Genomic DNA, 144,179 nt, shown 5'->3' on the forward strand with positions numbered 1-144,179 from the left:
TCGTTGTTGTGCCGTTGAAGAGAGATGGAGAGAGAGCGAATGCTGATATTCAAATCGGATTCAACAGACCTTTGATATTTCTCGCAGCTAGCTTTCGGGCGAGCCCTTTGTAATGTCTTCTGAGGTCACCGACTGTGACCCCTCCATTTTTAGATACGATCGTTTCTCTGCGGTGAACCCGGCACCCAGGCAAGGGTGGACACACACACCAGGTTCCCGCCGACCAAATCTTTCCACCCTGTGTGTCTATGGCTGGTCCCATGGACAGCCTTCCAAAACTCCCACCAACTTGTGGGGGCGCACTGCTTCCAGGGTCTCGATACCTCGTGGTGTCGTGAGTGGTATCTTGTGTGGTGTCTGTTGCCTTAGCGAACCCGTCCCTTTTTATCCCCCTGTTGGGGTATCACCTGTCCATCACTTCAAACAGTTCAGGGTTCAAAAAGGAGCCGGTCTTGACAATCTCAGACTGGTGTCTCCTTCTGTTAATCTCTCTCGTCTCTTCATTAACATTTCCAAATGCTGCTCCATTGTCTTACTTATCTCTCTCCTGAAGACAGGTGGCAGATCAACTGTTGATCCCACTGGTGATAGCACAGGACAGCCAACATCTTAGTCTATGTGTACTTTCGTCACACCCCTCCCCTTTAAGGATTTTTACCGGGTTAAAAATTACAAGCATGAATACATTATTAGATACACACAAATATACATCTTCATCAGCTATTTGGCTAATACAGAGGATTTTAGGTTGTCAACACCTTGACAGACCGTCAGCAATCACATTTTCCGTTCCTTTAATATGTGTAATTTTAATAATCCTCTCAAACCAGGCTCCAATTTAGCAGACTTCATAGTGGCCGAAAATACTAATGAATTGTGATCAGTGTCACCTCTCAGTGGTTTTCACCCCAGACACAGATCACAAGGGTCGTCCCATACCAATTTAGCATTCTTTGGCAAGGGCTTAGTAAGAAGGTGGGTGCTATCCGCAAAGTTGTTGTTGGTTTTTTTTTTGCAAAACTTCCGACAGTACCCCACCAACTCCAAGAACCTTCTCAGGGCTCTCTTGTCTGTTGGGGTGGGGACTTCATAGATAGCCCGCACCTTAGCTTGCATCGGAGCCAGCTGCCCCTGTCCTACCACAAATCCCAGATAAGCGACCTTCGCGTGGCCGAATTCACTTTTTGCGAGGTTCACTGTCAGGCTGGCTTCAAACACCTGTTTAAACAGTGCCACAATGTGCTCCTCCCACGTGTCACTCCAGACCGCTACATCGCCAATATACACTTCTGTGTTCTTTAGCCCGTTTGTCTCTGAATTAATCATTCTATAGGGGTGTTGCTCACTAGGCTGACCTGATGTGACAACAGCCCCATGTTCCAGCATGCCGGTTAATTAGCTTTATCAATGGCCCGCTTTGTTCGGGGGTTAGGTGAGAGACCTTATCAGCAAAACGGGTCAGAACGATAGACATCTCCCATCTGGTCGGCACCACATCCATCTTTTCAAGATGGGTCCTCCTCTTGTCAGGTGGCACCTTAGCCTCATTAATTTTCATGATATCACCAGCTAGATCTGTTCTCCGATCGTGGTGAGCTTTTAACATGCTAATAGCCTCTGTGTTAACTCACGTCTGCAATAGTCAATAACATCCTTCCTCCTGTGCAGCCAGTAAACCTCTTTCATGATTCCGCCGACTGTTTCCCTTCCCCCAAAATGTCCACCGAGGGGTATCTTGTGGGCCAGGTTAAGAATCTCATCCCCATAAATTTTTGGCACCATCCCCCATTCCTCATCTGTGGGTACGGTACTTGGTCTCCCCTTCTTCCTTAGCACTTCCTCCTCCACACAATAGCCTACTGGCTCCCTTTTTAATTCTGCTTCAGAGAGAGCTGTCTCCGCCAAAACCATCAACTCCTGCGCCTGTACAAATTCCTTCCTGACTAATGCTAAGTCTGCCTCAGCTCCCTCACTTCCTCCTGTTTCACTACACTCCTTTTCACTTTCTACCTCCTCCTGGTACAAGGCTGGTAGAAACGCCTCAGCTAAATTTACTTCAGCAGTCTTCCTGGACACACGCCGAGTCACTGCGTAAACGGGATGAACGTGTGAGTCCATGGGTGGGGCCTCAATGCTGGCAGGCTGACCTGTCAGTCTCACTGCCGAGAACACAATTCCCCCAGCGAGGTCATTACCAAGCAAGACTTCCACGCTTTTCATCAGTAATTCGGGCCTCACCCCGATCGTGACTAGTCCAGAGACCAAGTTGCTTTGTAGGTGTATCTGGTGCAAAGGTACTGACTCTGTCCCTTCCCCAACACCTTTGACCTCTACCTCCCCAGTCTGGGTCTCTGAGCTAAACTCTACACACTCTTCAATATCAATGACTGACATGCTCCCGTGTCTCTCCGGATCCGCACTGGAACTGGGTTTAACCCCTCCTTCACCGACACCAATCCGGCCGAGGTAAACCTCTTGCGCCCTTCCTGAACTTTGGCAGACCTTTCCTCTCCTAGCGGTTCGTTTACCAGCTTGATACAGCCAGACAAAATCGCCGTTTTTCCTTTCCCTGTCTCCTTCTTTGGAGCAAAGCACCTGGACGCAAAGTGTCCGACTTTCCCGCAATTATAACAGACGACCCCAGGAGACTTCATACCAGACTGCTCCCAGTCTACCTTATCCTTCTCGCTAGTCCCCGGCTTACTTTCTGACTTTTCTGGCGGACTCTCCCCGCCGTCCTGACTACCCTTCTGGTAGCCTTTACTCGGGGCAAATTTCATTTTATGCGTCAACGCGTACTCATCCGCTAACTTAGCAGTTGCGGATAACGTGGCTGCCTCTTTCTCATCTAGGTAGGATCTCATACCGTCAGGGACACAACCTTTAAACTGCTCAATCAGGATCAGCTGTAGCAGTCTGTCATAATCCCCATTTACCCCCTTCAAGGTGCACCAACGCTCACAATATGTCTGCATCTCACGGGCAAACTCTAAATACGTGCGGTCCCATTGCTTCCTCGCATTCCGGAACCTCTGCCGGTATGCCTCCGGGACCAACTTATAAATCCTGAGGATGGCCTCTTTCACCACCTCATACCTCTGGGCATCTTCCGCGGACAAAGCTGAGTAAGCTTGTTGGGCTTTTCCTTTAAGTACACTCTGAAGCAAAACAGCCCACTTATCCCTCGGCCAGTCCTGACTTGCAGCAACTTTTTCGAAATGGAGAAAGTACCGATCCACATCGGTATCGTCAAATGGGGGAACCAGCCTAACCTCCTGGGTCACCCTGAACCCTCCACCTTGGTCCGGCATGGGTCCCTGCTCTGCCTTTATCTTTAACCTTTCCAGCTCGAATTCCCTTTCCCTCTGTTTCTCCTCTCGCTCCAACTGCCTCTCTTCTTGCTCCAACTGCCTCTCTTTCTCTTTCTCCTGCCTTTCTAACTGCTTCTCTCTCTCTCTCTCTCCTGCCTTTCTAACTGTTTCTCTTTCTCCTGCCTTTCTAACTGCTTCTCTTCGTGTTCTAACTGCTGTACCTGGAACTCGTGCTCGAGTCTCAGTTTTTCAAGCTGCACCTGTACCGCGTCTCCAGCAGGTTTTTCAATAGACACCACCCCCAGCTCCCCTTGGGGAAACACACCTTTAGATACATAGTGCTCTACGATAGCTCTTTGTATCTCCTCTCTCCTCATTGTCGACTTCCCCTTAACAAGATTCAACTGTTTGGCCACAGCTACCAATTCCGATTTCCTGACATCCTCTAATGCCTCCAAGGTCGGCGCCTTTAGAAATTCCTCAACCTCCATTTCTGCTGTTTGCCTTTTCTTTCTTTCGGGAATTTTAACCCAATCAATTTACTCCGTCCCAAATTTAGCGTTCAAAATCGCGGACGAGCCCCCACTTATGTTACGTACCCCGTAACTGGGTTGTCAAACCAGCAGAAATGGATCACTCAGTTGGAGTCTGGATTACTGAAACTAAGAAAGTTTTATTAAAGAAACAAGCAACACAGTACTCTAATCAAAAGGATAATAAATGCAACAGTTCAGCAATGATAACCACATATGTACACAGAATTAGGATAACAGGATCAATCAAGCTCTATCGTTGTCTAGGGGTAAATGACCAGTTTCAAAGTGATGCAAATTTCAGTGCAATTGAGCTCAGTTCAGTTCACAGTAATCACTGCCGTGGCGATGGACAGTGTGGGGAAGGAGAGAGAGAGGAAAAACGAATGAATATTCAAACGGCTTCCACACAGACCTTCAATATTCTTCGCAGTCAGCTTTCGGGCGAGCCCTTTGTGATGTCTTCTGAGGTCACCGACTGTGACCCCTCCGTTTCCAGATACGATCTTTCCTCAGCGGTGAAACCGGCACCCAGGCAAGGTGGGACACACACCGGGTTCCCGCCAATCGTACCTTTCCACCCTGTGCATCTATGGCTTGGCCCCGCGACCAGCCCTCCAAAGACTCCCACCGACTTGTGGGAGGCGCACCGCTTCCAGGGTCTTGTTACCTCGTGGTGTCGTGTGTGTCTTGCCTTAGCGAACCTGTCCCCTTTTATCCCCCTGCTGGGGTATCGCCTGTCCGTCACTTCAAACAGTTCAGGGTTCAAAGACGAGCCGGTCTCGACAGCTCTCCCGTCTCTTCATTAACATCTCCAAATGCTGCTCCATTGTTTTCCTTATTTCTCTTTCTCCTGAAGACAGGTGGCAGACCAACTGCTGATCCCACTGGTGCCAGCACAGGACAGTTAACATCTTAGTCTATGTGTACCTTCGTCACATTCCCCACTACCTTCGGAGCCACAGTGCCAGTGACCCGATTGCTGCAGCTTCCCCAGTAGCACGCCCTCCCCGCCAACAGCACCCAAAATGGTTACTTATTCTTGAGGGGAATGACCACAGGAGAACTCTGCCCTGGCTGCCCATTTCTTTTCCCTCTCCCGACAGTCACACAGGAATCTGCCTTCTGTAACTTAGAGGTGGCTCCCTCCCTCTAGCTCCTATCTATCACCTCCTCAGTCTCCAGAATGAGCCGAAGGTCATCGAGCTGCAGCTCCAGCTCCCTAACATGTTCTGTGAGGAGCTGCAGCTTGGAGTTCCTGGTATAGCTGCAGTTATCTGGGAGTCAGGCAGTCCCACATTTCACACAAAGAAGACAAGACGGCCCTTAAAGCCATCCTCTTGGCTCTAATTATGTACAAGCAGAGGAAGAATGAAAGAATTTACCAGGTACTCACTTCGCCCATTAACCAGCTCATCATCCTGGAAATAACAGTCATCAAAATGAAAAGGCTGCATTCCCCTAATTTTGTGTCATCAGCAAACTTTACTAGTTTATTTGTTATGTGCTTATCCAAATCATTAATGTAAATTAGAAACAGCAGCCCCAAAACTGATCCCTGCTGAACCCCAGTTCTAACATCTTCTAGGTGTGAAAATGACCCTCTCACCATAATTCATTGTTTTCTGTTTTTGAGCCAATTTGCACCATTCGCACATCTTACCCTGAATCTCTACCTCCTGTAATTTGATTATTAACCTCTTTCAGAGTATCTTGTCAAAAGCCTTCTTTATATCAATTGTTCCATTGTGATCATAAATTTGAGTTGTCTCTTCGTAGAACTCCAGCATATTAGTAAAACATGGTTTCCACTTTCTGAACCCATGCTGGCTTTCTGCTAACATGCCTGTTCTTATCAGCTGCTTTTCCATCTCATTTTTTAGTAATGTTTCCATTATCTTGCCTGCGATACACGTTAAGCTTACTGGTCTATGCTTACCAGAGTCAGTGCGGTCACCCTTCTTATATACTGGGATAAGGTTAGCCCATTTCTAGACCTTGGGGATTTCACCAGTCTCCAATGACTTTTGAAAAATACATGTTAGGGGTTTGAATATAGAATCACATACCCTTGGATATATGTTGTTTGGCCTTGGAGATTTATTAACTTTCAGCCTTTTCAGCTGAAGTAGAATCTCACTTTCTAAGATCTCTCAGTCATTTAAAACAACCGCATTTTGCTTTACACTTGGTGGCATATTGCTAACATCTGCACAGGTGAATATAAGTTAAGAGTATCTGCTGACTCTTTCTCAGCATAATTTAACAACCCACTGCTATTCCTGATATACATACCTTCCTCCTTGAATGTTCTTTTACTACTGAAATATAGAAAAAAATCTCTTGGTGTCAATTTTGCATTATCTGCAATATCCTTCTCAACCTGCCTTTTGGCAATCCGAATTTCCCTCTTGACTATAGCTCTCATATTTTCATATGCCCCACGGTTAACATCATTAGTATTTTTTCATATTTTTTATACAGCAGTGGCATCCTCTCCTGCTTCCTGACACTCATGGACCTCTGGCACACTGCTGGTGAAGACAGATGCAAAATACCCATAAAGTTCATCTGCCTTTTCTTTGTTCTCCATTACTACCTCACCAGCAGCATTTTCCAGTGGTCCAATATCAACTCTCAGCTCCCTTTTACTCTTTATATAACTGAAAAGACTTTTGGTATCCTGCTTGATATTATTGACTAATTTGCCCTCATATTTCATCTTTTCCCTTCATACAGCCTTTTTAGTTGCCCCTTGTTGGATTTTAAAAACTTCCCAATCATCCAACATCCCACTCACTTTTGCTACCTTATATGCCTTTTCCTTGGCTTTTACTCAGTCCTTAACTTCCCTTAACAGTCCTTTTCTCGGTCCTGATGAAGGGTCTCGGCCTGAAACGTTGACTGTACCTCTTCCTAGAGATGCTGCCTGCAACTTTGATGTGTGTTCCTTAACTTCCCTTGTCAGCCATGGTTGCTGACCCCTGCCATTTGAGAACTACTTCCTCTATGGGACATATCTATCCTGCACCTTGTGAACTACTCCCAGAAACTTCAGCCATCTCTGTTCAGCCGTCATCCCCACCAGTATCCTCCTCCAATCTACCTGGGCAAACTCCTTTCTCATGCCTCTGCAATTCCCTTTATTCCATTGTGATACTGATACTTGTGACTTATGCCTCTCCCTCTCAAACTGCAGTGTGAATTCAATCATATTATGATCACTGCCTCCTAGGGGTTCCTTTATAAGACCACAAGATATAGAAGCAGAAGTAGGCTATTCGGCCTATCGAGTCTGCTCTGCCATTCAATCATGGGCTGATCCAATTCTTCCAGTCATCCCCACTCCCCTGCTTTCACCCCATACCTTTTGATGCCCTGGATAATCAAGGACATATCTATGTTGAGTTCCCTAATAAGATCTGGTTTATTACACAACACCCGATCTAAGACAGCCGTTCCCTGAGTAGGCTCAAGCACAAGCTGCTCTAGAGATTCATTTCGTAGGGATTCAACAAATTCCCTCTCTTGCGATCCAGCACCAACCTTATGTAGCCCCCCCGGCCACCCTCAGGGTCGCTCGGCTCGCTGTCGTCTAGGGAAACAGCCTCGGCCCCGGCAAACTGGGTAATCAGTTTGTGTGGATGCTGTGTGATGTGCCCCACCCCGCCCAAATAACAGACAATACACCAGATACGATTAAATGATTTACAGTTTATAGATATTACTGGAACTATATAATTAAAAGAGAATAAAATATAAAAGGAAAATAAAAGGCGCCACACTTATCAAAGTTCAATCTCTTCGTGCACAAAACCGTTGGAGCTCAAGAACCTTCCTCTTCACCCTGCGATCCCTTGGACCACCTCAGCCTGGGACCAACAACGGTGGTCGACCAGACGCTCCACACGAGTCCGTCTCCGTCTCCTCGCCGAACATCCCGCTCGGGGTCCGACCCCGTTAGCAGACTCACAGCACCTCGTCCATCCTCTGTCTCGCTCTCCCGCCTTCTACTCCAAAACCCCACGCATACAGTATCTTCAAATAAACCAAAAACGTAACAACTATCCCAATTGGTTAATAGCACCTACTTATGACACTCTAAAGAAAAACAAGCTGCTAGCGCAAACTTTCTCAGCGTTTAACACAACAAAGTCCCATTCCCCAGATTAACATAATAAAGACGCCATTTTAATTAGCCTCTGCAATAACATAAAAGTCGAAACCCCCTCACACTTATTTTCCCAATCTCCTTGCATATTGAAGTCCCCCATTACAGTTGTGTCATTATCCTCATTACATGCCTTTTCCACCTCCCTTTACAATCACAACCCCACATTTTGGCTATTTGGAGGCCTATATATGATTCCAAAATGGTTTTTTCACCCTTGCAGTTTCTTAACTGCACCTACAAAGATTTAACATTCTCTGACCCTGTCAACTCTTTGTGAAGATGTAATTCCATCTCTCCCCAACAGAACCACACCACCGCCTATGTCTTCCTGCCTGTCCTTTTGATATAAAGTATATCATTTGATGGTAAGCTCCCAACTATGGCCTTCTTTCAGCCACAACTCAGTGATACCTACAAATTTACACTGACCAATCTAATTGCACCACAAGTTCGTTCATCTTATTCCAAATGCTACACACGTTTAAATACAGCACCTACAGTCCTGCATTCTTCACCCTTTTTAATTTTGCCTCTGTGACACAATTTAACTCTTTGCTCTGTCTGCAGTTGAACCCAATCATTGGCTTGTCCTTCCTTATGTGAAAAACAGGGAGAGTGTACAGTGAGTGTGAGTAATGGATAGAGTACAGTGAGTGTGAACAGTGATTGTGAGTATCAGACAGTGTACTGTGAGGGTATGTAGCAGGGAGAGTGTACAGTGAGTGTGAGTAGCAGTGAGAGTGTGGAGCACGTGTGAGTAACGGGAAGTGTTCAGTGAGTGTGAATAATGGAGAACAGACAGTGAGTGTGGGTAACAGATAGTGTGTGAGTAACAGTGAGAGTGTACAATGAATGTGAGCAACAGAGTGTGTACATTGAGTGTGAATAACAGGGAGAATGTACATTGAGTGTGAGTAACGGAGAGTGTACAGTGAGTATGAGTAACAGATAGCGTACAGTGAGCACGAATAGTGTAAACTTAACAGTGAATATGAAGAATGGAGAATGTGAAGTGCTTGTGAGTAAGAGAGATTGTGTACAGTATGTGTAAGTAATGGTAAGTTTATATAGTGCGTAACTAAGAGTGTACAGTGAATGTGAATAACAGGGAGTGTGTAGAGTGAGTGTGTACAGTGATTGTCAGTAACGGATAGTGTACAGTGAGTGTGTGCATTGGAGATAGTAAGTGTGAATAAGAGAGTATGTACAGTGATTGTGAGTAACAGAGCATGTATGGTAAGTGTAAGTAACAGAGAGAATACAGTGAGTGTGACTAATGGAGAGTGTACAGTGATTGTGAGTACAGGGAGAATGTACAGTGAGTGTGAGTGTGAGTAATGGAGAGTGTGCAGTGAGTGTGAGTACTGGAGGGTGTACAGTGAGTGTGAATAACAGAGTGTATAGTGAGTGTGAGCAATAGAGAGTGTCCAGTGTGTGTGAGTAAAGGAGAAGTACAGTGATTATGAGTAACAGTGAGAAGGTGCAGTGTGTCTGTGAGTAAATGGAGTGTGCAGTGAGTGTGAATACTGGTGAATTTAGAGAAAGCATGTTTTATAGAAGTGTGTTCAGTGAGCGTGAGTAACAGAGAAAGGACAGTGAGTGTGAGTGGAGAGTGTACAGTGAGCATGAATAGTGCAGAGTGTACAGTAAGTGAGTAACAGTGTGACTGTACAATGAGTGTGAGCAACAGTGTGTACATTGAGTGTGAATAACAGGGAGAATGTACATTGGGTGCGAATAACAGGGAGTGTGTATAACAGAGTGTGTAGAGTGAGTGTGTACAGTGATTATGAGTAACAGAGTGTGTAATGGTGTGTGTATAGTGAGTGTATGCAACAGAGCGTGTGCAATGATGTATGAGTAATGGATCGTGTACAGTGAGTGTGAATACCAGAGGGTTTACAGAAAGTGTGAGTACGTGTATGTATGATGAGTGTGAATTATGGATAGTATACAGTGAGTGCAAGTAATGGAGAATGCACAGCATGTGAGTAATGGTGTGTGTACAGTGATTGTGAGTAATGGTGTGTGTATAGTGAGTATGAATAACTGTGTGTGTACAGGAGTGTAACGCTGTGTGTACAGTGAGTGTGAGTAACGGTGTGTGTGTACAATGAGTGTAAGTAACAGTGTGTTTACAGTGAGTGTAAATAACCATGTGTGTACAGTGCGTGTGAGTAACTGTGTGTGTACAGTGAGTTTGAGTAACAGTGTGTGTGCAGTCAGTGTAACTGACTGTGTACAGAATGTGAGTAACTGTGTGCATACAGTGAGTGTGAGTAACTGTGCACGTACAATTAGTGTGAGTATCTGTATGCACAGTGAGTGTGAGTAACTGTGCGTACAGTGAGTATAAGTAGCAGTGGGCGTGTACAGTGAGTGTGAGTAATGGTCTGTGTACAGTGAGTGTGAGTAATAGTGTGTGTACAGTAAGTGTGAGTAACAGTGTGTGTACAGTGAGTGTAAGTAATAGTGTGTGTACAGTGAGTGTGAGTAACAATGTGTGTAACTCTGTGTACAGTGAGTGTAAGTAATAGTGTGTGTACAGTGAGTGTGAGTAACAGTGTGTGTAACTCTGTGTACAGTGAGTGTAAGTAACAGTGTGTGTACAGTGAGTGTGAGTAATGGTGTGTGTGTGAGTAACTGTGGGTACAGCGAGCGTAACAGTGTCTGTACAGTGAATGTGAGTAAGTGTGTGTACAGTAAGTGTGAATAATGAAGTGTGTACAGTTACTGTGAGCTGCACGTAGAGTGTGTGAGTAATGGTATGTGTACAGTGAGTGTGAGTGACAGTGTGTGTACAGTGTGAGAAACTGTGTGTTCACTGAGTGTGAATAATGGAGAGCATACAGTTACCGTGAGCCGCACATAGTGTGTGAGTAACGGTGTGCGTAGAGTGAGTGTGAGAAACAGTGTGTATACAGTAAGTGTGAATAACAGAGTGCACAGTGAGTGTGAGCTGCACATAGTGAGTGTCAGTAACAGTGTGAATACAGTGAATGTGAGCAACAGTGTGTATACAGTAAGTGTGAATAACAGAGAGTGCACAGTGAGTGTGAGCTGCACATAGTGTGAGCACAGTGAGTGTAAGTAATGGTGTGTACAGTGTGAGTAACTGTGTACAGTGAGTGTCAGTAGCAGTGTGTGTACAGTGACTGTGAGTAATGGTGGGTGTACAGTGAGCGTAACACTGTATGTAACTGTGTGTACAGTTAGTGTAAGTAATGGTGTGTGTACAGTGAGTGTGTGTAATGGTACATGTACAGTGAGTGTGAGTAATGGTGTGTGTGAGTAACAGTGTGTGTACAGTGAATGTGAGTGTGTACAGTGAGTGTGAATAATGAAGTGTGTACAGTCACTGTGAGCTGCACGTAGTGAGTGTGAGTAACGGTGTGTGTCCAGTGAGTGTGAGTAACAGTGTGCGTACAGTGAGTGTAAGAAACAGTATGTATACAGTGAATGTGAATAATGGAGAGTGTACAGTGAGTGTGAATAACGGTGTGCATACAGTGAGTGTGAGAAACAGTGTGTGTTGTGTGTGAATAATGGAGAGTGTACAGTTACCGTGAGCTGCACGTAGTGAGTGTGAGTAATGGTGTGTGTACAGTGAATGTGAGTAACAGTGTGTGTACAGTGAGTGTGAATAATGGAGCGTGTACAGTTACTGTGAGCTGCACGTAGTGAATGTGAATAACAGTGTGTGTACAGTGAGTGTGAATAATGGAGAGTGTACAGTTACTGTGATTAACTGTATGTACAGTGTGAATAATGGTGTGTGCAGTGAGTGTGAATAATGGAGAGTGTACAGTGAGTGTGAGTAAAGGTGTGTGTACAGTGAGTGTGAATAATGGAGAGTGTACAGAGAGTGTGAGTAATGCTGTGTACAGTGAGTGTGAATAACGGTGTGTGTGCAGTGAGTGTGAGTAACAGTGTGTACAGTGAGTCTGAGTAACGGTGTGTGTACAGTGAGTGTGAATAATGGAGGGTGTACAGTGAGAGTAACTGTGTGTACAGTGAGTGTGAGTAACAGTGTGTATACAGTGAGTGTGAATAATGGAGAGTGTACAGTGAGTGTGAGTAACTGTGTGTACAGTGAGTGTGAGTAATGGTGTGTGTACAGTGAGTGTGAATAATGGAGAGTGTACAGTGAGTGTGAGTAACGGTGTACAGTGAGTGTGAATAATGGAGAGTGTACAGTTACTGTGAGTAACTGTATGTACAGTGTGAATAATGGTGTGTGCAGTGAGTGTGAATAATGGAGAGTGTACAGAGAGTGTGAGTAATGGTGTGTACAGTGAGTGTGAATAATGGAGAGTGTACAGTGAGTGTAACTGTATGTACAGTGTGAATAATGGTGTGTGCAGTGAGTGTGAATAATGGAGAGTGTACAGAGAGTGTGAGTAATGGTGTGTACAGTGAGTGTGAATAACGGTGTGTGTGCAGTGAGTGTGAGTAACAGTGTGTATACAGTGAGTGTGAATAATGGAGAGTGTACAGTGAGTGTGAGTAACTGTGTGTACAGTGAGTGTGAGTAACGGTGGGTGTACAGTGAGTGTGAATAATGGAGAGTGTACAGTGAGTGTGAGTAACTGTGTGTACAGTGAGTGTAACTGTGTGTACAGTGAGTGTAACTGTGTGTGTACAGTGAGTGTGAATAATGGAGAGTGTACAGTGAGTGTGAGTAACTGTGTGTGTACAGTGAGTGTGAGTAATGGAGAGTGTGAATAATGGAGGGTGTACAGTGAGAGTAACTGTGTGTACAGTGAGTGTGAGTAACTGTGTGTGTACAGTGAGTGTGAGTAATGGAGAGTGTACAGTGAGTGTGAATAATGAGGAGTGTACAATTACCGTGAGCTGAACGTATTAAGTGTGAGCTTTCTTGGCCCGTCATGATGAGAGCAGCTGGGGCGCGCACCCCAGGCAGACCACGTGCGAGCGGGAGCAGCGCGCCCAACCCCTGTGGATGGTCACGCGCTACACCTCTGCCTCTGGGCACTGGGCCGGCGTCGGCGGCGCGCTCGCTCGCGGTGTGAGCAGCGTCCTGACGTCATTGAGACGGCGTCCAGCTGCGCTACTGACGCGACGAAGAGCGCGACGGGGCGAGGGGAGCTGCAGAGGGAGAGCGGAGCCATGATGGTGAGGGGGTTAAATAACGGCTGGGGGCCGCCAGCCGAGCGGCCTGGGGGATGATGTGGGGAGGGGAAGGGAGGGAGGCGGCGGCGGTCGGGCGCGGCTGCTTCAGGAGGGTAGGGGTGAGGGCAGGTCACACATATGGGGAGAGGGACAGAGCGACCCCTCACCCTCCTCCTCCCTTTCATCTTTCCCCCTCCTTCTCCCGTACGCCCTCCTCTTCACACCCATACTTCACCTCACCCACTCGGCTTCTCTCCCTTCCACCAGCCCCTCCCTCCCCTACCTTGGATATATTTTAGACATTTTATGGATGTTCCTTTTTGTGGGAAAGTTGATTTTCAGTAAGTGGGCTGTATTTTCTAGTTTGTGTTGGGATTTGTCGGCTGAGACACCAGATCCAGGAGGAATTTTGATTTAATTGGTTAAAATTATTCACGCATGTATTTTCATTGACTGGAATGTGTACTATTAATTTAAAATGTTCTTCGGTGGTTCTGATAAGGTGACAATCAAACTCTTCATTTTTGAGTTCATATGTTTTAAATGCAGTGAGAGGTGGGGTCAAGGCTGCATCACAGAGTAGGGTAGAAAGTGATTCTTGATTCTGGTTCTCCCCGACCCCCCCCCCCCCCCAAGGTAATGACCTAAGGTTGAACTTGGTGCAGTTTGGTGAGAGACTTGGGGAGGGGTTAAAGATGAAAGATTATTTGCCCCATATACATAGAACATCAAAGTATAGTGAATTGTGCCTTTTGCATCTGTAAGAATAGTCCCACACTTCTGTCACCAGTGTGGCACAGCCACATCTCACTAACCCTAACCCGTATGTCTTCGGGATGTGAGAGAAAACCAAGCAGTCAGGAGGAGAATGTACAAACATACAGACAGTAGTGGCAATTGAGCCTTGGTCGGTGATCATCAGCAAAAGTGATGGTCTAACTGCGGTACTTCAGGGAATGGGGAATTGGGGGTATAATGAAGACCCTTGCTCTTCTCTGAAGATCTTTATGCCCACCTGGAGAGGATAGGAGCCTCAGTTTGGCGTCTTGTCGATAAGTTTGCAGTGATTGTGTTTTTTCCATCCCCAGAGTGCCAATGCTGGTAAAAGACAGCACAGTATAGTACAGTACAGCAACAGGCCATTCAGCCCACACTGTTGTGCCAAACCAACTGAAAAGCAAACCAGAAAAACCCAAACACTAATCCCTCCATCTTCCCTGTGCCTCTTAGTAGCCTGTAATGTGTTTGCCTCTACCATCACACCAAGCAGCACATTCCAGGCATCCACCCCAAATTTTAAAAAAACTTGCCCCTCACATCCCCCTTGAACCTACTCCCTCTCAACTTTCAATGCATGCCCTCTGGTATTAGACATTTCAACCCTGGGAAACATATTGCCCGTCCACTCAATCTATGCCTCTCATAATCCTGTAAACTTCTATCGGATCTCCCCTCAGCCTCTGGCACTCCAGAGAAACAACTGGTTATTTCAGACTCTCATGGCAGGAGCTGCCCTCTAAACCAGACAACATCCTGATAAAGCTCTTCTGCATCCTCTCCAAAGCCTCAACATCCTTCCTATAGTGGAACAAGCAGACTGTACACAATATTCTAGATGTGGCCTAACCAGAGTTTTATAAAGTTACAACATAACTTCCTGACTTCTGAACTCAGTGCCTCAGCAAATAAAAACAAGCATTCCATAAACCTTCTTAACCACTTTATCAATCTGTGTAGCCACTTTAGTGAGCTATGAACTTGGATCCCAAGATCTCTCGGCTCACCAACACTTATAGATCTTGCCCTAACAGTGTACTATCGCCTTGCATTTGCCCTACCAAGGTGCACATTTAAACTCTTGAGATAAATGGTAGGATGCAAAGAATCCCTTCTCTCTGATCTTGCTTGTTCACCTCTGTGTACTCTAAGCCCAGTGCGGCCCCTCCCTTTCACCCTACCAGTGAGGGTGTTCACTGCCTGACTCTTCCTTGCTCTGTCTAAAACTGCTCAATTTTTCATTTATCACATGGGTCAGGCTCTGCTGTTTGCACTGAGGAGAGCTGAATTTCTGTATCTCCACATGGATATCTGAGCACAAAGGCAGTTGCCAATACTGATGGGAGATTGATCACTTGTGTTACTTTTTAAAATAAAGGCCCAGAGTTCAATTGGACACTACTTATTTAAATCTACAGTAACTAAAACAATAGGGTTATTAAATACACTTGAAGCTGCAAATTTAAATGTCTTCAGATTGATTTATTTACCACATTTACATTGAAACATACTTTGAAATGGGCTGTTTCCATCAACCAACACAAGCTCAGGGGTTCTGGGGGCAGCCTGCAAGTGTTGCCACGCATTCTAGACTTGTTGCCCTGTAACACATCAGTCCTGTGCTGTCACAAGTGGAATTGGACAATGTGGGTATCGTGGGCTGGATGGTAGAATCTATTTGACTGACCACAACAGAGAGGAGGGGGAATTGCTTTAGCCAGAGGGTGGTGAATCTGTGGAATTCATTGCCACAGATGGCTGTGGAGGCCGTCATTGGGTGGATGGGCAGAGGTTGATGGGTTCTTGATTAGTAAGGTGGTCAAAGGTTACTGGGAGAAGGCAGGAGAACGATAATAAATCAGCCAAACACACTTGATGGGCCGAATGGCCGAATTCTGCCCTTATATCTTAAGGAGTCCCACCCCCAATAAAGAAAAACTGAAGTTCCCGAGAGCGTTCGATTCTGGCCTGGAAGCTGGAGCTGAAACTTCATGAAATAGTTCAGATTCAGAAAAAGAAAACAAAACAACAGCAAAACAAACCTCTTTCCTCCCTCCCACCCACTCACACATACAGTGCCTGTAAAAAGTACTCACCCCCTTCCCAGAAGTTTTAATGTTTTATTTTTTTACAACATTGAATCACAGTGGATTTAATTTGTTTTTTTTTTGACACTGATCAATAGAAAGAGTTTTTTGTCAAAGTTAAAACAAATTTCTACAAATTGGTCTCAATTTATTACAATTATTAAACACAAAAATGATTGCATAATTATTCACCCCCTTCAGATTAGTATTTAGTAGATGCACCTTTGGCAGCAATTACAGACTTGAAGCTTTGCACATCTGGACACTGCAATTGTCCCCATTCTTTGCAAAACTGCTCAGGCTCGGTCAGATTACATGGAGATCATGAGTGAACAGCCCTTTTGAAGTCCAGTCACAAATTCTCAATTGGATTGAAGTCTGAACTCTGACTTGGCCACTCCAGGACATTAACTTTGACATAACTGTACTCCAAGGGGTAGTCAGTGACTCAGAAATCTTGTATGTATCTCTTGACTTGTGCTTTTCAAAAGCTTTTCACAGAGCTGCTTGGAGTGTTGTTTTGCCTTTATGGTGTAGTTTTTACCAGGATACTGACTCAGCAACAGTTGGACCTTCCAGATACAGGTGTATTTTTACTACAATCAATTGAAACACCTTGACTGCACACGGTGATCTCCATTTAACTAATTATGTGACTTCTAAAACCAATTGGCTGCACCATTGACGACTTGGTGTGTCATATTAAGGGCGGGGTGGTGAATACTTACACAATCAATTATTTTGTGTTTTTTATTTGTAATTAATTTAGATCACTTGGTAGAGATGTATTTTCACTCTAACACGAATGAGCCTTTTTCCATTGATCAGGGTCAAAAAAGCCAAATTAAATCCACTGTGATTCAATGTTGTAAAACAATAAAAGACGAAAACTTCCAAGGTGGGGTAAATACTTTTTATGGGCACTGTTTATGCAGGTATCCAACTCCATGACAGGCTGCTTCTGGGCCTCCAGCCTCTATTCCTTGTACTGGACTCTCAGATATCGGGGCTGCAATGTCCAGGCGCACCCATCAGGCCTTGACGTTCGGATTTCCTGACTTTCGTTTTTAACGTTCGGGCTTAGATCTTCAGTATTCACCTTAGGGCTCACCAGTGACAGAATCTCAAACTCTATATTTCTAACTCTGGACTCCCAGAGATCATCTAAGTGGGTGGGGAGGGAGATACCAGCCCTCATCCCTGGGGCTCGCTGACCTTTGATATTGGCATTGTTGGTCTTTGTCCTCAGCGCCTCCAGATTCAACATCTGTCTGTAAGAATTTTTGGCTTTCGACCGTGGAGCATTCCAGCCTGATATCTAACTGCTCCCTAAACCCTGACCTTACCCCTAACTCCCCATGTTGTCCCCAAAGCTATCTCTAAGGACAGAAAAAGCTATCCTTACAGACAGTAAAGTGTGAGCCATTACTGCACCAGACATCGCGTCACCTTAACCAGAAGTCTTTGCCGAGGTTACATTCTCAGTTTCAAAATACACTTTGTGTCTGTTCCCATTCTCAGCTGATTCCCTCCCCATCTCTTCTGCCCCCCCCGCCACTGAACCCAAACACTCTAAGCTAGATTCTGTGGGAGATCAACAATGACATGAGGGTAAATTCTGAATTCCAATTTTTCTTTGTGACTGAGTAGCCTGGTAACTTTTCCTTAGAGTCAAGTTTATCATCATCAACATACGTCATAAAATTTGTTGTTTTGCGGCAGCAGTAAATTACAATAAGAATATATAGAGGAAAAAGCTATTCCTGAAGCAGCTCCTCTACCTCCTCCTTGATGGTAGTAATGAGAAAGGTTGTGACGGCCCTTAGTGATGGATGTGACTTTCCTGAGGCATTGCCTTTGAAGATGCTCTTGGTGATGTGGGTTATCATCAGTAGTAGCCTTCAGGCCCCCATGATAAATGTTCCAAGATTTTTCTTACATTTAGCAGTCTCTGTGGGTACTATTCAGTCCAGTTTAAAGAACAGTGGAACTCAGGATGCCTGCTACTTGTAGATCTAAATGCCATGAGCTGAGAATACACTCCACTGGCCTGGATGAGTGCAGCTGAAACCTCTAGGGTAAGGGTTCCCCACCTGAGGTCCACGGACCCCTCAGTTAATATTAGGAGTCCATGGCATAAAAAAGGTTGGGAGCCCCTGCTCTGGGACAATTCAGCCTGGTTGATGCCACGTTCTCCACCAATTCTACAAGCCCTCTCTCAATCACCTTCACACTGTGGCTGTGGTTTATACCACCTGCAGAATGCACCACTGTCTCTTGTCATAGTTGGCCCAACAGCAACTTCCAGACATTCAGCAATAAGGAGAAGGGCAGCAGGGACGCAAGGACACCAACTTGTCGGGTTCTCTCCAGGGCACAAAGCATCCTGACTTCAAAGCTCAAAAGTTCAAAGTAAACTGATTATCGAAGTCTATATATGTCACCATATGCAGTCATAAATCCAATAACTATAAAAGAATCAAAGACCGCAACAATGGGATGGACAATCAGTGCAAATGTAAAAGAAAAAAATGTAATATTACTAAATAAAATAAACAATAAGTATTGAGAACATGAGATGAAGAATTCTTGAAAGTGAATCCATAGGTTGTGGGAGCAGTTCAGTAATGAGCAAGCGAAAAATAGACACTGTTCTTTCAGTGTTTCAGTGTCCATTTTGGAGGTTGAGTGAAATTCTGAATGGAGCTAAAATATGCTTTTGCACTATTGTTCAGGTTCAATGCTTATTTCAAAGTTCAAAATACATTTTATTATCAAAGTATGTACACTTCATACAACTTTAGGATTTGTTTCCTTACTGGCAGCCATGAAACAAAGAACCCTAATAGAACACATTAAAGACAAAAGAAGACCATCCAAACACTCGGTGTGGAGGAAGAGAAAAAAACAAATTGTGCAAACAATAAAAGCAAGCAACCAGCATTCAGAACTAAAGTTCATGATGCCAGGCATCAGTGCAGCCGATCCCAGCTAAAGCATCCATGAACATAGAACAGCACAGTAGATTGATCTTGAGTTGGGTTAAAAGGTGACCTACAATGTTATTGCAGGTGCTTTAACCTACTCCAAAGTCAAAATAACTTCCCTTCCTCAGAGCCCTCCATTTATCTTTTGTCCACATATCTATCTCCTGGAGAGCTATGTTGACTTTTTGCCAAAGAGGTCTAAGGGACACCCATGCAAAAGAGGCCAAAGGTAGAAGCCAAACAAAGAGTGGTCCACCGGTCTTCCAGATTCAGGGGTTCAGCTCGGGGTTAACAAAACTGTTATGGAAATGAAGAATCCTTCTTCATTTAAGTGTGACAGTATTCCTTAGTCTCCACCCGGGACTTGCATGACTGGCAATAGTGAAAACCGAGTTACTGGCATGATGAAGGAAGCCTTGAATGCCGCCAGAGATACAGGATCTTCATTGCTGCCCTAAATGCCAGTGGCATTACGGACAGTAGAGAGATAAGTCATTCTAAGAATCTCTTAAATCTCCTGGTGACCACATGAGTTTTTTCCAGGTGCTCTGGTTTCCTCCCACATTCTAAAGACATACAAGTTAGGTTTAGTAAGTTGTGGGCATGATATCTTGGCACTGGAAGCATGGTGACACTTGTAGTCAGCCCCCAGCACAACCTCAGACTGTGGTTGGACGCTGACACCAACAGCACATTTCATTGTATGTTTCAATGTACATGGGACAAATAAAGTTTATCCTTCTCTAATATATCAGCTTCTATCACCACCCCGGTAGCATGTTCCAAGCATCCAATAATCTCCGTGCAAATGAACCTATCTCTCATTCCCCCTACTGTATATTTTCCTCTAATCACCTTGAAATTATGCCCTCTTGTTTTACCCATTTCCATGCTGGGGAAAAAGAATCTCTAGCTGTTGTGCCTCTTATCATCTTGTACACCTCTATCAAGTCACAGCTCATCTTCCTTTGCTCCAGAGAGGAAAACTCCAGCTTGTTCAACCTTTCCTCATAAGATATGCTCTCTAAACCAGACATACTTCCGGTAAGATGATGGCACACTCAATGCATCAGCCAATGGCGTGGTTGTTCATCCTTTGTCTGTTTAATAATCGCAGGACACCGCTGGATATTAATACCACCAGTGCTGTAGATCTAGTTGCTCGATAGTGGTGGAGCTGGACTTGCTGTGCACTGTGTTCAGTCTGCTTCAGCCACCCAGGGAAGTAAGTGTCAGTGGTGGTGTGTGATCGAATGGATAGTGTGGATATTTTTGTTGAGATCGCAAAATCCCTTTGGATATTGGTAATGTGGAATACTGGTTCACTGGTGAGAATAACAGCGGGGAACTGCATGGCATTGACCAGGCCCTTGTTCATGCCCTTGGGGTCACCATTTGGGGGCCATTGGGTTTGATGCTGGCCCAGACCATCAGTGCTGCACTCCAGTGTTGCCTCAGTGGGAGACAAGTCGGATTGCCTTCATCTGCGGCTGCACTGTGAGAGATGAGCAATGTGGCTCCAGGGCAGTGTCCATGTACTGTCCATCTACAGTCCATGGCACTTAGGGACTTGGCCTATATATTGCTTTTTAAATATTTTTTGTAACTATGTTTGTTTGTTATCATAATGATATGTGCTATGTGTGCTGTGTCGGCTGTTGCTTCTGACTTTTGTGCCTTGGCTCCAGAAGAGCACTGTTTCATTTGACTGTATCATGTGTGTGCTTGAATGACAATTTTACTTCAACTTGAACACAATGCTGCTAAATCTCCTCTGCACCCTTCAGATTGCACAGGGTGCTGGAAAAGGCATAAAGGTAATGACACAATTTTAATGGGGACTTCAATATGCAAAGGGATTGGGAAAATCAGGTTGGTATTGGATGGCAAGAGAAGGAATTAGTTGAACGCCTATGAGATGGCTTTTTAGAGCAGCTTGTGCTTGAGCCTACTTGGGGAAAGGCTGTCTTAGATTGGGTGTTGTGTAATAACCCAGATCTTATTAGTGAATTTAATGTAAAGGAACCCGTAGGAGGCAGTGTGCATAAATTGATTGAATTCATACTGCAATTTGAGATGGAGAAGCAGAAGTCACATGCATCAGTATCGCATTGGAATAAAGGGAAGTACAGAGGCATGAGAGAGGAGTTTGCCCAGGTGAATTGGAAGGGAATGCTGGTGGGGATAATGGCAAAGCAGAGGTGGCTGAAATTTCTGGGAATAGTTCACAAGGTGCAGAATAGATATGTCCCATAGAAGAAGTTCTCAAATGCTAGGGGTAGGCAACCAAGACAGACAAGGGAAGTTAAGAACTGCATAAAAGCCACGGAAAAGGCGTATGAGGTAGCAAAAGTGAGTGGGATGTTTGATGATTGGGAAGTTTTTAAAATCCAACAAAAAGCAACTAAAAAGTTATAGGAAGGGAAAAGATGAAATATGAGGGCAAACTAACCAATAATATATAGCAAGATACTAAAAGTTTTTTTCAGTTATGAAAAGAGTAAAAGGGAGCTGAGAGTTGATATTGGACCACTGGAAAATGATGCTGGTGAGGTAGTAATGGGGGACAAAGATATGGCAGACGAACCTAATGGGTACTTTGCATCTGTCTTCAACGTGGAAGACACTAGCAGTATGCCAGAGGTCTGTGAGTGTCAGGGAGCAGGAGTAAGTGCTATTGCTATTGCAAAGGATAATGTGCTAGACAAGCTGAAAGGTCATAAGACACCTGGACCAGATGGACTACATTCCAGAGTCCTGAGAGAGATTGCTGAGGAGATAACAGATGCATTGGTCATGATCTTTCAAGAATCACTTGATTCTGGCATGGTCCTGGTGGATGGAAGATTGCAAATGTCACTCCACTCTTTAGGACGGGAGGAAGGCAAAAGAAAGAAAATTATAGGCCAGTTAGCCTAATCTCACTGGTTGGGAAAGTGTTGGAGTCTATTATTAAAGGTGAGGTTACAGAGTATTTGGAGACTAATGATAAAATAAATCAAAGTCAGCATGGTTTCTGGAAAGGGAAATCTTGCCTGGCAAATCTGTTCTTTGAGGAAGTAACAAGCAGGGTGGACAAAGGAGAGGCAGTGGATGTCATTTACTTGGATTTTCAGAAGGCATTTGATAGGGTGCCACACATGAGGCTGCTTAACAAGATAAAATCCTATGGTGTTACTGGAAAGATATGGCATGGATAGAAGAATGGCTGGTAGGCAGGAGGCAGTGAACGGGAATAAACGGGAGCCTTTTCTGGTTGGCTGCCAGTGGCTAGTATTACTCAGGGGTCAGTATTGGGATCACTATTTTTCACATTGTCAATGATTTAGATAATGGAATTGGTGGTTTTGTGGCAAAGTTTGCAGATGAGGTGAAGATAGGTGGAGGGGTAGGTAGTGCTGAGGAAGCAATGTGATTGCAGCAGGACTTAGACAAATTGGAAGAATGGGCAAAAAGGTAGCAGATGGAACAGTGTTGGGAAATGTATGATAATGCAATTTGGTAAAAGGAACAATAGTGCGAACTATTATTTAAATGGGGAGAAGGTTCAAGCATCAGAGGTGCAAAGGGACTTAGGAGTCTTCATGCAAGACTTCTAGAAGGTTAATTTCTAGCCTGTGTCTGTGGCAAATGCAAAGTTGGCATTTATTTCAAGGGGAATAGAATATAAAAGCAAGGAAATAATACTGAGGCTTTATAAGACACTGGTCAGGCCACACTTGGAGTATTGTCAACAATTTTGCGCCCCATATCTCAGAAAGGATGTTTTGTCATTAGAGAGAATCCAGAAGAGGTTCATGAGGATGATTCTAGGAATGAAGGGATTAACATATGAGGAGTGGCAGCTTTGGGACTGTACTCACTGGAATTTAGAAGAATACAGGGGATCTCATTTGAACCTGCCGAATGTTGAACGGACTTGAGGGAGTGGATGTGGAGAGGGTGTTTCCTATGGTGGGGTTATCCAGATCTAGAGAGCACAGCCTCAAAATTGAGGGGCTACCCTTTAGCACAGAGGTAAGGAGGAATTTCTTTAGCCAGAGAATAGTGAATCTGTGGAACGCTCTGCCACAGACTGCGGTGGAGGCCAAGTCCATGGGTATATTTAAGGCAGAAGTTGATTGTTTCCTGATTGGTCAGGACATCAAAGGAAATGGCGAGAAGACAGGTGTATGGGGTTGAGTTGAACTTGGGAATAGCGGAGCAGACTCGATGGGCTGATGGCATAATTCTGCTCCTATGGTCTTATGGTCTTAAGCTTTTGCACCCTTCCTATAATGAGGTGACTAGAACTTAACATGATACTCGCAAGTATGGTCAAACCAAGACACTTGTGTGCTTCCCCCAGCACAATCCTCACTGATTTTAATTTGAGCCCAAGGAAGTGCTTCACCGAATGTCTTGATATTTCAATGTACAAATAAAGCTGATTTAATCTAATAAGTCTTAGGATCTTGAGGAGACTCAGTAGTTAGCACAACGATTTACAGCACCAGTGATCACCAACATCCCTGGTTTGTTGTTTGGTTTAGTTAGTTTGGAGGTCTTAAAAAGTTCCACTGCTTTTACTCTAAATTATTTGAAGGGACATTGGTGGGAAGTTTTGAGTCTGTGGTCACCCTCTGTTCAGTGAGTGATTTTCATTCTGTGCGTAAAATGACACAGAAATGACAGCTCCCCACGTGTGTGTGTGTGTGTGTGTGTATATATATATATGAGTGTTGGTGTGTGTGCATTTCTGTTTGTGTGTGCCTGTATGTGTGTGAGTGTTTGTGTGTGTGTGTGGCACGAGGGGAGAGAAGTGTGAGAACAGATCTGTTAAAAACCTCTCTTTTCTAAACCTGCAGGTATCTAGAAACTATGCAAGATAACACCCAAGTAAGGAAGTGCTGCAGGAAAGGCTCATCTCGGATGTGAAGAATCGTTCCCCCACTCCTCAAACCAAGAGCAGCTGCAATTCAGACTGAAGATGGACTTCAGAGGGAGGAGAGTGAAGCCATTGTTGGCTGAGGCTTGGTTCCACGAACCAAAGGGGTGTGGCTCACTAACCGTTACTGGTGGTTCAGATCTGACCAGGGGGAAGCTGCTGAAGGGTGGAAGCTACTCCTCAGCCAACCACGCCACCTGGAACAACCTGTCTAGGAAGAGAAAAGCAGCCTTTGAAGGGGTGGCTGACAGCTCTGCCAGTGACTGGGGGACAGTGCCTGGCTGGGAGGTGCCAGGATGCAGCGTTCCACATGATGGGGTCACTGGCACCTGGGCCAGTTCCAGGCAGCTGGAAGGCAACAGCTCTGCTGCCCACCCAGCCGGCTGCAGCCGCTACATTCCAACCTGGGCTGCCGATCAGAGTGAGACCCAGCACAGGAGGGGAAGTGAACTCGGCATCAACCCTCGCAGGAGGCAGGAGCGCAGAAGGTTCCGGAAGAGGCGTAGACTGATGCGGGCCCTGCACTTGCTGTTAAATCACCGCATATCCCCTCTGACTTTCCATTGGAGAATATGGGGCTTGTTCTCCGGCAGGAGGCAAAATACCCGGCCTCGAGGTGCCCGGCGAGGCCTGCCCCGTCTACAGGGGCAAGTAGGTGAGGCGATGGAAAGTGGAGCGATTGACCTGCCACGGGAATGTCATCCAAATTTCCCCGAAGTCAGCGAGCTGCCCCCGACTGACGTCCCTGGCCTGGACCCCGGTGCTTGTGGCTCGTTTGCAGAAGGCCACAGGGACTCACTAGAGGGAAGCAATGAGTTTTGGCCAAAATTAGTGGGCAGGGGTCTACAGGGCCCACCTATGGCCAATTGCCAAGTTTTGCCGGTGGACTACAAGCTCCTGACTCCAGCGGGACCTTTTGAAAAGGTCAGTAGTCCTTCGGCCCTGCTCCGGGGGACTGTTGCAGCTGGCTTCCCAGAGATGCCAAAGGAAGGGCCGAGCACCTTTCCCCAGTTGGGTCACCGTGGACTCTCAGGAGCTGGCCGAGCACCCGGAGTCGTGGACCACGGGGAGAGCGCAAGGCTACTGAACAACCCAAGTGTGGATGGAGATCGCCACCTGTACTCCCGCCTCATGGCTCGGCAGAAGGGCATTCCCCAGCTCTGCCAGGCGGAAGGCAGTGGTGACACTTCAACTCTCAACTCCATTAGCGTGGGCGTTCAGGAGCAGGAGAGTGGGATCACGCTCAACCACACAAAGGCAGCCGAAGTGGGGAATTCCACCCGGCCACCGGTCTGTGGCATTGCAGGTAGCTGTCACAGGAGGAGGTTTAAGGAAGCATTCAATTGGCTGAGTGCACAGTGTTTTGGTGTTCCCTATTGGTCAGAGGATCCCAGATGTTTCTGTGTGCCTGTTGTCAGAGACTTCCAGATGCTTGTGTTCCCCAATGGTCAAAGACTCCCAGATATTTGTGTTCCCTATTGGTTAGAGGACAACCATATTTTGGTGTGGCCTATTGGTTAGAGAATCGCAGATGTTTCAGTGTTCCCTATTGGTCAAAGGTTCTCAAATGTTTGGCGGAAACCCAGATGTTTCTGTGTTAACTTTTGGTCAGAGGCTCCCAAATGTTTCCATGTTCCCCATGTTCAGAGGATCACCGATGTTCCAGTATTCCCTATTGGTCAGTGGCTTCCAGATGTTTCTGTTTTCCCTGTTGGTCAGTTTCCCAGATGTTCTGGTTCCAAATTGGTCAGAGGCTTCCAGACATTTAAGTGCTCCCCATGGGTCAGAGGTTCCCAGATGTTTCAGTGTTCCTCATTGGTCAGAGACTCCCAGATGTTTTCAGTGTTCGTCATTGAAGAGGATCCCAGATGTTTCTGTATTCCCTATTGGTCAGAGGTAGGGAAGGATGGTGCAGGGCTGTACAGCAGTTTAACTCCAACTCCGACTGGTCTAATTTAAAAGGCAAAAAATGGCAGATGCTGGAAATCAGAAATGAAAACTGAAAATAATATAAATTCTCAGCAGGTCAGGCAGCTTCTGTGGAGGGAGAAACAGGTTTAACATTTCATGTTGGAGTCAATTTGAGCATCTCCAGTTATAATTCAAAGTGGTATTAGTTTTTTCTTCTCATAGACATCCATACACAGGGTAAAAATACCATAGAAATCAATGTTTGTCATAGAGGTTCATACACAGGGCATAAATACCATAGAAATTAACCATTGGTTACAGACAACCATACACGGTATGAAACCATAGAAATTAACCATTGGTTACAGACAACCATACACGGTATGAAACCATAGAAATTAACCATTTGTAAGAGACAACTATACAGGGGGTATAAATACTATAGAAATTAAATTTCCTGGTGTTTGCGTATAGAAATTAACCATTTGTCATAAACATTCATACACATTCTAGAGTATAAATACCATAGAAATTAACAGTTTGTCATAGATTTTCGTACACAGGGTATAAATGCCATAGAAATGAACCATTTGTCACAGACATTCATACACAGGGTGTAAATACCATAGAAATTAACCATTTGTCATGGACATCCATACACAGTCGGTAAATACCACAGAAATTAATCTTTTGTCAAAGACATTCATATACAGGGTATAAATACCAAAGAAAAGACAAGCTTACAGAAGGTTCAGAGAGCTAGGTAATGTTAGCGATCTAGAAGATTATAAGGCTAACAGGAAGGAGCTTAAGAAGGAAATTAGGAGAGCCAGAAAGGGCCATGAGAGGGCCTTGGTGGGCAGGATGAAGGAAAACCCCAAGGCATTCTACAAGTATGTGAAGAGCAAAAGGATAGAGCCTGAAAGAATAGGACCTATCAAGTGTGACAGTGGGAAAGTGTGTATGGAACCGGAGGAAATAGCAGAGGTACTTAATGAATACCTTTCTTCAATATTCACTATGGAAGAGGATCTTGGTGATTGTAGTGATGACTTGCAGCAGACTGAAAAGCTTGAGCATGTAGATATTAAAAAAGAGGATGTGCTGGAGCTTTTGGAAAGCATCAAGTTGGATAAGTCGCTGGGACCGGATGAGATGTAACCCAGACTACTGTGGGAGGTGAGGGAGGAGATTGCTGAGCCTCTGGCGATGATCTTTGCATCATCAATGGGGACGGGAGAGGTTCCGGAGGATTGGAGGGTTGCAGATGTTGTTCCTTTATTCAAGAAAGGGAGTAGAGATAGCCTAGGAAATTATAGACCAGTGAGTCTTAAGTCAGTCACAACATGCTGGAGGAACTCAGCAGGTCTAGCAGTATCCGTGGAAACGATCAGTCGATGTTTCGGGCCGGAACCCTTCATCAGGACTGAAGAGGGAAGGGGTAGAGGCCCGATAAAGAAGGTGGGGGGAGGGTGGGAAGGAGAAGGCTGGTAGGTTCCAGGTGAGAAACCAGTAAGGGGAAAGATAAAGGGGTGGGGGAGGGGAAGCAGGGAGGTGATAGGCAGGAAAGGTGAAGAAGGAATAGGGGAAAACACCGGGTTGTAGAAGGAGGCGGAACCATGAGGGAGGTGATAGGCAGCTGGGGGAGGGGCAGAGTGACATAGGGATAGGGGAAGGGAGGGGGAGGGAATTACCAGAAGTTGGAGAATTCTGTGTTCATACCAAGAGGCTGGAGACTACCCAGATGGTATATGAGGTGTTGCTCCTCCAACCTGAGTTTAGCCTCATCATGGCAGTAGAGGAGGCCGTGTATGGTCATATCTGAATGGGAGTGGGAAGCAGAGTTGAAGTGGGTGGCTACTGGGAGATCCTGTCTGTTGTGGCGGACGGAGTGGAGGTGCTCGACGAAGCGGTCCCCCAATCTGCATCGGGTTTCACCGATGTAGAGGAGGCCGCACCGGGAGCACCGGATGCAATAGGTGACCCCAACAGACTCACAAGTGAAGTGTTGCCTCACTTGGAAGTACTGTTTGGGGCCCAACAGACTCACAAATAAAATCCCAACAGACTCACAAGTGGCCTCCTCTACATCCATCCGGTGCTCCCAGTGCGGCCTCCTCTACATCCATCCGGTGCTTCCGGTGCGGCCTCCTCTACATCGGTGAAACCCGAGACAGATTGGGGGACCGCTTCGTCGAGCACCTCCACTCCGTCTGCCAAAACAGACAGGATCTCCCAATTCTGCTTCCCACTCCCATTCAGATATGTCCATACATGGCCTCCTCTACTGCCATGATGAGGCTAAACTCAGGTTGGAGGAGCAACACCCCATATACCATCTAGGTAGTCTTCAGCCCCTTGGTATGAACATAGAATTCTCCAACTTCTAGTAATTCCCTTCCCCTAACCCTATGTCACTCTGCCCCCTCCCCCAGCTGCCTACCACCTCCCTCTTGGTTCCGCCTCCTTCTACAACCCGGTGTTTTCCCCTATTCCTTCTTCACCTTTCCTGCCTATCACCTCCCTGCTTCCCCTCCCCCACCCCTTTATCTTTCCCCTTACTGGTTTCTCACCTGGAACCTACCAGCCTTCTCTTTCCCACCCTCCCCCCATCTTTTTTATAGGGCTTCTGCCCCTTCCCTCTACAGTCCTGACGAAGGGTCCCGGCCTGAAACGTCGACTGATCTTTTCCACAGACGCTGCCCGACCTGCTGAATTCCTCCAGCGTGTTGTGAGTGTTGCTTTGACCCCAGCATCTGCAGATTATTTTGTGCTTAGTCTTAAGTCAGTGGTTGGTAAATTGATGGAGAAGATCCTGAGAGGCAGGATTTATGAATATTTGGAGAAGAAAAATATGGTTAGCATGGCTTTGTCAAAGGCAGGTCGTGCCTTACGAGCCTGATTGAATTTTTTGAGGATGTGACTAAACATATTGATGAAGGAAGAGCAGTAGATGTACTGTATATGGATTTCAGCAAGGCATTTGATAAGGCACCCCATGCAAGGTTTATTGAGAAAGTAAGGAGGCGTGGGATCCAAGGGGACATTGCTTTGTGGATCTAGAACTGGCTTGCCCACAGAAGGCAAACAGTGGCTGTAGACGTGTCATATTCTGCATGGAGGTCGGTGACCAGTGGTGTGCCTCAAGGATCTGTTCTGGGACCCCTACTCTTTGTGATTTTTATAAATGACCTGGATGAGGAAGTGGAGGGATGGGTTAGTAAGTTTGCTGATGACACAAAGATTGGAGGTGTTGTGGATAGTGTGGAGGGCTGTCAGAGGTTACAGCGGGACATTGATAGAATGCAAAACTGGGCTGAGAAGTGGCAGATTGAGTTCAATCCAGATAAGTGTGAGGTGGTTCATTTTGGTAGGTCAGATATGATGGCAGAGTGTATTATTAATGGTAAGACTCTTAGCAGTGTGGAGGATCAGAGGGAACTTGGGAGTCCGAGTCCATAGGATGCTCAAAGCAGCTGCACAGGTTGACTCTGTGGTTAAGAAGGCGTACAGTGTATTGGCCTTCATCAATCATGGAATTGAATTTAGGAGCCAAGAGGTAATGTTACAGCTACATAGGACCCTGGTCAGACCCCACTTGGAGGACTGTGCTCAGTTCTGGTTGCCTCACTGCAGGAAGGATGTGGAAATGATAGAAAGGGTGCAGAGGATATTTAAAAGGATGTTGCCTGGAGCATGCCTTATGAGAATAGGTTGAGTGAACTCGGCCTTTTCTCCTTGGGGCGACGAAGGATGAGAGGTGACCTGATAGAGGTGTATAAGATGGTGAGAGGCATTGATCGTGTGGATAGTCAGAGGCTTCTTCCCAGGGCTGAAATGGTTGCCGCAAGAGGACACAGGTTTAAGGTGCTGGGGAGTAGGTATAGAGGAGATGTCAGGGGTAAGTTTTTTACTCAGAGAGTGGTGAGGGCGTGGAATGGGCTGCCGGCAACGGTGGTGGAGGCGGGTACGATAGGGTCTTTTAAGAGACTTTTGGATAGGTACATGGAGCTTAGAAAAATAGAGGGCTTTAGGTTAGCCTATTAATTTCTAAGGTAGGGACATGTTCAGCACAACTTTGTGGGCTGAAAGGCCTGTATTGTGCTGTACGTTTACTATGTTTCTCTGTATTTTATGTATGACAAATGAACCATTTGTCAGAGACATTCATACGCAGGGCATGAATACCATAGACCTTAACAATTCATCATAGACATTCATAGTCATAGTCATACTTTATTGATCCCGGGGGAAATTGGTTTTCGTTACAGTTGCACCATAAATAATTAAATAGTAATAAAACCATAAATAGTTCAATAGTAATATGTGAATTATACCAGGAAATAAGTCCAGGACCAGCCTATTGGCTCAGGGTGTCTGACCCTCCAATGGAGGAATTGTAAAGATTGATGGCCACAGGCAGGAGTGACTTCCTATGACGCTCTGTGTTGCATCTCAGTGGAATGAGTCTCTGGCTGAATGTACTCCTGTGCCCACCCAGTACATTATGTAGTGGATGGGAGACATTGTCCAAGATGGCATGCAACTTGGACAGCATCCTCTTTTCAGACACCACTGTCAGGGAGTCTAGTTCCATCCCCACAATATCACTGGCCTTACGAATGAGTTTGTTGATTCTGTTGGTGTCTGCTGTCCCAGCACACAACAGCAAACATGATAGCACTGGCCACCACAGACTCGTAGAACATCCTCAGCATCGTCCGGCAGATGTTAAAGGGCCTCAGTCTCCTCAGGAAATAGAGACGGCTCTAACCCTTCTTGTAGACAGCCTCAGTGTTCTTTGACCAGTCCAGTTTATTGTCAATTCGTATTCCCAGGTATTTGTAATCCTCCACCATGTCCACACTGACCCCCTGGATGGAAACAGGGATCACCGGTACCTTAACTCTCCTCAGGTCTACCACCAGCTCCTTAGTCTTTTTCACATTAAGCTGCAGATAATTCTGCTCACACCATGTGACAAAGTTTCCTACCGTAGCCCTGTACTCAGCCTCATCTCCCTCATCTTATGTACATACACAGGATGTACATAACACAGAAATTAACCATTTGTTACAGACATCTACACACAGGGTATAAATACCACAGAAATTAACTGTTTGTTACAGATGTTCATGCACAGAGCATAAATACCATACAAACTAACCATTTGTTACAGACATCCATACACAAGGTATAAATACCATAGAAATTAACCGTTTGTCATAGTCATCCATACACAGGGTATAAAAACCATAGATAATAACCACTTGTCATAGACATTCATAAACAGGGTATAACTACCATAGAAATTAACCATTTGTTACTATCATCAACACACAAGGTATAAATACCATAGAAATTAACCGTTTGTCATAGACGTTCATACACAGGTATAAAGGCGATAGAAATGAACCATTTGTCATTGTTTCTGTGCACAGGATATAAATACCATAGAAATGAACCATTTGTCATAGACATCCATACACTGGGTATAAATACCACATAAATAAATGTTTGTCATACATATTCATACACAAGGTTAAATAACATAGAAATTAAACATTTGTTATAGACAACCCTACACAGAGTATAAATACCGTAGAAATTAACCATTTGTCATAGATATTCATACACAGGATATAAATACCAGAAATTAACTATTTCTTTTAGACATCCATACACAGGGTATAAATACCATAGAAATTAACCATTTGTTACAGACATTCATACACAGGGTATAAATACCATAGAAATTAACCATTTGTTATAGACATTCATACACAGGGTATAAATACCATAAAAATTAACCATTTGTTAGAGACATCCATACACAGGGTTAAATGCTATAGAAATTAACCATATGTTATTGACAATCCTACACAGGGTAAAAATACCATAGAAATTAACTGTCATAGAAATTCATACACGGGATATAAATACCATATAAATTAACTATTTCTTTTGGACATCCATATACTGGGTATGAATACCATAGGAATTAAACCATTTGTCAGAGACATTCATACACAGGGTATAAGTACCATAGAAATTAACCATTTGTCATAGACATCCATACACAGGGTTAAATAACATAGTAATTAAACATTTGTCATAGACTATCCTACACAAGGTATAAATACCATAGAAATTAACCATTTGTCATAGACATCCATACACAGGGTGTAATCACCATAGAAATTAACCATTTGTCATAGACATCTATACACAAGGTATGAAGACTATAGAAATGAACCATTTGTTGTAGTTATCCATACACAGGGTATAAATACCATAGAAATTAACCATGTGTCATAGACATTCATACACTGGGTATAAATACCACAGAAATTAACCATTTGTTAGAGACATTCATACACACGTTATAAATACTATAGAAATTAACTGTTTGTCGTTGACATTCATACACAGGGTTCAAATACCATTGAAATTAACCATTTGTAATGGACAGTAATGCACAGGGTATAAATACCATAGGAAAGGAAAAGTACTTTGCATCCGGAGTTTCTCCGGTTAGCAGACGATTTCCCTCCACGCCTCTTTGATGTGGGGAACCATGTACGAGGCAAGTTACAGCAGTGGTTTGCCATTGCCTTCTGCCAGGTGAGTTTCCAAAGGGATCACCAGCTCGTAACCCAGCACGGATAGAAAGCGTGCTGGGAGCTGGCAGGATTTGAACTCGGGACCTTTTGTCCCAAAGTCTGGCGCTGATGGCACTACCATAGAAATTAACAATTTGTCACAGACATTCATACACAGGGCCTAAATAACTTAGAAATTAACTGCCATAGACATCTATTCACAGGTATAATGACCAAAGAAATTAACAATTTATCATAGACATCCATACACAAGGTATAAATACCATAGAAATTAGCCATTTGTCATAGATATTCATACACAGGGTATAAATACCATAGAAATTAACTATTTCTTTTGGACATTAATACACAGGATATAAATACCAGAGAAATTTACTGTCATATCATCAATACACAGGGTATAAATGGCATAAAAATTAACCATTTGTCATCGACATCCATACACAGGGTTAAATAACATAGAAATTAAACATTTATCATAGACAACCCTACACAGGGTAAAAATACCGTAGAAATTAACTGTCATAGACATCCATACATAGGGTATAAATACCAGAGAAATTAGCCATTTGTCATATACATTCATACACAGGGTATAAATACCATAATAATTAACCATTTGTTGTTAACATTCATACACAGGGGTCAAATACCCTAGAAATTAACCATTTGTCATAGTCATCTATCACAACACGCTGGAGGAACTCAGCAGGTCTAGCAGTATCCGTGGAAACGATCAGTCGATGTTTCGGGCCGGAACCCTTCATCAGGACTGAAGAGGGAAGGGGTAGAGGCCCGATAAAGAAGGTGGGGGGAGGGTGGGAAGGAGAAGGCTGGTAGGTTCCAGGTGAGAAACCAGTAAGGGGAAAGATAAAGGGGTGGGGGAGGGGAAGCAGGGAGGTGATAGGCAGGAAAGGTGAAGAAGGAATAGGGGAAAACACCGGGTTGTAGAAGGAGGCGGAACCATGAGGGAGGTGATAGGCAGCTGGGGGAGGGGGCAGAGTGAAATAGGGATAGGGGAAGGGAGGGGGAGGGAATTACCAGAAGTTGGAGAATTCTATGTTCATACCGAGGGGCTGGAGACTACCTAGATGGTATATGAGGTGTTGCTCCTCCAACCTGAGTTTAGCCTCATCATGGCAGTAGAGGAGGCCATATATGGACATATCCGAATGGGAATAGGAAGCAGAGTTGAACTGGGTGGCTACTGGGAGATCCTGTCTGCTGTGGCAGATGGAGCGGAGGTGCTCGACGAAGCGGTCCCCCAATCTGACCGGCTGAGTTCCTCCAGCGTGCTGTGAGTGTTGCTTTGACCCCAGCATCTGCAGAGTATTTTGTGCCATAGTCATCTATATATAAATACCACAGGAATTAACCATTTGTTAGAGACATCCATACACAGTTTATAAATACCATAGAAATTAATATTTGTTAGAGAAATATATACACAGGGTATAAATACTTCAGAAATTAATTGTCATGGTATCCATACACAGGGTATAAGTATCATGGAAATTAATCATTTGTTATAAACAGGGTATAAGTAATATAGAAATTAACCCTTCGTTAGAGACATTCATCGGCAGGGTATAAATACCATAGAAATTAACCATTTGTATAGACATCCATACTCAGGATGTAAATGCCATAGAAATTTACCACTTGTCATAGACATTGATACACAGGGTGTAAATACCATAGAAATTAACCATTTGTTATAGACATTCATACACAGGGTATAAATACCACAGAAATTAACCCTTTGTCGTGGACATTCATACACAAGGGTATGAATATCATAGAAATTAACTGTGTTCTTGACATCCATACACAGGATGTAAACACCATAGTAGTTACAGTGGTGCTGGAAAGTTTGTGAATCCTGTAGACTTAAAATGTGATCAGATCTTCACCTCATTTCTAAAACTAGATAATTTAATAGCACAGAAAATATTATACTTGTTCATTTTTATATTTGGAAAATTGTCCAATATTACATGTATTTTTTGGGAAAAGTATATGAGCCTTTGTTTTCTGTAACTGGTGTGACCCACTTGTACAGCAATAACTTCAACCAAACATTTCTGGGAATTGTTGATCAGTCCTACATGTCGGCTATTCCTCCTTGCAAAACTGCTGGGTTGTTGGTGAGTTGCCTTGCACGAACTGCTTGCTTCGGGTCCTTCCACAACATTTCTATAGGATTAAGGTCAGGTCTTTGACTCAGCTATTGCAAAACAGAGTTTTCTTCTTTTTAAACCCAGTGTATGGAGGTTGTTGGTTTTCTCTTGTTTTTGGGATCATTGTCTTGTTGCATTATCCAACTTCTATTTAGCTTAAGGTGATGGACTGCTACCCTGACATTCTCCTGTAAAATGTCTCGATACAATTTTGAATTCATTATTGCCTTCACAATTGCAAACTATTCAGGCCCTGAGGTAGCAAAGGAGCCCCAAACCATGATGCTCCTTCCACCGTGCTTCACAGTTGGGATGAGGTTTTGGTGTTGGTGTGCAGTGCCCTCTTTCCTCCAAACATAGCGGTGAGCATTTCTGCCAAAATGTTCAACCTTTGTCTCATCTGTCCACAGATCATAGTCCCCAGAAATGTTGTAGAAAATCCAAGTGGTCTTTTGCAAACTTCAAATGGACAGCATTTTTTTTTTATTTTGAGAGCAGTGATGCCCTTCCGTGAACACCATTTTTATTCAGTGTTTTTCTTATAGTGGACACATGAACAGAGACTTTGGCAAGTTCCAGGGAGTTCTGCAGTTCTTTTGCTGTTACCCTTGGGTTCTTTTTCACCTCCTCCAGCATTGCACGTTGTGTTCTTGGTGTGATCTTTGCAGGATGCCCACTCCTAGGGGAGAGTAGCAACAGTACTGAGTTTCCTTGTAGACAATTTCTCTCACTGTGGACTGAAGAACACTCAGGTCTTTAGAAGTGCTTTTGTCATCTTTCGAGCTCCATGCATCTCTACAATTCTTCTTTTAAGGTTCTCTGAAAGCTTTGTTTGAGGCATGGTGCACATAAATAGATCTTTCTTGAGAAGAGCAGGCTCTGTCAGTAACCTGACTTTGTGTGTCTTTTTTTATAGGGCAGGGCACCTGTACAACCCACACCTTCCATCTCATTGATTACATCACCTGACTCCAAATAGCTTTTGTAGAAGCCATTACCCCAGAGGTTCACATACTTTTTCCGACAATTACATGTAATATTGGATCATTTTTCTCAATAAGTAAATGAACAAGTAGAATGTTTTTTGTGTTATTTATTTAATTGGGTTCTCTTTTTCTAGTTTTAGGACTTAGGTGAAGATCTGATCACATTTTTAGATTATGAAGACACACAGTCCCCTTTTATTGTCATTTAGTAATGCATGCGTTAAGAAATGATACATTATTTCCTCCGGTGTGATATCACAAAACACAGGACAAACCAAGACTGAAAAAACTGACAAAACCACATAATTATACATATAGTTACAACAGTGCACAATACCATAACTTAATGAAGAAGTCCGTGAGTACAGTAAAGTTCAAAGTTTCTCAAATGTCCCACATCTCACGCAGACGGGAGAGGGAAGAAAAACTCTCCCTGCCATACCCGGCCACGGTCCGACTCTGAATCATGCAAAAACTTCGAGCTCTGATCAGCTCTCCGACACTGAGTACTGAGCGCCATCTCTATCCGAGCAATTCAGCCTCTTTCTCAGTGGCCAAAAGCAAGCAAGGCCGGGGATTTTGAGGCCTACCCTCTGAAAGATTCCCGACCACACAGTAACAACAGCAGTGGATGGGCGTTTCAGAAATTTCTCCAGATGTTCCTCTATGTTTCACGTCTATCTCCATCAAATCAGAAATTGTCCACGGCCCCTATTTAACAGATACAATATCATTTTTCACTGGAGAGCTGCGCACTGTTGTTCCTTTTACCAAAATGCATTATCATGTATTTTCCAACACTGATCATATTTATGCAGAAATAGAGAAAATTCTACAGGGTTCACAAACTTTCCACCACCAACGTAACTGTTTGTTATAGCATCCATACACAGAGTGTAAGTACCATAGAAATTAACTGATTGTCATAGACCTCTATACACAGAGTATAGATATCAGTGAAATCAACTGTTTGTCATAGACTGTTAAGTCCATAAGACATAGGCACAGAGTTAGGCCATTCAGCCCATTAGGCTGCAACACCATTCCATCACGGCTGATCGCGGATCCCACTCAAACCCATACACCTGGTTTTTCACCATATCCTTTTATAATCAGGAAACATTAACTTCTGTTTTAAAAATACCCATGGACTTGGCTCCACTGCAGAGCATTCCTAGGATTCACTATTCTCTGGCTAAAAATATCCATAGAAACCATAGAACCATAGAAACTACAGCACAGAAACAGGCCCCTTGGCCCTTCTTGGCTGTGCTGAACCATTTTCTGCCTAGTCCCACTGACCTGCACACGGACCATATCCCTCCATACACCTCCCATCCATGTATCTGTCCAATTTATTCTTAAATGTTAAAAAAGAACCCGCATTTACCACCTCGTCTGGCAGCTCATTCCATACTCCCACCACTCTCTGTGTGAAGAAGCCCCCACCCAATGTTCCCTTTAAACTTTTCCCCCCTCACCCTTAACCCATGTCCTCTGGCTTGTTCTCCCCTTGCCTCAATGGAAAAAGCCTGCTTGCATTCACTCTATCTATACCCATCATAATTTTATATACCTCTATCAAATCTCCCCTCATTCTTCTACGCTCCAGGGAATAAAGTCCTAACCTATTCAACCTTTCTCTGTAACTGAGTTTCTCAAGTCCCGGCAACATCCTTGTAAACCTTCTCTGCACTCTTTCAACCTTATTCATATCCTTCCTGTAATTTGGTGACCAAAACTGACACAATACTCCAGATTCGGCCTCACCAATGCCTTATACAACCTCATCATAACATTCCAGCTCTTATACTCAATACTTCGATTAATAAAGGCCAATGTACCAAAAGGTCTCTTTACGACCCTATCTACCTGTGACGACACTTTTAGGGAATTTTGTATCTGTATTCCCAGATCCCTCTGTTCCACTGCTCTCCTCAGTACCTTACCATTAACCCTGTATGTTCTACCTTGGCTTGTCCTTCCAACGTGCAGTACCTCACACTTGTCAGTATTAAACTCCATCTGCCATTTTTCAGCCCATTTTTCCAGCTGGTCCAAGTCCCTCTGCAGGCTCTGAAAACCTTCCTCACTGTCTACTACACCTCCAATCTTTGTATCATCAGCAAACTTGCTGATCCAATTTACCACATTATCATCCAGGTCATTGATATAGATGACAAATAACAATGGACCCAGCACTGATCCCTGTGGCACACCACTAGTCACAGGCCTCCACTCAGAGAAGCAATTCTCTATCACCACTCTCTGGCTTCTTCCATCGAGCCAATGTCTAATCCAATTTACCACCTCTCCATGTATACCTAGCGACTGAATTTTCCTAACTAACCTCCCATGCGGGACCTTGTCAAAGGCCTTACTGAAGTCCATGTAGACAATAGACAATCCCTCCTTACCTCTGTTCTGAAAGGTCTTCTAGTTCTGGATACCCCTACCATAGGAAACATCCTCTCCACATCCACTTTATCCAGTCCTTTCAATATTCGGTAGGTTTCAATGAGTTCCCCCCAAGTTCTTCTAAATTCCAATAAGTTCAGGCCCAAAGGCTGCTGATATGTTAACCCCTTCATTCTCGGAATCATCCTTATGTACCTCCTCTGGACTCTCTTCAACGACGACACATTCTTTCTGAGATATGGAGCCCAAAACTGTTGATAGTACTCCAAGTGCAGCCTGACTAGTGTCTTATAAAGGCTCAGCAATACCTCCTTGCTTTTATATTCTATTCCTTGAAATAAATGCCAACCTTGCATTTGCCTCCTTTACAACAGACTCAATCTGTAAATTAACCTTCTAGGAGCCTTGCATGAGGACTCCTAAGTTCCTTTGCAACTCTGATTTTGAACCTTTTCCCTATTTAGATAGTAGTCTGTACTGTTGTTCCTTTTACCAAAATGTATTATCATGTACTTCCCAACACTGTATTCCATCTGCCACTTTTTTGCCCGTTCTTCCAATTTGTCTAATTCCTTTTGCCTCAGCACTATCTACCCCTCCACCTATCATTTGCAAACTTGGCCAAAAAGCCATCAATTCCAGTATCTAAATCATTGCAAAGTGAAAAATAGTGATCCTTATACTGACCCCTAAGTAACACCACTAGTCACCGGCAGCCAACCAGAAAAGGCCCCTTTTATTCCCACTCAATGCCTCCTGCCTGTCAGCCATTCCTCTATCCATGCCAGTATCTCTCCTGTAACACCATAGGATGTTTTCTTGTTAAGCAACCTCACGTGTGGCACCTTATCAAATACCTTTTGAAAATCCAAGTACTGTAAATGACATCCACTGCATCTTCTTTGTCCACCCTGCTTGTTACTTCCTTGAAGAACTCTTAACAGATTTGTCAGGCAAGATTTCCCTTTACAGAAACCATGTTGAGTTTGACTTATTTTGTCTTTAGCCTCCAATTACCCTGAAACCTCATCCTTAATAATAGATTCCAATACTTTCCCAACCACTGAGATTAGGCTAACTGGCCTACAATTTCCTTTCTTTTGCTTTCCTCCCTTCCTAAAGAGTGGAGTGACATTTGCAATCTTCCAGTCCTCCGGGACCATGCCAGAGTCAAGTGATTCTTGAAAGATCATGACCAATGCATCCGTTATCTCTTTAACAATCTCTCTCAGGACTCTGGGTCCATCTGGTCCAGGTGACTTATCCACCTTAAGTTCGCTTGGCATGCCACGTTAGGCAGTGGTTTTGGCGGAGGGGATCTGTACACCTGAGTGAGGGTCCTTATGGATGGTGTAGGTTTGCTTGAGTTAATCTGGCCGTGTTGAGCTCGTACTCCAGAGATAAGCAAGAAGACTTGTTTAACCTCAGTGCTGTACAATGAATGTGCTTGTCTTACTGCCTGCAATGGTTTTGCAGATGCCCTTGAGATGAATGGGCACCCGCTGAGTGACCCGGACGAAGTTCCCCAGCTAGAGAGCAGCGATCCACGGCAGTACATGGCTGGGGTGGACAACGCAATTGTCATCAGCCATGTCTGCAGCATCGGTTCACAGATGGCCGAGCAGCTGTTTGGTGGTGAGGAGGACGGCGGGGAGGGCAGCACAGCCAGTGTGTCCAAGCACAGGCGAGTACCGGAGGGCCAAGGCAGTGGTGCTGGCGATTTGGAGGCCGAGGCAGGTGCCGCAGAGCAGCTGAAGGCTGGGGACAGGACAGGCACAAACCACGTGGCGGCAATGAGTGATGAACACATCGCCTGTATCCATGGTAAGGTCACCGTGGTGAAACGGAGACTGCAACCCTGAAACTGTTGGAACTAGGCCGACACCTGGTATTGGGGCTTTTGTACAATGGAGGCTTGTAATAAGGGAGGGTCTCACTGTGTGAGGGAAAGCACCAAAGAAGTGGTGGTGCTGAGGGAGGGTCACACTCTGGGATGGGTGATACTGAGGGATAGTCACACTGTGGGGGGGGTGGTACTGAGGGATAATCCCACTCTGGGATGGGTGGTACTGAGGGATAGTCACACTGTGGGAGGGGTGATACTGAGGGATAATCACACTGTGGGAGGGGTGGTACTGAGAGATAATCACACTCTGGGATGGGTGGTACTGAGGGATAATCACACTGTGGGGGGGGTGGTACTGACAGATAATCACACTCTGGGATGGGTGGTACTGAGGGATAGTCACGCTCTGGGATGGGTGGTACTGAGGGATAGTCACACTGGGGGGGGGTGGTACTGAGGGATAATCCCACTCTGGGATGGGTGGTACTGAGGGATAGTCACACTGTGGGGGGGTGGTACTGAGGGATAATCCCACCCTGGGATGGGTGGTACTGAGGGATAGTCACACTGGGGGGGGGTGGTACTGAGGGATAATCCCACTCTGGGATGGGTGATACTGAGGGATAATCCCACTCTGGGATGGGTGGTACTGAGGGAGGGTCACATTCTGGGATGGGTGGTACTGAGGGATAGTCACACTGTGGGAGGGGTAATACTGAGGGAGGGTCACACTGGGGCAATACTGATAGATAGTCACACTATGGGGGTGATACTGAGGGAGGGTCACATTGGGAGTGTTGAAACTGAGGGAGGGTCACACTGGGAGGGGTGATACCGAAGGAGGGTCACACTGGGAGGGGTGATACCGAGGGAGGGTCACACTGGGAGGGGTGGTACCGAGGGAGGGTCACACTGGGAGGGGTGGTACCGAGGGAGGGTCACACTGGGAGGGGTGGTACCGAGGGAGGGTCACACTGGGAGGGGTGATACCGAGGGAGGGTCACACTGGGAGGGGTGATACCGAGGGAGGGTCACACTGGGAGGGGTGATACCGAGGGAGGGTCACACTGGGAGGGATGGTACCGAGGGAGAGTCACACTGGGAGGGGTGATACCGAGGGAGGGTCACACTGGGAGGGATGGTACCGAGGGAGGGTCACACTGGGAGGGGTGATACCGAGGGAGGGTCACACTGGGAGGGGTGATACCGAGGGAGGGTCACACTGGGAGGGATGGTACTGAGGGAGAATACAATAAGAAATATAAAAAATAAGTAGTACAAAATAATGAGATAGTGTTCAAGGGTTCATGAACCATTCAGAAATCTGATGGTGGAGGGGAAGAAGCTGTTCCTGAAATAGTGAGTGTGCGTCTTTAGGTTCCTGTACCGCCTCCCTGATGGTAGTAATGAGAATGCTTTACTGTGGTATGATAGAACGGAGAACAGTACAGCACAGTACAGGCCCTACAGCCCATGATGTGCTGGCCTTTTGACCGACTCTAGGATCAATCTAACCCTTCCCTCCCACACAACACACACAAAATTCTGGAGGAACTCAGCAGGACAGGCAGCATATATGGAAAAAAGTACGGTCAATGTCTTGGACAGAAACCCTTTGGCATGACAGATACATGTTTCTAAGAGGCTCTTAAATGTACTTAATGTATTTGCCTGACAGTGCGTTCCATGCACACGGCACTCTCTGTGCAAAAAGCTACTGCTGACATTACTGTCCTATACTTTCCATCAAATACCTTAAAATTGTGCCACCTTATATTAGCTATTTTTGTCCTAGGGAAAAGTTTCTGGCTGTTCACTGGATCTCTGCCTCTTATCATCTTGTCCATCATCTTTTACACCTGAGAAATGGGCCCACATAGCTTCCTGCAAACCATATTTTAAGATGATGACCTTTTACTCCTTTCTCCCTGATGAATTTTCCTTAACCGTGCTGAGGTTGGGACGAACACCATTGTAGTATCTAACTCTTAGGAAGAGCAGACCAACTGATAGGAAGGAAGTCAGTAAGAAAGCTCCTTCCCTCTGGTCCCTCCCCTCACCTCACTGTTGTACAACCTCCCTGCCTACTTGCCTCAGGGGTAGACCTAACAGCAGTGTGTTGGAGCTTGGAAAATCCCTTTCGACGAGGCTGATTTCTCTCACAGTGATCCTTCCTTTGCAGGGCTCCTGGATGAGTATATCCAAGCGTACGGCAGCTTGATCCCCCTGAACACGGATGAGGTGATCGAGAAGCTCCAGGATGTTTTCGAAGAAGACTTCTCAACCCTTCACAGGTGTGTGATCCGTTGCTGATGGTAGGCTCGATAGTGGCACAGTATCGTAGCAGTCACTGTAATACTATTACAATACCCCGACCCAGGTTCAATGCCCGCTGCTGTCTGTAAGGAGTTTGTTCATTTTCCATGTGAACCATGTGGGTTTCCTCCGGGTGCTCCAGTTTCCTCCCACTGTGCAAAGATGTACAGATAAGTAGATTAGTTGGTCACAGGAGTGTAGTTGGTCACGAGGGTGTGGTTGGTTACGGGGGCGTAGTTGGTCACGGGGGTGTGGTTGGGCCAGAAAACCTGTTACTGTGCTGCATCTCTAAATAAAAAAAAACATAAGGCTGTTGGGGGTGGTGGTGTGGAAATGCTAGACTTACCATTCAAAGCAAAGTGGAAGGTGTGATTATGACTTTTTACTTTTTCTTTTGTTATTGCCACAGTGTTTCCTTGCCCCTTTACCCAATATCCTAGTTCAAGGGCAGAGCCACTGGGGACAAAGAGTGTACAAAAAGAATTGTTGACATCCTTAAAGGCCCAAGAGTACAGGATGGACACATCAGCCAACCGTCATGGGGTCGGTTCTCCTCGCTGTTGACAGTGATGATCTTGGCAGGCGGGTATTCCTGTGACTCTTGGTTGGACAGGGTTCGGAAGGATTGTTGGTGAGCTGGTCAATTGGGCCTGATTGTGGAGCCACCCTCCTCACTGCTGATTCAGCCAGTACAGTTACCCACAGTGTTCCTGGATGGACAGGACTGGGTGGAATTGTTGGTGTACAGTGAGCCTGAGTGTAGAGCGACACTGCCACCCCCCCAACTGCCTACAGCGTTCCTGTGACTCTCTTGAATGGGTAGGATGGGGTGCGATTATTGGTGAGCTGATCAAGTGGGCCTAAGTGTGGAACAGGCCACTGATGAATGACAACCCTTCCCTAATCTGGAGCAGGAATTGTAGAGTTGTTAGGACCACATCTTCATAGGGCAGCATAGTATAACACTAATACAGTATGAGTCACCCAGGTTCAGTTGCTGCTGCTGTCTTTAATGAGTTTGTACATTTTCCTTATGACCATGTTGATTTCCTCTGGGTGCTCCGCTTTCCTCCCACATTCCAAAGACACATGGGTTAGGGTTGGTGAGTTATGGGCGTGCTATGTTGGCACTGGAAGCATGGCAACACTTACAGGCTGCCCCCAGCAAATGCTCCAACTGTGTTGGTTGTTTTTGGAAGTGGCATGTTTTGCAGTTTGTTTGATGTACACGTGATAAGTAAAGCTAATCTTTTCTTTCACTGTGGCTTCTGTTTGTGCGCAGAAAGAGTATGATTCACCACGTGATGCAGTCTTACCATCGGATGGTCGGGAATAACGCTGTCCGCAACTTCCGTGTAACCTACAAGAGGCATGTGCTGACAATGGATGATCTCTCTACGTTATATGGGCAAAACTGGCTTAATGACCAGGTTATGTTTCTCTTGTTGTTGAGCATCTCGGATGGGAGGGTTATTATTCCTCACTCTCTAATTTGATACTTTCCTTCCTCTTGTCTTGTGCCCACCAACCTAAATTCCCCAAAATTCTGAACTATGGCTCCTTGGTCTTCCAGAGACCCCACAACCTAAAGGTCCTCACTTGCTCCACCCACACTCAAGTCATTCTCAGCTTTCACCACTGGGGTTCCTGTGTGGCAAATCAGGAACTAGAGATGCACAGTTGAATCATGGCCTGGTATGAGAACACCAATGGCCAGGGACAGAAAAGCCTACAGAAAGTGGTGGACACAGCACAGTCCAACACAGGCAGAGTCCTCCTCACTACTGAGCACAATTGCATGGAGTACTGCCATACGGAAGTCATCAAGAACTCCCACCATGCAGACTGTGCTCTCTTCTCACTGTACCATCAGACAGGAGGTACCTGAGGATCCCACAACCACCACGTTCAGGAACAGTTACAGTGCCTATAAAAAGTATTCACCCCTCCCACCCCTTAGACATTTTCATGTTTTTTGTTTTACAACATTGAATCACAGTGGATTTAATTTGGGTTTTTTGACACTGATCAACAGAAAAAGACTTTTTTATGTCAGTGAAAACATCTCTACAAAGTGATGTAAATTAATTACAGATATAAAACACAAAATAATTGATTGCATAAGTATTCATGCACTTCAAGTCAATAATTAGTAGCAATTACAACACATTTGGCAGCTATTACAACCTTGAATCCGTGTGGATAGGTCTCTATCAGCTTCGCACATCTGGACCTGCAATTTTTCCCCACTCTTCTTTACAAAACTGCTCAAGCTCTGTCAGATTACATGGGGATCGTGAGTGAACAGCCCTTTTCAAGTTCAGCCATAAGTTCTTAACTGGATTGAGGTTTGGACTCTGACTTGGCCACTCCAGGACATTAACATTGTTGTTTTTCAGCCATTCCTGTGTAGCTTTGGCTTTATGCTTGGGGTCATTGTCTTGCTGGAAAACAAATCTCCCAAGTCACAGTTCTCTTGCAGACTGCATCAGATTTTGCTTCAGGATTTTCTTGTATCCTGCTGCATTCATTTTACCATCTACCTTCACAAGCCTTCCAGAGCCTGCTGCAGGGAAGCATCCCCACAGCACAATGCAGCCACCACCGTGTTTCACGGTAGGGATGGCGTGTTTTTGATGATGTGTGGTGTTTGGTTTACGCCAAACATAGCACTTAGTCTGATGGCCAAAAAGCTCAATGTTGGTTTAATCAGACCATAGAACCTTCTTCCAGCTGACTTCAGAGTCTCTCACATGGCTTCTAGCAAACTCTAGCAGAGATTTCATGTGAGTTTCTTTCATTATGGCTTTCTCTTAGCCACTCTCTCATAAAGCACCTGGTCAACAGTTGTTGTATGTACAGTCTCCCATCTCAGCCACTGAAGCTTGTGACTCCTCCAGACTTGTCATAGGTCTCCCCTTCTTGCATGGTCACTCAGTTTTTGACGGCGGATTTACAGCTGTGTCATATTCTTTCCATTTCTTTATGATTGACTTAATTGTACTCCAAAGTATATTCATTGAGTTAGAATTTTTTTTGTATCCATCTCCTGAGTTGTTCTTTTCAATAACCTCTTCACGGAGTCGCTTGGAGTGTTTGTTTGTCATCATGGTGTAGTTTTTGCCAGGATACTGACTCACCAGCGGTTGGGCCTTCCAGATACAGGTGTAATTTTACTGCAATCAGTTGAAGCACCTTGACTGTGATTTCCATTTAACTAATTCTGGCCTTTTGACTTCTGAAACCAATTGGCTGCACCAGTGATGATTTGATGTCATATTTGTAATTAATTTAGATCATTTTGTAGAGATCCGTTTTCACTTTGACGTGGAAGAGTTTTTCTATTTATCAGTGTCTAAAAAAAGCCAAATTAAATCCACTGTGATTCATTGTTGTAAAACATGAAATCTTCCGGGGGTGGGGGGGGGTCGGTTAATACTTTTTATAGGCACTGTATTACCCTTCAATTCACTCTTCTCAATTCTGAACTGATCAGACTCACTTTCAAACACTCTCATGTTCTCAGTCTTAATTTTTGTTTGCACAGTTGTCTTCTTTTGCACATTAGTTGTTTGCTTATGTATAGGTTTTTGTAAATTCTATTCTATTCCTTTTTTTCCCTGTGAATACCTGCAAGAAAATGAATGCCAAGGTAGTATCATTATCATCATCATTTTGTGCTGTGTCAGGTGATGTAGGCGATCATAGTCTTTGATTATTCTTGGTAAATTTTTCTACAGAAATGATCTGAGCAGACTGGTGATGTGCATCAGCTGCTCCTACAGCCATTCACCACCTGCTCCCATGGCTTCAGGTGACCCTGATTGGGGGTGGTGGGGGGGCTAAACTGGTGCCACACCTTGCCCAAGGGTGACCTGCAGGGTAGTGGAGGGAAGGAGCACCTTACACCTCCTTTGGTAGAGACATATCTCTACCTTCTACCCTGCCACTTTCAAGGTAGTATATGGTAACATATGCATACTTTGATACTAAATTTACTTTAGATTTTAAGTGGATTGCTCCCTGTAAAGTCTGCTCTGTTGTCATCCACCACTATGCAGCCACCAAAGCCCAAGGAAAGATTTCCATTACTGTGGCCACTATAACCTTGGTTTGACCCTAAGCTGCTGTGACTTGGGAGAGATGGTAGCCATTATGTGCACAGCAACCTCCCACAAGTCACATCAGATTGACACAGTGGTGCATCTGGTAGTGCAGCTGTCTCACAGCAGCGGTGACCTGGGTGTGGTGGTTCTCCTTGTATCTTTGTGCTCTGTTCTCCTCTCACATCCCAAAGACAGGCTGGCAAGGTAATTGGCTGCTGTGAATTGACAATAATGTGTAGGAAAGTGGTAGAGTCTGAGGAGCGTTGAGGGTGATGTAAGAATAAGTTGGGAATAAGGTAAACGATTAACCCCGTTTGATTTTACCGACGTCCCTATTAAAGAGGTGGCGCAGTAGTGTAGTGGTTAGTGTAACACTATTACAGAGCCAGCAATCCCACCGCTATCTGTAAGGTGTTTGTATGTTCTGCCTCTGATCATGTGGGTCTCCTCCCACATCCCACATTAGTTAGGTAATTGCCCAATCATATGAGTGTAATTGGGCAGTGCTGACTCACTGGGCCTGAAAGGCCTGTTGCCATGCCGTATCTCAAAGTAAAAGTAATGAAAAAATAAATCAATGGGTGCTTGATGATAGAGCTGGATTTAGTAGGCTGGTTTCCATAGCAACAGACACAAAGTGTGGGAGAAACTCAACAGGTCAGGCAGCATCTATGGAGGGGAATCGACAGTCAATATTTTGGGCTGAGACCCTTCATTGGGACTAGAAAGGGAGGGGACAGAGGCCAGAATAACAAGGTGGGGAGAGGGTACAAGCAGGCAGATGATAGATGAAAAATGTGTACAATTGGATGTCTTTGTGGAGAACTGAATGAAATAAAATTCCACCAAAATATTTGTCTTGAACTGTTGTAAAATACTTAAAATATTCAGTGGGTTTGCTGTGTGGAGAGAAAAAATTAACATTTGAAGCAAGTTTCCTGTCAGAACCGGTATCAGTATTGGTTTAAAGCAAAACACACAAAATGCTGGAGGAGCTCAGCAGGTCAGGCAGCGTCTATGGAAATGAATAAACAGAGAAAGTTTTGGGCTGAGACCCTACTACAGGGCTGAAAAGGAAAGAGGGAAGATGCCAGAGTAAAAAGGTGGGGTAAGTGGTGAGGAAGGAAGCTGGCTAGAAGGTGATAGGTGAATCCAGGTAGGAAAGAAAGACAAAAGGCTAGAGAAGAAATCCAGGGGGAAGGAATTTTTTTTTTAGAAGAAGGAGAAATTGATATTCATGCCATCAGGTTGGAAACTACCCAAACAGAATATAAGATGTTGCTCTTCCACCCTGAGGGTGTCCTCATCTTGATATCAAGTGTTCCTTCCCTCTTCTTCTATTCCCTACTTAAAGAGCCTTTCGCCTCTTCCCACCTGCCTATCATTTCCCCCTGGGTCCCCTCTTCTGTCCTTTTTCCTGTGGACCACTCCATGAGAGAATGGGGGGAGATAGTCATAGTCATACTTTATTGATCCCGGGGGAAATTGGTTTTCGTTACAGTTGCACCATAAATAATTAAATAGTTAAATAGTAATATGTAAATTATGGTAGGAAATAAGTCCGGGACCAGCCTATTGGCTCTGGGTGTCTGACCCTCCAAGGGAGGAGTTGTAAAGTTTGAGGCCACGGGCAGGAATGACTTCCTATGACGCTCTGTGTTGCATCTCGGTGGAATGAGTCTCTGGCTGAATGTACTCCTGTGTCCAACCAGTACATTATGTGGTGGATGCGAGACATTGTCCAAGATGGCATGCAACTTGGACAGCATCCAAGATTGCCATGCTTGGCAGAACAGAGGACCAAGAGAAGGCCATTGCTTGTGCCGTTGAGGGGATAGAAACTTCTCTGATGTGAATTCATAGATTTACAGCACTCCGTCAGCATCATAGTGAATATTTTAACTGTCCTCTTGAATTGACTTAATGAATGATATACCCCCACTCCCATTCCCCATTCTGACCTCTTACCACTTCTTCCCTGCCTATCACCTCACCCTGGTGCCCCTCCTCCTTCCCTTTTTATCCTGGCGTCTTCCCCCTTTCTTTCTAGTCGTGATGAAGGGTCTCGCCCGAATCATTGACTGTTGACTTATTTCCATAGGTGCTGTCTGACCGACTGAGTTCCTCCAGAATTTAGTGCGTGTTCCTTTGTCTCCCATTAGCTTTCTAACCAAAATGGATACATTATTAATTGATTGTGACCCTCTTACTGGTCAGAAATATCTCCCCCTCCCTACCTAATGCGAAGCCCTTGCTGTGTCCTCTGAACTGTTGGTGGTTTTACCTTGGTATGTTCTGGGATCCATGGATGTACACTGTAATGGTCTTGTCCTATCGTTTATTTTTCATTCACTTGCACTGCAGTGTAAACACTTTAACCATTTTTATAATGCTGTTTATGTTGTAAATACAGGCTGCATATCTGTGTTTTATTACTAATTGTTATTTGTTCAATGTCACACTCTGACCAACACACCACAGCAAATTCCTAATACATGTAAATGTATATGGTGAATAAAGTTGATGCCTGTTGCCCTCTCAGAGTGCATCACCTCGCATTTCTCCAGAATAAATTCTATATTGCATTTATTCAGCTCTCTGCCCTGCTGGAGATTGTTAAAGAGGCTTTGGGTGACTTTTTTACTTGAGGTGTATTCAGGGGAGATTCCAGTGATTCCAGATAGTGCGCATTCTGTATCTGTCCTGGAGCAATCATAAACGTAAAGGAGAAAACATTTCCATTTGTTTCTCATTTCTGTGGCTGACTTTTGAGAGGCTTGGAGCATGATTTCTGTTCAAAATATTTGGACCTGTTGTCTTCTTGTGCTTTCTTGTGGTACAGTGGTAGGAGATGAAGTACTTTTTCTTGTATTTTACTACAGGTCATGAACATGTATGGAGACCTCGTTATGGACAGTGTCCCTGACAAAGTAAGTCCACTTGCTTAGAATCACTGCTCAGAATCAGGTTTATCACTAATGTGTCATGAAATGTGGCTGCAGTACAGTGCAATACATTAAAAATTACTGTAAATTACCATAAGAAATATGTATGAGAGAAAAAGAGAGCAAAATACTGAGGTAGTGTTCATAGACTATTCAGAAATGTGCTGGTGGAGGGGAAGAAGCTGTCTGTCCCTAAAATGTTGAGTTCGTGTCTTCAGCCTATAATGATCTGTCCATGTGTGTGTCTGACTGTGAAATCCTTACCAAAGTACTTGCAATACAGAAACAAAATGCTGAAACTTTGAAGTTCCTCCACCTCATCTCTAGTAACTTCTTTAAATGCAGCAACTCACACCAGTTGATGAAGGGCAGGATTAACGTTGACAAAGGGAAGGATTAATGTTGACAGGGAACAGGGTTAATTTAGATGGAGGGAAGAATTAACATTGATGAAGGGCAGCATTAATGTTGATGGTGCGGGATTAACACTGGTTGAGGGCAGGAGTAACGCTGATGGTGTGGGATTAACGCTGATTGAGGACAGGATTAATGCTGACAGAGGGCAGGATTAACGCTGATGGTGTGGGATTAACGCTGATTGAGGACAGGATTAATGCTGACAGAGGGCAGGATTAACGCTGATGTTGCAGGATTAACGCTGACATTGCGGGCAGGATTAACGCTGATGGTGCGGGATTAACGCTGATTGAGGACAGGATTAATGCTGACAGAGGGCAGGATTAACGCTGATGGTGCGGGATTAACGCTGATTGAGGGCAGGATTAACACTGATGGTGTGGGATTAATGCTGACGGTGCAGGATTAACGCTGATGGTGCGGGATTAACGCTGATTGAGGACAGGATTAATGCTGACAGAGGGCAGGATTAACGCTGATGTTGCAGGATTAACGCTGATGGTGCGGGATTAACGCTGATTGAGGGCAGGATTAACACTGATGGTGTGGGATTAATGCTGACGGTGCAGGATTAACGCTGATGGTGTGGGATTAATGCTGACGGTGCAGGATTAACGCTGATGAGGGTGCGATTGATGCCAACGAGGGTGGGATTGGTGCCAACGAGGGTGGGATTGATGCCGACGAGGATGGGATTGATGCCGACGGAGGGGTGGAGTTACGCTGATGAGGGTGCGATTGATGCAACGGAGGGGTGGAGTTACACCGACGAGGGTGCGATTGATGCCGACGAAGGGTGGAATTACGCCAACGAGGGTGGGATTGGTGCCGACGAGGGTGGGATTGATGCCGACGAGGGTGGGATTACACCGACAAGGGTGCGATTGATGCGACGAAGGGGTGGAGTTACGCCGATGAGGGTGCGATTGACGCCAACGAGGGTGGGATTGATGCCGACGGAGGGGTGGAATTACGCCGACGAGGGTGCGATTGATGCCGACGGAGGGGTGGAATTACGCCGATGAGGGTGGGATTGATGCCGACGAGGGTGGGATTACGCCGACGAGGGTGCGATTGATGTCGACGGAGGGGTGGAGTTACGCCAACGAGGGTGGGATTGATGTCGACGGAGGGGTGGGGTTACGCCAACGAGGGTGCGATTGATGCCAACAAGGGTGTGACTGATGCCGATGAGGGTGGGATTGACGCTGACGGAGGGTGGAGTAACGCCGACGAGGTCAGGATTAACTTTGACAGAAAGGTGGGGTCACGCTGGCAGAGGGCAGGATTAACATTGAGGTTTACTTGGGGAATTAGACGCAACAGAGAAAGATCCTCCTCTTTCAGGGGGTTGTAATCGGATAACTGCCAGTATCACAACAGGCAGGATATCTGGCTAGCCACCCATTTCAATTGTTCTTCCCAACATGTTGGTCCATGGAGTCCTCTACTGCCATGATGAGGCCACACTCAAGCTGGAGGTGCAGAAACTCATATTCCATCTGGGTAGCCTCCAACTTGACAGCATGGATGTCAATTTCTTTAGCTTCTGTAATTTCACCCTGCTCCCCCTTCACTCCTTTTCCATTCCCCATTCTGGTTCCCTCTCACCCCTTCTCCTCACCTGCCCATCATCTCCCTTTGGATTTCCTCCTCCTTCCCTTTCTCCCTGTGTCCGTTGTCTTTTCTTATCAAGTTCGTTCTTCAGACCTTTACCTCTTCCACCTAATCCCACTTAGCTTCTCTCGTCATCACTTCTTTCCCCTTCCCTCACCTATCACCTGCCAATTTGTACCCCTCATCACCCCACCTTTTTATTTTGGCTCCTGCCCCCTGCCTGATGAAGAGTCCTGGGCTGAAATGCCGACTGCTTTTTGCTTTCTTGTGTTTGTGAAATATATCTTTGTATTTGTTCCTCAATTCAGATGCCTATGTTTGCCTGTCCCAGACTCACGCCACGTTACTACATTGTAACACCATAGTCATTTCTTCTGTGGCCTCTTGTTGGTATCACCATCCTGTTCCCTTTACTTCCTAACCCTCTGTTGGATTAGTGTGTAGACCTGTTATTTTTCTTGTAGTTTAACTTTCCTTGTTTGCTTGCATTTTTATATAATCACCTATGTAAATGTAACAGTGAAGCAATTATGGTACTGTTGCTTCTGTATTGTTCTAGAAGCTTCTTAGTTTTCAGTAGCAGATGTCACGCCGTTGAATCTGGCTACTTTATAGTTCAATTGTTATCTGTCGTCTGAGTATGAGACAACCACGACTACCTTTTCCCTTTGTTTTTCTTTTTACATTATTCAACTCTTGTAAACCGATTGTAAGCAACAAGTTTTTTGCCTCATTCTTAACTTCCAAAGGACCTTTGGATCACGATAGCATTAGGATCCAACAACATCTTACCAGTTGGACATGTCTCCCTAACTAACGCAAAGCCCTTGTCATATCCACTTAACTTCTCCAGTTTCTCCAGTCTGTCTCCCTGTATCTGAATTCCCTTGACCCTGCACTAAGCAGCGAGATCTCCTCCACTCCATCCATTTAACCTACAGGTTACGGAATGCTGTAGGTGAGAGGAAAGATTCTTGTGGTGTCAATGGGACTAGTTGGATATGCAGATTGTTACAGATGTCTAACAATTTGTCTCCTTCACACAGGTACATTTCTTCAACAGCTTTTTTTATGACAAGCTGAGAACAAAGGGATATGATGGCGTGAAAAGATGGACCAAAAATGTAAGATTTCATTGCACCCCTCCCCCCAAAGCCCTATTCTCCCCTGAGAGTGGCGCCACGTACAGCACAAGCTACTCCCAAGATAGTTCTTGCCCCAGCTCTTTCTTCCAGGCCAGGTCTATCTCGGGTAGAGTTAACTTTACCCATAATTTCCATGATCTGAACACTTGTGGCCAAAATTCCTGCAGAAACTGGGTAGAGTCTATTGGAACTACTCTAAATTCTAAAGATGCTCCCATTTCACCTGTGTGAAGCCACCTTCATGTTTCATTGGGCAGTTTTTTATTTTCCCTCTCAACATTCTTCTGACTTAACCCCGTAATGTTTGATGCCTTAACTAATCAAGGATCAACTTTATTCATTGTGTACATTTACATCTATTAGGAATTTGCTGTGGTGTATTGGCACTACATACAGCAAAAAGTATTAACATTCATCAGTTGTAAAGAATAAAGAATTATATAAAATATAAAGTTTGAGTGGAATAAAATGTGATGTGTATGAATACCAGCCTGTATTTACAATGTAAATAGCATTATAAACAGTGGTTTAAAGTGTTCATACTGCAGTAATAGTTAGCAGAGGTGGTGGTGGGGGGGGGGGGCTAACTAGAATGATTGATCCGATTAAACTGCCTGGGAAAAGAAACTTTTAAGATGGTGTGATGTTTTTCTTTCATTAGCCTTGGACTACTTTCCAGAAGGGAGCTTTTGGAAGAGGCATTTTGCAGGGTGGGTAATGTCTGCAAAGGTTCCGCTTACACCTATCCGTGTAAGCGGAACAAGTGCTACACATGCCCTTACACTTCCTCCCTTACCACCATTCAGGGCCCCAAACAGTCCTTCCAGGTGAGGCGACACTTCACCTGTGAGTTGGCTGGGGTGATATACTGCATCCGGTGCTCCCGATGTGGCCTTTTATATATTGGCGAGACCCAACGCAGACTGGGAGACCGCTTTGCTGAACACCTACGCTCTGTCCGCCAGAGAAAGCAGGATCCCCCAGTGGCCACACATTTTAATTCCACATCCCATTCCCATTCTGACATGTCTATCCACGGCCTCCTCTACTGTAACGATGAAGCCACACTCAGGTTGGAGGAACAACACCTTATATTCCGTCTGGGTAGCCTCCAACCTGATGGCATGAACATCGACTTCCCTAACTTCCGCTAATGCCCCACCTCCCCCTCGTACCCCATCTGTTACTTATTTTTATACACACATTCTTTCTCTCACTCTCCTTTTTCTCCCTCTGTCCCTCTGAATATACCCCTTGCCCATCCTCTGGATCCCCCCCCACCTCCCGTCTTTCTTCCCGGACCTCCTGTCCCATGATCCTCTCGTATCCCTTTTGCCAATCACCTGTCCAGCTCTTGGCTCTATCCCTCCCCCTCCTGTCTTCTCCTATCATTTTGTATCTCCTCCTCCCCCTCCAACTTTCAAATCTCTTACTCACTCTTCCTTCAGTTAGTCCTGACGAAGGATCTCGGCCTGAAACGTCGACTGCACCTCTTCCTAGAGATGGCCTGCTGCATTCACCAGCAACTTTGATGTATGTTGCTTGAATTTCCAGCATCTGCAGAATTCCTGTTGTAAAGGTTTCTCCTTCTGCTTCTTTGATGCGTACACAGACAGGTCCTGCAATGATGGTGGACTCAAGCCTTTTCTGCTGAACCGACAGTTCACTACAGTTGACATATAGAAACATAGAAACATAGAAAATAGGTGCAGGAGTAGGCCATTCGGCCCTTCGAGCCTGCATCGCCATTTATTATGATCATGGCTGATCATCCAACTCAGAACCCCGCCCCAGCCTTCCCTCCATACCCCCTGACCCCCGTAGCCACAAGGGCCATATCTAACTCCCTCTTAAATATAGCCAATGAACTGGCCTCAACTGTTTCCTGTGGCAGAGAATTCCACAGATTCACCACTCTCTGTGTGAAGAAGTTTTTCCTAATCTCGGTCCTAAAAGGCTTCCCCTCTATCCTCAAACTGTGGCCCCTCGTTCTGGACTTTCCCAACATCGGGAACAATCTTCCTGGATCTAGCCTGTCCAATCCCTTTAGGATCTTATACGTTTCAATCAGATCCCTCCTCAATCTTCTAAATTCCAACGAGCACAAGCTCAGTTCATCCAGTCTTTCTTCATATGAAAGTCCTGCCATCCCAGGAATCAATCTGGTGAACCTTCTTTGTACTCCCTCTATGTCAAGGATGTCTTTCCTCAGATTAGGGGACCAAAACTGCACACAATACTCCAGGTGTGGTCTCACCAAGGCCTTGTACAACTGCAGTAGTACCTCCCTGCTCCTGTACTTGAATCCTCTCGCTATAAATGCCAGCATACCATTCGCCTTTTTCACCGCCTGCTGTACCTACATGCCCACTTTCAATGACTGGTGTATAATGACACCCAGGTCTCGTTGCACCTCCCCTTTTCCTAATCGGCCACCATTCAGATAATAATCTGTTTTCCTATTTTTGCCACCAAAGTAGATAACTTCACATATACTGAGAGGATGCTGCACCAAATGAGACAGTGTGCAGCTCTTGACTTGAAAGGGGGAGTTTCATGGACTTTGACTAATGCCACATCCACCCAATGACAGACCCGGTCATGAACCGTAAAGTTATGTTTTGCTTTCCACATTCATCCCACAGGTTGACATCTTTAACAAGGATCTTCTCTTGATCCCTATTCACCTGGAGGTTCACTGGTCCCTGGTCTCTGTTGATGTGCGGCAAAAGACAATAACGTACTTCGACTCCCAGCGCACCCTGAACAGGAGGTGCCCCAAGGTACAGCAGAGGGAGTTGGTTTCCGGCATTGATTTTGAGGATTATGGTAGTGGAACCCAGACTGTGTGAGATACAAAAGATCTGTTATTTCACACTTTCTACATGGCAAAAACAGAAGCCATGTGATCTTACACCACAACAGATCCATATCCAGCAGTGTTGTATTCTGGCATGACAAATGTAAGCAGGCTTTATCCACTGAGGTTGGGTGACACTAGAGCTTGTGGTCAGGGTGAAAGGTGAAATATTTAAGGGGAACCTGAGGGAGAACTTCTTCACTCAGAGGGTGATGCTGGTGTGGAATGAGTTGCCAGAGGAAGTGGTGGATATGGGTTCAAATGCAACATTTAAGAGAAGCTTGGATAAGTACATGGTTGGGAGGGGTATGGATGGTTATGGTTCAGTTGCAGGTCGATGACGTTAGACAGAATAACAATTTGGTACAGCCTTTTTCTGTGCCTTAGTGCTCTATGACAGACTCATGCAGAAGGAACTGTTTCCAAGTGTCATACAGCAACCAACCGTAGTATTGTACACCTTATCTAATAGTTGAGGTGCATTTATCACAGTAGATAATAAAACATAGGAGCAGAATTAGGCTATTCAGCCCATTGACTCTGCTCCACCATTCTATCATGACTGATTTATTATCCTTCTCAACCTCTTCTCCCCGTAACCTTAATGCCTAGACTAATCAAGAACCCATCAACCTCCACAGCTGTCTGCAGCAATGGATTCCACAGATCCACCACCCTCTGGCTAAAGAAATTCTTCCTCATCTCTGTACTGTAAAGTTGTGATCACCTTTATTCACCTATAGTACCGTAGCAATTAGCATAACATTTTGCAGCACCAGTGACCCACCCCTGTCTGTAAGGAGTTTTTACGTTCTCCCTGTGACCACGTGGTGCTCCATTTACCACCCATGTTCCAAAGGCATATGCGTTTGGGTTAGTGAGTTGTGGGCATACTATGAAACAACTCAGGTTGGAAGGACTGTGGAAGTAGCCAGGCTGCCTATGTACAGAGTGGGCTTCTGTCCATGGGCTGGGTGGTGTTCAAAGATGTATTAACTGAACCCTGTAGCCTGAAATCTCATCTCCCTTCCAGCACATCGGAAAGTACCTTCAGGCAGAAGCTGCCAAGAAGAACAGACGTGACTTCTACGATGACTGGAAAGGATATTTCAAAATGGTGGGTAGCCTGCAAAATCAGTCATGTAGTTCGAAAATAGCTAACCTGTTGGAAAAGTTAAGCATGTTATTTGACCGTAAAAGCTTCTGATTATTTATAAATTGAGTGCATCCCATTTTTTAACCATGGTATTGTATCAAGCTTAGGTTCAGAACCAGGATCAGGTTTATTATCGCTGACATACAGTATATTGTGAAATGTGTTATTTTGTGGCAGTAGAACAGACCAATGCATAAAAATTACTGTAAGTTGCAATAAATCCACAAATAAATATTGCAAAAGATGAATAACAAGATAGTATTCATGGACTGTGCAGAAATCTGAAGGTGGAGGGAAGAAGTTGTTCTGATGAGTGTGGGTCTTCAGATTCCTGTACCTCCTGCTTGATGATGGTGGTAGTGAGAGGCAGAATGTCTGGGATGGTGAGGGTCCTTAGTATTGGATGCTGCCTTCTTAAGACACTGCCTTCTAAAGATGTCCTTGATGATGGGTGAGGCACCACCTTTTCAAGATGTCGTCGATGATGGCTAGTGTCCATGTTGGAGCTGTCTGAGTCTACAACCCTTTGCAGCCTCTTCCCCTGCCCATTACACAGACCTGGTGTGGGACAGATCGGCGTGCTAGGGGTCAGGTTAGGGTTTAGGGACACAGACATGGAGGATTTAGAGGTCAGGTCAGAAACAAAGTAGGAGTACACTTTGGGTCAAAGGCCAATGATCCCTGTGGACAAAGACCAGCTAGGATGATGGCTAGTGACCCCCCCAGTACAGTGAGTACCCCCCATGTTGGTGGGTCCTGGTATCAGAGGTCCAAGGCCCAGTGACCTTTAAGGACCTTTAAAGTCTGGAGTTCCCATCGTTAGGTTGGTACCAAAGTTGGAAATCGAGGCCCAATGGAGAAGCTCTGGATCTGCGAGTCTGTAAGACCATAGGGGAAGTTGGAGCTCTGATAACTGTGAGTCCGCTGGGGATGTTAGAGGCCTGAGTAAAGCAGCCCCAAGCTAAAGACCCTAATAATGTGCCAATTGCTAAAAATGTTTTTCTCTTTGGTGGGTGGGGATTCCTCCTAGATTGCATTCATTCAGTGTAAGGAGTGTAGCATCGATGGCTGACAGTCTATGGGGGTGTAACATGAAGAGCATTACCATCTGTACAGGATCAGAAGAAGCTGCAGAGGGTTGTAAACTCAGCCAGATCCATCATAGGCACGAGTCTCCCCACCATCCAGGACATCTTCAAAAGGTGATGCCTCAAGAAGGCAGCATCCATCATGAAGGACTTCCCACCACCCAGGACATGTCCTCCTCTCATTACTACCAACCAGGAGGGAGTGCTTGAAGACACACACTCAATATTTTAGGAACAACTTCTTCCTCTCTATCATCAGATTTCTCAAAGGTCCATGAACACTATCTCACTGTTTTTCTCTCACTTTGCATTATTTATTTATTTATTATATATTATTATTATAATTTTTGTGTATTGCAGAACAACAAATTTCATAACACGTCAGTGATATTATACCTGGCTCTGCTCGTATTTGCCCTATTGGCTTCCTTTGTTATTTACCAGCCTCTGTATGACTGTCAAAGTGGATTTCTGAGTTACCAGTGGGCTTGTTGGTCCACACACCTCTTCTGTCTATCCTTGAGGCTGCTCCACCCTTTCATTGACAGAAAGGAAAGCTTGATAATCCAGCTGCTCAGCATCACCACTCTGTCCTGTGTGAAGTTCAATGCTTCCATTTAATAGCAGGGAATATATTCAATACATAACCTTAAATGCTTACTCTCTACAGACATATCAAACTCACCTTTGAACCCCTGCGCACACACACCTCAGTGAGTTCTGCGCCTACCATGAAGCTGAGCTCTTCTTCCGCCACCTCTGACTCTGAGCCCATTTCTTTGGCAAGGATTCTCCATCCCGCACCAATGACACTTTCTCCCGTCTTCAACCCGCCTCCTTTTCTTGGACAACCCGCTCTGCTCTTCAGCCTGTTCTGGACCTTTTCATTGCCAATTGCCACCAGGATATCAACCACCTCCACTTCATTACTCCTCTCTCTAATTCCAACTTCACTCCTTCCGAATGCACTGCTCTCCACCCTCTCCTCACCTCAGCATCAAACCCGTAGATAAGGGGTGTGCTGTCTGGCGTACTGACCTCTTCCTTGCCGAGGCCCACTGACAACTCTCAGACACCTCAACCAGGATCCCACTAAGGAGCACCAGGCCATTGTCTCCCACACCATCACAGACCTTATTAGCTCTGGAAGATCTCCCATCCACTGCCACCAACCTCAGAGTTCCCTCACCCACATCTCTCATTTCTACCTCCTACCTAAGAATATATGAATTCGTATACCTCAACTCAGTTTTATCCCCCTAGATCAGTCCCTTCCTACCTACGTCCATGCACCTCACACACTCTTGATCTTTTCAAGGATTTCAACTTCCCTGACCCCCATTATCTCATTTTTACTATAGATGTCCATTGCCTATACACCTCCATCCCCCACCAGGAAGGCTTCAAAGCTCTCCATTTCTCTCAGGATACCAGAACTAACCAGTTCCCCTCCACCACCACTCTCCTCCGTCTAGCGAAACTTATCCTCACTCTAAATAATTTCTCCTTTGCCTCCTCGTACTTACTTCAAACAAAAGGTGTAATCATGGGCACTCGCATGAGTCCCAGCTATGCCTGCCTGTTTGTCAGCTACGTGGAACAGTCCATGTTCCAAGCCTACACTGGTGACCGTCCCCAACTTTTCCTACGCTACATTGACGACTGCATTGGTGCTGCTTCTTGCACGCATGCAGAGCTCATCGATTTCATCAACTTTGCCTCCAACTTCCACCCAAATTCACCTGGTCCATTTCTGAAACTTCAATTCCTGTTCTCGATCTCTCTGCATCTATCTCTGGAGATGTTTATTATAAACCCACTGACTCTCACAGCTACCTGGACAAGGGTTCCTCTTGTCCTCACCTACCACCCCACCAGCCTCTGCATCCAACACATAATTTTCCATAATTTCAGCCATTTCCAACGGGTTCCCGCCACCAAGCACATCGTTCACTCTCCCCTGCACTTTCTAATTTCCGCAGGGATTGCTCCCTACATGACTCCCTTGTCCATTCATCCCCCCCCCCCCCCACTGATCCTTAATTGGAACTTATCATTGCAAGTGCCCCACCTGCCCCTACACCTCCTCCCTCGCTACCATTCAGGGCCCCAAATAGTCCTTCCAGGTGAGGTGACTCTTCACCTGTGAGACTTTTGGGGTCATGTACTGAGTCCAGTGCTCCCGGTGTGGCCTCCTGTATATCGATGAGACCCTACATAGATTGGGAGACTGCTTCACTGACCACCTACGCTCCACCCGCCAGAAAAACTGTGATCTCCCGGTGGCCACCCATTTTAATTCCACTTCCTCTTCCCAATCTGACATGCCATTCCATGGCCTCCTCTACTGGCACGATGAGGCCACGCTCAGGTTGGAGGAGCAACACCTTATATTCAGTCTGGATAGCCTCAAGCCTGATGGCATTTTTTTCACCATGGCCTTCTGCCCTCTCCTGTCAGATTCCCTCTTCTCCAGCCCTGTATCTCTTTCACCAATCAACTTCCCAGCTCTTTGCTTCACCCTCCCCCATCCCGGTTTCACTTTTACCTTGTGTTTCTTCCTCCCATTCCCCCCACCTCTTAATTCTGATCCCTCATCTTTTTTTTCTCCTGTCCTGATGAAGGGTCTCGGCTGGAAACGTTGACTGTACTCTTTTCCATAGATGCTGCCTGGCCTGCTGAGTTCCTCCAGCATTTTATGTGTGTTGCTTGGATTTCCAGCATCTGCAGATTTCCTCTTGTTTGTTCATCCCAACAGTTGGACATGCCACAGGCTCTCTCTCTCTCTCTCTCACTAAGAACTTGTGCCACAGCTAGAGGGGAGACAGACAGCTCGCTGCTTTAGACAATAGACAATAGGTGCAGGAGTAGGCCATTCGGCCCTTCGAGCCAGCACCGCCATTCACTGTGATCATGGCTGATCATCCACAATCAGTATCCAGTTCCTGCCTTATCCCCATAACCTTTGATTCCGCTATCTTTGAGAGCTCTATCCATCTCTTTCTTGAAAGCATCCAGTGACTTGGCCTCCACAGCCTTCTGGGGCAGAGCATTCCATATATCCACCACTCTCTGGGTGAAAAAGTTTTCCCTCAACTCCATTCTAAATGGCCTACCCCTTATTCTTAAACTGTGGCCTCTGGTTCTGGACTCACCCATCAGCGGGATCATGTTTCCTGCCTCCAGCATGTCCAATCCCTTAATAATCTTATATATTTCAATAAGATCCCCTCTCAGCCTTCTAAATTCCAGAGTATACAAGCCCAGTCGCTCCAATCTTTCGACATATGACAGTCCCGCCATCCTGGAAATTAACCTTGTGAACCTACGCTGCACTCCCTCAATAGCAAGAATGTCTTTCCTCAAATTTGAGACCAAAACCGCACACAGTACTCCAGGTGTGGTCTCACCAGGGCCCTGTACAGCTGCAGAAGGATCTCCTTGCTCTTATACTCAATTCCCCTTGTTATGAAGGCCAGCATGCCATTAGCTTTCTTCACAGCCTGCTGTACTTGCATGCTTGCTTTCAGTGACTGATGTACAAGAACACCTAGATCTCATTGTACTTCCCCTTTTCCTAACTTGACTCCATTTAGATAATAATCTGCCTTCCTGTTCTTACCACCTCACATTTATCCACATTAAAGTGTATCTGCCATGCATCTGCCCACTCACCCAGCCTGTCCAAGTCACCCTGCATTCTCATAACATCCTCCTCACATTTCACACTGCCACCCAGCTTTGTGTCCTCGGCAAATTTGCTAATGTTACTTTTAATTCCCTCATCTAAATTATTGATATATATTGTAAACAGCTGTGGTCCCAGCACTGAACCCTGCAGTACCCCACTGGTCACCGGCTGCCATTCCGAAAGGGACCCATTAATCACTACTCTTTGTTTTCTGTCAGCCAGCCAATTTTCAATCCATGTCGGTACTCTGCCCCCAATACCATGTGCCTTAATTTTGCCCACTAATCTCCTATGTGGGACTTTATCAAAGGCTCTCTGAAAGTCCAGGTACACTACATCCACTGGCTCTCCCTTGTCCATTTTCATAGTTACATCCTCAAAAATTTCCAGAAGATTAGTCAAGCACTATTTCCCCTTCATAAATCAGTGCTAACTCGGACCGATCCTGTTACCGCTATCCAGATGTGTCGTAATTTCATCTTTTATAATTGACTCCAGCATCTTTCCCACTACCGATGTCAGGCTAACCGGTCTATAATTCCCTGTTTTCTCTCTTCCTCCCTTCTTGAAGAGAGGGACAACATTAGCCACTTTCCAATCCACAGGAACTGATCCTGAATCTGTAGAACATTGGAAATTGATTACCAATGCGTCCACGATTTCTAAGGCCACCTCCTTAAGTACCCTTGGATGCAGACCATCAGTCCTGGGGACTTATCAGCCTTCAAACCCAACAGCCTATCCAACACCATTTCCTGCCTAATATAAATTTCCTTCAATTCATCCATTACCCTCGGTCCTTTGGCCACTATTACATATGGGAGATTGTTTCCGTGTTCCCCATAATAAGTTCACCCGTTTCTGTCTTCAAGGGCCCAATTTTGATCTTAACTATTTTTTTCCTTTTCACATACCTAAAGAAGCTTTTACTATCCTCCTTTATATTCTTGGCTAGTTTACCTTCGTACCTCATTTTTTCTCCGCGTATTGCCTTTTTAGTTACCTTCTGTTGCTCTTTAAAAGTTTCCCAATCCTCCGGCTTCCCACTCATCTTTGCTATGTTATACTTCTTCTCTTTTATTTTTATACTGTCCATTACTTCCCTTGTCAGCCACAGCCTCCCCTTACTCCCCTTAGGATCTTTCTTCCTCTTTGGAATGAACTGATACTGCACCTTCCACATTATTCCCAGAAACACTTGCCATTGCTGTTCCACTGTCATCCCTGCTAGCGTATTGTTCCATTGAACTTTGGCTAGCTCCTCCCTCATAGCACCATAGTTCCCTTTGTTCACCTGTAATACTGACACTTCCGAGTTTCCCTTCTCCCTCTCAAATTGTAGATTAAAACTTATCATATTATGGTCACTACCTCCTAATGGCTCCTTTACCTCGAGGTCCCTGATTGAATCGGGTTCATTGCACAACACTGAATCTAGAATTGCGTTCTCTCTGGTAGGCTCCAGTACAAGCTGTTCTAAGAATCCATCTCGGAGGGACTCCACAAACTCCCTTTCTTGAGGTCCAGTACCAACCTGATTCCTCCAGTCTACCTGCATGTTGAAATTCCCCATAACAACTGTAGCATTACCTTTGCGACATGCCAATTTTAACTCTTGATTCAAATTACACCCTACATCCAGACTACTGTTTGGGGGCCTGTAGATAACTCCCATTAGGATCTTTCTATCCTTCGAATTTCTCAGTTCTATCCATACTGGCTCTACCTCTCCTGATTCTGTGTCCCCCCTCGCAAGGGACTGAATATCATTCCTCACCTACAGAGCCACCCCACCCCCTCTGCCCATCAGTCTGCCCTTTTGATAGGACGTATACCCTTGAATATTCATTTCCCAGGCCCTGTCCACTTGGGCTACGTCCATACTACACCGGATAATTTTGAAAACGCCGGTTTCGAGTAAAAACGACAGGCGTCCACACTAAGCGTTTTTCAAAATATCTCCGTCCACATTAGGCGGATATTTGGGCGAATCTCCTCCTACTGGGCATGCGCAGGACACACAGAAAACAAGCAAAGAGGAAACGATATACTTGGTGCGCGTTTGTCCAGTTACAGAGTAGAAAAACTTTAAAGGAATTGCTCTTGGCTCTCGCGCAGGAGGACTTAAAACTTAAAAAAAAACAAATACTGGAGCGTATGGAGGCAACCGACAGGGAGTTCACGGACAGTATGACCGGGCTGACAACGAACATTGAAAATCTGACTAACTCTGTTGCATTAATAAAGCACCTTGTTAAATGTATAAAATGTCTGCATCAGCGTTATCTTGTATTTCCATACAATGTTACATTAGGCTGTTACACATCTATTGTCATTGAAGTACTTGCATAAATAGGTAAACCACCTTCATACGAGCAAGGACAGAAAACAGGGCGAAGTGAGTATACTTATTCACTTCTTCACTTCATTGTTAAAACAACGAACATCTGTTCCGGCACGTCATGACAGCATTTTTAAATAGTCAAAAAAGCTCACCTTACAATTTAACTCTCACGCCGTTCACACCGACTGCGCGTTATAACAGCAGTACGGCAGTGCTTGCGCAGTACCAAGCAGAAGCAGAAAAAAGGATTGTTGTTGTGTTGTCATGACAAAGTTTTTAAATCTCTCCGGTTATCCCATACACACTACGCCGGATATTAAGCGTTTTCAGATTTATTCACTCTGGAGAGTGTTTTCGAAAATCTCCGTTTTTGGGGGCTGAAAACGCCGGCTCAGTGTGGACGGGAGGGCAAAACGAAGAGAAAAAGCTTCGTTTTCAAAATTATCCGGCGTAGTGTGGACGTACCCTTGAAGCCATGTCTCTTTTATTCCCACAACATCATACTTACCAATTTCCAGCTGTGCCTCAAGCTCATCCACTTTATTTCTTATACTCCGTGCATTCGTATATAATAATTTTAATTCATTACTCCCCTCACCTCCCATATCAATTCCTATTTCACTTGGCCATACTGTACGATCCCTTCTTGAGCTTTCTGCTCTGCTGAATCTGCTGTCTTTCTTAACTTTTCTTATTCTCACTTTCCCTTTATCTCCATCCTTATGTTTCCAGTTCGTCCCCTCCCCCCCACTACCTAGTTTAAACACACCCGTGTTGCAGAGGCAAACCTGCCTGCCAGGATGCTGGTGCCCCGCTTATTAAGGTGCAACCCGTCCCTTTTGTACAATTCATACTTACCCCGAAACATACCCCAATGGTCCAAAAATGTAAATCCTTGCTTCCTGCACCAGTTCCTCAGCCACACATTCAGATCCATTATCTTCCTGTACTTGCCCATTCCACCACGAGGAACTGGAAGCAAACTGGAGATAACCACCCTGGAAGTCCGGCGTTTTAGCCTTCTTCCGAGTTCTGTGAAGTCACGCTGTAGAATGTCTTTCCTCTTCTTCCCCACATCATTTGTGCCGACATGCACCACCACTTCCAGATGTTCACCTTCACTCGAGGATTCCCTGCAATGGGTCCGTGACGTCCTGGATCCCGGCACCAGGGAGGCAACATACCATCCTTAAATCTTGCCTGTTGCTGCAGAAACCCCTTTCTGTACCTCTCACTATAGAGTCCCCTACTACCACGGCTGTGCCTGACGTCTGTCTCCTCGGCTTTGCTTCAGCGCCAATTGTTGACTCGCAGACCTGACCGCCTCTCAGGTTGGCATCATCTTCTGTCCCGACAGCTTCCAAGAGGGTGAACCTGTTTACGAGAAGCACATCCCCCGGGGTCTCCTGTACTTCAAGCATCCTTTCCTTGCTCATCGTCACCCCCTTTCTCTCTTCCAGTATCCTCGGTGTAACAACCTCACTGTAGGTCCTGTCCAGAAAACTCTCATTTCCCCAGATGAACCTAAGGTCATCCATTTGCCTCTCCAGTGCTGCAACACGATCCTTCAGAAGCTGAATCTGGACACATTTTCCACAGGTGTAGGAGCCAGAGGCACTATCAGTGTCCCTGACCTCCCACATCATGCACACAGCACACTGAATCAACCTAGCGGTCATCTCTTCACCAGTTCTCACCCTCTCCAACTGTGGTGTACTCTCCTCTCTCTGCCTCCTGGCGGAAGACTCTCGAGCCAGAGACTTGCACTTTTCTCACAAGGCACTTCCCTCGACAAGGCCGCTCCCTTAGAACAAACCTTGTTTATTTTAGCTGATAATTTGAGTAATTAACTTCACCTGCCACGCCTCTTCCGACCTGGAAGGTCTGTTTTCCTCGCTGCTCACGACCGGCTTTTTGAATCAGTTGCTCCTTCTCAGCCAATCCCCGCATTACTCCTTCACCTGCCACGCCTCCTCCAACCTGGAAGGTCTGTTTTTGACGTGACAGTCTGCAGCATCACTTTGTTTTGAGTTCCTCCAACTCGAGAATCAGCATCAAACTCTCTGCTACCATGGGGGTCACTCAAGTGCAGAAGCCTCCGACAGCCATACTTGCTGTTCCGATGTTCTAATGTCCCGCGAAACTTCAGTTGGTGACACTGGCAAGGATCGGGTCATCCATGGGCAGCACCCCAAAGGCATGAGCAGCCTGGAAGATGTACGTCTTCGGGTGCGGCCCTATGGACAACCTGATTTGTTGCCAGTGTCACTGAATGAAGTGAGTGAGATCAGACTGTTTAACTCCAAATACTCTAAGCGTCTGGAGACTGGAGCGGACTCTGTTCTATAAGATGAGAAACAGAGCTGCTGATCTGTGCTCCACAATCTGGAGCATCGTAATCTAGACTAAGATGATGCCATTTTGATTGTGAATTAATTTTATTAATCCATTATGTTTCCATACGTAAGCAGTTGGAATATTAATAAGTAATTAATAAATATTGAAAGAGAAAGCAATTTTATCCTATTTAAGAGTGAAATATCCCTGGTGCATCCCAGGGTTATCTTCCGATTTGACACAACAGCCATAGAACTAACATTAGCCTTTTGTGTTTGCAGAATGTCGCGAGGCAAAACAACGACAGTGATTGTGGGGCCTTTGTGCTACAGGTACCTGTCAGACTTGGGTATTGAACTGTCAGTTGCTCCTTTCAGGTGACAGTGTGGGGAAAGTGTTCCTAATTCCTACTCAGTGTAGAGAATTCCCTCCTCAATACACTCCCCAATGGCCCAGCTTGAATTTTGTTATGCTCCCTTTGTTCTGACCTTTATATTTGTATCACCGCCTTCTCTGTTCTCCATCATTACTCTACCTCATTGAAACTTTTATGTCATTTCAGATACCTTGATCAAACTTCTGCAGCCAGAAGTCTTGCTGCACATTGGCACCAATGATGTAGGTAGGAAAGGGGAGGAGGTCCTGAAGCGAGAATTTAGAGAGCTAGGCGGAAAGCTGTAAAGCAGGACCTCCTGGTTTAGTAATCTCTGGATTGTTGCCAGTGCCACACCCCAGCGGGGGTAAGAATAGGATGATTTGGCCAATGAATGCATGCCCGAGGAATTGGAACTGGGCACAGGGCTTCAGATTTCTGCAGAAGGTATGACCTGCAGAAAAGGCACAAGTTACACCTGAATATCCTTGCAGGCAGGTTTGCTAGAACTGTTGGGGAGGATTTAAAGTAATTTGGCAGGGGGATGGGAACCAGGGTAATATGGCTGAGGATGGAGCAGTTGGTAAGCAAGCAAAGGCAGTTGTGGTGAGAATGTCAGGAAGGACAAGCAGATGATAGGGCCAAGTTGCAGTCAGTGGGATGAGTTCAAGTATAACAGGAGGACAAAATCGATAAAGGTAACCAATACAGGACTGAAGGTGTTATATTTGAATGCACGCAGTATATGGAATAAGGTGGAGGATCTGTAGTGCAGTTAAAGATTAACAGCTATAACTGTGGGCACCACTGAATCATGTCTGAAAGAAGACTATAGTTGAGAGCTTAACATTCATTGATACATATTGTGTCAAAAGCACATGCAGATAGACAAAGGAGGTGGCATGGCTCTGTAGGTAAAAAATGAAATCAAATCCTCAGAATGAGCTGACATAGGATTGGAGGACGTAGAATCCTTGTGGGTAGAGTTAAGAAACTGCAAGGGTAAAAAGGCTGTAATAGGAATTATATGCAAGCCTCTGAACAGTAGCCAGGCTGTGGGTTACAAAATACAAAGGGAGATAGAAAATGCAGGTCAAAAGGACGATGTTAAAATAGTCATGGGGGATTTCAATATGCAAGTAGATTGGGAAAATCAGGTTGGTGCTGATTTTGGATCCCAAGAGAAAGAATTTGTAGAGCAGCTTGTGGTTTGGCCCACTGGAGGATTAGCTGTTCTGGATTGGGTATTGTGTAATGAACTGTATTCGATTACAGAGGTAAAGGAACTCTTAGAAGGCAGTGATCATAATATGATAGATTCACTGTCCGGTTTGAGAGGGAGGAGCTATATTTGGATGTATCAGTGTTACAGTGGAGTAAAGGGAATTACAGCAGCACGAGAGAGAAACTGGTTGATTGGAAGGGGACACCATCAGAGGTGATGGCAGAGCAGCAACGGCTGGAGTTTCGGAAAGCAATTCAGAAGATGCAGGATAGATACAACCCAAAGAAGAAGTAGTATTCTAAAGGGAGTATGACACAACCATGGCTGACAAGGGAAGTGAAAGCCAACATAAAAGGCAGAAGAGAGGGCAGATGATAAATCAAAAATTAGTGGAAAGTTAGGGATTGGGAAGCTTTTAAAAACCAACAGAAGGCAACTAAGAAAACCATAAGGAAGAATAAGATGAAATATGAAGATTAGCTAGCCAATAGTATCAGAGGATACCAAATGTTTTTTCAGACATATAAGGAGGAAAAGAGAGGTGAGAGTAGACTGCTGGAAAATGACACTGGTGGGGTAGTAATGGGGAACAAAGAAATGGTGGACGAACTGAATAAGTATTTTGCATCAGGCTTCACTATGGAACACACTAGCAGTCTTCTGGAAGTTCGAGAGTGTCAGGGCAGAAGTGAGTGCAATTGCTATTGTAAGTTTTCACAAATAAAACGGTGGAGGCATTTATGTTTAGAAAAAACTGTAGCAACTCATTTATTGAACACCACGATACTGATTACAAAGTGCAGTAAATCCCTTTGTGTAATTAACTCATCACATCAGACCAGCCTTTCAAAGTGAACCCCAACTCGATGTTGGTGGTTGTGTATTATGTAAACACAAAATAATCTGCAGATGCTGGGGTCGAAGCAACACTCACAACACACTGGAGGAACTCAGCAGGTCGGGCAGCATCCATGGAAACAATCAGTCAACGTTTCGGGCCGGAACCCTTCGTCAGGACTGTCTCACAGATAAAAGTCTTTTTCTCTCCGTTTCAAAATGTGGAACAGGCCCTCGTAGGGGGGGCCTAATGAGATTTTGGTGTGCATCTTGGCAGACAAAAACAAATGAGGCGGGATCTAGATCAACAGTAACCCAAGATGCTGTACAACTTCATGGGAGGTAGGAATAGGTTCAAAGGAATTGAATTTACTGAAGAGGGTGGAACACTGTTGAGAGGACGACCAAGTGGCTGTGGTGTCAGGATTAAAATCATATGGCACTCATACGGCTGTTCGTATACCTATTCAGCTATGGACGACTGCAGGTCCTCTTTTGGAGCTGTTCTGAACCCCAGCAGGACCCATGGAGGCAATCATGCCAAAACTCATCTGTCAGGGAAGCCCTTAGAGCAGTCTTTAAGGAGCAGTGAAACCGCACTCAGAGGCCATGGTGTATCGTAGCCTAACTCAGGTCTGATATAAATTGAGGATCACATTCAGAGGAAATATCAGATGGGGTGCCAAACTGAGTAACCCAGGATTTGTTGAATGCCCAAGCAACGTCTGCGGCCATCACTGATGCTAGAGGGTCAGCCTCTGGCCTCCTGGTGGTACTGTCCACCATGGTAAGGAGGTGCCTGAAACCACGGGAGGGGGAAGAGGAGCAACCAAGTCCACATTGATGTGGTCAAACTGACGCTCAGGAACCTCAAAAGATGCCAGTGGCGCTTTGACACGACGGTTAATTTTTTTCCCTCTGGCTGCAGTCCAATCACGCATGTCCTTTCTGAGGCCGTACCACACAAACTTTAATGCAACCAGTTTCTGAAAGGCCTTCTGGCCCAGGTGTGAAAGGCAACGAATGGAGTCAAAAGCAGTCTGCTTCTAGATTGTGGGCACCATGGGGTGAGGACAACCGGTTAAGACATCGCTTCCCCAAACTTAATGTCAGCCAAATGCAAGCCCATGATTGCTGTTTGGTAAACCTGGACCTCTTGGTCAGTAGCTTGGTCAGCCCAGCATAGTCAACCCCTGTACGTATGGCCTCAAGGACTGGCCACGAGAGGCAATCAGCCACAGCATTATTTTTCTGTTGTTATGTTGTACATCAGTTGTGAACTCTGATGTGTAGGTCAGTTGGGGTTGCTGCTGTGCAGACCAAGAGTCTGATATTTTGACCATTGTGTGCATGAGGGGATTGTGGTCAATGAACGCTGTGAAATGCCGACCCTTTAGAAGAAAACGAAAATGGAGGACAGCCAGACGGATACCAAGAAGCTCACAGTCAAACATGCTGTACTTACTTGGCGGGGGGTGCGGAGGGGACGGAGCTGCTGGCTGAAGAAGTCTGGTGGCTGCCACATGCCTCTGACCAAGTTCATGCACAGCACCCACAGCGTAGTCTGAGCCGTCAGTAGTAATTGCTATAAGTGCGTTGGGGAGCGGGTGTGCCAGTGGGGTCATGTTGGAAGGAGCTTGTTTAGTTTCATTAACTGCTCTGGTCATGTCCACTGACCAGACAAATGTGATGAGGGATATTGTCTTTAAGCACACTATACAGGAGAAGCAGAAGTTCAGTAGCTCATGGACTGAATCAGTGATAGAAATTCACCCATGTTGGCATAAGTACTTGAAATGTGTTTGGATTTGGATGCACTGGCGACAAGAATGTCATCCAAGTAAACGAAAAGAAAATCCAAGTCTTTTAATACAGAGTCCATCAGCCATTGGAAAGTCTGTGCTGCATTTTTCAGCACAGAAACTGAAAGAGGCCAAATGGGGATATCACAACCATTTTGGGAATGTCCTCTGAGTACACAGATGGTAGCCCCTAACTAGATCGACTTTGGAAAAAATTAATTTGCATTAACATGCGGAAAAGTCCTGAATGTGTGGGACCGAGTAACAATCAGGGGTTGTGGCCTCATTAAGGCATTGGTAATCGCCACAAGGGCGGCAACCATCATTGAACTTAGCGACCATACGTAGGGGTGAAGCCCAGAAGCTGTTTGACTGGCGTATAGTGCCAGGCCTATCTATGTTAGCAAACTCAGTCTTCATGGTTCCAGCTTTGCTGGGTCCGGTTGTGTGTGGGCATGGACAGTCAGGCTAGTTGTAGAAATAAAACCATAAGATATAGGAGTAGAAGTAGGCCATACAGCCCATCGAGTCTGCTCCGCCATTCGATCATGGGCTGATCGAATTCTTCCAGTCATTCCCACTCCCCTGCTCTCACCCCATTCCCTTCAGTGCCCTGGCTAATCAAGAACCTATCTATCTCTGCCTTAGATACACCCAATCACTTGGCCTCCACAGCCACTCGTGGCAACAAATTTCACAGATTTACTACTCTCTGACTAAAGTAATTTCTCCCCATCTCAGTTCTAAAAGGATGTCCTGCAATCCTGAAGTCGTGCCCTCTTGTCCTAGAATCCCCTACCATGGGAAATAACTTTGCCATATCTAATCTGTTCAGGCCTTTTAATATTCGGAATGTTTCTATGAGATTCCCCCCTCATTCTCCTGAACTCCAGAAAATACAGCCCAAGAGCTGCCAGACGTTCCTCATACGGTAATCCTATCATTCTTGTGAATCTTCTCTGAACCCTTTCCAATGTCAGTATATCCTTTCTAAAATAAGGAGCCCAAAACTGCACACAATACTCCAAATGTGACCTCATGAGTGCCTTGTAGAGCCTCAATATCACATCCCTGCTCTTATATTCTATACCTCTAGAAATGAATGTCAACATTGCATTCGCCTTCTTCACAACTGACTCAACCTGGAGGGTATCCTGCACAAGGACTCCCAAGTCCCTTTGCATCTCTGCATTTTGAATTCTTTCCCCATCTAAACAATAGTCTGCCCATTTATTTCTTCCACCAAAGTACATGATCATACACTTTCCAACATTGTATTTTGTTTGCCACTTCTTTGCCCATTCCCCTAAACTATCTAAGTCCCTCTGCAGGCTCTCTGTTTCCTCAACACTACCCGCTCCTCCACCTATCTTTGTATTATGGGCAAATTTAACCCATAGTCCAAATCATTGGCATACATAAGAAGCATCATTCCCAACACCGACCCCTGTGGAACTCCACTGGTAACCGGCAGCCAGCCAGAATAGGATCCCTTTATTCCTACTCTCTGTTTTCTGCTGATCAGCCAATGCTTCACCCACGGAAGGCCTGTAGGGGAAGACAGAAATAAATCAAAAATAGCGCACAACAGAGATGATAAAAGGAACAGGCAGGAGATTAGGCTTAATCAAAGCCAGTGACATGAGTTACAGGGCAATAGAGGCGTGGTGAAGTTAAAACAGAAAGTAACAAATACTGGACTGAAAGTGTTATATTTGAATGCGCGCAGCATAAGGAATAAAATGGACGATCTTGAAATTCAGCTACAGATTGGCAAATATGAAGTTGTGGCCATCTCTGAAACTTCCCTGTAGTTTCATGGGCTCTTATTTTGCTAAGCAGCCTCATGCGTGGCACCTTGTTAAAGGCCTTCTGAAAACCCAAGTACAGCACATCTGCAGCATCTCCTTTGTCTATTCTGCTTGTAATTTCCTCAAAGAATTGCGGTAGGTTTGTCAGGCAGGATTTTCCTTTCAGGAAACTATGCAGGTTTTGGCCTATCTTATCATGTGCCTCCAAGTACTCTGTAATCTCAGCCTTAACAATCAATTCCAACAACTTTCCAACCGCTAATGTCAGGCTAACAGGTCTATAGTTTCCTTTCTGCTGCCTCCCACCCTTCTTAAATAGCGGAGTAACATTTGCAATTTTCCAGTCATCCTGTGCAATGTCAGAATCTATCGATTCTTGAAAGATCATCATTAATGCCTCTGAAATCTCTCCAGCTACTTCCTTCAGAACCCGAGGATGCATTCCATCAGTTCCAGGAGATTAATCCACCCTCAGACCATCTTCTCAGTCGTAATTTTCACTGCACAGACTTCACTTTCCTGACACTCTTGAATATCCGGTGTACTGTAGACGCCTTCCACTGTGAAGACTGACGCAAAATACGCATTCAGTTCCTCTGCCATCTTTGCATCTCTCATTACAATATCTCCACCGTCATTTTGATTTGGTCCTATATCTACCCTCGACTCTCTTTTACCCTTTATATACTTAAAAAAGCTTTTGGTATGTTCTTTGATATTAGTGGCCAGCTTCCTCTCATAATTCATCTTTTCCTTCGGAATGACCTTCTTAGTTTCCTTCTGCAAATTTTTAAAAGCTCCCCAATCCTCTATCTTCCCACTAGCTCTGGCTTCCTTGTATGCCCTTTCTTTTGCTTTTACTTTGGCTCTGACTTCACTTGTCAGCCACAGTAGTGTCCTTCTCCCATTCGAAAATTTCTTCTTATTTGGAATATATCTGGCTTGCACTTCCCTCATTTTTCGCAGAAAATTCAGTCGTTGCTGCTCTGTTGTCTTTCCTGCAAGTGTCCCTTTCCAATCAACTTCGGCCAGTTCCTCTCTCATGCCATTGTACAAAGTCTGTAGTTTCCTTTATTCCACTGAAACACTGACACATTGGATTTTATTCTTTCCCTCTCAAATTTCTATGTGAACTCGATCATATTGTGATCACTGTTCCTTAACCTTAAACTCTCTTATCACCTCTGGATCATTACACAATACCCAATCCAGCACAGCTGGTCCCCTAGAGGGCTCAACAACAAGCTGTTCTAAAAAGGCATCCCTTGGACATTCTACAAATTCTCTCTCTTGAGGTCCAGTACTGACCTGGTTTTCCCAATCCACTTTCATGTTAAAATCCCCATCAATTATCTGACATTTTCTGACATGCCTTTTCTATCTCCTGCTCTAATTTGTAATCCACATCCCGGCTACTGTTCAGAGGCCTGTATACAACTGCCAGTAGGGTCCTTTTACCCTTGCCATTTCTTAACTCAACCTGTATAGACTCTACACCTTCCAATCCTATGGCACCTCTTTCCAATGACTTAATATTATTTCTTATATACAGAGCCACACCACCCCCTCTGCCTACTAACCTATCTTTCCGATATACCGTATATCCTTGGACATTCAGCTCCCAATGGCAGCCATCCTTTAGCCAAGTTTTAGAGATGGCCAGAACTTTATATTTGCCAATCTGTAGATGAATTTCAAGATCGTCCATTTTATTCCTTATGCTGCGTGCATTCAACACTCTCAGTCCAGTATTTGTTACTTTCTGTTTTAACTTCACCACGCCTCTATTGCCCTGTAACTCATGCCACTGACTTTGATTAAGCCTAATCTCCTGCCTGTTCTTTCTATAATCTCTGTTGCATGCTATCTTTGATTTATTTCTGTTTTCCTCTTCCTCAGCCCTATCACTCCGGTTCCCATCCCCCTGCCAGATTAGTTTAAACCCTCCCTAACAGCTCTATTAAATGTGCCCGCTAGGATATTGGACCCCTTTGGGTTCAGGTGTAACCCGTCCTTTTTGTACAGGTCGTATCTCCTCCAGAAGAGGCCCCAGTGATTCAGGAATCTGAATCCCTGCCCCCTACACCAGTTTCTTAGCCACGCATTAATATGCCTGATCATGCTATTCTTTCACTCGCTAGCACATGGCACAGGCAGCAATCCTAAGATTACTACCCTAAATCTAGTGCTTGAGCCTACGTTTTGTGACTGTCGTGGAGAATGTGGGCTTGGTGAGGTTTGGGAATTCGCCCATCAGTCAAGTAAACTCGCATGTGGTACATTCGCTTGACTGATCCATTGTGGGGAACCTACTGGGGGAGCAGGGTAACGGCCCAAAGTCCTTGACATCTGCAAGATAATTCTTAAGATCAACTAATAGTCTTTGGACACACAGGAAATCTGCACTGAGTAGAGGTCTAGTCACTTCAGCCAGGACAAAGTCCATGTGTAACATCACCCACAGAACTAGAGCGTCACCAATCATATCCCGTAAGTCTGGATCCTGCTGCCATTGGCAGCCTCCAGCAAGGTTTCGTCATTCTTTGCCTTCTGACCAATAGGTGATGCTGGCAGCACACTCACTGGAGCACCTGTGTCACACAGGAAGCGTCACCCTGACAGGGTGTCTGTGATGAACAGTAGACGACCCTGGCAGCTGGAACCCACGGTGTTCACAGACCTCTGATGTCCCGATGCACTGGCACTGTCGAAGCTGCAAGGCGGTCGGCATTTCCTCACGTTCATACCAAAGCAAGCATGGTAAAAGCACAGACCTGGCGTTGTCCGTTTCGCAGCCACAGGCATCCTTATGTTGGGAGGCCTTGTTAACCAGACTTATTGAGGTAGAGAAAGGAGGAGGAATGATTCACTGCTGCCTGGTTGAGTGTAGACTATCAGCCATTTTAGCAAAGTCCTAATAGTCCTTCACAGGTACAATAGCGAGGGCTATGTGAACCGGATCAGGCATTTGCTACACAAAAGTTCTTTAAAAGTAAAACAAGGATGGTGATTTCCCAGGGCAGACAGCTTGTGGTCCATTAGCTCCGATGGCCTGACATCACTGAAGAGCAACTGTTTGGTGCACTGGGGCTCCAGTAGTCCAGAAGTCTGTCAAAGGCGAGCTTTCAGCCATTGGTATTTATCATGTTCAGGCGGGTGTTATCGTAGACTCACCACCTTTGTAGCTGTAGAGTTGCTCAACAACGCTACCACGTGGTGGTGTTGCCAGTGATTTCTCGCAGTGCAAGTTGGGCCCCAGGTTGTACAAACCAAGCAACAGCATTTTGCTCCCAAATCTCTGGCTGTTTCAAAACGACTGACATGTTCAATAACTCTGGAATCTTCCTAGAGCATTAGAGTCACCAATATAGGTTTTCACAAATAAGATGGTGGAGGCATTTATGTTTAGAAAAAAACCATAGCAACTTATTTATTGAACACCAATACTGAATACAAAGCGTGGTAAAACCCTTTATGTAAGTAATTTCCTCATCACATCAGACCAGCTGCTTAAAATGAACCCCAACTCAGTGTTGGTAGTTGTGAATTATGTACATTTCCACCAATTACATTACCCTACACAGTTACTAGGGAGAAGGTGCTAGGGAAACGGAAAGGTCTGAAGGTAGATAAGTCACCTGGACCTGGTGGACTACACCCCAGAGTTGTGAAAGACGTAGCTGAAGAGATTGTGAAGGCATTAGTAATGATCCTTCAAGAATCACAAGATTCTGGAATGGTTCCGGAGAACTGGAAAATTGCAAATGTGACTCCACACTTCCAAGAAGGGAGGGAGGCAAAAAAAAAAGTAAATTATAGACCTGTTAGCCTGACTTCAGTTGTTGGGAATATGGTTTGAGTCCATTGTTAACAACAAGGTTTCGGGCACTTGAAGACATATGATAAAATAGGCCAAAGTCAGCACGGTTTCCTTAAGGGAAAATCTTGCCTGAAAATCTGTTTGAATCCTTTGAGGAAATAACAGGTCGGATTGACAAAGGAAAATCAGTGGATGGTATTTACTTTGATTTTCAGAAGGCCTTTGACAAGATGCCATGTCCAATCATTAACCTATCAATCTCTGCCTTAAATACACCCAACAACCTGGCCTCCACAGCTGTACATGGCAACAAATTCCACAAATTCACCACCCTCTGGCTAAAGAAATTTCTCTGCATCTCCGTTTTGAATGGATGCCTCTCTATCCTGAGGCTGTGCTCTCTTGTTCTAGACTTACCCACTATGGGAAACATCCTTTCCACATCTACTCTGTCCAGGCCATGCATTGGCTGATTGGCAGGAAGCAAAGATTGGGAATAAAGGGAGCCTTTTCTGATTGACTGCTGGTGACTAGTGGTGTTCCACCGGGGGTGGGGGGGGCGCGGTATTGGGGCAGCTTCTTTTTATGTTGTGAAGAAAAAGTGGTCCCGGTTTGCAAACAATACGAAGGCAGGTGTAGGGCAGGTAGTGTTGAGGAAGCAGTGAGCTGCAGAAGGAGATAGACAAATTAGGAGAATGGGCAAAGAAGTGACAGATGGAATACAGAGGTGGTAATGTATGATCATGTACTTTGGTAGAAGGAATAAAGGTGTATACTTTTCTCTGAATGGAGAGAAAACTCAAAAGTCCGAGTTAATAAGAGATTTGTTATTTAAGACAGAGGCTGATAGATTTTTGATTCATCAGGGTGTGAAAAATTGCAGGGAGAAGTCAGGGGAATGGAGTTGAGAGGGAAATGGATCAGTCATGATGAAATGGCAGAGCAGACTCGATGGGCCGAATGGCCCAAATTTTCTTCTGTGTCTTATGGTGTTATGACCTTATAACCTACTCCATGATCAATCTAACTCTTCCCTCCCACATAGCTCTCAATTTTCTTGTCATCCATGTGCCTGAGAGTCTTTGAAATGTCCCTAATGTAATCACCTCAGATTCATTTATTTATGACATGAACATCAAAACACAGTGAAATGAATCTCCGCCCTCTGTCCCCTGTGAACCTAAAAAACAACCTAGTCTGAACCATGACTTTGATGGTGAATGGAAATCTTTGCCCCACCTGGACACCCACTGCTCTCTGATATCCCTCCTCAATCACCTTAAAATTATGCTCCCAGGTGAGGAGGGGTGATAGGCAGATGGAGGAATGTAGAGTGTCAAATTAAGGTAGGGAGGGCAGAGGGCAATGGCAGGAGTGGAGTGTGGAATCAAGGTAGGGAGGGCTGAGGGGAAGGTAGGAGAGGAAGGTGGAGTGTGGATTCAAGGTACGGAGGGCAGAGGGGGGAGAGAGGGGAAAAATGTGGGTGATGGGCAGATGGGAAGGGTGGAGTAGGGGAAAGGAACCAGGTGACAAGAGCTGGGCAGGGTGGTGAAATGGGTGAATCAGTAGGATAGAGAATTGGAACAGAGGAGGAGCAGGTCACCAGAAGTTGGAGTGTGAGAGTGAAGAGATTTCAAACACACGGGTTAAGCAAGGGCTAATATGAGTGTTTTGTGCTGTTTCAGTTCTGTAAATGCCTGGCTCTGGGACAACCATTCAGCTTCACCCAGCAGGATATGCCCAAGCTACGACGACAGATCTACAAGGAACTGTGCAACTGCAAGCTGGCCATGTGAAGAGCCCACACCCGGGTATGGCCAAGGCAAGCCTAGTGTTGGGCCATCAACCAACCAGATGCATCCTGTAGTGGACATTACACAGATAATGCGAGATAAGAGGCTTGATTAAATAATCCTGGTCTTCAAATGTATCGAAACATGAATCTGTTCTTCTCCTTTTTTAAAAAGAAAACTTTTTTTCTATGCCATATTTTTTCAGTTATTTAAGTGTTATTCAATTTTTGAGATTCTGGTTTGTTGTGTTGTATTACCACATCAGGATTACAGGACAAAATCAAAGCAGCAGTGGCTAGAGGTGAACGTGTTTGGCTGGTCAGCATTGTTAAAGCTGCCTTCTTGAGCAGGGAGGAAGTGATCTGGCCCAGAGGCCTGTTTCCTTTGGCATGCGGCTGCATTGGCCTGGAGTGGACGTGATGCTGGCCACCCTGTAACTTTATCCTGCCACTGATTAATATGCTGCTTACCTGCAATGGGCTTGGGGAAGTGGGGGGAGGGGCGAAGAAGTTCACTTGGTTACATCAGGTTTACACGAAGAAAATTACATTCATTGACCTCTGGGTTAATGTGATTATGGTGGTTACTCACTTTCTAAGTCCACCAGATTCACTGAAGGCATTGTTTGGTATTCTGTTTTCTGTTTATGTATATTTTTTTACAAGCTCGGACTTGATATGTGACCAAAATGTTTTGAGGGGAGAAAAGGAAGTGTGTTGCCACAACTCTTTGAGTACCTCATAGCATTGTCCCAGCGCTGGTGTGAAAACCCAATCAGTTCATTTGTGACCCTCCTCTCTTTGTTGGAGGTCCTGCTGTTCACTGGTAGCATGTAAGTGAGCATTTCTCACAGAACTGTGTCAGGAAAGGAGGGAGGGGGTGATGGGTAACTGGTTCTGGTTTCAGTGAAGTACTTTTCCTCAAGAACTTTCATATAAATGGTATGAACTGGATTACCTTCTGACTGTTTTCTTATTTTATACTCATCAGTAGGTACTATGGGTTTAAGGATTTTATTTCTCTCTTTTATTTTAAGTTCCTATTGGGAATTCAAGATTGATCCATGGCATTTGGGCTGCGTTTTGAGTAGTCCCTGTTACACTAATTGATGTTTTTGTGTACGAATACAGGTAGTTGGAAACTTTTTTTGAGATAACTTCTTTAAGCTGTGGTATGAAACGTATTTGACTGGTGCCATCCCTTGTTAATCTAAGCAACTGCCTTGCAAGGTAGACTTGAGTTCACTTGTGCCGTTCATCTGAGAATTTACAAAGATGGTACTGCACATAGGCTGCTTTGCCTATCCTTTTGACCCCTCTGATTCAAATGCAGCTGTCTGAGACCATGTGGACCCTTCTTTCATCTGCCTGTTGGTTAAAGTTGAGCAAGGCTGAGAATGATAAGCCTGGCTTTGTACCATAACTTTCTATTAGGACGAGGGACAGTGCAAGCTGGGGCAGAGTTGATGTCAGTTCATGGTGTACTTGAGCTGAGTGCCTGATATTGGCATCGGAGACCCTTACTCCCCTGTACCGGTGTGTTCCTTTATCAGTTACAGAAGCGGTGTCAGTTTCTTTTGAAGGATATTTACTATCCAGCTGAAGTTCTGTACTTGTACTCTCTGGTTCCTTTTCTTGTGGAAAAGAGTTGATAGCAGTAGAATTCTGAACTGAAAAGTTTCTATTGCTTAAGTTGCCCCATGGTGGAGAGGGATATATTGTATCCTATTTGTGCCAAGACATCCTGAGATGCATACCATTCAATAAATTTTCTGCAGTGACCTGTTAATAAAACAGTTCCTGACCTGATAGAGGAAGAATCCACTGGTAATTACTCTGAGCAAGATGTAATTCTGCTCAGTTTTGAAACTCAAATAGTCGACAACCTGACCTCCTGAGAAGCTTGAGTGTTTCTGGAACAGCTCCACAGTTCCAGCCGAGGAATGGTGATACTGTCAGCTGAGGCAAGGGGGCACAGGGAGATTGGTGTAAACTTGGGCATCTATGGAACGGGCGGGAGTTCTGCCTCCTCAGATGTGTGTAACTTTAGGGCTGAAACCACTATGATTGAGTTGTTTAGCTCTTATCATCCCAGAACAAGCAAATCAGTGGCAAAGCAGAGCAGGGAATTTGACCTAAAGCTGCCTTTATCACTCTCCTCCCTGTCCTATGCCTTGGGGACAGATGGAATGTGTGCAGTGTCTCAGAATTCTTACCAAGTTTGCTGATTGTTGTATTTTGGAAAAACAGGTTTACGTGGGCAAAGCAGAATCCATGACATGAAATGGTGCAGTTTGTGCTCAGTCCTTTTGCTATTTTACATGCTCCCTCCTGGCATTTTTTGCGACTTTCCCTCCAACCTCTTAACTGAGACCCAGAGCTGTGAGGTGATACCATGGACCGTATTGTTGGTGACCTTCACAATGACGCTTCACGTTGAGCCGCTGCGCACCAGTGAGCTACTTTTGAACTTGTATATTCAGTCAGAGCAGCAGATACTTGTAAGGGAACAAACTGGTTCCAAAATGTTAAATTCAAATTCGTAAACTAAACTGTGATAAATTTGCTCATGCGGTCCATTTGTGTGACTCCTCCAGCTGTGCTTTGACTAAGTTAAAGCCATTTGTTCATGACTTATATCTGTAGCCCACAAGCATTGAAGTTCAAATGAATTGAGACCAGGTCTGTAGGGTGTGTGCAGCTAAGATTGATAGAAATGTTGGTAGAAATGGACAAAGAGAGTTGTGTTGGTACAAGTCCTATAACTTGCATTGTCTCATTCCCCAGTTCTCAGTCTGAAAAAAGTCCGGAAATGTTGCAGGTTTCTTGGTGAGCCTACTATCTCTATGTGTCTGTGAAAGCGGCTTGGCCTCTCAAGATCTGCAAGAAATGTTTGAACAAGATTCTGCAGCTAATCTGGTCTCCTCTCATTTCTGTCCGTTGGGGGTGAGCTGTGTGATTGTTGTGCCGTTCATTAAGGAGTGGCCAGTCACCTGCCTACCGTATGTTGGCACTGTGGTGCTTACCAGGGGTCAGTCTGTGTACTCTCTGAGGTCGGAGCACTCCAGTGATCACATGCTGCCCCCAGACACTGAATGTACGATCTTTGACAGTGTGTTTCCTTGTCAAAACTTTGTTCTGAAGTGCCCAGAAGCTCACCAAATGTTTGAAACTCTGCTCATCGCCCAAAGCTGGGATTACATTTTCCTTCTACACTAAGTTGCCTGAGAGGTTCTGACTTGTGGCTTTGCTCCGAGGCTGCAGATGTATTCTGGATTATTGTGCCTTTTTTATGATTGGGACCAATTAACAGCAGTCAGTGCGGTCTCTTCCAATAGTTCTCAAAGTCCCTTTTGAAACCTGCTTCTACTGCACTTCCTGGTAGCATTTTCCTGATTGGAAACCACTGTGTCAATAGAAAAGTCTTTTTTCATTTTATGTATTCCGTCCTTATGCATTGATAAATGATTCATCTGCCACTGGAAACAATTCCTTCTCTTCATGAAAGCCTGTGTCATTTTCAATTTCTTTAGTAAGTCTCCTCTTAACCTTTGGAGCAACCCCAGCTTCTCAATCTGACACTCCATCATTCTACTTTTCTTTCAGTGGTCGACTTTTGGAGATACCACGTCCTCCTAATATGGTGAGAGTGGAAGGTGGAAGATTGGCTTCAAGAGAAATTGCAACCCAGGAAGACCCATCTTTCATTTCTGATGTGGAAGAACTGTTTTTGATTAGAAATTCCCTTCATTGAAAATAACCATTTATTGAAGGATTTAGATCTTGTTTGCAAAAGGCACTCAGCTGATAACTAAAATATCAAACCTCCATTTGTATTATATTGGATTTTATAAGCTATGGGTCAAGTCATTCCGTGAGTCCATCCTCTTTTCTCAAGATTCAAGCATCCCCCTCTCAAGTACTATCCAGTGGCCATGCCAATACTCTTCCTTTAGAAAGGTAGGGAGAAGGGGCTTGTGAAGTACAGGGAAATGGTTGTGGCCAAAATCAGTGGAGGATTGATGGTGTAGGCACAGCAATTATTCCTTGTATGTTGCCGAGCCGTTGAGCTAAAGAACTGAAGAGCCGAAATGGTGGAGAGAAGAGGGAAGATGTTTAGATTTTGGTCACCTCTTTTTCCATCAGCCCAGCACTCCCACATTGCAACCACAAGTCTGTGTGCTGTCTCTGTTCCTTATAGCCGGCCTTGCTGAGTTGACTCCACCATTATCCATGCTGGTGGGAAGTTGTGAAATGAGAACATGGCAACTTTACCAAGAGAAAATGATATGCAGATAGGAGCAGCAGCCTAGCATATGTGCAGTTAGCATGTAAGCTGTACCCTGACTAGCCCCTGATGGTAGGTCGCTGTGTGTTGAACTTTCTGGGTCAACTGTAGGTGGTGAATAGCAGAACCTAGCTATTTCCTCCATTCTGAACCCCACACCGATAGCAACTTCCCCTAGCCTCTCCCACATCTGTGCACATGTGAATATCAGTTCCATTTCATGCTCTTTGGCCACTGATGGGTTGTATGCAGTGTGGATTTTTTTCAGGATATTTGGCTGGGTGGTCGGGAGGGGGTATGGGTAGTGTGTTACACTTGAGTCCATATGATATAATGCAGACATGAAGGTTATTTGTGTTTTATACTTGTGTGCCCATATTCAACGTGTATGAATATCACTGTTGTACCGAATCCAATTTCCTATACCTTATATTGACACAATAAAGATCTGAGTCTTGAGCATATAAAAGGAAACATGAATGGTGTTTCTCATGTAAGGTCTATTAACTGAGTACCTCAATCATAGAGGGCTTGAAATTCTGGTAAAGGGAACAACCCTTTCTCCTTCCATTCCAAAGGTATACTGTGGATTCTGGTTAACTAGGCCATTGGTTAATCAGGATAGCTGCTTATTTGGGACAAATCTCAAAGAACAAAAACTAATGGGGAAAATAGCTGGGATTCCCTTTGCTTATTTGCAACACAATGCTGCTTAATTGGGATAGGCAACTGTTGCTGAACAGTTTCTAACTAATGTCAGTCACCTGCACTTGTGTGGCCATTAGACAGTACACTGTGCTACGAGCGAAATAGCAAGAGTTGCGTGTGTTTGTTTTCAAAACACAGTGATTTTTATCACTGATAGTTGGTGAGAAATAAGCGGTAAAAGAATTCAGAACTGTTTTGCTCACTGTGGTTTCAAGCATTCAAGCTCGGAGACGCCAGAAACTACTTCAACAAGTTACTACAAACATTTTGAAGCTATTGACAATCATCATGAATTTTTCAGTGAAAATGAGGACTCGTCGACAGCATTGTATGAATCCAGTTCATTACCTACACTAGGTGTCTGCGCTGAGTTTGTTCATCTCCAGTCGAAAGAATATGACATAAATGAACCCTTCTGTCAATAACAGTTTTTATAATACTCTAGTAATATTCGTAGTGTTCTAATTTGTTCTGTATTTCATTTAAATACATAATCTGTTACTCAATTTGTCTTTTTTATATCTTTTTCAACTATTTTCATGAAACTTCAACTAATTGGGCAGCCGTCTCATTGGCCCAAGATATACTAGTCTTGATGTATCCCAGTTAACCGGAATCCACTGTACATGTTCCCAAGATGTCTTTTGCCTAAATTTTCCTTTCCCCAATCCAAAAGGCATTAAATGCTAGCTCTGATGGGACTGTTGGTACACAGTGTTGGCAGGTTGTGAGCACCTTGCCAACCTGGCTGTGTATCCTTTGTGTGTCCACCTGGATGTCACAGTCAAACAGCCACTCTCCCCATGCCATCTCAGTTTGTGAAGAAATTGCCCTGAGCAGTGCTTAAGGTCCAGCTGATATTAGAGTCATAGAGTACTACAGCACACAAACAGGCCCTTCAGCCCATCTAGTCCACGCAGAACTACTATTCTCATAAACATTAACGAGTGAATAGCTTTATTTGTCACATTTTCATCAAAACATATGGTGAAATGCAACCAGCACAATCTGAGGGCAGCCCATGAATATCACCATTTTTCTGCAGGTAACATAGCATGCCCACAACTTACTAACCCTAACCTGTAAGTCTTTGGAATGTGGGAGGAATCAAAACACTCAGAGGAAACTCGTGGTCAAGGGGAGAGTGTACAAGTTCCTTACAGACAGCAGTTGGAATTGACCTCTGTTCTTCTAAATCACTGGCACTGTAAAGCATTATATTAACCGTGCCACCCTGTGCTCTCTAGGTTCTGCACGTACTAGAAATCTCAATTCAAGACCCATGGGTACTTAATTTAATTGCAGTTCTTCAGGTCACGTGCTTCTATGGCTCAGCTGCAGTCCAGTCCATGACCAGTGAAGCAAAAGCTTATGGATCAAGTGCAGCACATAAAAATCCAGGTGATGTACCAGACTGCGGGATTTGTCAAACTACAGGGAGTGTGGGCAAAGTGGTGGTGGGGGGGAGGTGCTCGTGATAGAGTAACACCAGGGTGACCAAGAGAATAAAAGGGTTATCTGGTCGATGATCGCATTCCCTGAAGGTGAACTTGCAGGTTGAGTTGGTAGTAAGGAAGGCAAAGGTAATGTTAGCATTCATTTCCAGATCACTGGTATATCAAATTTTGAGGCTTTATAAGTCAGACCAACTTTGGAGTATTATGAGCAGTTTTGGGCCCCATATCTAAGAAAGGATGTGGTGGCATAGAGAGGGTCCAGAGGAGGTTTATGAGAATGATTCTGGGAATGAAAGGGTTAATGTATGAGTGTTTGGTGACTCTGGGCCTTTACTCACTGGAGTTCAGAAGAATGAGGGGCAATCTCATTAAAACCAATTGAATACTGAAAGGCTTAGATAGTGTGGATGTGGAGAGGATATTTTCCGTGGTGAGAGAGCCTAGACCAGTGGGCACAGGCTCAGAATATAAGGATGTCCCTTTAGAACAGAGAGGAGGAGGAATTTCTTTAGCCCAAATGATGGTGAGTCTGGAATTCATTGCCACAGATGGCTGTGGAGGCCAAGTCATTGGGCATTGGATATAGTGGATATTGGATATAGTCTTTTTCACAGATGCTGCCTGACCTGCTGAGATTGTCCAGCATTTTGCAATATATTTCAAAAATATATATATTAAATATATTACTCTGAATCTGGGGACCAAGCAGTTGAAGTTTCAGGCCAATACCCAGTCTGAAACATCAACTGTTTATTCCTAACCATAGGTGCTGTCTGATTTGCTGAATTCCTCCAGCATTTTCTAAAAGTTGCTCAGGATTTCCAGAATCTCTTGTTCTTAAGAAGTGTCTGGCAGGTCATGTCCTCCACTCCCGGTGAAAAAGAGTAATAAGGTGAAGTTAAAAAGAACGAGTTGCAGGTTGAGCCGATAGAACAGACAGATGACTGATACAATACACACAAAATCCAAGAGGAATCACAGACAAGAGAAAATCTGCAGATGCTGGAGATCAAAGCAATACACACAAAATGCTGGAGGAACTCAGCCAGACAGACCCGTGAAGGGTTTTGGCCTGAAATGTTGACTGTTTACTATTTTCTGTAGATGCTGCCTGACCTGCTGAGTTCCTCCAGCAATTTGTATGTATTAAAATGCTAAAGGAACTTAGCAGGTCAGGCAACATCTATGGAAATTTAATAAACAGTCGACATTTCAGGCTGAGACCCTTCAGGTCAAACATTAACCCCAAACATCTATTATTTCTTCATTTCATAGCTGCTGCCTGACCTGCTGAGTTCCTCCAGCATTTTGTGTGTGTTGCTTTGGATTTCCAGCATCTGCAGATTTTCTTGTGTTACTGAAATATATTTTTATTAGCAAGTTCAGGTTTACTATCATTCAACCATACACATGTATGCAGCTAAACGGAATATTCTTCCTCTGGGCCAAGGTGCAAACACAGTAGATACAGGAGGTAATACACATCAAAGTTGCTGGTGAACGCAGCAGGCCAGGTAGCATCTCTAGGAAGAGGTACAGTCGACGTTTCTGAGTTTCAGGGCATGAGATTCAGGGCAGGAGTTTCAGGGCAGAAGTTTCAGGGTAGGAGTTTTAGGGCAGGAGATTCAGGGCAGGAGTTTCAGGGCAGAAGTTTCAGGGTAGGAGTTTTAGGGCAGGAGATTCAGGGCAGGAGATTCAGGGCATGAGAGTCAGGGCGTGAGAATCAGGGCAGGAGTTTCAGGGCATGACATTCAGGGCAAGAGATTCAGGGCAGGTGTTTCATTGCAGGAGTTTCTGCACAGGAGATTCAGGGCACTAGTTTCAGGGCAGAAGTTTCAGAGTAGGAGTTTCAGGGCAGGGGATTCAGGGCATGAGATTCAGAAGGCATTTCCTCGGACTGTTTTGGATGTTGACATAAAGCTGACAGATTTCATTGTATGTTTCAATTTTATCACAAATAAAGCCAGTCTTCTCCCTAGCAACACACACAAATTGCTGGAGTAACTCCGCAGGTCAGGAGGCATCTATGGAAATAAATAAACAATCATCGTTTCGGGCTGAGACCCTTCATTGGGACTGAGAAGGCAGGGGAAGAAGAGCTGGGGGGAGGGGAAGGAGGATAGTTAGAAGGTGAAGCCAGGTGGGTGGAAAGGGTAAAGGGATGGAGAGAAAGAAATCTGATAGGAGAGGTGAGTGGACCATAGGAGAAAGAGAAGGAGGAGGAGACCCAGGGGGAAGTGATAGGCAGGCGAGAAGAGGGAAGAGGCCAGAATAGAAAAGCGAAGGAGAAATCAATATTCATGCCATTAGGTTGGAGGCTACCTGGACAGAATATAAGGTTTGTTTTCCCTAACTGCTAATGTTCATACCTTGTTTAATACCACTAACACCATTAATCATGTTGCTGTTTTGGGATCTTGCTGTGCACCATTTTTGCCTGCCCCTAGGGAACTATGTTTGCCTCACGGTCAGCGTGGACATGAAAAGCACTACTTAAATGCAAGTTCTTTTTATACAGCATGATTATTATATGTCAAGATACCTTTTTTCCTTGTGTTGCATGTAGTTTTGAGGTCTGAAATTGTCTGCACCCGTGTGAGATTATACAGAAGATTGCTTCAAGGATAGTGACATGTATTGCTGTATTTTGCACCGTCTCTGATCAGCATCTGTTGTAAGTTTCTCAAGGGAGAAATTGCAAGTCAACTTGCCTAATAGTACTTTGCACATCCCAAGGGTAATTTGTTGATTGGTCACTGTAAAGAGCACAGTAGCGGAGTGGTTAGTGCCACTGATGAGGGTTCAGTTCCCACCAATCTCTGTAAGGAAGTTTGTACGCTCTCCCTGTGACTGCACGAGTTTCCTTTGGGTGCTCTGGTTTCCTCCCACATTCCAAAGGCACACAGGTAGGGTTAGTGGGCATGCTGTGTTAGTTCTGGAAGCGTGGCCACACATCTTTGGGTTGTGTTGGTCACTAACACAAATAGTGTTTCAAATGAAGCTAATCTAATCTATCCCTCGTGCAGATGGGAGATAAGCGATTCGAAGTGGAGACGTTGGGTGTGTAAGAAAATACACAAAATTAAATGGGGAATGGGATTCCTCAGAGTTGATAAAAACTTTATTTATTTAGCTGGTCTTTTTGATGGAAAATACAAAAACTGTATAGGGAATTAGCTACGTACTAACAAAATCCACTTGGGAGGACAAACAACCTGGGACAGAAGTGTCTATGTGGGGCCTCCATTGTGGCACAGACTACATACAGCTGCCAAGAATGGAGGTTCAACAGTTTCTATGCTTAATATCTGTGGCATATTCTTGGCAACTTGTTGAAGGGAAAAATCTTCCAGAATAGTGCTCTGAGAGGCCAAATTGCCAGGCATCAAACAGACCCTGCACAGAATATGCCAGAATCAATGATGGCTATCACCTTAGATAGATTGCACAGGCAGCTGGTCCCCAGACCATGGTAGTGTAAGAGATATGAAAACCTTCAATGTTAAAGATTCAAGAGATCTTTATTTGTCACATGTACACCGAAAGATACAGTGAGATGTGGTGTTTGCATCAATAACCAAAACAGTCTGAGGATGTGCTGGGGGCAGCCAGCAACTGTCACCATGCTTCTGGCACCAACAATGCATGCCCACAACTACCTTAACCTTAACTCGTGTGTCTGGGAGGAAACCAGAGCACTCAGATGAACCCCGTGCAGTCACAGCGAACATACAAACTTCTTACAGACAGTGGTAGGCACTGTAAATCGTTATGCTAACCGCTACACTACCATCTATCCTAATGAGATGTATGTACTCACAAAACAATGCTTTCATGAGCTACAGCAGCTTGTCTCTACCTATATCCTGCTTCTAGGTTAACCTTGCCAACCACCACAGTGTGGCTGTTTCTGATATCTCATGGTACAAACTCAGACTGGTCAGTACATTAAAATCAGCTTCACAACGGAGTTTTGGCACGTGCTCAGTCCAAGTATTTACTTGGACAAATCCCACAGAGGGAAGTTGAGTACCCCATACTTATTGAAACTCAGCTACCAAGACTAGAGAATTCAGACCCTGAAGAATATTAGACGGATGAGCCACAGGGCAGTACAGCACTTCTCATCCTCCACCATGCCTAGCTCACTCAACTCTGGGTCCTCTCCGGAGTATCAGATCATCATTCATAAGTCACAACGTAGGTAGTAGGAGCTGAAGTTGGCCATTTGAGCTTGCACTGCTGTTCAATTTGATCGTAGCTGATCTGCTTCAACACTTTTCCTGCCAACAACGACCCCCCCAACCCAGATCAGTGTTTTAAAGGAAATCGGTAACACACTAGAAGCTATCAAATTCTACTCGAGTTTGCAAATCGTACTTTTTCTGTCCTTGCAACATCCTTGTAAATTTTCTGTAAGCGCTTTCAGTATCTTTCCTGTAGGTAGGTGACCAGAACTGCACACAATACTCCAAATTTGCCCTCACCAGCACTTCATACAACTTCAATATAACATTGGTTTTCGGTTGCCTTACCAGCCTCGTATTTGACTCAGCCATCTTGCTGCCTACTTATTAACAGTCTTTATCCTTTTACAAGCATTTTGTGTGTTCATCAAAACATTCTTCCACCTATGGTTGTGTTGTCCGCATAACTGGTTAAGTTAATGTTGATCAACACACACAAAATGAAGGCCAGGCAGCATCTATGTGAGGCAATAAACAGTCGAGGTTTCAGGGCGAACCCATTCATCAGAATAGCTTGTGCTTAAGTCAGTATGGAGCCGGGCGCTCACATTTTCACCACAGATCATTTTGCGAGTGTTTGCCTGGCAGATTCCCTGCTTTCATCTCTTCCCACATTCAAAATGGGCCACTGTAAATCACACCTAGTGTCTGTGTAGATGGCGAGCAGCTCGAGAGAAAGGCAATAGGGAAACGTGGGTGAATGGAATTGATGGGACCCCTTCTACATTTAAATAATCTGGTTAATTTTTGGAAGTCCTGGAGCCACACATTCAAAAAGTAGGGGAACTCAGTGGGTCAGGCAGTACCTGTGGAGGGAAACGGTGGAGCCCTGATTCCATAGACGCTGCTCGACCCCCGGAGCTACTCCAGCTTCCACCATCGGCAGTCGGTTTCAGACATCATCTCTGCTCTGTAAAATTCTTTATTTTACTTTATTTGCCTGATTATTAACCCCCATACCCCAAGTCATTACTTATCTCCTCTGACAGATCACGATCTTGTAAATCTTTAAGCAAATGTCCTCTAGAGACCATCTTTACGGCAAGAACAGCCTGGTGTCTCCGCCGTACTTTGCGGCTGGAAGTTGAACCCCTCTCTCTGTATGCCAGGCTGCGGACTGTGTTGCACTGCTGGTGCTGGGGTTTTCAGGATTAGCTCCAGCGGGGCCTGGCATCCTTTGTCTAGGAATGAATGGAGAGAGGTCCCGGGCACGTGGTCGCTACAAGAGGGAATTCCCATTGATTCCTCCGCTGGTCCATCACCATCACATGCCCATAACGGGGGGAGGGGGAAGCAAGCGAAGGGAGTGCAAGCCTTTCACCCACCCGATACCGGCACATTTTACCCACAACACGGGCACGGAATGAAACCAAAACTCCCAAGCCAGCGGCCCCGACCGGAAATCGGGCGCATCGGCGACCGCTCACACTAGCTTGAAGCCGGGCGGATGCGTTGACGTCACTTGGAGGGCGGGAGCAAAGAGATTGTGGGCGGGACGCCGACCAACCAGGAGCGGCGTGGTGTGCAGTGACGCGACGGCCGGCCAATTAGAGAGTGGCGGACGCCAGGACAGCAGGTTGGGTTGAGCCCGCGCCGAAGCGGGGATGGTATAAAAGGCGCTGCTTGGAACGCTGCAGTTCTCTCTCGACTACGGAATGTCCAGAACGGTTATGTCAGAAGACGGTGCTGACTACAGGTACCTCTCGGATAAAAGCAGTGGGATAGAATGTTTACATAAAAAGGACTAACCGCCAAAAAATCATAAAGGTTCTCTTCATGCTCTAATTGGGATCAGTTAGTGAGGGAAGGGCGGGTGGAAATTTTCTACAAAATGGCCGGCGGGGAGGATGAGCGGAGCCCATTCATTCAGCGGCAAGGGCGGCGTCCTCGTTGAATCTGTGTTTCAGAGACGTGTGGTGTGGTCGGGAGGCTGCGGGCGGGTAGATCGACTCCGTCCGGATGTCCTGCATGCCGAACCCGATGGTGCTGTCGACGAGTGCGAGGGGATGCATGGCGGCTGCCCATTGTGTCTATGGCGGCCTGGCTGGTTCGTTAATGCGGCGAAGGGAGCGGGATTGGAGGCAGAATCTGCGTTGGGGTGGCGCCGGTAGTGTGTGTGTGTGTGTGTGGGGGGGGGGTGTTGGGGGGGTCGGTGCTACACATGCGCGCGCACGGGCACCGCCCCATTGCGCCACGGACTCTGCGCAACCGGGAGCTGCATGGGGCTGCGGCTGCGCATGCGCCGTTGGAACTGCCGGACTAGGTGCCGGCCTGTTTTCCGGGTGGCCTAACGGAGGGATTGGCATGTGTTACTGAGTATGTGGGCGGAGGAGAGGAGGGCTCTGTATGTTATTATCCATTTTTTCATCAGCTTCCTGTAATTATTGCAATGCGGCTGCCTATAGTTTCAGCCTTGGCACGTGGTTGACCGGCTTCGGGCGTCAATGCATCCAATTCCGCTATACCTCTGCTAGGGCTGGTCCTGGTTTCCGAATCATCTCAGAAACCCGATAGATTGGTGTTGTGAAATGCTTTTTCTGCAGTTGCAATTGTTCATCACCATATTTCTAACCGTTCATCCTTACTTTTAGATCTAACGATCATGGCTCCCCTGACAGAATGGAACCAGAAGGAGTCATTGAGGTGAGCAAGACAGGTTTGATTTGTATGACTGCAGATTGCTTGTAGGTATTCCAGCTTTCTACCACATAGGTTAATTGTCCATTAATTGGTCCCAAGTGGGCGAGTGGTGGGTGAACCAGAATCTGGTGTTAATGTAAGGAAAGTGAAAACAGGTGGTGGATGATTGGTACAGACTTAGTGCATTGAATCTTCTGTCCTTCCCTATATCCTGAACTTTGGATGAAATGGGTATGTATTGGTTTATTGTGGTCACATCTGCTGGCTACAATGTAAAGTGTCATAGAGATCAGTTTATTACACGGTGCATTGATCTAGAGTATGGTCAAACAATAACAATGCTGAGTAAGGTGTTAGAACCCAGGCTTGTCCCATTTGAGTGTTTGGTAGCATAGCTCTGGTTGTATAATGAGCAAGTGCTTTGGCTTAGAAGGCAGGAGGGTGGTGCTACCTTTATGGTGCAACTTCAAATCAACGCTTTGAAATTTTGCTTCTGGAGTGCAGGCTAGAATGTTCCATTGTCCAGTCATTGTGCAAATTTCACTTGCGTTTCTTGTTAGCATCAAACCCAGGATTATTGTGCGCCACACTAGTTTGGAGGGGTCATGTTTTACTGAGACTGCAGCTGTAGATTGTGCAATCTGGGGTAGAGGCAGTGCTGGAGTACTTGCTCTCCAACTCTAACTGCCTCACCACCACTCAGGGCCCAAGCAGATTTCCAAAGTCTATTCATGGCATCCTCCCATGACCATCATTTCAGTTTCCCCTTGTTCCCACAGCAACGTGTCCAAACCAGCTAAACGGAATTGACCCTAACCATTTCCCTCCATGTATGCTGCCAGACCTGGCTGAGTCACCTCTTGTGTTGTACTACCTTACTGTTTATGTTTTGTAAACGGAAAATTTAACTGCCTGACTTAATAATGGATTATTTTGTTTGCAGAGTAACTGGACTGAGATTGTTGATAATTTTGACGACATGAACCTACGTGAAAACCTCCTTCGTGGAATCTATGCCTATGGGTTTGAAAAGCCATCTGCTATCCAGCAGCGAGCCATTCTTCCCTGCATCAGGGGTAGGGATTGCACTCGGTATTAAGGTAGTAGACAACTTGCCAACTTTCTGGCTGATCATAGGGGTGGGCTAGATACCAGCAGATGGGAAATGGGCTTTGGATAATGTACTTACAGTTATCCAAGTGGCCTTTGGAGTTGGGTGCACCACTGCCTTTAAGGAGTTTATACGTCCTCTCCGTGACAGTGTGGATTTCCTTCCACATTCCAAAGTCATGCAATGTTTTCGGAATTGTGACATTTGCGAGCTGCCCCACCACACCCTTGGTCTGTGTTGGTTGCTGACACAAAGGATGCATTTCACAGTTTCAGTGTAGATGCTCCTTGGTTCTGAGTCTGGCTCCTATCCCCTGTCACTGGGCAAGGAATTACCTCACACATGGTAACATTTCTTAAATCTGACTAGGGGTATAGTAATCAGTCCTCATTCATCTCAGCATATTCTGTAAATGAATGCTTGCTGATTCATGCTGTGGGCACATGATTTGATAAAAGTTGGGTTTCATTGACTGGTGTGAGCTATTTCACCACAGAGTACAACTCTAATTCTGACCTTCTCCCTCTCCAGAGTATGATGTTATTGCCCAGGCACAATCCGGGACAGGCAAGACAGCCACATTTGCCATTTCTATCTTGCAGCAGCTGGATGTGGAACTGAAGGAGACACAGGCCCTGGTCCTGGCCCCGACCAGGGAGTTGGCTCTGCAGGTAGTGTTTCCTTTCCCTTGCTCTTCCATGTGCCTTGCTTTGGTCAGTGTGGTCCTCATGTTTATGCAGTTCTTTTGTGCAAATATTTCCAATCTTTGTGATGAGTTGTTAGTCCTATGGAAAGTAATTTTGTAACATGCTCAGCTTATTCTGGCTTCTGCCCCCTTTCCAGTCCTGATTAGTTCCTCTCCGTAGATACTTCCTGACCTGCTGAGTTCCTCCAGCATATTTGTGGTTTACTCTCTCATCTGTTAGAATCTGTTTGTACATCCGTCCCAGGTCTACAATCCACAAATGCTCGTGTGTGTGTGTGTGTGTGTTTCAGATTCAGAAGGTCATAGTGGCCCTGGGAGACTACATGGGAGGCACTTGCTTCTCCTGTATTGGTGGTACCAGCATCAGGTCTGACATGCAGAAGTTTCAGTTGGAAGCACCCCACATTGTTGTGGGAACCCCAGGCCGTGTGTTCGACATGATGAACCGCCAGCACCTTTGTGAGTATATAGTTGCTAACCTCCTGATAAAATGATTAAATGTTGCTGTCAGTCTGGTAGTGAAGGCTGTATCACTCGAGCAGCTGATGCTCCTGGTTGAAGGAACATGGTCAGACCTTCTACCTTAACAATGGTAACTGGGTGGCGAGTGCAGCTTCCGTGTTAATATAGAATGTTGGTGATTAAATTCCTTCAAAGGAGAAATTGTTAAAGGTCAGGAAGTATCTGTGGAGGCAAAGGGGTAGTCAATGTTCCGGGTAGAGGCTTGGTTGACCTGAAATGTTGCCTGGTCTTGTTTGACCAGATTAGTACTGATGCAAGAAAATGTATGTTTTTTGTTTTGTTGGTCTTGCTTGCTATTGCAAACCAGTTTAGGTAGATGAATTTCTTTCTGTTTTAGCTACAAGATACATCAAGATGTTTGTTTTGGATGAAGCTGATGAGATGCTGAGCAGAGGGTTTAAGGACCAAATCTATGAAATCTTTCAAAAACTCAACACCTCCATTCAGGTATTGTCACTGTGTGTTTGTTTAGGCTAGTGGTTGCCAACCAGTCGATCACAATCTTTGAGACTTTCCCAGTAGATCTTGAAAAAAAGGGAAAAAAATACACAAATACATTATGCCTGATAAACCTTCTGATGCAAAAGCAAATTTTACCCCTGGAGCGCATATGTGAGTCATATGTAGTAACTTCTACTTTGAAAAAGGACCACTTGACAACTTCATGTCCAAAGAGACAACTTTATCTGGGACGGCAAAACCAATGCGGCAGAGGGGCTTATACGCATATGCGCAGAAAATACCGGAAGTAAAACCCTGCGACTTTGAAAACAACCTCTGTTTACAAACAGCTTTCCGTAGTGGGAGTATTGCTATATTACCATTATCCTAGTTGGTATTAATTTATTTTCATAATGCTCACATTACAACACCTAAGTTTCATTATTTCAACACGAAAAATAAATAATAAAAATTGACTGCTGTGCTCAGTGTGATGATTGGGGCTGAATACTTTCTGCTAGTTCATTAAAATTTGGTTCATAGCTACAGCCAGTCTGTGAGGTGTCTCAGTAAGACAGCTCCTGTACTTAGATTTAATCATTTTTATCTGTGAAAATGCGATTTCACACAGCTACGTTGACCTGAAGTAGGCACTGACTTTAGTGCACATGTGGTGAGATGAGGAAACTTCTCCCTGCTGACAAGCTCCCAAAAGTCACCGTCCCTTGATCTTGCTTTAAGCTTGATGTCATTTTGCAAACAATTATTTCCATTTCAATATCACTTCCAAATTACATGCTGGAATTTGGCTGCTATCTGTTCTATATCGATCGGCAGGAATGGGTTTGAAATGCAGTATTTTTCATGACGTTTAACCCCCCAAAACGCCGATCGAACTCTATTGCCCAGTTTGTCTAGGTAAGCACAGTACTGCTCAGGGCGAAAAGCATTTTTTTTTTTTTCCCTTGATGGCCAGTAACAGTTTCTCCAAGTTGGGAAAGTGTGTCAGTATTCCGTTCTTTAAGTTTGAAATCCAAACACCGAGCTTGGCCTCAATCACATTTACTGTGCTTATCATTTGGGGCAGGTGTTGGTCTTTTCCCATGTGCTCGCTGTTAAGTGCGTTTAATTTAGCCGTTAGGTCTGTCAGAAATCCTAAATCCGGTAGCCACACATCATCTGACAGTTCCTTGTGCTCCTCGTTTCTTTATCTCAGGCAGCAAGTCAACAAACCATTGCAGCACAGCGCCCTCACAAACCTCCTGACAGACTGAATATTTGAATGGGCAGTTTCCTTTGTTAGGCTGAATGTTGAATCTGCCACGTTTTTCAGGTGTTTTGTATTGGTAAACTTACTGAGACACTAGTATAAGTTTTGGAGGTATGCAAGCTAATGACACCACTGTTTTTTGTTTCCCAGTTCTTTTACATTTGGGGAATGTTGGAATTTGAAGGGAGGGAAGTGTTGTAATGTGAGCATAAGTTAATACCAATTAGGATTATGATAATATAGCAATACTCCAGCTATGGAAAACTTTGTAAACAGAGGTTGTTTCTGGGGTTGCGGGGTTTTACTACTGGTCTTTTCTGCGCATGTGTGTATAAGCCCCTCTGCCGCATTGGTTTTGCCGTCCCAGATAAAGTTGTTCCTTTGGACATGAAGTTTTCGAGTGGTCCCTTTTCCAAAGTAGAAATTACTACAAAAGGTATGAAGTATTGTAATATTCTTAAAAAAAAGACAGCTATGGTCTGTTTGTTATGCCAGTTAGTGTTTTCTTGGTTGAATTAATTTGAAAGTTTGACAAAAGCATTTTATGTAATTCGAATACAATACCAAATGAAAGGCCTCAAGTTGGAAGTACGATCTGAGCTGTTTTTTCTCTAATGGATTTAGTAGGTCGATCTTGCCTTGCTGCTATGCAGTTTGTCAGTTTCACTACTTGCACCCATCTTGGCTTTCCATTGAGCATAGATCTTGGCAGTGCAATAAAGTCTTAGCTAGAGATTTTTTTACTAACCGCCTTTCCACGCTGCTTTTCTGACTTGTCAAACTTGTGTTGTATTAGTTAGAATTGGAAGCCTGTAAGTTGATGTAGTTATTTCTAATCATATTGTCCTTTGCAAGCATCTTGCTGAAGTTGAGAGCATTGGAGGAAATCTGAGGTTCTCATCAGTGACAGCAGGATTTGTTGGGACATATATGAAAGCCCACCCATGGACATGGGAGAAGTGGACCTCTTTCTTAATGTCCAGTGCTTTGACCTGTACATATGGTGGCACATTCTCAGCAAAAACAACATTGCATTTGTGGCACCAAAGTGGAAATAGTAATTCTGAAGTGCTCTTATAAATTAGGTTGTATTGCTATCTGCTACAATGCCTTCCGATGTCCTGGAGGTGACCAAGAAGTTCATGCGTGATCCGATTCGTATCCTTGTGAAGAAGGAGGAGCTCACACTGGAGGGTATCAGGCAGTTCTACATCAACGTGGAGCGTGAGGTGAGGTCATGAGGGACTTGAGCAAACTACTGCTGTCCAGGGAGCTTTTTACTTCTGTGGCAGCTCTGTGCTGTTCTCGTCTCAGCTCCCTGGTAGAGTGACTGCCTGTATTCCACTGTGCATAACTGCTTCAGTAATTTTGCATAACTATATTGCAGGTGACATTTTCAGAAAATGCTTCAATTATAGGATGCTTGGGTTGGGGATGTTAATGTTTTGTTGATTTGATCCATGGAGACCATAAGACACAGGAACAGAATTAGGCCATTCAGCCCATTGAGTCTGCTCCACCATTCCATTGTGGCTGATCCTGAATCCCAGTCAACCTTCTTGCCATATCCTTTGATGCCCTGACTGATCAGGAAACTTAATTTCCAGCTTAAGTATACACACGGACTTGAATGCCACCGCAGTCCAGCAGAGCATTCCACAGATTCATTATTCTTGCTTAAAAAAGCACTCCTGTTCTAAAAGGTCACCTCTCATTTTTGAGGTGGTGCCCTCTAGTTCTGGATGCTCCCAACATTGGAAAGATCCTCTCCCCATCCACCCTATCTAGTCCTTCCACAACCAGTGAGTTCCATTGAGATTCTTCCCCAACCCCCCACCCCTACATTGTTCTAAATTCCAGTGAGTATAGGCCCAGGGCTTCCAACCCTTTCATTCCTGGAATCATCCTCGTGAACTTCCTCTTCATTCTCACCAAAGACAACACATCTTTTCTGACATATAGAGCCCAAAACTGTTGACAGTATGGCCTGACTAGGCATTATCTCTGCTTTTATATTTTATTCCCCTTGAAGTAAATGCCAACATTGTAATTGCTGCCTTTACTACAGACTCAACCTGTAATTTAAGTTGGGAGTTTGCATGAGGACTCCCAAACCTGATATTTGAACCTTCCCTTTTAGGTAATTCTTCACACTAATGTTCCTTTTATCAAAATGCATCATTACATTCCAATACTGTATTCCATCTGCCACTTTTTTGCCCATTATTTCAATTTATTTAAGTCCTGCTGCAATCACATTACTTCCTCAGTACTACCTACCTCTGTCATATCATCTGCAAACTTTGCCATAATCCAAGTCATTCTCAAATAATGTGAAAAGTGTGAAGTGTGGTCCCAATAGTGACCCCTGAGGAACAACACTAGCCACTGGCAACCAATCAGAAAAGGACCTATTTATTCCCACTCCTGCTGTCAGCCATTCCTCTGTTCTGCCATAGGATTTATCTTGTAAAGCAGCCTCATGTGTGGCACCTTATCAGATACCTTCTAAAAATCAAAGTAAAAGTTGCTGGTGAACGCAGCAGGCCAGGCAGCATCTATAGGAAGAGGTACAGTCAACGTTTCAGGCAGAGACCCTTTGTCAGGACATTTGCTTCCACTTTTGTCCACCCTGCTTGTTCTCGAACTGGAAGATTTGTCAGGCAAGATTTCCTTTTATGGAAACCATGCTGACTTTGATTTATTTTATCATTAGTCTCCAAGTACCACAGACCCTCATCCTTACTAACAGATTTTCCCAACCACTGTGGTTAGATTAAGTGATATATAATTTCCTTTCTTTTGCCCTGCTCCCTTCTTAAAGAGTGGAGTGACATCTTCTGGTCCAGGTGACTTTATCCACCTTAAGACGTTTTGAGTTTGCCTAGCACTTTTTTCTTCATAGTAGTAATGGCACCCACTCTTGCTCCAACACTCGCAGACCTCTAGCACACAGCTCGTGTCTTCCACAATGAAGACAGATATAAGGTTCGCATAAAGTTCATGTGACCTTTCATTGTTCCCCATTACTGCCAACATCATTAGTCAGTGGTCCACCTCTCGCCTCCCTTTTATATAACTGAAAGAAAACTTGTATCCTGCTTTATATCAGCTAGTTCGCCATCATATTTTCATCTTTTCCCTTCTTAAAGCTTTTTCAGTTGCCTTTCATTGGATTGTAAAAGCTTTCCAATCCAATTTCCCACTCACCTTTGCTACTTTATATGCCCTTTCCTTGGCTTTTGTGCAGTCCTCAACATCCCTTCCCCAGATATGGTTGCCTACCCCCTGCCATTTGAGAACTACCTCTGTGGGACATACCTGTCCTGTGCTGGGTGAGCTATTCCCAGACACTTCACCCATCTCTGCTTGTCCATCATTCTTGCCAGTATCCTCCTCCAATCCACCTGGGTAAGCTCCTTTCATGTCCCTGTAATTCTCTATTCCATTGCGATACTGACTTGTTTCTCCCTCTCAAATTGTAGTATTGTAAAGTTCAATCATATTGTGATCACTGTGTCCTGAGGGTTACTTTATGTTAAGCTCCTTGATAAACCTAATCTTATTACAAAACACCCAATCCAAGATTGCCATTCCCCTTGTATGCTCAAGCACAAACTGCTTTAAAAAGCCATCTCCTTCAACTAACTCTTTGGTTAGGAGAGAACATTGCTGGCAAAATATTATAAGGTACTTCAAGATCCCATACCAGGAAAAATATAAAGACACAAACGTGGTGTGTTGGAGAAGGTGTGGCTCCAAGGAGGCAAATCATTTCCATATTTTTTGGGATTGCCCTAAATTAAGTTTATTAATTTATTATAAGAAAGGTATTTTCAGAACATTAGTTAAGGTATTTAAGACTCAGATGCCTCTGAATTTGGAGATTCTATTTGGGGCATGTATTGTTTTTTGGAACAGAAGAAAGATATAAAGCTGCTACAGGCCATTTTAGCGGCAAGTAAGAAATCAATCACCAGAAAGTGGCTAAATCTAACTTCACCTGTATTAGAAGATTGGCATGAAATGATTTTGGAAATATTTAAAATGGAAAAGATAACTTACTCTGAGGATTCAAAAAGAAAACTATCAAATTTGGAATATATGGATTGAATTTATAACCCCAATGCAAACAGACTTTAGTTGACTCTCCTAAATGTTCATACTGCTTTCCTTATCAACATAGTAATAGTGTTAATGTAAGCTCCCTTGGTTCGAATGTTCACTTTTTTTTCTGGAAAATGTGGAATTAATACAAGTAAAGAAAAATATTTGGGGGGAAAATGATAAAATGAAGTAAATAAGTACACAGGGATTGGATAAGTATGTCTGTGGGTAGGAGCAAACATGAATGTGTAACTGAATATATAAATATATATAGATTTATACATATATTTTAAAAATGGAAAAGGTTTTACACGTAAAAAGAAAGTTTGTGTAATACTTGCGAATACCTTATCCAAATAAAAATAAAATATTAAATAAAAGCAATCTCATAGGCATTCAACAAATTCCCACTCTTGTAATCAGCATCCACCTGATTTTCCCATTCTCCTTGCTTATTGAAGTCCCCCATTACATTTACGACATTACCCGTATTACAAGGCTTTTCCAGTTCTCTTTGCAATCATGGCTACTATTTAGAGGCCGATATGATTCCCATAATGTGTGTTTTACAATTGCAGTTGCTAAAGTCCCCATGAAGTTTCAACATTCTCTGACCCTGTCACCTCTTTCTAAAGATGTAACTCCATTTCTTACCAACAGAGTTACACCATATATATGCCTGTCTTTTCAACACACAGTGTATTCTTGATAAAAGTTTGCAACTATGGCTTTCTTTCAGCCATGACAAAGCCCACAAGGTCATACTGACCAATCTCTTAACACTGACTATTCTTTGCATTTCTGGTCAGATGCTAGCTGCAATTCATTGGCTTTGTATCTGCACAATGACAATAAAGTTGAATCTTAATTGTGCCACGAGTTTGTCCACCTTATTCTGGATGCTATATTCATTAAAATACAGCACCTTCAGTCCTGCATTCTTCTCCCTTTTGAATTTTGCCTCTGGTACAATTTAACGCTTTGCTCTGTCTGCATTTGTATCAAATTGTTGACTTGTCCTTTCTTGTATTCATGTTACACCAGTCGTCTGGTAAACTGGCTGGCGCATCTTCAGCTCTATCATACTGATTCCCATCCCCCTGCCAACTCCCAACAAAGACCAATATTGGTCCCCCTTGGATACAAGACCCTTTTGAGCAGGTCACACCTGCCCCAGAATGATCCAGAAATCTGAATCTGCTCCCTGTTCCAATTCTTCAGCCACACATTTATCTGCCATTCTCACTGTCATGTGGCACAGGCATTTCTACCCTTGGTCCTGCTTCTCAGCTTCCTTCCTAACTCAAAATGGGAGTGCTTATTGTTGAGGGGGGTAGCCACAGGGGTGCTCTCCACTAGCACAGTTTCTAAGGAGCTGCATCTTGATGCACCTGGTGTAGATGTGGCCATAGACCTCCCACATCTGACACCCAGAACAGTAGACATGCCCCCTATTCTCTCAAGAGTTAAATAAGGAATAGACTTACTCACCTGTTCTCGTTCAAGTACCGTTGAGCCAGAGCCTTCCCACTCTGACTTTTATGGGGAGTGGGTTTTCAAAGCTCTTCGTTGGGCTTGTGTGGGAATGCTTCTGTGTTTGCGCAGTATTCCATTCACTGGCCTTTGCATCTATATTCTCCTTCCTAGGGGTGCATGACTTCCAGTAGTTTTGCAAAATGGGTGGGGGTGTATTAATATTTTGTTGATTTAATGTTAGTACCATTGCATAGACTTTTACATTGGTTTCCTCCTAGGAGTGGAAGCTGGACACGCTGTGTGATCTGTATGAAACTCTCACCATCACTCAAGCTGTGATATTCATCAACACCAGGAGGAAAGTGGATTGGCTCACTGAAAAAATGCTTGCCAGAGATTTCACTGTTTCTGCATTGGTAAAGATTTCATTGCACTTTCATTTCTGCTTTATCAAATATTTCCTTCACCCTGAATGAAAGGTCCTTGTATCAATTAATCTTGGCTGAGCACCCGTTAAGTGTGGTAGTCCTATTGCTTTCCTGTGACTGATCAGTTACAGTGCTGAATAGCAGTTAGCGTTCACCCAAGTCACAGACAGGGTCATAAAGAGACTTTCAAACATTAGCCTTCATTGGTCAGTATTTAGTACAGGAGCTGGGATGTTATTTTTGAATGTCACTGAGGCCAATTTTGGAGTATTGTGTTCAGTTTTGGTCACCTACCTACAGGGAAAAAAGCAATATAATCAAAAGGGTATAGAGAAGATTTACGAGGATGTTGCAGAACTTGATCTGAGTTGTAGGAAAGAGCTGAATCGGTTCAAGTTTAATTGTCATTTAATCATACACGGAATATTGCTCCGGGTCAAAGGTGCCAGCCGCCATACAGTAAAAGGCGCACAGGATAGTAAGCACGTACAAGATATCAGTGAAGTACTATTATACATTTAAAAAAACATCCAGACCTTTGTGAATGTTGCAGCGTTCTGTTGTTAAACACAATACTGCCTAGCAAACGCTGGAGTGGTGGCGGCGGGGGGGGGGGGGGCACCGACTCTGGATTGGATGTCACACTCACCATCACTGGTGGAGCGCGCTGACTCTGCCTCTCTGCTGGGTGGCTGTAAATAGGCAGCACTGTAATTTAGTCCCTGCTGTAACAAAAGGTGTGTTGGTCCCTGCCTACTGTCAGTTAATCAGTTCACTGGGTTTGCAGCAATCCACATTAACAATGTCCGAGAGGGTCTTGATCACGAGAAAGCAAGTAAGATGATCACTTGTTAGACTGTCATTGGCCTTTGCACACCAACTTTTGCAGGCAGCACTAGTGTTTCCACCAAGGAGTAATTTGCTGATGGGGTAGACCTTTTAACTTAATGATCAGCAGGGTCTTGTGATATAAAATGTATATTTACAAAGTGCCTTTGGTTGACCCTGCTGCGGTTGAAAACACCTTGACTTACGGAGGTTCGACTTTATTTCCTGGAATGTAGTAGAACAAGGGGTGATTTGATAAAGGTCAATGGATAGGATACATGTAAAGTGTCTTGCTTGAGGGACATGAGGAACCACTCCAGTGGTGAGTGTGCGGAGCTGAGCTGTTTGGCATGGACTAGGTGGGCCTGTTTCTGTGCAGTAGTGCTCTGACAGACAGCTGATGGTGTTTCCCTGCAGCACGGTGACATGGACCAAAAGGAGAGAGACCTTATTATGCGAGAGTTCCGCTCAGGATCCAGCCGTGTTCTCATTACTACTGACTTGCTGGTGAGTTTTACACAATGATTTATATCTGAGTGCTGTGCAGACATAATACACTGAATTATGTCTGCAATCATTTACACACTTGGATTTCATACTCTCACTACATGCACTGCTCTGCAAAGTACTGTGCATTTATCATTATGAAAGTTTCACTGGTAAGTTCAATGCCTTTGCACTGTATGTACAGTTGTTGCAGGTGTCTGATGGTGCTGTTTGTTTTAGGCCCGCGGGATTGATGTGCAGCAAGTGTCCCTGGTCATCAACTATGATCTACCTTCAAACCGTGAGAACTATATTCACAGGTGAGTAATCGGCTTTATCCTTGTGTTTTTGACTACTTTGATCAAGTACGTCCTTGCCCCAACCAACTGATGACCTACCTTTCTTCCTGCAGAATTGGCCGTGGAGGCCGTTTTGGGCGCAAAGGTGTGGCCATTAATCTAATCACTGAGGAAGACAGGCGGACCCTTCGTGACATTGAGTCGTTCTACAACACTACTGTGGATGAAATGCCGATGAATGTGGCTGATCTGATCTGAGTTGGTTTTGAGAAGCTGTGATTGAGGCTGTGAATGGTGACTGTTTACCTGAAATCCCAGATTCTCTCTTTTAAACTGTAGAGTGTCTCCTGGATGCTCAGAACTGATCATTGTGTACAACACTTGGTCAGCTTGAATTTGGAGGCAATCCTCGTCCTTCCTCCTTGAAAGGTTCAGACTGGTATGGGGTGGGTAAAGAAAATACTTATGGGGCCATTAAAATTTCTGGGTAAGTACCATTTTGGGCCCAGTTGTCTCTTAGATTTAGTAGCATTAGATATCCTCCATCATATAACCATTTACTTGCGGACCCGGAAGTACCTCCGATGTCTGAAGTCTGCCAACTACGTGAAGCCAGCTTACTTCAGGATAATGTATTAGATTATGCAGTGTGGGTTAGCATTATGAGAGTGTGCACTAATCATGGACGGAAAGTGTACAAATCTTGCATTCTGTATAGTATTTATTAAATGCCGTTCAATAAATTTGTATTTGTTTATGTGCAGTGTTCTGGGAATCGTCAATGAGCACCTGTGTGGAACAGAGTAGGGATTAGAATCCGTGGTATTGGAATGTGGAGTGGCTGGAGTTACTATAGCTTGCAACACTTGTGCACAGAGCATTCTCCATCTCTGATGCTGGGCATGGCTGCACATCTGTAGCCATTGATGCTAGGCTATCAGTTTGAGGCCATTTCACCACCAACTAATTTTAAAAAGAACAATTTCACTTGCCTGAGCTATGGCAAATTGCTGAGCTCAACTTTGTTGCTAGAGTGGTGTCCTGTGTCTCGTGCTTTGGATGTTGCACTTTATAAATCCATGTATTATTGAACATTAAATCTGGTAAACACCCACCAATGCTTGTTTGGTTAAATTATTTGACAAGGTGATTCCACTCATTACAATGATGCCTATCTTTGATCTATATCACATTCTGGGTCTCTTCCTTAATAGTTCAAACTGAGCTGCATACAAACATACAAGATCCTAATGAGACTTAACAGTGTTGTCAAACAAAACCTACAAAATGAGGGCTGGTTGTTTAGGCTGAATTGTAGAAATTTTCTATGGTCATGAATTCTCAGGGTGGTGGAGGCCCAATCATGGGATTTATGGTAAACTTTGAGTTTTGGGGAACTGGCAAGAATGAATAAGGTTGCCATGGTTCCTTTTTGGGGGGGGGGGGGTCCTTGAATGACAGGAAAGTTGTGTAGCAATTTGGTGTTGGTTGCCACACAGCTGCTAAAGAGCATAGCGGTCCTGAGCCAAACATGCTGAGGTTTCTGTCAATATTTCTCAAGAGACCAAGGTTCCCAAAACTTGTCTATTCTGACAGGAACACACAACAATGAAATTCTCACCTTTGAAGATTTACAACTTGTCCCAAGCCACACTTGCCGGGTCTTTTCTGATAACATTCTGATTTTGATTCTAGTTGTCTAATTATGTATAATTGTCTCAAAGCTGATGGTATCACTACAAGCAAAATGTTCCCCTACACAAACCTAATAGATCTAGTATTGTTTCTTTGTACTTATGATGGAAACTTTACTCAACTCACTGGACAAATAGTTCCATCTATCTCCTTTACAGTATTGGACTCCCAGTCAATATGTAGAAAGTTAAAATAGCAACCTTATGTTTATTGCAACAGTCTGCCATCTCTACAAATTTACTGCATGCGGAGCCAAGCTGCCTGTAGATTCACCGTTCATTCTCATGAACTTCCTGGACTCTAATGCCAGCACAAAGTGCAGTAGGGGTGGAAAGTTGAGCCCCCTCTTTATTCTGAATTGCATGCCAAGGCAGTTCCTGCAGCCCAGTCTGGGTTTCTTCCACCGTCAGTAGATGGTGCTGCGAGCATGCTGATACTAACCCCTCGGCAGGCAGGCTACTCTATCAAACAGGAAATTCTGCAGTGCTGGAAATCTTCAACACGCAAATTCAGTAGGTCAAGCAGTATTAATGGAGAGAAATACCAAGTGGACTGAACTGAAGCACCTGTTCTATGCTGTAGTTCTCTAGCAGTTGTAGATATGCAGCACTAGACTGGGGTGGGGGGAGTATACAGAGGAAGAGCACACTTAGATGGTGGTGTGTGAGCTCCTGGAAATATGACCATTGGATATAGGAACAGAATTTGGCCATTTCAATCAAGTCTACTCCACAGTTTCATCATGGCTGATTAATTTCCTCCTCCCTGTATTCTTAATACTGTAATTAAGCAGTAATCTAAACCTTTGCCTTAAGTACACCCAATGACTTGGCCTCCTCAGACACCTGTGGCAATGAATTCCACAGATTTTCCAATTTTTAGCTAAAATTCCTCATCTCTGTTCTAAATGGACATCCCTCTATTCTGTGTCCTTAACCCTACTCCTTCACCACTGGAGACATCTAACTATCAAGGTCTTTCAACATTCGATGGGTTTCAATGAGATCACTTCCATTCTACTGAATTCCAGTGAGCACAGGACCAGAGCCATCAAATGTTCCTCAATTAATAAACCTTTCCATCCTGGAATAACTTCCGTGAACACTAGTCACCAGCAGCCAACAAGAAAGGCCCTGTTTATTCCTGCCCATCAGCCAATGTTCTATCCATGATAGTATCTTTCCTGTATATCATCCACTGCTCCTCATTTGTCTATTCTGCTTCCTATTAGTTCAAAAAAACCCAACAAGTTTGTCAGACAAAAACTTCCTTTAAGGAAACTATGCTGACTACGGCCTATTTTATCCTGTGCCTCCAAGTACCACAAAACCACATCCTTAATAGTCAGATCCAAGATCTTCCCAACCGCTGAGGTCAGACTAACTGGCCTATAATTTCATTTCTTCTGCTTCTCTCCCTTCTTGATAAGTACTGTATTGATCCTAAGTGGGAAATTCTTTTGTTACAGCAGCAACATTTAAAAACACACTTAGCAGTTTGCAGACTTAACTAATAATAAAATACAGGATAATACCCAATAATAATATTCAATAATGTACAAAATAATAAAGCAGACTATTGTACGATGTGTATTCTGTTGTATATGCTTATTGTATTTGGCGTTGATTTCCTGTTATGATCTTTGTGACAGTGGAGCTGAATGAGTCTGTTGGAAAAGGGACGCTGTTGCTTATTCAGTAGGTCATGTAGAGGATATGCCCAATTGTCCATCATGGATTAACAGTTTGTTTAGTGACCTCCTCTCCACTACTAACTGATAAGAGTCTGGGTTGTAGCCAAGATGGATCCAGCTTTTTTGATGAGTTTAGAAACAGGAAACCTACAGGCCCTTCAGCCCAGAAAGCTGTGCTGAACATGTACTTACTGTAGAAATTACCTAGGGTTACCCATAGCCCTCTACTTTTCTAAGCTCCTTGTACCTATCCGGGAGTTTTTAAAGCCCTATTGTATCCACCTCCACCACCATCACTGGCAGCCCATTCCACGCACTCACCATTCTCTGTGTTAAAAACTTACCCCTGACATCTCCTCCACACCTACTTCCAAGCACCTTAAAACTCTGCCCTCTCGTGTTAGCCATTTCAGCCCTGGGAAAAAGCCTCTGACTATCCACACGATCAATGCCTCTCATTATCTTGTACACCTCTGTCAAATCACCTCTCATCCTCTGTCACTCCAAGGAGAAAACCCCAAGTTCACTCAACCTATTCTCGTAAGGCATGCTCCCCAATCCAGGCAACATCCTTGTAAATCTCCTTCTGCACCCTTTCTATAGTTTCCACAACCTTTCTGTAGTGAGGTGACCAGAACTGAGCACAGTACTCCAAGTGGAGTCTGACCAGGATTGTATAGCTGCAACATTACCTCTGCTCTTGAACTCAGTCCCACAAATGATGAAGGACAATACACCGTATGCCTTCTTAACCACAGAGTCAACCTGCGCAGCGGCTTTGAGTGTCCTGTGGCCTTATGCCCCGAGATCCCTCTGATCCTCTACTCTGTCTTACCATTAATATTATATTTTGCCATCATATTTGACCTACCATAATGAACCACCTCACACTTATCTGGGTTGAACTTCATCTACCACTTCTCAGCCCAGTTTTGCATCCTATCAATGTCCTGCTGTAACCTCTGACAGCCCTCCACACCATCCACGGCACCCCCGACCTTTGTGTCATCAGCAAGTTTACTAACCCATCCCTCCACTTCCTCATCCAGGTCATTTATAAAAATCACAAAGAGTAGGGGTCCCAGAACAGACCCCTGAGGCACAACACTGGTCACCAGCCTCCATGCTGAATATGTCCTGTCTACAACCACTCTTTGCCTTCTGAAGGCAAGCCGGTTCTGGATCCACAGAGCAATGTCCCCTCGGATCCCATGCCTCCTTATGTTCTCAATAAGCCTTGCAAACCTTATCAAATGCTTTGCTGAAATCCATATACACTACATCTACTGCTCTATCTTCATCAACGTGTTTGGTCACATCCTCAAAATATTCAATCAGGCTCGTAAGGCACGAACTGCCTTTCACAAAGTCGTGCTGACTATTCCTAATCATATTATGCCTCTCCAAATGTTCATAAATCCTGCCTCTCAGGATCTTTTCCTTCAACTTACCAACCACTGAAGTAAGAATCACTAGTCTATAATTTTCTGGGCTATCTCTATTCTCTTTCTTGAATAAGGGAAAAATATCTACAACCTTCCAATCCTCCGGAACCTCCCCCATCCCCAGCCTCCTCCCTCGCCTCCCACAGTAGCCTGTGGTATATCTCATCCAGTCCAGGAGACTTAGCCAACTTGATGCTTTCCAAAAGCTCCAGCACATCCTTTTCCTTAATATCTACATACTCAAGCTTTTCAGTCCATCGCAAGTCATCCCTACAATCGCCAAGATCCTTTTCCGTTGTGAATACCAAAGCAAAGTATTCATTGAGTACCTCAGCTATTTTTTCTGGTTCCATACATACTTCTCCACTGTCACGCTTGATTGGTCCTATTCGCTCACCTCTTATCCTCTTGCTCTTCACGTACCTGTAGAATGCCTTGGGGTTTTCCTTAATCCTGTCCGCCAAGGCCTTCTCATGGCCCCTTCTGGCTCTCCTAATTTCATTCTTAAAGTTATTCCTGCTAGCCTTATAATCTTCCAGATCTTTATCATTACATAGTTTTTTGAACCTTTCGTAAGCTTTTCTTTTTTTCTTGATTAGATTTTGTACACCAGAATTCCTGTACCCTACTATCCTTTCCCTGTCTCATTGGAACGTACCTATGCAGAACACCACACAAATATCCCCAGAACAGTTTCTTGAAGAGTGGTGTGACATTTGCAATTTTCCAGTCCTCTGGAACCATGCCAGAATCTAGTTATTCTTGAAAGATCATTACTAATTCCCCCACAATCTCTTGCCACCTCTTTCAGAACCCTGGGGTGCAGATCATCTGGTCCAGGTGACTTATCTATCTTCAGATCTTTCAGTTTCCCAAGCATTTCCTTGTAATGACAACTTAACACACTGACACTCTCAAACTACTGCTAGTGTCTTCCACAGTAAAGACTGATGCAAAATACTTGTTCACCATTTCCCTTTCCCCCATTACTAACTCTCCAGTATCATTTTCCAGCAGCCTGATATCTACTCTCGCTTCCCTTTTACAGTTTATGTTTCTGAAGAAGCTTTTTGCTTCGTCTTTAATCATTACTGACTAGATTACCTTTGTATTCCATATTTTGCTTCTTTATGACTTCTTAGTTGCCTTCTGTTGGTTTTTAAAAGCTTCCCAATCATCTAACTTCCCACTAATTTTTGCTGTATTATATGCCCTCTCTTTGGCTTTTATGCTGGCTTTGACGTCTCGTCAGCTGTGCCTGCATCATCCTGCCTTTAGAATGCTTCTTCTTCTTTGGGATGTATCTATCCTGCACCTTCTGAATTGCTCTCAGAAATTCCAGCCATTGTTGCTTGCCATCATCCCTGCTAATGTTCCCTTCAAATCAATTGTGGCCATCCGGCTCCTCTCTCATGCCTCTGTAATTCCCTTTACTCCACTGTAATACTAATTTCTACAGCTGTACTGTGGAGAACATTCTAACTGGCTATATTACTGTCTGGTAAGGGGAGTGGTGAGATGGGCTAAACTCAGCTCCATCATTGGCTCTAGCCTCGGCAGTATCCGGGGTATCTTCAAGGTGCAATCACTCAAACAGGTGACATCCATCATAAAGGATTCTCATCACTCAGATCATGCCTTGTTTTCATTACTACCATTGGAAAAGAGGTACAGGAGCCTGATGGCACAGATTCACCAAATCAGGAACAGCATCTTCCCCTCTGCCATCCAATTTCTGAATGGACATTGAACCCATGAACAGTACCTCACTACTTTGTTATTTCTATTTTTGCACTATTTTAACTATTAGATTAGATTATGAGGACACGCAGTCCTCTTTTATTGTCATTTAGTAATGCATGCATTAAGAAATGATACAATATTCCTTCGGTGTGATATCACAGAAACACAGGACAGACCAAGACTGAAAAACTAACAAAAAACACATAATTATAACATACAGTTACAACAGTGCAACAATACCATAACTTGATGAAGAACAGGCCATGGCACAGTAAAAAAGTTCGAAGTCTCTCGAATGTCCCACATCCCACGCAGGTGGGAGAAGAAAGAAAACTCTCCTTGCCATGCCTGACCACAGTCTGACTCTGAGTTGTCCGAAAACTTTGAGCCTCCGATCAGCCCTCTGACACCGAGTACCGAGCACCATCTCTCTATATCCGAACGCTTCGACCTCAGCCTCGGTCACCAGCAGCAGGCAAAGCCGGGGATTTTGGGGCCTTCCGTCCAGAAGATTCTCGATCGCGCAGTAACAGCGGCAGCGAACCGGCATTTCAGAAATTTCTCCAGATGTTCCTCTATGTTTCACGTCTGTCTCCATCAAATCAGAATTGTCCACGGCCCCTATTTAACAGATACGATATCATTTCACCAGAGAGCTGCGCACGCTGCCATCTTCTCCTCACGCCTCTTATTTAATATATACTTAAAAAGTATTCACTCCCAACCCCTTGGAAGTTTTTGTATTTTATTGTTTTACAAAATTGAATCACAGTGGATTTAATTTGGCTTTTTTGACACTGATCAACAGAAAAAGACTCTTTCGTGTCAAAGTGAAGACAGATCTCTATAAAGTGATCTAAATTAATTTCAAGTATAAAACACCAAACAATTGATTGCATAAGTGTTCACCCCCTTCAAGTCAGTATTTAGTAGATGCACCTTTGGCAGCAATTGCAACCTGGAGTCTGTGTGGGTAGGTATCTATCAGTTTTGCACATCTGGACACTACAATTTTTCCCCATTCTTCTTTACAAAACTGTTCAAGCTCTGTCAGATTGCTCAGGGATCGTGAGTGAAGAGCCCTTTTCAAATCCAGCCACAAGTTCAGTTAGATTGAGGCCTCTCCAGGACACTAACTGTGTAGCTTTGTCTTTATGCTTGGGGTCATCGTCATCCTTGTCTTCCAGGAAAACAAATCTTCCAAGTTGCAGTTGTATTGCAGATTGCTTCAGGGTTTTCTCCAGGATTTCCCTGTATTTTGCTGCATTCGTTTTATCCTCTAGCTTCACAAGTATTCCAGGGCTTGCAAACATAGCGTTTAGTATGATGGCCAAAAAGCTCAATTTTGGTTTTATCAGACTATAGAACTTTCTTCCAGCTGAGTTCAGGTGAGTTTTTTTCCAGCAGTGGCACTCTCCCATAAAGCTGCGATTGGTAAAGCACCTGGGCAACAGTTGTTGTATGCACAGTCTCTCCCAACTCAGCTACTGAAGCTTTTAACTCATCCAGAGTTGTCTTTGTGGCCTACCTCACTAATCCTCTTCTTGCACAGTTTTTGAGGACGGGCTGCTCTAGGCAGATTTACAGCTGTGCCATATTCTTTCCAGTTCTTGATTGACTTAACTGTACTCCAAGGGACATTCAGTGACTTGGAAATTTTCTTGTATCCATCTCCTGACTTGTACTTTTCAATAACCTTTTTGTGGAGCTGCTTGGAGTGTTCTTTTGTCTTCATGGTGCAGTTTTTGCCAGGATACTGACTCACCAGTAGTTGGATCTTCCAGATACAGGTGTAATTTTACTGCAATCAGTTGAAACACTTTGACTGCACACGGGTCTCCAAAAACAGATCTCCATTTAACTAATTATATGACTTCTAAAACCAGCTGGCTGCACCAGGGATGATTTAATGTGTCATATTAAAAGGGATGAATGCTTATGCAATCAATTATTTATATTTGTAATTAATTTAGATCACTTTGTAGAGATCTGTTTTCACTTTGACATGGAAGAGTATGTTTTCTGTTGATTTGTGTCAAAAAAGCCAAAATAAATCCACTGTGATTCAATGTTGTAAAACAATAAAACATGAAAACTTCCGGGAGGGGGGTGAATACTTTTATAGGCACTGTACACTTACTGTAATTCACATTTTTTCTATTATTATTTATTGCATTGTACTGCTAACACAAAGACGACGATGTCATGACATATGCCCATCATATTAAACCTGATACATCTGACTTTATGTTCTCCTACACAAATTGCAGGGTGAGTTTGCTCATAGAAACATAGAAAACCTACAGCACAATACAGGCCTGTCGGCCCACAAAGCTGTGCAGAACATGTACTTACCTTAGAAATTACCTAGGCTTTATCCATAGCCCTCTATTTTTCTAGCTCCATGTAGCCATCTAGGAATCTCTTAAAAGACCCTATCGTTTTGGCTTCCACCACCGCCACCGGCAGCCCATTCCACGCACTCTCCACTCTCTGTGTAAAAAACTTACCCCTGATATCTCTTCTGTACCTACTTCCAAGCACCTTAAAACTATACCCTCTCGTGTTAGCCATTTCAGTCCAGGGGAAAAGCCTCTGAGTATCCACACGATCAATGCCTCTCATTATCTTGTACACCTCTATCAGGTCACTTTTCATCCTCCATCACTCCAAGGGGAAAACCCCAAGTTCACTCAACCTATTCTCATAAGGTATGCTCCCCAATCCAGGCAACATCCTTGTAAATCTCCTCTGCACCCTTTCTATGGTTTCCATGTCCTTCCTGTAGTGAGGCAACCAGAATTGAGCACAGTGCTCCAACTGTGGAGCAAGAGCCCCAGTTGGTACAGTTTTCCTGGCTGTTGTTTCGATATGACTCTATATTAAATAATCCTACTATCTACTATGTAAGTGACATTTAATTTTCTTTGTCACTATCTTTAAATTTGCGGTCATTATTTACCACAATACCAAAGGAATGAATCAGTCATCTCTCACTGTTTGGGGTCGAAGAGGAGATGGAGATGCTTGACTGAGTGGGTTGGCGGTATTTTGGTGGTGATGGTCATCCCTACAATCACCAAGATCCTTTTCCGTAGTGAATACTGAAGCAAAGTATTCATTAAGTACCTCTGCCATCTCCTCAGGTTCCATACACACTTTTCCACTGTCACACTTGATTGGTCCTATTCTCTCACGTCTTATCCTCTTGCTCTTCTCATACTTGGGGTTTTCCTTAATCCTGTCTGCCAAGGCCTTCTCATGGCCCCTCCTGGCTCTCCTGATTTCATTCTTAAACTCCTTCCTGCTAGCCTTATAATCTTCTAGATCTCTATCATTAACTAGTTTTTTGAACCCTTCGTAAGCTCTTCTTTTCTTCTTGACTAGATTTACAACAGCCTTTGTACACCATGGTTTCTGTAACCTACCATCCTTTCCCTGTCTCATTGGAACATATCTACACAGAACCCCACGCAAATATCTCCTGAACATTTGCCATAATTCTTCCGTACTTTTCCCTGTTTCCAGCTTATGCTTCCAAGTTCCTGGCTGATAGCCTCATATTTCCCCTTACTCCAATTAAACGTTTTCCTAACTTGTCTGTTCCTATCCCTCTCCAATGCTAACGTAAAGGAGCTAGAATTGTGATCACTATCTCCAAAATGCTCTCCCACTGAGAGACCTGACACCTGACCAGCTTCATTTCCCAATACCAGATCAAGTACAGCCTCTCCCCTTGTAGGCTTATCTACATATTGTGTCAAGAAACCTTCCTGAACACACCTAACAAACTCCACCCCATCTAGACCCCTCACTCTAGTTCAACAGTGCCACACCCCCACCTCTTTTGCCTCCCTCTCTGTCCTTTCTGAAACAGCTAAAGCCTGGCACTTGAAATAGCCATTCCTACCTCTGCACCATCCAGGTCTCTGTAATGGCTCTGTAACTATAGAGTCCCCTATCACTTCTGCCATCCTTTTCCCTTCCCTACCCTTCTGAGCCACAGGGCCAGACTCTGTGCCACAGGCGTGACCACTGTTGCTTCCCCCAGGTAGGTTGTCTCCCCCAACAGTACTCAAACAGGAGTACTTATTGTTAAGGGAGACAGCGACTGGGGTACTCTCTAGTATCTGACTCCTGCCCTTCTCCTGACTGTTACCCACTTATCTGATCATACTATGATCATATAAGGATTCTTTCACCTCAACCTCTCTGATCAATTCCAGTTCATTGCACAACACCCAATCAGAATAGCTGATCTGCCAGTAGTCCCAGAGTACCGAGAGAGGCTTCTGAAGAGATAACAGATGCATTGGTCATGATCTTTCAAGAATCACTTGATTCTGGCATGGCCCCAATGACTGGAAAATTGCAAATGTCACTCCGCTCTTTTAGAAGGAAGGAAGACAAAAGAAAGGAAATTATAGGCCAGTTTGCCTAACCTCAGTGGTTGGGAAAGTGTTGGAGTCTATTATCAAGGATGAGGTTTTGAGGTACTTGGAGACTAATGACAAAATAAGTCAAAGTCAGCATGATTTCTGTGAAGGGAAATCATGCTTGACAAATCTGTTAGTGCCCTTCGAGGAAGTACCTCCAGGATAAATTGGATTAGTAAGTATGCAGATGATACTAAGATAGGTGGAGTTGTGGATAATGAAGTAGGTTTTCAAAACTTGCAGAAAGATTTAGGCCAGTTAGAAGAGTGGGCTGAAAGATGGCAGATGGAGTTTAATGCTGAAAAATGTGAGATGCTACATTTTGGTAGGACTAATCAAAATAGGACATACATGGTAAATGGTAGGGCATTGAAGAATGCAGTGGAACAGAGGGATCTAAGAATAATGGTGCATAGTTCCCTGAAGGTGGAATCTCATGTGGATAGGGTGGTGAAGAAAGCTTTTTGGTATGCTGGCTTTTATAAATTAGAGCATTGAGTATAGGAGTTGGGATGTAATGTTGAAATTGTACAAGGCATTGGTAAGGCCAAATTTGGAGTATTGTGTACATTTCTGGTCACCAAATTATAGGAAAGATGTTACCTAGAATGTTACCTGGGTTTCATCACCTAAGTTACAGAGAAAGGTTGAACAAGTTGGGTCTTTATTCTTTGGAGTGTAGAAGGTTGAGGGGGGACTTGATAGAGGTATTTAAAATTATGAAGGGGATGGATAGAGTTGACGTGGATAGGCTTTTTCATTTGAGGGTGGGGGAGATTCAAACAAGAGGACATGAATTGAGAGTTAAAGAGCAAAGGTTTAGGGGTAACATGAGGGGGAACTTCTTTAGTCAGAGTCGTAGCTGTGTGGAACGAGCTTCCAGCAGAAGTGGTTGAGGCAGGTTCGATGTTGTCGTTTAAAGTTAAATTGGATAGATATATGGACAGGAAAGGAATGGAGGGTTATGGGCTGAGTGCAGGTCGGTGGGACTAGGTGAGAGCAGGAGTTCGGCACGGACTAGAAGGGCCGAGATGGCCTGTTTCCGTGCTGTAATTGTTATATGGTTATAAGTATCAAACAGGGTGGACAGAGGAGAGGCAGCAGATATCATTCCAGTGGAAAGTGGCCAGTGAGGAGTGGAGCTTTGAGGCTTCGATGAGAAAAGGCAGAGGACGAGCTTTCTCCCAGTTAGGCTTTATAATGCCTCCTTAGACGGTGATGTGCCTCTCATGTGAGATGCGGCAATCTTGGGGGAATGCCCCTCTCCCGCAGAGTCACATCTGCCAGAAGTGCATGCAGCTGGGCGACCTGGAAGACCGTGTAAGGAATCTGGAGCAGAAGCTGGATAACCTTTGACTCATAAGGGAGAATGAGGCAGTCATAGATGAGAGCTACAGGGAGGTAGTCACACCTAGGCTGCCAGAAGCAGGTCGTTGGGTGACAGTCAGAGGGGGGAAAGCGAAGGTGAGCAGACAGGTAGTGCAGAGCACCCCTGTAGCCATTCCCCTGAATAATAAGTTTACCGTCCTGTACACTGTTGGCAGGGATGACCGACCAGGTGTGAGCCACGGTGGCAGGGCCTCTGACACTGACTCTGACCCTGTGGTGCAGAAAGGTGGGACAGAGAAGAGGAGAGCTGTTGTCATTGGAGACTCTATAGTCAGGGGAGCAGACAGGAGATTTTGTGGACATGAGAAGGACACCCGCATGGTTTGTTGCCCTCCGGGTGCCAGGATCCGGGATGTCTCTGACCGGGTGCACGACATCCTGGTACGAGAGGGAAAGCAACCAGAAGTCGTGATACATGTTGGGACCAATGACATAGGCAGGAAGAGGGATGAGGTCCTTAAGTGTGAGTTTCAGGAACTAGGCAGAAGGCTGAAGAACAGGACCTCAAGGGTGGCGTTCTCAGGATTGCTGCCAGTGTTACGTGACAGTGATGGTAAGAATTGGAGGAGATGGCAGTTGAATGCGTGGCTGAGGAGTTGGTACAGGGAGCAGGGTTTTGGATTTTTGGATCATTGGGATCTCTTCTGGGGAAGGTGGGACCTGTACAGATTGGACGGGTAGCACCTGAACTCGAGGGGGAGCAATATCCTTGCAGGTAGGTTTGCTAGCATGGTTCGGGAGGGTTTAAACTAATTTGCGAGGGGGATGGGATCCAGAGCGATAGAGCAGTGAAAGAAGTGCATGGATTAAAGCCAGATCTAACATATAGAGAGGCTTTGAGGAAAGAGAAGCAGAATAAAGGGTGTAAAGGTAGTAAGGTAGAAGGGCTAAAATGCGTGTACTTCAATGCATCAGGAACAAAGGTGATGAACTGAGAGCTTGGATACATACATGGAATTATGATGTAGTGGCCATTACAGAGACTTGGCTGGCACCAGGGCAGGAATGAATTCTCAATATTCCTGGATTTCAGTGCTTTAAAAGGGATAGAGAGAGGGGAAAAGGGGAGGAGGGGTGGCATTACCGGTCAGGGATATTATTACAGCTACAGAAAGGGTGGGTAATGTAGCAGGATCCTCTTTTGAGTCCATATGGGTGGAAGTCAGGAACAGGAAGGGAGCAGTTACTCTATTGGGGGTATTCTATAGGCCCCCTGGTAGCAGCAGAGATACAGAGGAGCAGATTGGGAGGCAGATTTTGGAAAGCTGCAAAAATAACAGGGTTGTTATCATGGGTGACTTTAACTTCCCTAATATTGATTGGCACCTGATTAGTTCCAATGATTTAAATGGGGCAGAGTTTGTTAAGTGTGTCCACGACGGATTCCTGTCACGGTATTTTGACAGGCCGACTAGGGGGAATGCCATACTAGATCTAGTATTAGGTAACGAACCGGGTCAGGTCACAGATCTCTCAGTGGGTGAGCATCTGGGGGACAGTGACCACCGCTCCCTGGCCTTTAGCATTATCATGGAAAAGGATAGAATCAGAGAGGACAGGAGAATTTTTAATTGGGGAAAGATAAATTATGAGGCTATAAGGCTAGAACTTGCGGGTGTGAATTGGGATGATGTTTTTGCAGGGAAATGTACTATGGAGATGTGGTCGATGTTTAGAGATCTCTTGCAGGATGTTAGGGATAAATTTGTCCCGGTGAGGAAGATAAAGAATGGTAGGGTGAAGGAACCATGGGTGACAAGTGAGGTGGAAAATCTAGTCAGGAGGAAGAAGGCAGCATACATGAGGTTTTGGAAGCAGGGATCAGATGAGTCTATTGAGGAATATAGGGTAGCAAGAAAGGAGCTTAAGAAGGGGCTGAGGAGAGCAAGAAGGGGGCATGAGAAGGCCTTGGCGAGTAGGGTAAAGGAAAACCCCAAGGCATTCTTCAATTATGTGAAGAACAAAAGGATGACAGGAGTGAAGGTAGGACCGATTAGAGATAAAGGTGGGAAGATGTGCCTGGAGGCTGTGGAAGTGAGTGAGGTCCTCAATGAAGACTTCTCTTCGGTATTCACCAATGAGAGGGAACTTGATGATGGTGAGGACAATATGAGTGAGGTTGATGTTCTGGAGCATGTTGATATTAAGGGAGAGGAGGTGTTGGAGTTGTTAAAATACATTAGGATGGGTAAGTCCTCGGGGCCTGATGGAATATTCCCCAGGCTGCTCCACGAGGCGAGAGAAGAGATTGCTGAGCCTCTGGCTAGGATCTTTATGTCCTCGTTGTCCACGGGAATGGTACCGGAGGATTGGAGGGAGACGAATGTTGTCCCCTTGTTCAAAAAAGGTAGTAGGGATAGTCCAGGTAATTATAGACCAGTGAGCCTTACGTCTGTGGTGGGAAAGCTGTTGGAAAAGATTCTTAGAGATAGGATCTATGGGCATTTGGAGAATCATGGTATGATCAGGGACAGTCAGCATGGCTTTGCGAAGAGCAGATCGTGTCTAACAAGCCTGGTAGGGTTCTTTGAGGAGGTGACCAGGCATATAGATGAAGGTAGTGCAGTGGATGTGAGCAACATGGATTTTAGTAAAGCATTTGACAAGGTTCCACACGGTAGGCTTATTCAGAAAGTCAGAAGGCATGGGATCCAGAGAAGTTTGGCTAGGTGGATTCAGAATTGGCTTGCCTGCAGAAGGCAGAGAGTCATGGTGGAGGGAGTACATTCTGATTAGAGGGTTGTGACTAGTGGTGTCCCACAAGGATTGGTTCTGGGACCTCTACTTTTCATGATTTTTATTAACGACCTAGATGTGGGGGTAGAAGGGTGGGTTGGCAAGTTTGCAGACAACACAAAGGTTGGTGGTGTTGTAGATAGTGTAGAGGATTGTCAAAGATTGCAAAGAGACATTGATAGGATGCAAAAGTGGACTGAGAAGTGGCAGATGGAGTTCAACCTGGAGAAGTGTGAAGTGGTACACTTTGGAAGGACAAACTCCAAGGCAGAGTACAAAGTAAATGGCAGGATACTTGGTAGTGTGGAGGAGCAGAGGGATCTGGAGGTACATGTCCACAAATCCCTGGAAGTTGCCTCAGAGGTAGATAGGGTAGTTTAGAAAGCTTATGGGGTGTTAGCTTTCATAAGTCGAGGGATAGAGTTTAAGAGTCGCGATGTAATGATGCAGCTCTATAAACCTCTGGTTAGGCCACACTTGGAGTACTGTGTCCAGTTCTGGTCGCCTCACTATAGGAAGGATGTGGAAGCATTGGAAAGGGTACAGAGGAGATTTACCAGGATGCTGCCTGGTTTTGAGAGTATGCATTATGGTCAGAGATTAAGGGAGCTAGGGCTTTACTCTTTGGAGAGAAGGAGGATGAGAGGAGACGTGAGAGGTGTACGTACAAGATATTAAGAGGAATAGATAGAGTGGATAGCCAGCTCCTCTTCCCCAGGGCACCACTGCTCAATACAAGAGGACATGGCTTTAAGGTAAGGGGTAGGAAGTTCAAAGGGGATATTAGAGGAAGGTTTTTTACTCAAGAGAGTGGTTGGTGCATGGAATGCTCTGCCTGAGTCAGTGGTGGAGGCAGATACACTAGTGAAATTTAAGAGACTACTAGACAGGTATATGGAGGAATTTAAGGTGGGGGGTTATATGGGAGGCAGGGTTTGAGGGTCGGCACAACATTGTGGGCCAAAGGGCCTGTACTGTGCTGTACTATTCTATGTTCTATTTACTTGGATTTTCAGAAGGCCTTTGTTAAGTTGCTGCACAAGATAAAATTACAAGATAAAATTCTAAGGCATTACAAGAAAGATAATGGCATGGATAGAGAGATGACTGACAGGCAGGAGGCAGCAAATGGAAATAAAAGGGGCCTTTTCTGGTTCACTGTCAGTGACTAGTGGTGTTCCTCAGGGATCATTGGAACCACTACTTTTCACATTGTTTATCAATGATTTGGAAAACGGAATTGGTGGTTTTGTGACAAAGTTTGTAGATGATATGAAGATAGGTGGAGGGGTAGGTAGTGCTGAGGAAACAATGCGATTGCGCAGGACTTAGACAAATTGGAAGAATGGATAAAACAGTGGCAGATGGAATACAGTGTTGGGAAATGTATGATAATGCATTTTGGTAAAAGGAACAATAGTGTGGAATATTATCTAAATGGGGAGAAGGTTCAAACATCAGAGGTGCAGAGGGACTTAGGAGTCCTCGTGCAAGACTCCCAGAAGGTTAATTCATAGGTTGAGTCTGTGGTAAGAAAGGCAAATGCAATGTTGGCATTTATTTCAAGCAAGGAGATATTGCTGCATCTTTATAAGACTCTAGTCAGGACGCACTTGGAGTATTATCAACAGTTTTGGGCCCCATATCTCAGAAAGGATGTGTTGTGATTGGAGAGAGACCAGGGGAGATTAACAGCGATGATTTTGGGAATTGCAAGGGTTAAACCTTTCTTTTGGATTTTGATTGCCAACGGGATACACAAACTGGGAACGGGAGGCAAGTTAGAGAGCAGTATCAGAGAGCAGGGGGCCAGCCCGGGAACAGGCTGTGGGTTTTGTTGACGATCCAAGGAGAAGGGGGCCCCCACCAGCACTGGTCCTGAGGCTGGTGCCACACCAGAGGGAACAGGACAGTGAGTGTGAGGGTGGTTCTGATAGTGGAGTGAGGGAGTGGGAATGGGACAGTGAGAATGAGGATCTTTCCACAAAATAATCTGTAGATGCTGGGGTCAAAGCAACACTCACAACACGCTGGAGGAACTCAGCAAGTCGGGCAGCATCCATGGAAACGATCAGTCAATGTTTCGGGCTGGAACCCTCTGTCAGGACTGTAGAGGGAAGGGGCAGAGGCTCTATAAAGAAGGTGGGGGGGAGGGTGGGAAGGAGAAGGCTGGTACCAGCCCGAAAAGTTGACTGATTGTTTCCATGGATGCTGCCCGACCTGTTGAGTTCCTCCAGCGTGTTGATGAGGATGTTTCCGGTAGTGGGGTGAGGGAGTGTGAACGGGACAGTTAGGGTGAGGATGTTTCCAGTAGTGGAGTGAGGGAGTGGGAATGGGACAGTGAGGATGAGGATGTTTCCGATAGTGGAGTGAGGGAGTGGGAATGGGACAGTGAGGGTGAGGATGGTTTTGGTTGTAACTCTCGCTTCGCCTAGCGGCTTAATATAGGGGGTGATAACCCCCTGCCCGGACAAACTTAAGAAACCTCGTTTGGGTGGATGTTGCATGATGTGTCCCCGTTACAAATCAGTACCCCGAAATAAAAAACAGTACACAACATGCCATTAAACGATTAAGCTTTATAACTCTTACTTTGACTATATGGTTAGTAGAGAAACAAAATATAAAAGGAAAAGGGCCCAAATCTTATTAAACAGTCTGTGCACAAAGTTGGAGCTCATGGTTTCCCCTTCGCCGATCCTCCTTCAATCGTCACTGCCTTTCAGACCTTTGTTCCGAGTCCACTTCGTCCGGCGGCCTACCAAATCTCTCCATTCGCGTCTTCTCTCTTCATCTCTCTATCACAAAAGCCCATGAGAAAACAATTGCTTCCAGACTCACAAGACAGGGCAACAAAATCCTGATTGGCTAACATGCATCCACAATCCTGTTATCTCCAGCCATAACCCAAACATTGCTGCTACAGAAAAACCATTACATAGCAGTGAAACCTTACAGCGTGTTACACTCTCTCCCCCACCAAATTTAGTCCTGTCCTCATGACGTTGAGATAATTCGCCAACCCCTCCTGCAAAACACAATGCCCAATCCAGGTGCAAAAGGCAGTGACATAGCTCCCCAAACAGGTAGAGATCATGCCCTGCTCCCCAGGTGCTACATAGGCCAACCTACCCGGTGGTCTCCTAATTCTCTGAGACCTCCGTACCTCCTCACCTAACTCTTCAGGCTCAGATGCTACAGGGGATACTTTGGGTCTACTTGGCAAGTCCTTCCCTGATCTATCACTCGTGTCTCCCTGCAACTCGGAGCCCCCTGTCCTGTGTCCAGGCCCCGCTTCCTCTCCTTCAGGGTCCTGCTGTAACCCAGGCTGCCCACAGATAGCACCCTCCCCACTTCACCTGACTCAGTGGGAGAAGGGCCAGGAGGCTCTTCCTCAATCAATGGGGAGTTAGTGAAAGGCAGTATGTACCACACATCCAGATCATCATCCTCCGAATCAGTAGTTCTCTCATGGGTGGGGCCCAGCCCAGCCTCTCCTGCTGTGTGTCCTGCAGCTGCCTGCATTTCCGCAGAGTCCTCTTACTAGGTGTAGGCTCCAAGTTGGGCTCTGGGTCTACCTGCACCTCTTGTCCCAGGGGCAGCAGGTGGTTCTGATGGAGAATCTTGACAGGCCCCTTTCTCTCCTCTGGTTTCACCAGGAAAACTGGTAGGTTTGGCATCTGACTCTCCACCACATGGGGTATGGCTGCCCAGCAGTCAGCCAACTTGTGCTTTCCAGGTAGCCTCAGATTCCTTATGAGGACTCAGTCTCCCAGCAGGAGTTGGGAAAACCTCACTTTTTGATCATACCTCCTCTTATTTCCTCGATTCTGCTTGGTGGCCGCGACCCCAGCCAATTCATAAGCCCTTTTCAGCTCTCTCCTCATATGAGACACATACTTCAGATAAGTCTTCAGTGGTAAGTCACCCTCGTCAGTCCTAAAACAAATGTCAATGGGCAACCTCGCCTCGCAACCTAACATCAGATAAAATGGCGAGTACCCACTAGCTTCATCTCGTGTACATTCCTAACAGTGAACCAGATGCCCAATATGTTGACTCCACCTGCTCTTCTTGCTGATCTCCAGGGTCCCAAGTATGTCTGGCAAGGTCTGATTAAACCTCTCAGGCTGGGGATCACCCTGCGGGTGATAGAGCTTGGTCCTCGACTTCTCAACTCCAAGCATGCCCAGACCTCATAGAAACATTTTGAATGTTGAAAGGCATGGACAGAGTGGATGTGGCAAAGTTGTTTCCCATGATGGGGGGAGTCTAGTACGAGAGGGCATGACTTAAGGATTGAAGGGTGCCCATTCAGAACAGAAATGCGAAGAAATTTTTTTAGTCAGAGGGTGGTGAATCTATGGAATTTGTTGCCACGGACAGCAGTGGAGGCCAAGTCATTGGGTGTATTTAAGGCCGAGATTGATAGGTATCTGAGCAGCCAGGGCATCAAAGGTTATGGTGAGAAGGCGGGGGAGTGGGACTAAATAGGAGAATGGACCAGCTCATGATAAAATGGCGGAGCAGACTCGATGGGCCGAATGGCCGACTCCTGCTCCTTTGTCTTATGGTCTTATGGTCTAACTTATAGATGAGTCTGCTCCCGAAGTACCGTCCCTGGTCACTATGTATCTGCCTTGGAAGGCCATAATAAATGAAATACTTCTCCCATAACACTTTTGCCACCATAGTTGCTCTCTGGTCCCTGGTAGGAAAAGCCTGAGCATATCTGGTGTGGAGGTCCGTGATGACTAAGACATTCGCCGTGTTGCAGGCATCGGGTTCTATGGACAGGAAATCCAAACACACTTGTCCAGGGGCCCTGCACTCTGCAAGTGGGACAAAGGAGCTGCCGTGTAGGCAGTGTCTTCTGCCATATGCAGCGAATGCACAACTTGCAATATTCTTCAACCTCCGACTTCATTCGGGGCCAGTAAAACCGGTTTCTGAGCAATCCATAGGTCTTTTCCACCCACAAATGTCCAGAATCATCATGAAGTGACTTCAACGCAAACCTCCGATACTTCTCCAGCAGAACCAGCTGGCAACATCGAGGTTGGTCCAGCGGTGACGTGACCTGGTATAAGATATGGTTCTTCAACTCCAACCGAGGCCATTATTTTAGTAATGGAGGCACTGAAACGTGTTTCGTCTTCTCCGCCCGAGCCATGTCTCCCTTTTTGACCGTTGACCAAATGGTACGAGTGCCTGGTCATCTCGCTGAGCAGCCGCCACTTCCCCAGAACTCAATTCCGGCAGCTGATTTATCTTCAGAGCAGTCAAGTTACGTAAACTTGGGGGATGGCGGTATCAGAGCTCCCAGTTGATCCACCGCTCGATCCCGCCCCTCCTTTCCCTCTGCCCTCACGGTGATGGCAAACTGACACATGACCTTCACCCCCAGGGCAGGAACACTCTCCCACTCCTCGTCCATGTCTAGTCCCTCATGCACCCATTGGGACAAAGCATTGGCATCAATGTTCCGGCTCCCCAGCCGGTACTTCAGGCTGAAATCATAGCCGGACAAGGCTACCAACCACCGATGGCCTGTGGCATCCAGTTTCGCCGAGGTCAGGATATAAGTCAGGGGGTTGTTGTCCGTCTTCACCTGAAACTTGGCCCCGTAGAGATAGTCACTCAGCTTATCCACCATCACCCATTTCAACACCAGGAATTCCAACTTGTGTGTGAGATGGTTTCTCTCAGAGGGTGACAAACTCTGGCTGACAAATGCCACAGGCCTCAACCTGGTGCCCTGATCCTGATACAGGACACCCCCTAAACCTTCTCGGCTGGCATCTGTGTGCAGTACATACGGTAATCGGGGGTCTGCAAAAGCCAGCACCAGCGCCTGGGTCAGCAGCTCCTTCAATGACTGAAAAGCTTCTTCACATTTTACATCCCACCTCTGTCCAAAGGGCTCCCATGGGTTTGGATATTCTCCACCTTCCTGTCCTTTCCTCCCCCTCCCTTTCTTCCTCAAGGGAGGGTAAATACACAGAAGCTGATTCAAGGGGTGACTCACTTTGGCGTAGCCCTTCTCGAATCTCCGATAATAACCACAGAACTCAAGGAACGAGTGCAGAGCGCTCACAGCCTCTGGGGCCTTGGCCAAGTGGTCACCGCTTCTATCTTAGCTGGGTCGGTAGCTACTCAATTTCATGAGATTATGTGTCCGACATAGCTAACAGGCATTTGGCAGAACTGGCACTTGTCCAGGGAAAGTTTTAACCCTTCAGCTTTCAGGCAGCCAAGCACCTTCAGTAGCCTCGCTTCATGTTCTTCTAAGGTGGATATGAGGTCATCCAAATACACCAACACCTCAAGCAAGTTCATATCCCCCACCATCTTCTCCATGACCCGCTGGAATGTTGCAGCAGCTCCCGATAAGCCCTGGGGCATCCTTTTGAACTGGAAGAACCCCAGGGGACATATAAATGCCATCTTCTCTTTGTTGGCCTCACTCATCGGCATCTGGGTAATATACACTCCTCAAATCCAGCACACTAAACCACTTCACACCACTCAGACAGGCTAGCGCATCTTCGATCCTTGGGACCATATACTGATCAGGGACAGTGTGCTGGTTCAGAGTCCTATAGTCCACACACATGTGTACCTTCCCGTTCTTCTTCTGGGCCACTACTATTGGGGACGCACAGGGGCTTCGGGACTCACTGATGATCCCAGCTTCCTTCAACTTACACAAATGCTGCCGCACGTCTTCCACCTCTGCAGGAGCCCGTCGCCATGACCTCTCTCTAAACGGGGTGTCCTTGGTCACCCGGATAGTGTGACAAGTGCTCTTGGAACAGCCCACATCAAACTCGCCAATGGAAAAGACACCTTCCAGCTTCAACATCTTCTCTACCAGCCTCCTCTTCCAAACCGGCGGCACCGGGGAGTCCCCGAAGTTGAATAACTCAGCGATCAACTTTCCCTCCTTTTCCAATAGGCTCTCCCCGGCTTGTCTCACAGGGTCACTAGACATTAGCGTCACTGGAAACAAATGCGCCAGGGGCATCCCCTGCTTGAAGGTGACCTCCCTCTTCGTAGTGTTCCTGACTATCACTGCCATCCTGCTCGCCTGTACAACCAACGGCTTCTGCAATTCGGGCCTCACCAGTACCCCAGCAGGAAATGCCGACTCCCCTCATGGTCTTCCGGAGTGTCCACTAAGAGGGCTTCACCCTCAGGCACTCCAGGAAATTTGGGGAGCCCATCACTCTCACTACTTCCCCGGGCCATACCACCGTTGGTTTCGACTGGGTGAACCACACAGTCCGTCATTTAAATTCGGTATCCGGCCCAATGCTGCCACGTACTTCCTCAAAAGCAGCTCGGAACCCTGGGTGCACGGACAATGTTCCCAGAAAGCTCTCGCCAGCCTTCTCCTTGCTGGTCTCCATGAGCCTTTTCACAAGAGGGGTGTTGGTCCCCACCAGAACTGAAACGCCGCCCGTCTCAACAGAGTCCGTACAAACCAGCACCAATGTATCAAGAACCTCAGACCCTCCCACTTCGACCTCCGAGAACTCCAACTTCACTGACAAATAACCGTGGTATGGATAATCACCAGCACTGATACCCCAAATCTCCAGTGCACTGAATGGTGTCGAGGGTAGATGCTTCAGATACTGGCTGTAAAACGAACGGTGCAGTAACGTGACCTACGATCTGGTGTTGAGTATGGCTTCAGCGTAAGTACTCCCTATCCGTAGCGACACTCTGGAGCATGGTCCCACTAAGCCTTCAGGAATTGGGTCTTTTGCTTTCGGGGATTCCTTGGTACATTGCTGGGATCATGTTCCCCCAGAGACACCAGGCCATTCCCTCACTGGGTCTCCTCTAAGTTTTCCTAACGACTCTCCCTGCTGAGGTACCCGGGGGCTCACTCTCCTTCTGGCGTGACACCTTGCTGCCAACAGCCCTCCGTATTGTCCATCCCCTTGGGGAATCCGACCTCCCCCCCGTCAGCTCCATCATATGGGGAGGGGGGTCACACCCGCTGAGAACAGCCAAAGTTCTCAACTCTGCCACAATCTCCTCTACCGCTCCCCGGGGTAGGCTATCTGTGGTCACTTCACCGCAGGGGACCACTACCGAGGACTGTACCCTGCTGACAGGAGCCCTCCCGTGCCTCCGATGTGTTCTCCTCTTCCTGTACCGCTCTGATTGGCTCAACAAAAGGTGGAGGGGGGACGCGTCTTACGAGACTGTTGGAGACCCCAAGCAATCAGGTCACGGGACCGGGAGCCCATGGCTATCTGGTCCATTCTTAACTGATCCACCTCAGCCGCCTGAATAACCCCTCTGCGCCGCAAGCAATTTAGCTTCCTCTCTAGCAGAAAAATAAAAGCAGAAAGCTTCTCCCCCTTCTCCTGGCGCATGTTCTGAAACCTCATCATGAGCTCCCTTGGGCTTCCAGTCGGACCAAAAGCATTGTCCAGTGCTTGCAGATAACTGATAGCTGTCACTATGGGATAATTTAACCTAACAGTTCTGACGTCAGTGGCCTGCCCATTCAAACTTTCAACCAATCACTGTCGCTTTACATCATCCAAGCTCTGCCACTCATCTAACAACTGAGAGGTCCGTTCCGCCTACGTCTCATACTCCTCCTCCCCTTTAGGGGTGGGCATTATTCCAGAGAACAGGCCATAGCTGGGAATCTGATTTTTCCATTTATTAGCCAGAGAAGTAAGGGCGGATACTACCTCAGAATTCTCACTCTTCATCGGGGGACGTGGACTAATTAGACATTCCAAATCCGACCACTCTTTCCCCTCACTCCCCAAAAATGATAGAACCCTGTCTTTGAAATCTCCGCCCCCAGCTACCTCAGCGCTGGTCTGCATTAAAACGAGAGCTGCACCTGCCATTTTATCAAACCTCCGCTCACAATCACAACTCTAACAGTACTTAACAGTGGCATTAACAGTTCACTGGAGTACAAATATCTGCCCGACTGGTTCATTGCTCAGGGTAATCACACAGCATCCAACGGAATCAATCCCAGACGAGCCCCCACAATTGTGACTCTCGCTTCACCTAGCAGCTTAATATAGGGGGTGATAGCCCCCTGCCCGGACAAACTTAAGAAATCTCATTTGGGTGGATGTTGCATGATGTGTCCCCTTTTACAAATCAGTACCCCGAAATAACAAACAGTACACAACATGCAATTAAACAATTAAGCTTTATAAGTCTTACTTTGACTATATGGTTAGTAGAGAAACAAAATATAAAAGAAAAAGGGCCTAAATCTTATTAAGCGGTCTGTGCACAAAGTTGGAGTTCATGGTTTCCCCTTCACCGATCCTCCTTCAATCGTCGCTGCCCTTCAGACCCTTGCTCCGAGTCCACCCCATCAGGTGGTCTACCAAATCTCTCCATTCTCGTCTTCTCTCTTCATTTCTCTCTCGCAAAAGCCTGCGAAGAAACAACTGCTTCCAGTATCACAAGACAGGGCAACAAAATCTTGATTGACTAACATGCATCCACACTCCTGTTATCTCCAGCCATAACCCAAACATTGCTGCTACAGAGAAATCATTACATAGCAGTGAAACCTGACATAGCGTTACATGGTAGTGGAGTAAGGGTGAGGGTGGTTCTGACTGTTACTGTGGAGGAAATTCAGGAGTTGTTAGCTGACTCTCAGCACGTGATGGACTCTCTCAATCAGAAGGTGGATTACAACTATGTCCCTGGGACTCTGTGCACATTCAGACATGGACCATATACGGTTGCCTGTTGTATGCTGTTGCAAAGTGGCTGATAAAGGTCAATGATGGTGCCCTTTTGCTTTGGGAAGGGGATTCTTCAGGGCTGCCTGATGTCAGGGCAACTGTACTCTCTGTGTACAGCCTTTCCTGTGTCTTCTTTGGAAGCAGTTGACAGGTCTGGTTCTGCACGAGCCAATTGACTTATGCCAATGATGTCGTCCTTATGATCACCAATCCCGACGATACGAGACAGCCAGCCACATCCTCTGCCAGGGTCAACTGGGGAAAATCCTCTGGTCTTTGGGTCAGCGGGGTCTGGACTCCCAGTCAGAGCAGCTCGGACCACTTGTGTGGAGCACCACTCAGCTTCTTTGTATGGGGGTCTACCCAAGCTGCACTATGGAGAAGTGGCTGGTGAACTGGCGGGACTTAGAGACAAAGGTTTCTGCAAGGTTGGGACGATGGATGGTCAGGTCTACTCCACGCAATCTTGTACCGGGTCAGGACGTTGGTCATTAACCAGTTAGTGGCCTCCTTGCTTTGCTATGGGCTGGTCACTTTAGTCCCACCCACTGTTTTTGTTGCCAGGACCCAGAGGAAGTTGGTAGACTTCTGGGGCACCAGGAGGCATTGGGTATCTGCTGCAGTGCTGAGTATTCCGATCGCTGAGGGATGTCAGTCACTGGTGTGCGTACGTATCCAGGTGATGGCTGTCCACCTCAGGACCCTGCAGAGATACATGTACACTGAGACCCTCCGAGGTGGCACGCTCTGGCGACTCTCCTTCTTCGCCAGGAACACTACCTACCGCAGGGTACACAGCTCCCGGCAGTGAGAATTGGCTGCACCACTATGAGAGTCTGGGTGGGTACGGTCTAATCTGGTCAGTCGCCCACGCCTACAGGGAATGGCACATGGGCTGCAGGAGAGGTTATTTCCCATCTCGAGGTACTGAGAGGGTGGTGAGGAGGGAGCACCACACTGAGGGAGAGTACTCATGTTTTGAGGCATTCAGCGATAGTTTAACATCCTGTCCCCCTTGTAAATCTGAACAAGGTCAGCACGTAGGACAAGGTGGGGTGCATCTGGCTGCAACACCCAGCTGTTTTAGTTTTAGTTTTAGAGATACAGCATGGTTATAGGACCTTCTGGCCCAACGAGCCCTGGCTACCCAATTACGCCCAAGGGACCCATTAATCTACTAACCAATATGTCTTCTGATGGTGGGAGGGAACCACTTCGCATGCAGAGACCCACGTGGTCATAGAGAGAGCTTACAGGCTGCATTTCGAATCAAACCGTATACTAACTGTATGCAAACTGAGCCCGTCCAGTTGTGTCCCATTTCCTCTTGCACAATAAAATCACAACTGCTGATGAGTGGTAAGAGGTGCTGCTGACTTGACACATGATCTTTGAGTCATACTAGTATCACCCACAGCAGATGAGAACTATTCATCACCCTTGCTCTAGATGGGAATCTTATTGCAACATAAGATTCTGTGGGAGCTTGGATGTTGGACACTGAGAGGACAGTAATTGTCAATCTTGACCAGACTCAGAACAGGAGCCTACGTATCCATCACGTCAATCTCCGTAACTTCCGCCATCTCCAACAGGATGCTACACTAAACACATCTCTCCTTCAACCCCCCCCCCCATATTTTCTGTAGAGATTGCTCCCTGTGTGATTCCCTTGTTCACTTGTCCCTCCCCACCAATCTCCCTCCTGGTACTTAACCCTGCAAACAGAACAAGTGCTACGCCTGCCCCTACACCTCCTCCCTCACTATCATTCTGGGCCCCAAACAGTCCCTCCAGTTGAGGCAACTCTTCAGCTGTGAGACTGCTGGGGTCACCGACTACCTAATGTGGCCTCCTCTGCATTGTTGAGCACCTTTGCTCTCACCACCACAAAGGGCAGGATCTCCCAGTGGCCACCCATTTCAATATAACTTCCCATTCCCATTCCATCTGTCAATGGCCTCCTCTACTGCTATAATGACACCACACTCAGGGTGGAGGAGCAACACCTTATATTTCATCTGGGTAGCCTCTAACCTGACGGCATGAGCATTGTTTATCCTCTTCCAGTCATTTCTACCCCCTTCTCCTTCTCTTTTACAATTCCCCTTTCACTCCTTCTCTTCTCCTTGCCTGCCCATCGCCTCTCTATCATTCCCTTCCTCCTTCCCTTTCTTCCATGCTCCGATCCCATCTCCCTTCAGATTCCTTCTTCTTCAGCCCTTTACCTTTCCCACCCACCCCTCCCAGCTTCTCCCCGTCCCAAACCTACCTACCCACCCACCTTCCCCTTATCTGGTCACCCTTTCAGCCACTGGCTTGTGCTCCTTCCTTATCTTCCACCTTCTTATTCTGGATTACTTCACCTTCCTTTCCACTCCTATGAAGGGTCTCAGCCAAAACACCAACTGTTTTTTCCCCTCCGCAGATGCTGCCTGACCTGTTGAGTTCCTCCAGCATTTTGTGTGTTGCTCAGATTTCCAGTATCTGCAGAATCTCTAGTGTTGCTGAGAAACAAGTTAAGTTTTTCCTAAAATTCACAGCAATAATGAGCACACGAGAAAAGGAATTCACAAACCCACATAACTCAGTCATTGTTTTTAGCTATGATGAACCAAAAATACAACTCGGGCTAGAAAAAAACAGGAAGTCCTACCCTCCCTCAGTACTGCTCACTCTCCACAGAGTGACTATCCCTCAGTAGCACTCCTTTTTATAACAAAATTACAGAAGTTTATTTACACACAAGTATACAAAGTACACACATTCAGTATTTACAAGACTAAAATATAATTACCTCTCCAAGCCCACCGGTAGATCCTCCTCGCCACCTATCCCCTTCCGTACTGGGTGCCCGTATATGAGGAGCACGGGGCTGAAGTGATCCAGAACCTGAGCAGCAGCAGCCCCTTCAGACACTCAAACAGGGACTGCAACCTCTCACACTCCGTATATGTGTGGTACACTGACTACCCCCCGCCAGCCACAGAATGGACAGGTGGGTGGGGTGTCAGTGAACCTGCTTAAAGTCCTGTTGCACGGTACAGCCCAACGCAAGACCTTCCACCACAGGTCCCCAATGTACAGGGGAAGAACCCCTGCACCAACAGATTTCCACTGGGGACCTCCTCTCCTGCCAGATGGCAACCCAGACTGCCAAGTTGAGTCCACTCAGCAGAAGAAGCCAAAGAAGTGGGAAGTGTACTAGAGCAGCCGGTACGAGAAGCGCTTTGGAGTGTCATGGAAGGGCACAGCGGGCACCCCTGCAAGATGGCTCACGTTACGTGAGACCTACTCCCGCGTGGTATCCGAGCCCTGGTAGATCCCCAAGTAGATGTGTGGTGCTCTATACACAGGGTCTCAACCCCTCCACTGACCCACCAAGAGCCCGCACACTTTTCCCAACTGAACCTTGCAGAGGACACAGCTGAGAAGTTATGCTGGTAGTTTCACATCCTCTACAAGTCATCAGGGTCAGCGAACATGAGGAGGATGTCATCGGATCAAGCAGAAAGGATGACCTCCATGACTGGTTCACGTTGAACAGACCCATTAACCTCTCACGGAGAAGGAACACAAACGGAGTACAACTGCTCTGACATGGGACACCCCTGCCGCAACCCCTCCAAAGCAGCAAGGGCACAGTTGAGGACTCATCAGGAATGAAAGGGTCATCGTATGAGGAACCTCTGGCAGGAATGGAAGGGTGACCGTATGAGGAACACCTGGCAGATCTTGGGCTATATCCCCTGGAGTTCAGGAGAATGAGGGGGGATCTCATAGAAACATTCCAAATGTTAAAAGGCCTGAACTGATTAGATATGGCAATCCCATGGTAGGGGATTCTAGGACAAGAGGGCATGACTTCGGGATTGAAGGACGTCCTTTTAGAATTGAGATGTGGAGAAATTACTTTAGTCAGAGGGTGGTAAATCTGTGGAATTCGTTGCCACAAGTGGCTGTGGAGGCCAAGTGACTGGGTGTATTTAAGGCAGAGATAGATAGGTTCTTGATGAGCCAGGGTATCAAAGGGTATGGGGAGAAGGCAGGGGAGTGGGGATGACTGGAAGAATTGGATCAGCCCATGATTGAATGGTGGAGCAGACTCAATGGGCCAAATGATCTACTTCTGCTCCTATATCGTATGATCTTATTAACCTTCATGAAGTACTCCACAGCAGTGTACAACATTTCAATGCAGGCTACAAAATGTGGCCCGAGCCCAAACACTTGCAGAAGCCCAAAAAGTTGCTCATGGTTCACCCTGTCAAACACCTTCTCTTGGTCAAGGGAGAGAAAGATGACTGACAGACCAGCCTCATGGCGCAGGAAGATCAGATCCTGGATGAGATGGATATTGTCCTGGATGGACCACCCTGGGACTACGTAGGATGGACCACTTCAGCCAGCATGGAACACAGATGATTGGCCATTGCCGGGGCAAAGGTTTTATACTCCGCAGTGAAGGGAGATACTGATCGCCAATTCCTCAGGCAACAGACATCCCCTTTCTTTGGCAGGAGGGCTACAACTGCTCTTCACCAAGAGAGGCATGTTACCAGTTGCCAGGCTTTCCCCCAGTGAACCCCTAGAATGTCTCAGAAGGCCTAGAAATATTCAACAGTCCACCCATCTAGTCCTGGGGACTTGTATCGCTGCAGCTGGTTGGAGGCTCTGGTCAGCTCCTCCAAAGTTAGTGGGGCTGCTCGTCACCCGCAGGGCTAACACTTGACCACCCCCCCGACCCCCTTGCCATTCCAGGAGCCAAGTGGATTCACCTTCTGGATGATGCGATTTCATCCAAGAAGCTCACCGCATATCTCCTGTCCTGGAGGACAGAGAGATGATGGAATTTGTGGAGAGCACCCCACCTCCATTGATGTTAATGGTTGAAACACTTAACTTCGTTATGCACCTTATTGAGACCCCTCACCAGAGCCCCAGGAAGGAGCAGAGCTCCCCTTCAACCCCTCTCTTGTCTTCTCCAGAGACTCTAGGAGTCTCTTAAACTGATGCCTCTCTTTGCGCATCACCATCTCCCTTCCCCTTCTTTTGAAGGATAGTGCAGATAGACTGAATGACCCCTTTCAGACCCGCCCATTGATCAGTGGCCAACTGGGCCTTGAAATTTCTTCTAGTAGTTCTTCATGAACTGCAGGATCTCCTCCACAGAGACAGGTTGTCAATCAGTGTTGCAATCGAAGAAGTCTACCATCTTGACTTCAATAGAGTTCTCCTCTTCCCCCTCACCACATCCCACACGCTCGTCATCATCCAAGCAATCATCATCTACACCTGACGTGATGACCTCACTCCTCATTGAGGCGCTAACAAGAGATCTCCCCCTCCTCCCCACCAGCACAACCCCAGCCCCAGGACCAGTTACAGAGGGAGGCCTTCCACCTCTGTGTTCAGAATCCTCTTACAGCCAGGATGCGAGCCTGCTGGGCCGTATCCATCGCCTCACCCTTGTCACCCTCCCTGAAATCAGCACCAAGGGAGTCCCCTTCTTCTTCACTCTTTGGGACACACTTCCTCTGATTAGCTGAGTCGGAAGGTGATCCAGGGTTGCTTCGGTTCCCTTCATGGACTCGAGGCTCCTCAGCAGGGCGCTTGGTCTTGATTGAGGCAACAATCTGGAAAACTAATCCCTCTGGAGACCTGTTCACACAGGCAACCCTTGTTCTATGGGCTTTGCCTCTCCCTAGAGAACACATGCTCTGAGTACACAGTCTCAACTAAAGAAAGTCTGTCTTCCCACACGGCTCCTTTACAGTTCACCAGCCCAGAGGACGCATGTTCAGTCTTCAGCCCCATTTCCCCTCCCCCAACTGCTCCAGGAGCCACGGGCCCCTCCGGGCTCAGTTCAACAGCAACCACCTGCTCCTTCTCAGAGGGAAAAGCCTTCAAATGCTTTTTCCTCTTCTTCGCCTTCCTGCCTGCCACCTGAATCCACCCTCACCGTCACTCACCTCGTGTCCAACCACAACTTCCACAGTTGGTGGCACAGTGGGGGTGACGGAGGAGGGAGAGTTGGAGGGACGGTCAGTGGGGGAAGGCCCAGCGGAATCACCCTGTGCCTCTGGGGCAGAGTTGGCCGCCTGACAGTTCGGGCATTTCTTCTGAATATGTCCTAACTCTTTACAGGCACGTAAAGCCCGTAGCCCACAGGACAGTATAATAATGCCCCTTAATATCTAGCTGAAGTTGTCCCTCGGCACTTCCACCCCACTTCAGCTGCATAAGCAGATGGTGCTGAAATGAAAAGAGTTTATTAGCCCGTGGAGGTGCTCTGTACTGTATTGGCTCGCACATTGCCTTACGGCATTACGGTAGGGGAAGGCCTTGTTAGGGAAATGGGGATGGGTGTCTGAGGCTATTACCATCTGCGCAGAGGCAACACTGGCTCCACCTGCATAAAAACCCTCCCCACCCTTAACCCCTGACTCAGGGCCAAAAACAAACCCCTCGCTAACTTCAAATCGAAAATAATCTTCCCATCCAAAACTACTGATACAACAATGCCCTCACGACCTCCAACAGTCTCTCCTGTGGCTTTTATGGTGGCATTCCTACCAACTGAAGTAGGCACAGTATGTTGTACAGCGTTCTTTAGTTAGTAATTTGAACGGGTGGTGGTCTTCGTGAGCTGTAACTCCCAACCCCGCAGCCTCCGCATTTGACTTCGGCACGGATGTCTTCGAACTGCAACCTTCCATGACGCAGTTTGAATTCAAAAGTTCAGCACCACCGCTGGGATACTACACAGCCTACACCCAGCAGAACGCCAGCAAAGTCAAAAAGAAACAGTTCAAAGATGAGACAGGATGGAAGGGTAAAAAGGAGTGGCCAAACAGAGAAGTCCATGCAATCTTGAAAACCTCAGCGCCCTTGTGCAGAGGCAGTCTGCTGTTCCTTTGGCCGCTCCAAAGTCAATTCCTCTTCACTCAGTCGCCATGGGCTAGGCAATCTGAACAGAAGGGTTTTCCCACTGTTACAAATGGAATAAATCCGTCCCGTCACCACTCGATTCAAAATTCTGGCAGTCTGCTAGCCACACCCACTGCTCAACGCCCAGGGACATGAACTGAAGAAACTTCACCGAACAAAATCCTTCCAGGAAAGGAAACAGTTTCAGTCCACTGCTGAGATGGTACTCCACACTCCGAAGTCTTCTGGCATCTCCAAACTGTTCTTTGGTGATTTTGCAACAGATTATCAACTTTAGGAGAGAGAGCTCTGACAGTGCAAACCTCTCTCAGTACCACCCCTCCCACAGTGTGACCCTCCCTCGGTACCACCTCTCCCACAGTGTGACCTTCCCTCGGTACCACCCCTCCCACAGTGTGACCCTCCCTCGGTACCACCCCTCCCACAGTGTGACCTTCCCTCGGTACCACCCCTCCCACAGTGTGACCCTCCTTCAGTACCACCCCTCCCACAGTGCGACCCTCCCTCGGTACCGCCCCTCCCACAGTGCGACCCTCCCTCGGTACCACCCCTCCCACAGTGTGACCCTCCTTCTGTACGCGGTCTTGGATGGCTACAACTCACAAATACAAGGAATAAATAGTGGATGTTTCAGGCCGAGACGCTTCATCAGGACTGGAAAGGAATGGGGCAGAAATCAGAATAAGGTTGGGGGATGTGGAGTACAAGCTGGCTGGTGATAGGTGAGGGGAAAATGGGTGGGGTGGAGAGGAGTGATGAGGCAAGAAGATGTAAGGTGATAGGTGGAAGAGGGAAAGGGCTGGAGAAGAAGGAATCTGATAGGACCATGGGAGGACAGAGGAAGAAGGGGATCCAACGGCCTGTTGAGCAGAAGGGAAGGGTGAGAATTAATTGTATGCCCAGCTCCACAGATGCTGCCTAATCTGCTGAGATCCTCCAGCTTTTTATCTATGTTTCTCAAGATTCCCTCTGGTTATCATTTGCCTGAGGCATTACTAACTAGGAGTCATAGGTGTCCTTTTCCTGATTACCTCTGGATGAGCCAGGCGAGGACCCCAGACAGGAAAGGCCAATGGTGCCTGTTCCAGAGATTGTACAACTTTCACACTATAGAACTTACAAGCTGTGACTGACAGGAAACCAGAGCAAAGCTCTCATCTGTCCTCCTTCCTGCTACCTTCCTGCTGTTTGCTCTGTTAGAACGCAGAACAGTTCAAGCCCTTTGGCTCACAATGTTTTGCCGGTCTTTTAATCTAACCCTTCCCTCCCGCATAGCCCTCCATTTTTCTATCATCCGGGTGCCTATCTAAATGCCACGATTCATCTGCCTCTACCACCCCTGGCAGTGTGTTCTACACACCACTCTCACTCTCTGACATCCCCCTATACTTTCCTCCAATCACCTTAAAATTATGTCCTTTTGTATCAGCCATTACCACCTCGGGAGAAAGGCGCTGGCTGTCCGCTCCATCTGAAACATGCTGTCTTCTCATTATGGCCACCAGGGAGGATATACGAGCCTGAAGATCCACACTCAATAATTCAGGAACAATTTCTTCCTCTCCACCATCAGATTTCTGAGTACTTCATGATCTCAACCATCAAGAGTTATTTCCACCACCCAGGACAGGCTCTCTTCTTGCTGCTGCCATCAGGAAGGTGGTACAGGAGCCTCAGGACCCACACCACCAAGTTCAGGAACAGTTATTACCCCTCAGCCATCAGGCTCCTGAACCAAAGGGATAACTTCACTCAACTTCACTTGCCCCATCATTGAAATGTCCCCACAATCTATGGACTCACTTTCCAGGACTCTTCATCTTATGTCTTCGATACATATTTATTATTATTATTTATTTATTTTTGTATTCACACAGTTTGTTGCCTTCTACACACTGGTTGAGCACACAAGTTGGTGCATCTTTCATTGGTTCTGATACGGTTATTATTCTAAGGATTTATTAAGTATGCCTGCAAGTCAATGAATCTCAGGGTGGAATGTGGTGACGTATATGTACTTCGATAATAAATTTACTTTGAACTTTGAAAGGAGTTTGTATATTCTCTCTGTGACCGCATGGGTTTCCTCCAGGTGCTCCAGTTTCCTCACACCTCCCTCAGACATACAGGCTAGGGTGAATGAGTTGTGGGCCTGCTATGTTGGTGCCAGAAGCATGGTGTCAGCACACCCTCGGACTGTTGGTCATTGATGCAAAAAACACATCTCACTGTATGTTTTTCTGTACATGTCACAAATAAGTCTTTAATCTTATCTTATACTGGATAGAGTGAACATGAAAAGGATGTTTCCATCAGTATGAGAGAGCAGAATCTGACGGCACACCATCAGAATAAATTAGAATTGAGACGAGGAGAAATTTTATTAAAAAAAATGAGATTCTGCAGATGTTGGAAGTTTTGAGCAACACACACAAGTACCCTTCAGTCTCAGCCCGAAACATCAACTGTTTATTCCTCTCCAAGTCTACCTGACTTGCTGAGTTCCTCCAGCATTTTGTGTAAGGAAGAATTTCGTCAGCCAGAAGGCGTGGAATTAGTTACCATAGACTGCAGTGGAGCCCACCTACTTAAACTAGAGATTGATAGGTTCCTGATTGGTGAGGAGGTTAAACGTTCTGGAAAGAAGCGGGAGAATGAGGTTGAGCAAAAACATCTGTGATGGGCTAAACTCAATGACCCAAACGGCCTGATTCTACTCTGAAAGGTGGGGTATGGGATATTTAGAGCACATCAAAGTGGCAGTGCCCACATCTGAGAGTGAGGAACAACCTGAGGTTTGATCATTTAAGCACTGGGCCAGGTTGAAAAGGTCAGGGTGTTGGGGTTGGGTCTGGAGGTGAGGGATGGGCCGGTTCAGCTTACTGCTCCACGAAGTTTAATTGTCTCTGCACAGAACTGAGGATGTGGCCTGCAATATATGGGCTCCTGAATTGTCTGCTGGCTTCAAGGCTGTCGACTCACTTTCATTAACTTCAGTTTGAGCACTATTCTCTTACTTTCATTGTCTGCTCGATTTGTTTTTCTTTCTGCACATTGGGCTTTTGTTAAAGGGTTCTATTGTGTTTCTTTGTTTTGTGGCTGCCTGTAAGGAGATAAACCTCAAGGATATATACAGTATTCATGCTTTGAAAATAAATGTACTTTGTCCTTTGCTTTTGTACTTTGATACCTTATTGTCTTATGGAAATACCCAGAGTCTGCAGAGAAAGGAGAGCTAGCTATCTAACATTACAGAAGACAAAGATTGTCGATGGAGAACCTTGAATGACAAACCTGCTGGAGGAACTCAGCAGATCAGGCAGCACGTCGAAGGGAAATGATGTATCAACGTTTCGTGTCAAAACCTTGCTTCAGAACCAAGAAGGCTACTAGTGTGTAGAACAAGAGTTAAGACCATAAAACTATTCCAGAATCTAGTTAATTTTGAAAGATCATTACTAATGCCTTTACAATCTCTTCAGTCACCTCTTTCAGTGTCCTGAGGTGTAGTCCATCTGGTGCAGGTGACTTATCCACCTTCAGGCCTTTCTCATTATATGAGAGTTCCTCTCTGGATCCAGCCATGTTCTCATTACTAAGCACTTTCTCCTTCGTAATAGCCACTACATTCACTTCTGTCCCTGACACTCTCCCATTTTTAGCATAGTGCATGTGTCTTCCACAGTGAAGACTGATGCAAAGTGGTTATTAAGTTTGTCTGCCACTTCTTTGTCCCCCACAACTACCTCTCCAGCATCATTTTTGAGTGGTCTGATTTCCAGTCTCTTCTCTCTTTTACTCTTTTATATTATTGACTAATTCACCTTCATATTTCATCTTTTCCCTCAAGTTTTTTTTAGTTGCCTTCTGTTGATTTTTAAAAGCTTCCCAATCCTCTATTTCCACTAAATTCTGCTCTATTATATGCCCTGTTATGCTGTCTTTGATTTACCTTGTCAGCCACGGTTGTGCAGCCCTTTAGAATACTTCTCCATCTTTGGGATGGATCTATCCAATGCCTTCCAAATTGTTCCCAGAAACCCCTGTCCTGCCGTCATCCCTTCCAATCAACTTTGCCAGCTCCTCTGTCATACCTCTGTAATTCCCTATATGCCACTGTAATACTGTTGAAAGGCAAAATATTCAAGGGATTCCTGAGATGGAACTTCTTCACTCAGAGGGTGGTGAGAGTGTGGAAGGAGCTGCTGGGGAAGTGGTGGATATGGGTTTGATTGCAACACTTAAGAGAAGTTTGGATAAGTACATGGATGGGAGGAGTGTGGAGGAACGGGTCAACGGGACTGGGCAGGTTGGTATGGACTAGAAGGGTTGAAGAACCTGGTTTATGACAGGCAATTGATGATGTTTCCTTACAGCATGGCAACGTGGACCAAAAGGAGAGATGTCATTATGCGAGAGTTCCACTCTGGACCCAGCCATGTTCTCATTACTACTGACTTGCTGGTGAGTCTTACGATAATTTATATCTGGGTACCATGCATACATAATACAATGAATGGCTTCTCATTTGCACCCTGTTGGACTTTATACTCTTACTACAGTGTCTTGTGCACTGTTCCACTGAATAGTTTGCATCAATGTTTCTGCTATTTCCTCTGGTAAATTCAAAGCTTTGCTGCTTCATCATTGCATGGAGTGCAGGCTCCATCGTATCATTCCTTTCATCTACCTGGTGGTGCTGGCTGTTTATCTAAGACCCGTGGGATTGACATGCAACAAGTCTCCCTGGTTGTTAATGCCAATATCTAACAGCCATTCATGTGGCTGTAAGTCAATTCAGAATCAGAATCAGGTTTATTATCACCAGCAAGTGTCGTGAAATTTGTGAACTTAGCAGCAGCAATTCAATAGAATACATAATAATAAAGAAAGAAAGAAAGAAGCAAGTACATTAATTACAGTAAGTGTGTATTTGATAGATTAAAAATAGTGCAACACCGGAAACAACATATTTTTTTTTAAATTAGGTAGTGTTCAAGGGTTCAATGTCCATTCAGGAACTGGATGGCAGAGGGGAAGAAGCTGTTCCTGAATTGCTGAGTGTGTGTCTTCAGGCTTCTGTATCTTCTTCCTGACAGTCACAGTGGATGAGGGGGTTTCTTAATAAGGGACATTGCCTTTCTGAGACACCACTCCTTGAAGATGTCTTGGGTACTGTGGAGGCTAGTACCCAAGATGGAGCTGACTAGTTTTACAACTTTTTGTAGCTTCTTTCAGTCCTGTGCAGTAGTTCCCCCCCCACCCCCAATACCAGACAGTGATGCAGCCTGTCAGAATGCTCTCCATGGTACAGCTATAGAAGTTTTTGAGTACTTGCTGGAATTCAGAGGAATGAGGGGAGATCTTAGAGAAACATATAAAACTATGAAAGGGATAGATAAGATAGAGGCAGGAAAGTTGTTTCCACTGGTAGGTGAGACCAGAGCTAGGGGACATAGCCTTAAGATTCAGAGGAGTAAATTTAGGATGGAGATGAGGAGGAACTTTCCCAAAGAGTGGTGAAATCTGTGGAATTCTCTGCCAAATGCAGCAGTGGAGGCTACCTCAGTAGATATATTTAAGACAAAGTTGGATGGATTTTTGCATAGTAGGAGAGTTAAGGGTTATGGAGAAAAGGCAGGTGGGTGGAGATGAGTCCATGGTCAGATCAGCCATGATCTTATTGAATGGCAGAGCAGGCTCGACAGGCCAGATGGCCTACTCCTGCCCCTATGTCTTATGTTCTTATGAATGTTTTAGGTAACAAACCAAATCTCCCCAAACTCCAAAGGAAATATAGCTGCTGTCTTGCCTTCTTTATAGCTGCATCAATATGTTGGGTCCAGGTTAGGTCCTCAGAGAGCTTGATACCCAGGAACTTGAAACTGCTCATCTTCTCCACTTCTGATCCCTCTATGAGGATTGGTTCATGTTCCCTCGTGTTACCTTTCCTGAAGTCCACAATCAGCTCCTTTCTTACTTCATTAAGTGCAAAGTTGGTGCTGCGACACCACTCAACCAGCTGGCATATCTCACTCATGTACGCCCTCTCATTACCATTGGAGATTCTACCAACAATGGTTGTGTCAACAGCAAATTTATAGACGGTATTTGAGCTATGCCTAGCCACACAGTCATGGGTATATAGAGAGTAGAGCAGTGGGTTAAGCCACACCCCTGAGGTGCACCAATGTTGATCGTGAGGAGGAGATATAATCACCTCCTCATAAGAGCATGCAGACATGGTCAATAGTCATAGTCATAGTCATACTTTATTGATCCCGAGGGAAATTGGTTTTCATTACAGTTGCACCATAAATAATTAAATAGTAATATGTAAATTATCCCAGGAAATAAGCCCAGGACCAGCCTATTGGCTCAGGGTGTCTGACCCTCCAAGGGAGAAGTTTAAAGTTTGATGGCCACAGACAGGAATTACTTCCTATGACGCTCTGTGTTGCATCTCGATGGAATGAGTCTCTGGCTGAATGTACTCCTGTGCCCAACCAGTCCATTATGTAGTGGATGGGAGACATTGTCCAAGATGGCATGCAACTTAGACAGCATCCTCTTTTCAGACACCACCATCAGAGAGCCAAGTTCCATCACCACAACGTCACTGGCCTTACGAATGAGTTTGTTGATTCTGTTGGTGTCTGCTACCCTCAGCCTGCTGCCCCAGCATACAACAGCAAACATGATAGCACTGGCCACCACAGACTCGTAAAACATCCTCAGCATCGTCCGGCAGATGTTAAAGGACCTCAGTCTCCTCAGGAAATAGAGACGGCTCTGACCCTTCTTGTAGACAGCCTCGGTGTTCTTTGACCAGTCCAGTTTATTGTCAATTCATATCCCCAGGTATTTGTAATCCTCCACCATGTCCACACTGACCCCCCTGGATGGAAACAGGGGTCACCAGTACCTTAGCTCTCCTCAGGTCTACCACCAGCTCCTTAGTCTTTTTCACATTAAGCTGCAGATAATTCTGCTCACACCATGTGACAAAGTTTCCTACCGTAGCCCTGTACTCAGCCTCATCTCCCTTGCTTGAGGTTCAGTTGTTGATCAGTCCAAACATCAGAATGTCGAAGTAATGTGACCTAAGTGTTTTTGACTGTGGAATGATTGTTGGTGCCAGACAGGGTGGTTTGAGTATCTCAGAAACTGCTGATCTCCTGGGATTTTCTTGCACAACAGTCTCTAGAATTTACAGAGACTGGTGTGAAAAACAAGAAATATCCATTGAATGGTAGTTTAAATGGTTCAATTTTATATCAGAGAATGTATACAGTATACAACCTGAAATTCTTACTCTTCACAGACATCCACGAAACAAGAAACCCTAAAGAATGACTGATGGTAACATCAGAACCCTGTGGATAAAAATGCCTTGTTAATGAGAGAGGTCAGAGGAGAATGGCCAGACTGGTTCAAGCTGACAGGAAGGTGACAGTAACTCAAATACCCACATGTTACAACACTGGTGTGCCAAGGAGCATCTCTGAATGCACAACACATCGAATCTTGAAGTGGATGGGCTCCAGCAGCAGAAGACCACGGACATACACTCAGTGGCCTTTTAGGAGGTACAGTCCTAATTTAATGGCTACTGAGTTGGATGATAAATTTACTTTGAACTTTAAAAAAAATAACACATGTTAGTGCAAAGTGATCAAAGCGGTAATAGAGTTGCTAAATGTAGTGATTAGTGTTGGGTAGTCAAAGAACTGAATCGTTGAAGGGAAGTAGCAGTTCGTGAACTTAGTGGTGTGGACTTCAGGTTTCTGTACTCCCTTCCTGGATGGTTGGGGTCTTTGATGATGGATATTGCCTCCTTGAAGCAGTGCCTCCTGTTGGGAGGGATGTGCCTCTGATGTATTGGGCCATGTCCACAATTCCCAGCAGCGTTTTATGTTACTGTGCATTCGAGTTGCCATACAAGACTACTATGAAACAACCAGTCACAACACCATAAACAGTACATCTGTAGAAGTTTGCTAGTGTCCAATGACAAGGGAAACCTCCTTCATCTCATAAGAAAGTAAAATTCACCTTCCTTGTGATTGCCTCTGTCTGCTGGGCCCAGGACATAAATTTCTCCCCAAACCTGTTCTAAGAATCAGAATCATGATCCTAGTGGAGGTTCTCAGCCTGAAATCTGACTGTTTATTCCCTCCATAGACGCTGCCTGACCTGCTGAGTTCCTCCAGCATCAAAATCAGAATCAGATTCATTATCCCATGTGTTTGGCAGCTGCGGCAGTGTGGGGTGAAACATAAAACAGAAGTTACAAGCAGAAATACGTGAAGATGAGTAAGTCGTACAAAAAGAAAGCAAACATAGTGAGGTGGTCTTCATGGACTGTTCAGAAATCTGATGGTGAGGGAGAGAATCTGTTCCGAGAACACTGAGTGTGTGTCCTGTACCCCCGATGCCCGATGGTAGCAATGAGGAGAGGGCATGAACTGGGGTGCTGCTTTCTTCAGCATCTCCTTTTGAAGATGTGCCGGGTGGTGGGGAGGTTAGCCCTCATGATGGTGCAGGCCTGGGTTTACAAACCTCTGCAGCTTTTTCCGATCCTGTGCAGCGGCCCCTCCGTACCAGACTGTGCTGGAGCCGGTCAGAATGCTCTCCAACTGTAAGAAATTTTGTGAGAGTGATGTCATATTCAAAATCCTAATGAAATATTGCCCAATTGGCATGCCTTTTGACTGACTGCATGATTTGACATTCAGGAACTTGAAAATGTTCACATTTTCCGCAGTGAGAACTGTTGTGTAATCCCTGGCTTCCCCTTCCCGAAGTCCACAGATAATTCCTTGACTCAAAGCATTTCTCTCCACAGCTGCTGCCCCGACCCTTTGAGTCTCTAACCAAGTCCTCGTTATGGTCTCTCGGCCCGAAACGTCGACTGTACCTCTTCCTATAGATGCTGCGTTCACCAGCAATTTTTATGTGTGTCGCTTGAAATTCCAGCATCTGCAGATTTCCCCGTGTCCTCGTTATGCTACATGCTTTTAGGGAAATGAAAAGTCCCCTCAACCCAGGAGCCGGCGAGGTGTGACTCCTCAGGAAAATAACGTTGGGTTGGGAGGGGCCTCATACTTGAGAAGCTTTCAATTTTCCGATTGGTTGGTACAGGCGAAAGTTTCGTTTCCTGGAGTCAACGAGCAGAGAGATAGCAGGTTCACGATTTCTCGTATTTGTTCGCCGAGTGCACGCAGTGAGATCTCCACTCTCGACAGAAAATGTCTCTCTGCGCCCTCTCCCTGCTCATCGCCTCCGTCTCCCTGGGTGAGTTTGCAACTCGAGTAACCAAATCGGGTCTGGTTTGGGGAGAAGAGCAGAGACGGAGTGTGTTTCCGCAATCTGTGACTGAACCTCGCCTTGTAGTGGCAACTCGAGTTTCCTGCTCCCGAAGAGGCAGCGGGGATTGAGAGGTTGTGGGTGGGGGTTTGTCTGCAACCGAATACATTGAGAATAAACTGCTGGGAAAGGTCAGCAGGGAAGGCGGGGTGTGGGTGGGGGAGAAACGAGTCGGGGTTCGTCGGACAGAGCCGAGGAAGAGAGAGAGAGGGTGTTAAGTTCCAGAGAGAGGAGGGTGGGGGAAGGGGAGACAGAGGGAGATAGGGGAGGGGTGGAAGAGAAAGGAGGGGAGAGGGGAGAGACAGGAAGAAGGGTGGGGGTGGGTGGGGGGTTGGCCGGAAAGGGGGAATGCGTAGGGGGTGTCATTCTTCAGGGGGA

At 45.3% G+C, this 144,179-nt stretch overlaps 2 protein-coding genes and 1 non-coding gene across 4 annotated transcripts; all 3 read left to right on the forward strand.

Annotated features, from left to right (window-relative positions):
* The first annotated feature begins 13,083 nt into the window (after positions 1-13,083).
* LOC140197931 (uncharacterized) lies at positions 13,084-82,997 on the forward strand. 2 transcript variants are annotated; one of them, XM_072258549.1, is made up of 12 exons: positions 13,084-13,154; positions 23,850-25,235; positions 39,524-39,871; positions 42,076-42,187; positions 43,492-43,639; positions 49,198-49,245; positions 52,341-52,418; positions 55,085-55,222; positions 56,333-56,416; positions 66,197-66,247; positions 77,469-77,594; positions 81,182-82,562. In XM_072258549.1, exons 2-11 carry the CDS (start codon positions 23,972-23,974, stop codon positions 77,577-77,579), a joined length of 2,382 nt encoding a protein of 793 aa, XP_072114650.1. In that variant the 5' UTR covers positions 13,084-13,154; positions 23,850-23,971; the 3' UTR covers positions 77,580-77,594; positions 81,182-82,562. The 2 variants fall into 2 exon arrangements, with proteins under 2 accessions (XP_072114650.1, XP_072114648.1); XM_072258547.1 differs by having other exon boundaries at positions 77,469-82,997.
* Positions 82,998-89,867: 6,870 nt separating this feature from the next.
* On the forward strand, positions 89,868-103,707 carry LOC140197932 (eukaryotic initiation factor 4A-I-like). The gene is made up of 11 exons (XM_072258550.1): positions 89,868-89,971; positions 90,867-90,918; positions 91,859-91,991; positions 92,558-92,697; positions 93,023-93,191; positions 93,592-93,701; positions 96,051-96,194; positions 100,827-100,964; positions 102,222-102,311; positions 102,531-102,610; positions 102,703-103,707. The coding sequence occupies exons 1-11, from the start codon at positions 89,931-89,933 to the stop codon at positions 102,845-102,847; spliced, it is 1,242 nt and encodes a 413-aa protein (XP_072114651.1). The 5' UTR covers positions 89,868-89,930; the 3' UTR covers positions 102,848-103,707.
* LOC140198498 (small nucleolar RNA SNORA81) lies at positions 95,806-95,979 on the forward strand. Its single transcript, XR_011886166.1, has one exon. It is a non-coding gene; the product is annotated as a small nucleolar RNA SNORA81 (small nucleolar RNA).
* Positions 103,708-144,179: the final 40,472 nt, after the last annotated feature.

The sequence above is a fragment of the Mobula birostris genome, chromosome 5 (assembly GCF_030028105.1).
Source record: "Mobula birostris isolate sMobBir1 chromosome 5, sMobBir1.hap1, whole genome shotgun sequence".
NCBI classification, from domain to species: Eukaryota; Metazoa; Chordata; class Chondrichthyes; order Myliobatiformes; family Myliobatidae; genus Mobula; species Mobula birostris.

Excerpts from the sequence above, each read along its gene's own strand:
- LOC140197931 (XM_072258547.1), top strand. The coding sequence starts at position 23,972 with ATGGACTTCAGAGGGAGGAGAGTGAAGCCATTGTTGGCTGAGGCTTGG. Across the intron at positions 42,188-43,491 it reads GACTTCTCAACCCTTCACAG|AAAGAGTATGATTCACCACG; the intron begins GTGTGTGATCCG and ends GTTTGTGCGCAG. Across the intron at positions 52,419-55,084 it reads TGAAAAGATGGACCAAAAAT|GTTGACATCTTTAACAAGGA; the intron begins GTAAGATTTCAT and ends TTCATCCCACAG.
- LOC140197932 (XM_072258550.1), top strand. The coding sequence starts at position 89,931 with ATGTCCAGAACGGTTATGTCAGAAGACGGTGCTGACTACAG. Across the intron at positions 90,919-91,858 it reads AACCAGAAGGAGTCATTGAG|AGTAACTGGACTGAGATTGT; the intron begins GTGAGCAAGACA and ends TTTTGTTTGCAG. Across the intron at positions 102,611-102,702 it reads CGTGAGAACTATATTCACAG|AATTGGCCGTGGAGGCCGTT; the intron begins GTGAGTAATCGG and ends TTCTTCCTGCAG.